Here is a 144179-nt window from a genome sequence, read left to right as displayed (position 1 = left end):
TCCATGATGGTTCTGATCTAAAGGTCAGAGATGATCCAGGGTGGGGCAACCATTCCCACACCCGGCATCCTGCTTTCCTAGCTACCCACTGGGCCTCACCTGTCAGAAAGCCCTCAGCAAAGGCTCGGATGGATTTGGTATCAGAGAGGTCCAGTTTCCGCACCAGCACCTGGGAGTTCTTTGTATCAGCTCGGATTTCACTGGCAGCAGACTCCCCCTTCAGTACATCTCGGCAGGCAATGTATACTCGGGCTCCTGGGGCCAAGACAAACAGAGGGCAATGTGATCAGACCCTGGGCTGAAGAAGTGTCTAGTAAGTGAGCTTGGGGTTGGTGGACGGAGCATTCCCCCTACCCCCCCTAAAGCAGAGGGTAGCTGTATTGCCACTTCAGGATTCTTCTTGCTATCCAGGCTGTGAATCCTGGTTTTGGCACCCTGATTTTTTTTTGTGTGTGTGTGTGGTCTTTTTTGGGACCAGCACCCATGGCATATGGAAGTTCCCAGGCTAGAGTTCAAATTGGAGCTACGGCTTCTGGCCTACACCCCAGCCAGAGCAACATGGGATCGGAGCCACGTCTGCCACCTACACCCCAGCTCACGGCAATCCCAGATCCTCAACTCACTGAACGAGGTCATGGATCGAACCCACGTTCTCATGAATTCTAGTCGGGTTTATTACCACAGAGCATGACAGGAACTTTCTACACCCAATTGTTAATGTGGCTTAGGATCTCCTTTTAGAATAACTAACCTGAGAAACATTATACACAGACATCATTGTTGTCTGTGCTTCATAAAATAGGGAAGGAGCAGGAGGGAAGGAAGGTTTGTTTAAGGCCACAGAGTGGGTGTCACAGCTGGACTTGAATCCCAGGTTCCTTGAGTTCCTGGTCAGAGCCTCCAAGCCCAGGAGGAAAGACAAGGGAATTGGGCAAAGCTCCTAGCGAAAAAGGAGCTGCCCTGTGTACACGCAAGGGAAAGACTTGCCTCTGCGAGCGAGCTCTCTGGCTGTCTCCTTGCCAATGCCCGTGTTGGCACCCGTGATCACCACCACCTTCCCGGGAAGCTGCATGTTTGTCCTACAAACCCCACCAGCAAAGAACTTCCTATAGGTAAAGGAAACAAAACTTTTATGCACCATCCTTGCCAAGCCCAGACTGAGATACTTAAAATCCACCCGGTCTCAAAGAGGGATTTCTTGCCGTTGCCGTCAGGAGACCTAAAGAAGCTAATCTTCAGGGGACAACGACTTCCCAGTGAGCAAGGCAGGTTGGGAGGTCATGTGCCCGGAAGCTGCACAAGATCATTTGGGTAAAGAGAATAAGTGCTCTTGAGCCACGACTAAAGCACATGTTCCCTGTTAGATAGTAAAGCTGTCTCACTCTTCCTTGCAGAGGTTTCTGGGGGTCAGCTTCCTTTTCTGACCTGCACTAAAAATATGAGGAGGGGGTGGCCGTATGTGGAATCAATGGTCCTGAGCCCTAGGTCTTTAATAAGCATCAACAGTGGGTAACCTATGTACAGTACCTCCAAGGGTCCCATATACAAATAAGGCTCTTGAGCTGCCTCTCTGGTTTCAGAGAAGCCAGAATAGTCTGCCATCCTCTAGAGATTTCATTCCAGCCATCAGCACACAGAGGGAAAATCTCCCTTGTCAGACCTCTGTGCAGAGAGCATCCTTTTACATAGAGTTGACTTGACAAGTTCCCAAAAATAGGACAGGAGCGGGCAGAACTAACATTTTCTGAGCATCATCTGGCTTCCAAGCACTAGGCTGGGCACTTTTCACGGGGAATTTATTTTAACTCATTCTCAACCACTCTGTTATTATCCACACCATACAGTGGAGAAAGCCAAGGCACTTGCTCATGGTGGCAAAACTGGAATTCCAACCTAAGCTTCTATGCCTGGATCTAGAGCAACATTCTGTCCTTGTTATGTCCACTTGACCTTCTGCATTATCAGCAATTGAAAAACTCTCTACTCAGAGCAGACATTTCTTTGACGTCTCCAGAAATCTCAGAGCAAAAGAGCAATCCCAAAATGTTCCTTGACGGTAGCCTGAAAGGGAAGAGAGTGTGTCTCCTTCCCCAGAAGCCTGGTACTTAACAATGCACCCCTTGGCAGTGAGCACCCACCGTGACACAGCAGGGCCACCTTGACCGGGGAGTCAATGAGGGAGCTCTTCAGAGGAACCCAAGGGAATAGAATGAAAGTGCAAGAATTCCCACCTAAGTTGCCTATGAAGCCACTTAATAGAGTCCATTCAGCCTTCCAGGAGCATCAGGATTCAAACCAGCACCCCCTCTCCCAGCCCCAGGTGCTTCCTTCTTATGTTCCACCACAGCATTCATACCTCCTTCCCTCCTGCTTCTTCTGCCCTGACTTTCTCTCCCTTGGCTTCCATCCCTTTCTCTTCTTTCAGCAGCTAAGAACGTCATCTACCTACAGGCTCTGTGGCTCCCAGTTCAGGAGTTTATAAACTATTGAATGCGTTACTGAATTAAGACAAACCTGATGGATGGAGCTGTCACATACAGGAAAAAAAGGAAGGAGGTGAGCAGTCCCAAGACAGCCAGCATCGTTTCAACTGCTTTACTTGCTGCCGCCTCTGCAAAAGGAACTTCAACTCCACTCGGGCTCCTCCTGGTCTGGCTCCAACTCTTGGCTGCTTCTCTCTGCTTCCCTTTCCTCTGCCTCTTCTCGATCCTGGGTGCTCAGCAACAGCCTGGCTCTCAGCGTAGCCCAGAATCCTATTTAAATCTGAGAGCTGTCAGAGCACAGCCTGCTGGGAGATGTAGTCCTGGGGGAGGAGGACGGAGAGAAGAGCAGAACCTCACCCTCACTGGAAGACAGAAGGAGGGAAGATGGAGAACTGTCCCCTAACTCCTCAATTATTGATCTTGTCTAGGGAATGTCTGCTATCAAACACCCCACCTTCGCTCCTGCAAAACAGAATATCTAACTTTAGCAACAGACCCCATAATACTTGAAATACAAGTGTGATGAAAATAGAAAGACAAGGAAGAAACCTCCAGAAGAATGGTCAAAGAATTCAGGAGAGTGGTTTTCCTGGTGGGGAAGGGGTAGAGCCTGGGCTGGAGGATGTTGGTATCTTCCAGAGCATCTTCCAGGGGCCTGATAGCGTTCTTTCTTTGAGGTGGGTGCTATTACAGAGGTGAACTCCCTTTGGGAAAATTCACTGTCATGCACTTGATTTGTGCACTTGACTGTGTCTTATGTTCTGTTTCAATGATGTTAACCAACACACATACATGCCCAAGACAAGGAATAATGTTTCAGTGCATGGGTTCTAGAATGGGCTTCCTGGTTCAAATCTGATTTATTTATCAGATCTGTGGCCCTGAACAAGTTACTAAATCTCTCTGTGAACTCAGTTTCCTCACTTGCACAATGGGCATAATAAAAACATACACCTACATTTTTAAGCGATAAATAGGTAGAAGATTTAAGATAGAAACTAGCACATTGTAGTCACGGTATAAGAGTTGGCTGTGTGGGAGTTCGCATTGTGGCTCAGCAGTAATGCACCTGACTCATACCCATGAAGATGCGGGTTTGATCCCTGGCCTCGCTAGTGGGTTAAGTATCCAGTGTTGCTATGAGCTGTGATGTTGCTCACAGATGTGGCTTGGATCCTGCATTGCTATGGCTGTGGCGTAGCCTTACAGCTGCAGCTCCAGTTCGACCCCTAGCCTGGGAACTTCCATATGTGTACCTGCGGCCCTAAAATGAGAAAAAAATGATAATAATAATGAGTAAGCTCTGGGGTTCCCTGGTGGCTCAGCTGATAAAAGGATCCAGATTGTCACTGCTGTGGCTGGGGTTGCTGCTGTGGCGTGGATTCTATTCCTGGCCCAGGAACTTCACATACCACAACCAAAAAAATTTTTTTAATTTAAAAATAAAAGAATTGGCTATTGCTATACAGCAGAAATTAACACAGCATTGGAGTTCCTGTTGTGGCTCAGCAAGTTAAGAACCCGGCTAAAGTCCATAAGGATGCGGGTTCGATCCCCGACCTTGCTCAGTGGGTTAAAGGACCTGGCATTGCCACGAGCTTTGATGAAGGTCACAGATGTGGCTTGGGTCTGATGTTGCTGTGGCTGCGGTACAGGCTAGCAGCCTCAGCTCTGATTGGACCTCTAGCCCAGGAACTTCCACATGCCCCAGGTGAAGCCATAAAAAGAAAAAAAAAAAATACAAACCTTTAAAAAAAGTAACACAGCCTTGTAAATCAAATATACTTCCATAAAAAAATTTTAAAGTAGAAAAAGAGTTGGCTCTAACCATTAGCTGTATTGATTCCTGTTTCTCTTGTTCTCCCACTGGCTTTGCTCAAAGGTTTGGTGTAGAAAAGGGAGAGGTGGAGTTCCCGTCGTGGCTCAGCGGTTAACAAATCCGACTAGGAAACATGAGGTTGCGGGTTCAATCCCTGGCCTCGCTCAGTGGGTTAAGGATCCATCCGGTGTTGCCATGAGCTGTGGTGTAGGTTGCAGAAGCAGCTCGGATCCTGCGTTGCTGTGGCTATGGTGTAGGCCGGCGGCTACAGCTCCCATTCGACCCCTAGCCTGGGAACCTCCATATGCCGTGGGAGCAGCCCTAGAAAAGGCAAAAAAAAAAAAAAAAAAAAAGGAGAGGTAATGAATGGGGGTGATACTTCAGCTGAATGCTATTAAAGATGAGGGGAAACACAAGAAACAGACCTAGCAGAAACTCCCTGAGCCCTCTGGAGGTGTGTGACGGGGTGGTAGGAGGATATGTGGGGTTCACAGCCTTTGCTCACTCAAACATTCCTCTCCTGGATAGGACCCCAAGAGTCATGCCCCAGATCTGCCCCTTCCTTCGAAGTTAGAGGAGGCTCCCAGAAGACACACCTGAAGAAAGAAGACTCCTGTGTCAGGCAGGTACTCCCTCCCTCATTCATTTATTCATCCTTCCCTTTAACACACACTGAGCCCTTCTTGGTGCTATTCCTGCCCCTCGTGAATCCCAAGAACCCAAAGAACAGAACAAGGGGTTGTCAGATAATTCCCAGAGGGAATCCCTCTTTTTTTTTAACTCAATTAATTTTATTACATTTATAGTTATACAAGGATCATCACAACCCAAATTTATAGCATTTCCATCCCAAACCCCCAGCCTATCCCCCCGACCCCACCTATCCCCCCCACCCCCCAATCATTCTCCTTTGGAAACCATAAGTTTTTCAAAGCCTGTGAGTCAGTATCTGTTCTGCAAAGAAGTTCATTGTGTCCTTTTTTAAGAGTCCACATATAATTGATAGTATATGACGATGGTGTCTCACTGTCTGACTAATTTCACTTAGTATGATAATTTCTAGGTCCAACCATGTTGCTGCAAATGCCATTATTTCATTCCTTTTTATGGCTAAGTAATATTCCATTGTGTGTATGTACCACATCTTTAGTCACTCCTCCATCGATGGACATTTAGGTTGCTTCCATGTCTTGGCTATTGCATATAGTGCTGCAATGAACATCAGAGTACGTTTCTTTTTTTTTTTTTTTTTGTCTTTTTACCTTTTCTAGGGCTGCTCCCATGGCATATGGAGGTTCCCAGGCTAGGGGTCTAATTGGAGCTGTAGCCACCAGCCTACACCAGAACCACAGCAACATGGGATCCAAGCCACTCTGCAACCTACATCACAGCTCACAGCAACGCCAGATCCTTGACCCACTGAGCAAGGCCGGGGATTTAACCTGAAACCTCATGGTTCCTAGTCACTGCACCACGACGGGAACTCCACATGTTTCTTTTTGAGTCATGGTTTTCTCTGGATAGATGCCCAAGAGTGGGATTGCTGAATCAAATGGTAATTCCATTTTTAGATTTTTGAGAAATCTCCATACTGTCTTTCATGGTGATTGCACCAATTTACATTCCCACCAACAGTGTAAGAGGGTTCCCTTTTCGCCACACTCTCTCCAGCATTTATTGTTTGTAGACTTTTTGACGACGGCCATTCTGGCTGGTGTAAGGCAGTACCTCATAGTAGTTTTGATTTGCCTTTCTATAATAATTAGTGATGTTGCACGTCTTTTCATGTGTTCTTTGGCCATCTGTATGTCTTTTTGGAGAATTGTCTGCTTAGATCATCTGCACATTTTTTGATGGGTTCTTTTGGGGTTTTTTGGCATTGAGCTGCATGAAGTGTTTATAAATTTTGGAGATTAATCCCTTGTCAGTCACTTCATTTGCAAATTTTTTTCTCCCATTCTATGGGTGTCTTTTAATTTTGTTTAGGGTTTCCTTTGCTGTGCAGAAACTTTTAAGTTTAATTAGGTCTCATTTGTTTATTTTTGTTTTTATTGTCATTACTCTAGGAGGTGGATCTGAGAAGATATTGCTGTGGTTTATGCCAGAGAGTATTCAGTCTATGTTTTCCTCTAAGAGTTTTATAGTATCTGGTCTTATATTTAGGTCTTTAATCCATGTCTAGTTTATTTTTGTGTATGGTGTTAGGAAGTGTTCTAATTTCATTCTTTAACTTTAGCTGTCCAGTTGTCCCAACACCACTTATTGAAGGGACTGTCTTTTCTCCATTGTATAGTCTTGCCTCCTTTGTCATAAATTAGTTAATTGTAGGCGCATGGGTTTAATTCTGGGCTTTCTATCCTGTTCCACTGATCTATATTTCTGTTTCTATGCCAGTATCATATGGTTTTGATGACTGTAGCTTTGTAGTATAGTCTAAAGTCAGGGAGCCTGATTCTACTAGCTCCATTTTCATTTTTCAAGACAGCTCCGGCTATTCTGGGTCTTTTGCGCCTCCAAAACAAACTTTTAAATGTTTTGTTCTAGTACTGTGAAAATGACCTTGGTAATTTGATAGAGATTGTATTGAATGTGTAGATTGCCTTGGGTATTATAGTCATTTTGACAATATTCATTCGTCCAATCCAAGAGCATGGTGTGTCTTTCCATTTGTTTGTGTATCTTTGATTTCTTTCATCAGCATCTTAGAGTTTTCAGAGTATAGGTCTTTTGTGCCTTAGGTAGGTTTGTTCCTAGGTATTATATCCTTTTTGAAGCAATGGTAATGGGATTGTTTCCCTAGTTTCTCTTTCTGATCTTTCATTGTTAGCATATAGAAATGCAATTGGTTTCTGTGTATTAATTTTGTATCCTGCAACTTCACCAAATTCATTGATGAGCTCTTACAGTTTTCTGATAGCATCTTTAGGATTCTATAGGTATAGTATCATGTCATCTACAAATGCTGATTGTTTTACTTCTTCCTTTCCAATTTGGATCCCTTTTACTTCTTTTTCTTCTCTGATTGCCATGGCAAGGACTTCCAAAATTATATTAAATAGTAGTAGCAAGTGAACATCCTTGTCTTGTTCCTGATCTTAGTTGGAATTCTTTCAGCTTTTCACCATTAAGAATGATGTCAGGGAGTTCCCGTTGTGGCTCAGTTGTTAATGAATCTGACTAGGAACCATGAGGTTGTGGGTTTGATCCCTGGCATTGCTCAGTGGCTTAAGGATCTGGCGTTGCTGTGGCTGTGGTATAGGCTGGTGGCTACAGCTCCGATTAGACCCCTAGCCTGGGAACTTCCATATGCCATGGGAGCGGGTCTAGAAAAGACCAAAAAAAAAAATTTTTAAAGAATGATGTTAGCTGTGGGTTTGTCATATATGGCCTTTATTATGCTGAGGTAGGTTCCCTCTTTGCACACTTTTTGGAGGGTTTTATTGTCAGAAATCATTGTTGGATTTTGTCAAAAGCTTCTTCTGCATCTATTGAGAGGATCACATGGTTTTTATTCTTCAGTTTGTTAATGTGGTGTATCACACTGATTTGCAGATATTGAAAAATCCTTGCATCCCTGGGATAAATACCACTTGATTATGGTGTAAAATCCTTTTAATGTATTGTTGGATTTGGTTTGCTAGTATTTTGTTGAGGATTTTTGCATCTATCTTCATCGGTGATATTGGCCTATAATTTTCTTTTTTTGTGATATCTTTGTCTGGTTTTGGTATCAGGGTGATTGTGGCCTCATAGAATGTGTTTGGGAGTGTTCCTTCCTCTGCAATTTTTTGGAATAGTTTCATAAGGATAAGTGTTAGTTCTTCTCTAAATGTTTGCTAGAATTCATCTGTGAAGCCATCTGGTCCTGGACCAGATGTTTGTTGGAAGTTTTTCAATCACAGTTTCAATTTCAGTACTTGAGATTTGTCCATTCATCTTTTCTATTTCATCTTGGTTTAGCCTAGGAAGATTGTACTTTTCTAAGAATTTTCCATTTCTTCTAGGTTATCCATTTTATTGGCATATAGTTGCTTTTGTAGTTTCTTATGGTCTTTTGTATTTCTGTGATGTCTCTTGTAACTTCTTTTTCATTTCTAATTTTATTGATTTTAGTCCTCTTTTTTCTTGATGAGTCTGGATAAGGGCTTATCAATTTTGTTGTTCTTTTCAAAGAACCACGTTTTCATTTCATTGATCTTTTCTATGGTTTTCTTTGTTTCTATTGCATTGATTTCTGCTCTGATCTTTATGATTTCTTTCCTTCTGCTAATTTTAGGTCTTGTCTGTTCTTCTTGCTCTAGTTGCTTTAGGTGTAAAGTTAGGTTGTTTATTTGAGCTTTTTCTTGTTTCCTGAGTTACGCTTGTATTGCTATAAACTTCCCTCTTAGAACTGCTTTTCCTGCATTCCACAGGTTTTGGATTATTGTGTCTTTGTTGTCATTTGCTTCTAAGTATTAATTTCCTCTTTGATTTCTTCGGTGATCCATTGGTTTTTTTAAGTAATATGTTGTTTAGTCTCCATGTGTCTGTGGGTTTTTTTGCATTTTTTTTCTTGTTGATTTCCAGTTGTATGGCATTATGGTTGGAAAAGATGCTTAATATGATTTCAATCTTCTTAAATTTACCAAGGCTTGATTTGTGGCTCAGAATATGATCAATCCTAGAGAATGTTCTGTGTGCACTTGAGAAGAAAGTGTATTCTGCTGCTTTTGGATGGAATGTTTTATAAATATCTATTAAACCCACCTGGTCTAATATGTCATTTAAGGCCTGTGTTTCCTTGTTAATTTTCTTTCTGGATAATCTGTCCATTGCTGTCCATATCAGGGGTGTTAAAGTCTCCTGCTATTATTGTGTTATTGTCAATTTCTCCTTTTAAGGCTATTAGCAGTTGCCTTATATATTGAGGTGATCCTATGTTAGGTGCCTATATATTTACTTTTTTTTTTTTTTGCTTTTTAGGGCTGTACCCACAGCATACAGAGAGTCCCAGGCTAGGGGTTGAAACAGAGCTGCAGCTGCCAGCCTATACCACAGCCACAGCAACATGAGATCCAAGCCATGTCTGTGACCTACACCACAGCTCATGGCAATGCCAGATCCTCCAACCCACTGAGCAAGGCCAGGGATTGAACCTGCATCCTCATGGATGCTAGTCAGAATCATTAACCACTAAGCCGTGATGGGAACTCCTATGTTTACAATTGTTATATCTTTTTCTTGGATTGATCCTGTGATCATTATGTAATGTCCTTCTTTGTCTCTTATGATATTCTTTATTTTAAGGTCTGTTTTGTCTGATATGAGTATTGCTTCTCCAGCTTTCTTTTGATTCCCATTTTCATGGAATATTTTCTCCTGCTCTCTCACTTTCAATTTATATGTGTCCCTAGAAATGAAGCGGATGTCTTGAAGACAGCATATATATGGGTCTTATTTTTGTACCCAATCAGTCAGTGTACATCTTTTGGTTGGGGCATTTAGTCCATTTACATTTAAGCTAATTATTGATATGTATGTTCTTATTGCCATTTTATTAACTCTTTTGGATTTATTTATGTTGTTCTTTTTTCGTCCCTTCTTCTCTTGTTCTCTTCTCTTGTGGTTTGATGACTATCTTTAGAGTTGTATTTAGATTGCTTTTTCTTATTTGTGTGTGTATCTATTGTAGGTTTTGGTTTGCACTTACCCTGAGGTTTTGATATAGGAGGCTATATATATACAAGATTGTTTTAAGTTGTTGGTCTCTTAATTGCAAGTGCATCTCCAGTGTCCTGTATTTGTACCCTCCTCTTCTCACAATTTCTGATTTTGGTAGTAGCATATTTGTGATTTCCTACCTTTAATATATGTATGCCTTTATTGGTGAGCCTTGTCATTTGTGGTATTTTTACTTCCAGTTGTGGCCTTTTCTTTTCCATCTAGAGGAGTACCTTTAGTATTTTTTTTTTAATTTTTTTTCTTCTTTTTTTTTTTTTGTCTTTTGTCTTTTTGTTGTTGTTGTTGTTGCTATTTCTTGGGCCGCTCCTGCGGCATATGGAGGTTCCCAGGCTAGGGGTTGAATCGGAGCTGTAGCCACCAGCCTACGCCAGAGCCACAGCAACACGGGATCCGAGCCGCGTCTGCAACCTACACCACAGCTCACGGCAACGCCAGATCGTTGCGCCACAACGGGAACTCCTTTTAGTATTTTTTTTTTTAAGCTGGGTTAGTGGTGCTGAATTCTCTTAGCTTTTGCTTATCTTATCAGATCACTGCGCCACAACGGGAACTCCTTTTAGTATTTTTTTTTTTAAGCTGGGTTAGTGGTGCTGAATTCTCTTAGCTTTTGCTTATCAGTAAAGCTTTTGATTTCTCTTTCAAATCTGAATGAGAGCCTTGCTGGGTAATCTTGGTTGGTGGTTTTTTTCCTTTTATCACTTTAAGTATATTGTGCCACTCCCTTCTGGCCTGCAGAGTTTCTGCTGAAAAATCTGCAACCTTATCAAGGCTCCCTTGTGTGTTATTTATTTCTTTTCCCTAGTTATTTCAGTATTTTCTCTTCATCTTTAATTTTGGTCACTTTGATTAATATGTGTCTCGGGGTGTTCCCTCTTGGGTTTATTTTATATGGTACTCGTTGTGCTTCCTGGATTTGGGTAAGTGATTCCTTTCCCATGTTAGGGAAGTTTTTGGCTATTATCTCTTCATATTTTTTCTGGCCCTTTCTCCCTCTCTTCTCCTTCTGGCACCCCTATGATATGGATGTTGGTGCATTTAACGTTGGGGGATTCTCCTCCCAACACTAGATCCCCAGGTGTGGGGGCGTGACGTGGGGCTGGGAACTCTCACTCCCTTGAGATATAGTGACTTTTCAGTCTGTGGGCTGTCCACCTGGCAGGATTGGGTTGCTTATACTGCATAATTGTCCCTCCTACCATCTCAGTGTAGCCTTCTCTTTGTCTTCTGGAGTAGAGTATCTTTTTTGATAGTTTTCAGTCTATTTGATTGAAGGTTGTTCAGCAGTTGATTGTAATTTTGTTGCTTTTATGAGAGAAGGCAAACTCCAGTGTTTCTGCTCCACCATTTTAGTCCCCCAGGGGGAATCCCTCTTGACTTCCAAGTTGCCTCTCCCATCTCTTCCCACTTCTCCTGCTCTGGTTCCAATTCATCCAGCAGTATCTGCCCTAGGAACCACAAAATCCCAGAAGCCCCTGAGGATATCCTGCTTCTGGTGATTGATACCCAATGCCTGCCTCCTAGAGGTTGACTGGACAGATGCCCAATGCCTGCTGTTTCTGCTGATTGGACAGAGTCCTTTTCCCCAGTACCTGGTGACACTGGGTTTGCAATACCTCATAGATAATACATGAAAACAAAACCTGTTGGTGTTTTTAGGGGAGCTTGGGGGGAGGTTCTGTTATTTTTTTTTAGATTAACCAAACATAATTTTTTTAAAAAAATTTATTGTAGTATACTTGACTTACAAAGTTGTGTTAGTATAGCAAAATAAATCAGTTACACATACACATATATCGGTTCCTTTTCAGACACTTTTCCTATATGGGTTATTATACCATATTGAATAGATTTTCCTGTGCTATAGAGTAGGTCCTTGTTACCTATCTATTTTATATATAGTAGTGTGTATATGTCAATCCCAACCTCTTAATTTACCCCTCCCCCTGACATTTCCCCTTTGGAAACCATAAGTTTGTTTGTTTGATTTGGTTTGGTTTAGTTTTTGGCTAAACTAAACCAAAGTGGAAGTTCCCAGGCCAGGGATCAAATCCATGCCATAGCAATGACCTGAGCCATATCAGTGACAGTGCCAGATCCTTAACCAGAAGGACACCAGGGAACTCCAAGATCTGTTGGTGTTTCATTTGAGTCTTCCCTACCCTATGTAATCAGTGGTGGGGTCAACCAGTGAAACAGACATAATATCATACCATGAGAAGGAAAGTATATCTGATAACCTCAAATCTGAGTACCTTTGTACTAAGGTCTTGTAGGTGCTCCATCACCACTGAATCAAATTCAAGATCCCCTGCACCCATGAAGATGATACTCAATTTGTCTTGAGTTTGTCTGGAAGGCAGAGAGCCCTAAAAAATATCATGTGGGGCTCTGGAGCAGCAGAGAGAAGATATTAGAAAGAAGATAAGGCATCTATGGAGTTTCCATCATGGCTCAGTGGAAATGAACCCGACTGGGAACCATAAGGTTGTAGGTTTGATCCCTGGCCTTGCTCAGTGGGTTAACGATCCAGTGTTGCCATGAGCTGTGGTGTAGGTTGTAGACACAGCTTGGATCCCGTGTTGCTGTGGCTGGTGGCATAGGCCAGCAGCTATAGCCCCGATTAGACACCTGCCTGGGAACATCCATATGCTGCATGAGTGGCCCTAAAAGGACAAAACACAAAAAAAAAAAAAAAAGAAGAAGAAGAAGAAGTCATCTAGAATTGTAGAAATACACAAATAGTTTGCTGAAAACACATGTTAAATATTATAATCCAAAAATCACCATTAGGTGATTAATTAGTCCTACCAAATGTTAAACTATATTAGAAAGCTGTAATAATTTAAATAGTGTGGTATAAGCAGGTGAATAGTCACACAAATCAATAGAACAGAATAGAAAGCCAAGAAATAGAACCAAATATGCATGGAACTATAGATATGATAAAAGCACCATTTCAAATCAGTGGGGTGTAGGGTGGGAAATGGAGTATTTCATAAAGTATTAAACTGGATACCCATCCTAGGTATCCCTTTGGAAAAAAAGCAAACTTGATCTTTATTCTTTCTGTCAAAATTTCAAATAGATCAAATATATAAATATGAAAAATGAAATCATTAAAGTATTAAGAAAAACTATTAAAACAAATTTTTTAATGATTTTTAGGTGACAAGTCCTTTCTAATAATAAGATAGGAAACACATGTATTGTAGGCAAGAGTTTAATTGGTTTTATATATAAAGAACTCTTACAAATCACTAAAAAAAAAAACTAATTAACAGTTTACAGAAAGAAAATTCAATTGGCTCTTTAGCCTCACTCACAATAAGAGAAAGACAAATTAGGAGTTCCTGGGAGTTCCTGTCGGGCTCAGCGGTTAACAAGTCCGACTAGGAACCATGAGGTTGCGGGTTCGATCCCTGGCTTTGCTCAGTGGGTTAACGATCCAGCGTTGCCATGAGCTGTGGTGTAGGTCGCAGACGTGGCTCGGATCCCGAGTTGCTGTGGCTCTGGCATAGGCTGGTGGTTACAGCTCCGATTTGACCCCTAGCCTGGGAACCTCCCATATGCCACGGGAGCGGTCCAAGAAATGGCAAAAAGACAAAAAACAAACAAACAAACAAACAAATTAGGAGTTCCCTTTGTGGCTCTGTGGTTAACAAACCCCAACTAGTATCCATGAGGATGCAGGTTCGATCCCTGCCCCCACTCAGTGGGTTAACGATCCGGCGTTGCCATGAGCTGTGGTGGAGGTGACAGATGCGGTTCTGATCCCGAGTTGCTGTGGCTGTGGCGTAGGCCAGCGGCTATAGCTCCGATTGGACCCCTAGCCTGGGAACCTCCATATGCCATGGGAGCGGCCCTAGAAAAGGCAAAAAAGACGAAAAAAAAAAAAAAAAAAGAGAGAGAGAGAGAGGCAAATTAAAATTACACTAACGGCCACCTCTCACTTGTCAGATTGGCAGAGATCAAAAAGATTGTAACACGGGCCACTGTCAAGTGTGTGAAGAGATAATAATGTGCTGCTAGTGACAGCCGATTGTTACAGCCTCCACAGAGGAGTGTGGCGGCACCTAATTAATCAAGGCATGGACTGTTGACCTAGACATTCCAATTCTCTGTGTTTGTAAGGTGGTCATTGCAGCACTGTGTGTAATAGCAAAAGTCTGAGATGTCCATCAATAGAGCAGTCGTACAATGGATACTGTAAAAAACAAACAAAAAAAAAACACCTTTTTTTTTTTAAATGGCCTCACCCGTGGCATATGGAAGTTTCCAGGCCAGAGGTTAAATCTGAGATGCAGCTGCAACCTGCTCTGGATCCTTTAACTCCCCTCACTGGGCGGGAAGTGACCCAAGCCATTGCAGTCAGATACTTAACCCACTGTGCCATAGCAGGAACGCCCCCCAATTTTTTTTTTTTTTAACATATGGATGTGGAGCAATCTCAGAATATTAGGTGAAAAAAAAAAGGAAGGAGCACAACAGTGTTTATAATGTACTACCATTTGTTTAAAAAAATGGAGGGAGGACATGCTTTCAAATTTGATTGTGATGATTGTCGTACACCTATAAATGTAATAAAATTCATTCAGTAATTAAATAAATAAATAAATAAAATCAGTAAGTGTGGAGTTTCCATTGCGGTGCAGTGGAAGCGAATCCAACTAGGAACCATGAGGTTTCGGGTTCAATCCCTAGCCTTGCTTAGTGGGTTAGGAATCTGGCCTTGCCATGGGCTGTGGTGTAGGTTGCAGACTCGTCTCAGATCCCTCATTGCTGTGGCTGTGGCTGTGGTGTAGGCTGGCAGTTGTTGCTCTGATTGGACCCCTAGCCTGGGAAACTCCATACGCTGCAGGTGTGGCCCTAAAAGGCAAAATAATAAAATAAAATAAAAGGAGAGAATATATGGACATATTTACTTGATATACACAGACTATCTCAGAAAAGACAAGAATGGATGGCAATGGTTGCCTCCAGAAAGACAGGGGACAGGAATAGGAGGAGGCTTTTCACTGAAGGTACTTTCATACTTTGTGAGCTTATAACGTATGGCGTATTAAAAATTAAATCCAAGTTTTGTGCAAAAAGACCCAGATCACTTTGGAACAGCTTACTTGTTTATTTTTGTTAAATTAACCATTGAAATATCACAAAACAAAGCTATTTGACAAACCAGTCTTAGCACATTCTGAAATGTGTATTGCTATATAAGCAAAACCATCACCTTGACCTACTTCATCACTGTAACTGACACAAAAAGGACCACAGATGAATCTGATACTTGCTTTTTAGAGACTTCAGTCTTTTGTGTGTGTGTGTCTTTTTGCCTTTTCTAGGGCTGCTCCCGCGGCATATGGAGGTTCCCAGGCTAGGGGTCCAATCGGAGCTATAGCTGCCAGCCTACACCAGAGCCACAGCAACTCGGAATCCAAGCCGCATCTGCAACCTACACCACAGCTCACGGCAACGCCAGATCCTTAACCCACAGTGAGGCCAGGAATCAAACCTGAAACCTCATGGTTCCTAGTCAGATTCGTTAACCACTGCGCCATGATGGGAACGCCTAGAGACTTCAGTCTTCTGTGTGATAGAGAGAAAGCAATGAAAACCTCAGGAAAACCAGTGCAGGGACAGACCTATAATTCAGGTATGAGGAAACACACTTCACTTGCAACACCACTGAGAAGGGCCCTCTTCCTGATACTGGTAAGTCACAGGTCAGGAGATCACGTGATATGAAGCTGAAAAGCTGCTCCACGATTTGACTTTGGGTCATCATTCAAATGGGGTCTTCCAGACAAAACTTTCCTTAAAAAAGACACACACACCCACATGTTCATTGCAACTCTTTTCACAATAGCCAAGAGCTGGAAACAACCCAAATGTCCATCGACAGACAATTGGATTAGGAAGATGTGGTATATATACACAATGGAATACTACTCAGCCATAAAAAAAGAACAACATAATGCCATTTGCAGCAACATGGATGGAACTAGAGACTCTCATACTGAGTGAAATAAGTCAGAAAGAGAAAGATAAATACCATATGATATCACTTATAACTGGAATCTAATATACAGCACAAATAAACATTTCCACAGAAAAGAAAATCATAGACTTGGAGAATAGCCTTGTGGCTGCCCAGGGGGAGAGGGAGGGAGTGAAATGGATCGGGGGCTTGGGGTTAACAGATGCAAACTATTGCTCTTGGAATGGATTTACAATGAGATCCTTCTGAGTAGCATTGAGAACTATGTCTAGATACTTACATCGCAACACAACAATAGGAGGAAAAAGTATGTATACATGTATGTGTAACTTGGTCCCCGTGCTGTACAGTAGGGGGAAAAAAATGGGGTCTTATTGTCCTGGCCACCTGGTTATCCCTGCCTTGGGTACTCTCGAAAGGAGCCTCTTACAAATTAGAGCAGGAAAAGGACTATACATTTCTCTTTCCCCTCCCGCCCTTTACCTGGTCTTAAAATCACAGGTTCTGGAAGCTAGGCAGACATGTAGAAAGTCCCAGATCTGATCTTCCTACCACAAGCTGCTCCCCCACCTCCCTAAAAGGGCTTATGCTATACCACATGGATGTTTCTGTTTCCAGCCACAAGGAACTTGCTGCCTCTTCCCATGTCCCCACCACAGACCTCACCAAATGCAAGCACATTTTTTGTATTTTTTTATCCAATGATAATGATTGTTCCTTTTCTTGCTTTTTTGTTTGTTTGTTTTCTTGGTTGTTGTTGTTTTTTGCTTTTGTTTTTGTTTTTTTGCTTTTTAGGGCTGTACCTGAAGTATGGGAAGTTCCCAGGCTATGAGTAGAATCAGAGCTGTAGCTTCCAGCCTACACCACAGCTACAGCAACACAGGATCCTAGCCGCATCTGCATCCTACACCACAGCTCACCACAATGCTGGATCCTTAACCCACTGAGCAAGGCCAGGGATCGAACCCGCAACCTCATGGTTCCTAGTCAGATTCGTTTCCACTGGGCCACGATGGGAACTCCAAGCTGAAGAAATTTTTTTTTTTTTTTTTTTTTTGTCTTTTGTTGTTGTTGTTGTTGTTGCTATTTCTTGGGCCGCTCCCGCGGCATATGGAGGTTCCCAGGCTAGGGGTTGAATCGGAGCTGTAGCCACTGGCCTACGCCAGAGCCACAGCAACGCGGGATCCGAGCCACGTCTGCCACCTACACCACAGCTCACGGCAACGCCGGATCGTTAACCCACTGAGCAAGGGCAGGGACCGAACCCGCAACCTCATGGTTCCTAGTCGGATTTGTTAACCACTGCACCACGATGGGAACTCCTGAAGAAATTTTTGATTCTTATTAAGGTGTAACTAAAATATCATCTCTGCCCTGAAGTTTCACCTGCCCTAATCATCAAAATCTCCTTCTCTGGTTCCCATACACAGTTTTTACCTCTCCTTATATAATAGTTTGGCTTGTAGCTTAGTTAGGCTTCTTCTTTTTTTTTTTTTGCTTTTTTTTTTTTTTTTTGCTTTTTGGGGCCATACCCTTGGCACATGGAGGTTCCCAGGCCAGGGGTCTAATCGGAGCTGTAGCTGCTGGCCTACACTACAGCCACAGCAACATGGGATCCGAACTGCATCTGCAACCTATACCATAGCTCCCAGCAACACTGGATCCTTAACCCAATGAGTGAGGCCAGGGACTGAACCTGTGTCCTCATGGTACAAACTATTAGATATAAAATAAGCTGAAGTTCCCGTCGTGGCTGAGTGGTTAATGAAACCGATGAGCATCCATGAGGACGCATGTTCGATCCCTGGCCTTGCTCAGTGGGTTAAGGATCCAGTGCTGCCGTGAGCTGTGGTATAGGTCAAAGACACAGCTCAGATCGTGCATTGCTGTGGCTGTGGCCATAGGCTGGCGGCTACAGCTCCAATTCCACCCCTAGCCTGGGAACTTCCATAGGCCACAGGTGCAGCCCTAAAAAGACAAAAAGAAAATAAATAAATAAATAAATAATAAAATAAGCTACAAGGATATATTGTACACCATGGGAAATGTAGCCAATATTTTATAATAACTATAAATGTAGTATAATCTTTAAAATTTTGAATCACTATATTGTACCTTGTAACTTATATAATATCATACATCAACTATACTTCAATAAAGCTTTAAAAAATCTAGTTGCCAGAGTTTTCTGGTGGCACAGTGGATGAAGGATCCAGCATTGTCAATGCTGTGGCTCAGGTTTAATCCCTAGCTAGGGAACTTTCAGCTGCCATGGGCACTGACAGAAAAATCTAATTACCATAAAAATCACAAAATCAAAAAAAAAAACTTTTTATTAACTACCTGACATAATTAATGATATTTTTTCTCATTATTTGGTTGCCTATTTTTTATGGCTTTTTGCTGTGACAATGATTTTGTAAATATCATTTTCCATAGAGAGAATTAAAAGATGATTCAGTCTTTCCTCTATCATAGGTGATCAAATTTGTTTAAAAAAAAAAAAAACAGGAGTTCCCATCATGGTGCAGTGGAAATGAATCTGACTAGGAACCATGAGGTTGCGGGTTCGATCCCTGACCTTGCTCGGTGGGTTAAGGATCCGGCGCTGCTGTGAGCTGTGGTGTATGTAGGTCACAGACATGGCTCGGATCTGGCATTGCTATGGCTGTGGCTGTGGCTGGCAGCTGCAGCTCCGATTAGACCCCTAGCCTGGGAACTATTATATGCCACCAGTGCAGCCCTAAAAAGCAAAAAGCAAAAAAAACAAAAAACAAAAACCTCAAGATTTTATTTTTAAAGATCACAGAAAAGTTGCAAAAATAGTACCAAACAATCACATGTACCCTTCACACAGCTTCCCCTAAGGTTAACGTCTTACTTAAACATCTTATTTAAACCTTAATACAATGACCAAAACTAGGAAATTAGCATTGCTGTAATAATAAGTAAACTGCAGGCCTTATTCTATTTTTACCAGTTTTCCTACTAATGTTCTATTTCTGGTCCAGGATCTAAATCCAGAACCCACATTGCATTTAGTTGTTATGTACAGTGGCACCATTTGGAGAGTACTGGTCAGTTATTTTGCAGTATGTCTCTAAATTGGGGTTTTCTGGTGTTTTCTCATACTTAGATTCAGGTTTCATTCAAATTTGTTTTTAATTATTGATGGCTGCACAAATTATAAGATTTCATACACAGTTGCACACACTTGTGGTTTGCAGTATCGCCGCCATAAAACCAAATTCTGGTCAATTCTTTTTCATGAATTCATATCAAAAAAACGAGAAAACAATGGCACATTTGTAATTGTATGAGCTGTGTTTTTGAATAATTCCCATTTTGATTAGGCATTGATGAGAACAAAACATTCCACTTTTCTGATGATTGGAAGAATTTTGCACTGATTGGCTTCTAGCTCCATGCAATTCACATCTTACTACTAACTCATGTCTTATCCATATAGGACCATTGGATCCATTCATGTTGTGGCTCCCCTACACCCACTCCTAACAACTAAAGTGGAGATTTCTTTCCAGAGCAGTGAAAAGCAAAACGTAAGTTTAACGTCTCAGCAAGTCACTCTGCCACATTTATTTTAACAATCCTTTATCATTGTATTATATTTTAATGACAAAGATGTAATCTAATATCAGTGAAGTCATCCCATCTTTTGATTTTGCATATGGTTGGCTTAGATCCCTTTCCTGTATCTATTGGGAGGACCAATAATCAACACCTAAGATTTCTGTGAATTCACACGTTGTGTGACTTTTCAAGAAGGTTTGGGAAAATGGAGGGAGTTTATAATTTAGCATCATGGAGTTCCCGTTGTGGCTCCATGGTTAATGAATCCGACTAGGAACCATAAGGTTGTGGGTTCGATCCCTGGCCTTGCTCAGTGGGTTAAGGATCCGGCGTTGCCGTGAGCTGTGGTGTAGGTCGCAGATGCGGCTTGGATCCAGCCTTGCTGTGGCTCCGGTTAGGCCAATGGCTATAGCTCCGATTAGACCCCTAGCCTGGGAACCTCCATATGCCATGGTTGTAACCCTAGAAAAGACAAAAAGAAAATAATAATGATAATAATAATATTAATAATAATAATAATAATTCAACACCATAAATGACTTAATCCTAAATTTTAAACAGCCCTCTTCTTAAATTCCTTCGGTTACCTTGACACTGACCATTTCCCACTGGTCACTTTTATCTATAAACTCTAGTTCCTGACATTGTTCTTATTTCCTTCTCCTTTTCCTCTTCTTTTCTTCCTTCTTCCCTCCCTCCCCTTCCTCTCACTCCTCCTCCTCCTTTTTGTTTTCTTGAGGCATAACTGACAAAATGTGTAAGATATTTAAACTACACTACATAATGATTCGTTAACTCTCTTCTTTACAGAGTCTTAGCTTTGATCTTTTTTGACTCTTCACCCAAGCCCCTCAGTCCTTTTATCTTCTCAGGCAAGACAGTTTAGATATTTCTTTATTTAACTGTCTCCTTGGTTACCTGTCCCCTTCCTAAAGATGTTATAAATGTTCTTTTCCAAACAAAGAGAGTTATCACCACTAAAGAAACTGTTTTCCAGATTTAAAATCTCTTTTCATCCTACTTCTGACCGAGAGTAAATAGTAATGAAACAAAATTTGTACCACTTTGTAACGATGACATCCAGCAAGAGGCCAGAGAGCATGAGAGTTAAGCCCACAGGTTGTGGGGCCAGATTTCCTAGGTTCAAAATCCTGGTTTTGCTCAACAATAAAAAGATAAATAACAATTAAAAATGGGATAAGGATCAGAGTAGCTATTTCTGCAAGAATATGTTCCCCCAAATAAAATGGCCAATAAGTACATGGAAAGATGGTCAGGACCATTAGTCATGAGAGAAATGCAAATTAAAACCACAAAGAGACACTACTTCATGCCCACATTGATGACTATAATCAATAGATAGTTGATAACAAGTATTGGCAAGGATATAGAGAAATCGGCAGCATACACTGCTGATAGGACTGTAAAATAGCCTCTTTGGAAAACAGTCTGGTAGTTCCTCAAACAGTTAAACATATCGTTAACACATAATCTATCTCTGTTTGTGTACAGAGACTTGTACACAAATATTTATAGAAGTGTTATCTATAATGGCCAAAAAGTAGAAACAACCCAAACTGTGCATCAGCTAATGAATGAATAAAAAATAGTATGTCCATGCAGTAAAATGTTACTCAGCCATAAAATGAATAGAGCCCAAAAATGTACTACAATATGAATGAATCTTTAAGGCATTATGCTCAGTAAAGAAGCCAGGCACAAAAGGCTGTATATTGTATGATCCCATTTTTATGAAATCTCTAAAGGCAGGTGCACAGAGAGAGAAAGTAGACTAGTGGTTGGCAGTAGCTGGGGTGAGGAGGGAATAGGGAGTGACTGGTGAAGGGTATAAGGTTTTTTGGGGGGGAGTTGGGGGATGATGGAAATGTTATGAAATTAGATAGTGGTAATGATTGTACAGCCTTGTGAATATAATATAAACCACTGATTTATATACTTTAAGAGGATTGATTTTGTGGTATGTTAATTAGATCAATAACAACTTAATTGATATTTAAAAACTTTTAAACTATACTCTCACACATATTTTGAATGACAACAATTTCAATAATTTCATAGAAATACCAAAAGAATAATTTCACTAATAGAATATCCTTCTAGATTCCTAGCAAGAGTACAGTTTAAAGATGGCATACATGCTGTTTGTCTCTTGATGATGGAGAGGTAGGTCTATGTGCCTTCCTCCTCTTGAATCTTTTTGTTTGTTTTGTTTTTTGACTCTTTAGGGCTGAACACATGGCATATGGAGGTTCCCAGGTTAAGGGTTGAACCGCTGGCCTCGCCACAGCTACAGCAACACCGGATCCTTAACCCACTGAGCGAGGCCAGGGATTGAACCTGCATCCTCAAAGATCCTAGTCAGATTTGTTTCCACTGAACCACAATGGGAACTCCTCCCCTTGAATGAATCATGATGGGCTCTCTGTGCCTTCTCAGACCAACAGACTACACAGAAGTGACACTGGCCAGTTCCTAGGCCCAAATTAGGAAACTTTCTCTCTCTCTCTCTCTCTCTTTTTTTTTTTTTTTTTGGTCTTTTTGCCTTTTCTAAGGCCGCTTCCATGGAATATGGAGGTTCCCAGGCTAGGGGTCTAACTGGAGCTGTAGCTGCCGGCCCACACCAGAGCCACAGCAACACAGGATCCAAGCCGTGTCTGCAACCTACACCACAGCTCACGGCAATGCCGGATCCTTAACCCACTGAGCAAGGCCAGGGACTGAACCTGCAACCTCATGGCTCCTAGTCAGATTCGTTAACCACTGTGCCATAACGGGAACCCTGGGAACGCTCTATCTCTTAAGTATCACTCTTTGAGTTCTGTCACTATGGAAAAAGTTGAACAAGCCTGTTGGAAAGACCACGGAAAGGCCTTGAGACTATACTGAAAGAGAGAGCAGTCCAGCTGAGTCTAGCATCTAGCAATCCCTCCAAAGATTCAAGACATGTAAGGGGGAGCCTTCCTGGACCCTCCAGACCAACCCAGACACCATCTGCATTACCCCATGGATAACCCCATGGAGTAATCCCAGTCAACTCCACAGGGAGGGCAAGAGTCACCTTGCTGAATCCTGCCTGAATTCCCAACCCACAGATCCTAAATATTACAAAATAAAGGCTGTTTAATCCCTCTGTGTGGGTGGATTGTTACACAACTACAGACAGCTGAAACAACAACTTAAGAGAACAGTCCTGGAGAACTCTTGCTAAGACAATATTTGCAAAATTATTTTCTTAAGGAATAGGTAGGCTTACTAATGAAATCTTACCCTCTGTGGATTTATCTTTTTTTTCTTTTTATGGCCACACCCAGGGCATATGGAAGTTCCCAGACTACGAGTTGAATTGGAGCTGCAATTGCCAGCCAACACCACAGCCACAGCAACATCAGATCCAAGCCACATCTGTGACCTACACCGTAGCTTGCAGCAACACCAGATCCTTAACCCACTGAGCAAGGCCAGGGATCAAATCCATATCTTGACAGACACTCTGTCAGGTTCCTAACCTGCTGGGCCACAACAAGAACTCTGGATTTATCTTTTAAATGGAAGCTTAGAAGAGAAAAAGAAAATGATATACCGTAGATCAGTTCTATCCTGAACCTCGTGTGTTGACTAGGTCATCTCCTAACATTGATTATGTTAATGGAGTGAATTAATGAATATGCATGTTAGACAATTTTGTTGTTAACCATGAATTTGTCCTGACACCAGCTTACCCAAAAGTATGGTTTTCTCTAACAGTACCCATGATGTTGGTGTAGACATAAAAAAGGGTGGTGCCATTCACTGAATTCAAGGCACACACAGGGAGAGGCCAGGATACCCAGAAGCAGAGGAAATATAGGTCTGGAGCTCAGAGAAATCTAGGCAGGAGAAATTGGTGTGTTGATCATTACAATTTGTTTGGAGAACTGCAGCCAGGCATAACTCCAATGATCTCATTCTGCCTAAACCTTTCACTGGCTTGATTTTCAGGATAAAGGTCTAACTCTACCTTGAGGCACAAGGCCCTTCGTGATCTGGATGTTAGCTGTGTCTCTGACCTTTTCTGCCAGCCCTCGCCCATACCCCCCTCCCCTTTGATTTAGACTCATCCGTGTTCTTGGAACACTGTGGGCTGCATCACATCCTGTGCCTTCAGATCCATGCCTGGTCTGCTCTGCTCAGCCCTCCACCCCCTCCACAGGCTAACTTGGTTCAACAGCCCCTCCTCCGGGCCTCTTTCCTTCATCAGTTAGTTTTGTTTGCTCCACTTCAGTCCTCTCAAATGCCCTGTGCTCTTTGTGCCACAGCTGTAGTAACACAATGCATCCACACTGACAGTTTTCTTGGTTGTTAAAGAGCAGAGATGCCACACTCCATGCAGGGTTGCTGTGTGACCATTTCCCAAACATAAACCCATTGGTCTTCTCCCCACCCCAAGCCTACAAGCCTCCCTCTCCCACACTTCTCCCTGGAATTCCCTTTTCATGAATAATAAACACCCTCATATCAACCTTTGTGTCTTTAATGCTCCCCTCAGTTTCTGGCCTCAACTGAAAGCTGGCTTTGTCCTGTGGACACGTCTTTGGCTACAACTTCTGAAAGGGAGGCTGTTTATTCTCCCACATCCCACTTGCCTCAGTTTCCAGGGGGAGGGTCTCGCTGTCCTGTCCACACCCTACTCCCGCTTCCAGAACTTTCCTCCATCCTGACTTGAAGATCCTCTTCCTTTAAGGCTCAGGTCAGGAGGCTGCTCTTCTCTGTCTCTGTCCTGGATTTACTTCCCTCTTGTGTCTCTTCTTTCACAGACAGCTTCGGTGCCTGGTTCTCAGACTTCCCATCCTGATATTGCCACCATCCAGGTGACTTCATTATCTTCACAGATGAGCCAGCAACTAACTCCCTGGACTCTCGGGCCCTCGACATCCTTATCACCAGAAACCTTCTCCTCTCCCTCCTCCCTGCCCCTCAGTCTGTCAGCACCTGGAACCATCCACCTCTGAAGTGCTAAATTCAGACTTCCCACCCTCCTAGGACACCTCCTATTCATGTAGCTCTCTTGTGGCATGAATCCCGATATAGCAGGTATTTAACTCCAGGAGGATCTCCAGACCACAGCATAAGCCCCTGCTGTCATCACTTCCTTTTTTATCCAACTGAGATTTCACACTCATCACTTCAGTCATTCTTTCGCCAATATCTTCTGCCCCCTGACCCCCTGGTCTTTCCGCCCTAAGACCCCCAACTCCGGATGAACCTAAGGATCTTTCCTCTTTGTGCAGCTGGCTGATGGGACCTGCTAGAGAAAAATCACATCACCTTATATGTTGATCCCATTATAAATACTAGCTACCAGGAGTTCCTGTCTTGGCTCAGTGGTTAATGAATCCAACTAGGAACCATGAGGTTGTGGGTTCGATCTCTGGCCTTGCTCAGTAGGTTAAGGATCTGGCGTTGCCATGAGCTGTAGTGTAGGCTGCAGACATAGCTCGGATCCTGCATTACTGTGGCTGTGGTGTAGGCCGGCGGCTACAGCTCCGATTCGACCCCTAGCCTGGGAACCTCCATATTCCATGAAAGCGGCCCTAGAAAAGGCAAAAAGATAAAATAAATAAATAAATAAGTACTAGCCACCAACATCACCCAGGGCTTCCAATTAAACAGTCAAGCTGTTTTGTTGTGGGTTTTTTTTTTTTTTTTCGTAATTGCCACCAACCCAATCTCCACAAAGATTTTTCAAACCGTGACTATCCCTCTTAAACTTCTTTTTTAAAAAGCTTTGTTGAAGTTGACTCACCAGGCTGTGATCATTTCTGCTGTACAACAAAGTGATTCTGTTATTCATGAACACACATCCATTCTCTTTCAGATTCTTTTTCCACATAGATTATCACAGAATATTGGGTAGAGTTCTCTGCGTCACGTAGCAGATCCCCATTGGCCAGTCATTCCATATACCACAGTTGTGCATATGCCAATCCCAAACCCCCATCCACCACCCCGCTCCTCCCCAACCCATCCCCTTTAGTAACCATAGATTTTTCAAAGTCTGTGAATCTGTTTCTCTTCTGCAAATAAGTTCCTCTTAAATTTCTTGCCTCAGTTTCAGCATGTATGCTGACCACACACTCACACTCACATAAATAGGGACCATCAGAAGGAATATTCTTCAACATTCTGCCACCAAGTTTAAAAGTCTATTTGAATTCATGTCCTCCTTTCCTCCTAAAATGAATTTCTCTCTAGCCCATCCTCTCCTGCTTTCTTAGGGACCTGATTCTATCATTCATCTCCTATCTCCCCCTTTATCTTCAACCTCTCCCTCTGTGTTACTTAAAAATGCTCCTACCAGACTTCCCGTCGTGGCACAGTGGTTAACGAATCTGACTAAGAACCATGAGGTTGCGGGTTCGATCCCTGGCCTTGCTCAGTGGGTTAAGGATCCGGCGTTGCCGTGGGCTGTAGTGTAGGTCGCAGACGCGGCTCGGATCCCGCGTTGCTGTGGCTCTGGCATAGACTGGTGGTTACAGCTCTGATTTAACCCCTAGCCTGGGAACCTCCCATATGCCGTGGGATCGGCCCAAGAAATGGCAAAAAGACAAAAAAAAAAAAAAGTTTAAAAATGCTCCTACCATCCCACCACTAAACTCTTTCTCCTTTCCAGCTGGAAAAAATTGGCTACTCTTTCTTACTTTCCACTCATCACAGCCCCCTCCAGTCAGGCTCCCATCCCACCCCTCCTCTGAAGCTGTTCTCCCCACTGTTGCCAGTAACTAACATGATGCTGCATCTAGTAGACATGTCTCAGTTCTCAGGCAACTCAGGTTGCCTGACTTCTCAGTAGCATGGTACTTGATCAGTACCTGCTTCTATTTTTCAAAGTGTTATTGCATATAATTTATGCACAACAGTCTTCATGTTAAAAGTATACAATTTGATGAGTTTTGACATTAGTAAACACTCCACACAGTCTCTCACCACTATCAAGACAATGAATACGTCCATCACCCCCCAGAGTTTCCTTGCTCCCCTTGGTAAAACCCTCTAGTCCCTCTCAACTTTCCATTATCCCCAGGAAGCCACTGGTCTGTTTTCTACCACAATCTATAATCTGCGTTTGCATTTTCTAGGATTTTATATAAATAGAATCATTTTCAGAGTTCCCGCCGTGGCACAGTGGTTAACGAACCTGACTAGGAACCATGAGGTTGTGGGTTCGAACCCTGGCCTCGCTCAGTGGGTTAAGGATCCAGGGTTGCCATGAGCTGTGATGTAGGTCACAGACGTGGCTGGGATCCCGCATTGCTGTGGCTCTGGTGTAGGCCGGCGGCTACAGGTCCTATTAGACCCCTAGCCTGGGAACCTCCATATGCCACAGGAGCAGCCCTGGAAAAGGCAAAAAAAAAAGACAAAAAACAAAAAGTAAATAGAATCAGTTTGGTCTGGCTTCTTTCACTCAAGGTAGTTACTTAGAGATTCAGAGATTCATGCATAGAGTGCATTGAAAGTCTACTCCTTCTTATTGCTGAGTAATATTCATTGTGTGGATATGTTACAGTTTGCTATCCATTCACCTGTTGATGGACATTTGGGTTGTTTCCTATTTTTTAACACAGAAAGTTTCTATGATCATTTATCTACACATCTTTGCATGAATGAACTTCTGTTTCTCTTGGGAAATTACCTGAGTCATATGATAGATGTAAGTTTAACTTATATTTAACTTTTTGAGAAACTGCCAAACTGTTTTCTAAGTTAGTGGTATGATTTTTATATTCTCAAAAGCAGTGTGTGGGAGTTCCAGTTGCTCCACATTCTCATCAATACTTGATAAGATCAGTCTTTTTTATTTTAACCCACTGAACAAGGCCAGGGATTGAACCTGCGTCCTCATGGATGCTAGTCAGGTTTGTTAACCACTGAGCCATGATGAGAACTCCCCTTGTAATTTTCTTTAGAGCTCCTCTTACTTTTTACTAGCTCAGATGTTGGCAAACAGGCCAAATTTGACCCAGGGGCCAAATTCAGCCCACTGCCTATTCGTGTAAATAAAGTTTTATTGGAACACAGCCATGCTCATTCCTAGACGTAGAGTCTGTGACTGTTCTTGTGCTATAAGAGCAAAGTTGAGTAGCTGCCACAGAGACCATCTGGCTCCCAAAGCCTAAAATATTTATTTTTCTTTACCAGAAAAGTTTAATACCTCTGTACAAGTCAGTTCCTCGTTATTCCAATCCCCCGTTATGGTTCATATTTCTTTACATTAAACTTTCCTGGTTCAGATGACTGTGTGGTTTCCCTAACCTGCTCCGGGTCTGACACATCTTCAACCTCCCCGTCCACTTTGCACAGTCCATTTCCAGGCTTACCTTCCTCTCCCTATCCCACGATGCGAATGCTCCTGAAGACCCTCCTTTCCACTTCCTGTAACAGCCTCTCCAAGGACTCATCTGCTTACCCATCTTCAATTATCAGGTTTGTGGAAGTAACTAAAGAAACCTCAACTAGGAGTTCCCATTATGGCTCAGCGGTAACAAACCTGATGAGTATCCGTGAGGGCTGGGGTTCGATCCTTGACCCTGCTCCGTGGGTAAGATCCAGCATTGCCATGAGCTGTGGCATAGGTTGCAGATATGGCTCAGATCTGGTGTTGCTGTGGCTGTGGGGTAGGCCAGCAGCTACAGCTCCGATTCAACCCCTAGCCTGGGAACTTCCATATGCTGCGGGTATGGCCCTAAAAAAAAAAAACAAAAAAATATTTTTTTTTAATTGAAAAGAGAGAAACCTCAAGCAAAATTGGAGTGGGATAGGCCAGTAAGGGGAGCTCTCCCACCTGTCCATGCATCATCAGTTATTCCAAATAGGAAGAGATGTTTGCCTGTATCTCTCACAGGGAAGTGTTGCCTACTTCTCTATCCAGCAGAAAGAAGAAAATTCTCAGCTGCAGATAGCCCCCAGAGGCTTTAGCAGCCCACCAATAAGAAGCCTCCAGGAGTTCCCATCATGGCTCAGTGGAAACGAATCTGAATAGGAACCATGAGGTTGCAGGTTCGATCCCTGGCCTCGCTCAGTGGGCTAAGGACCTTGTATTGTTGTGAGCTGTGGTGTAGGTCGCAGACGTGGCTTGGATCCTGCATTGCTATAACTGTGGTGTAGGCCGACAGCTGCAGCTCCGATTCGACCCCTAGCCTGGGAACCTCCATATGCCTTGGGTGTGGCCCTTAAAAGCAAAAACAAACAAACAAACAAAAAACAAAACAAAACAACAAAAAAAAGAAGCCTCCATACTTTGGACTTCCAGCTTCCTCCAATGGACTTTGATCATCACAGCCCCTCTCAACACCCACCCCGCTTTTTCCCATAAAAGCAAGTTCCCTTCCCCTGTTCTCAGAATCTGCCCATTGTCCACCATAATTTGCATATCCCAAATCACTGTGCCTCTGGCTATTTCCAGATGAACTCACTTTTGCTGGTACATAACTTCCTATTTCCTTATTAAAATTGATGGGTTTGACCCATGGTTTTTACTCTGGGTTCTATAGATGAAATTGCATGCAAATTTTGTGTGATTATATAAATGCGCATATGTGTAAGAAATTCTCCAGCTTCATCTTTTGGTAAAATCAGTAGTTAAGGGCACGGACGCTGGATAAAACCCACTCAAGTTTGAATCCCAACTCTGCCACGATGGCCTGGGCTAGTTTATTTAACCTTGCTGTCGTCTCAGTTTTCTTGTCTGTAAAAAAGGAAGAATTATAGCACCTGCCTCATAGGGTTGCTTTGGGAGTTAAGGTAGTTAATATATATAAAGCACTGGGGCAGGACCTGGCACATAATAAACACTATGTAAGCATTGGCTATCATTGCTATTTCTGGCACTGCCCCCAGCCCTTAGGCCCAGCTAGACCAGTGTTTTCCATTGTTCTAGGGTCCCCTGTTCTAACTCTGAGCCCTTAAGTGCATTCACTAAATCCTCTGCTCAGAGTACTCTTGCCCATATGTTGCTTGCCCACTAACTCCTGATCTTCCTCGGGCTTCAGCTCAAATATTATTTCCTCAATAATATTAATAATGTTAATATCAATAATTAATTCCTGATCTCTAGACCAGGACAGGCCTCCTGCTATGCTCTTTCAAAGACTTCTCTAGTTCCCTTCATGACCCTTATCATGATTTATTCACAGTGATCACTTGTTGTAGAGGTAATTTCTCCCTGGCTCCTTGCTGGACCTCAGCACAGTGCCTATCACATTGCGGGAATAAGCATTCGTTAAGTAAATGAATAAGGAACAAAACATGTAAAAGCCTTTTTTTCTTCTTTTTTCTGTTTTTTAGGACTGAACCTGCACTTGTGGCATATGGATGTTCCCAGGCTACGGGTCGAATCCGAGCTGTAGCTGGACAGGATCCGAGACGTGTCTGCGACCTACACCACAGGTCATGGAAATGCCAGATCCTTAACCCACTGAGCGAGGCCAGGGATCAAACCCACAACCTCATGTATATTAGTTGGGTCATTACACTGAACCACAATGGAAACTCCATGAAAGGCTTTTAATACAGATGTAAAACCCTATTCAAATATTAGGTAACCCAGTAATGAGTGTGTGGCAAAATATGATGATTATTAGATAATCTAATGTTAAATCAGTAGAAATTTGTATTGTGTGAAGGAAACTCCTTTCCAATTGCTATAAAATATATTGCTTCAAATTGAGCTTGGAACATGTGTCTTTCATTCAAATGGAAGTGAATTATGCAGAAGAACCAGAATACATTACTGTGCGCAGTCAGGAGGCACAGAGAATTACTTAAAACATTCCCCACCTTCACCCCCAAGAATCCAGATATAGTCCTCAGATGGCAGAGCGGAAAGGAGTGACTGACCAGGGAACCTACTTGTTCCCAGAGAATTTCCATGGCCTTAATCCAAGACAGGATTAAATACTTTCATGAGTAGGCAAAACCAACTGTGCTAATATGAGAAATTCATTACTACCCTGGGATTTAATATAACTAAATCATCAAGAAAACTGTATTCTGGAGTTCCCGTCGTGGCTCAGCAGTTAACGAACAGGACTAGATCCATGAGGACACGGGCTCGATCCCTGGCTTTGCTCAGTGGGTTACGGATCTGTCATTGCCATGAGCTGTGGTGTAGGTGCTAGACACGGCTCGGATCCCACGGTTGCTGTGGCTGTGGCGTAGGCCACAAGCTACAGCTCGGATTCAACCTGTAAACTCCTAGCCTGGGAATCTCCATATGCCACTGGTGTGGCCCTAAAAAGACAAAACAAACAATCCCCTCCCCCCAAAAAAACTATTCTATCATCAATTAACACTCAAACAGCAGGAAAATTATATTATACTTTGTATTTCATTATATATATTTATTTCACTATAATTCCAAAAAGACACAATAAAGCGATTCTCCTGGTAATATATTTAGGGACCAGTAGCTTCTGCTCCTTCGGGTGAAGGAATCCCTAAGGAGGAAAGATTTTGCACTCCCCCTCCCCGCCAACTGTCAGGCTCCAATCTCTCCACTCCTGTGTAATCAGCCTTAGAACATTTCCCTGACGCCAATATTTGACCTCCAGGAGAAGCAACGCGGCAACTACCCAACCATAACTGGGGAAACCTGAACCAGGGTCTGGACTTGGGTACCAGAAGAGAGGGAACGGGAAAGATTTCACCGTGGGGAGAGAGGCTGTGGGAGAGCTGTTTTGATGATTCCAAAGGCCCTAGATCCTAGCTGGTTGGGGATTTGTTGCGTAACTGATGGAAGATTCAGCTTCTCTCCGTGTCTGGGAACGGCCTGCTCTCTGCCTTTTTGCCCTAAACCGGGCTTTGGACTACATTTCCCAGATGGCTTTGCTTCCCGGCCTGTGCTACTTTATCAGGGCGTGTCTTGGAAGAGAAGCCCAATCCCCTAGCTACGCTGGGACCTCTCGCTGCGCTTCAGCAGCCGCAGCTGCCTCTAGGCAAGATGATTGGGGTCCTGCTCCTGCTCCTTCTTCTCCCTTTGCTCCTGTACATCGCTGTACCCCAAATCAGGTCTGTGCAATTGTATTCCCTTCTCTTGCGGAGTCTTTGGTGGTGTGTTGGGGGGAAACCTTCATTCTCATCGAAGCTCTGGTCTTCAAAAGTAGGAAGGGAAAACTCCCTGCGGGGCTCCAAGTAGGGGAGTTCGATTGGTCGGAGGCGATCCTGCTGCCCTGGATGCGGGAGGGCGAGATCGGAGACCCCAGGCGGTGGGAAGAGGCTGCAGTCCACAGAACCTTGCTTTGTTTCTCCTGACCCCCTTTTTCGTCTAAGCCGCCCTCGTTTCCGGCTCCAGGGAACCGCGAGGGCAAGGCTACCTCAGACACTTAAATTTACAGCTCTGGGGCTTTCAGACTATGAAGTGGGATGTAGCCCTCAAGATTGTTTTTCCCTTAGCTCCCGCACCTTGAACCTGCCCTGTTTAGCTTCTTCCTTCCAGCCTTTGAAGTACAATGGGGCGATTCGACTTTTTGCTCTCTAAAACTGCCCCTCGATGGGAGTCGTGACAACTGCAGCCTCATTGCTTGATCCTGTTGCTGTTAGATTCGCTTTTTCTCTGGGCAGGTGTAAGAGAAACAAAGGGTTTCATTATTCTACCCTGCGTTCGCAGCGGGAGCACGGGGAGGAGGGGAAGGGGCAGGGTCCAAGTCCTGCCCCGGGGTTTAGGGCTGGGGAGGAGAGGATTGAGGGTCTTGGTCTCTTAACTAGGTGGTACATCAGCCAATGGCTGGCTGAGAGCCCCAGAGGGTGGCAGGAAGCTGCACAACAGGCAGCCTGACGATTGGTTCTGAGTAAGTCACCAGTAGTGACGGCAGACCAGTGACTGAAGAGACACACTCTTTCCCTTGGTGGAGATGGGAGTGGGGGTGGGGGGACTTGTTAACTGAATGGAACTGGAAGGCCCGCTAGATCACTCTACCGTTTCTTAATACCTCCACCTCTTCTCTCCTCCTTCCCCACCTTTCTCGAGCCCCTCTTGCAGTTGTACTTTTCCTTCCCTCTGAACACGCAGTGCTCCCACCTCTTAGACACACACGGGTGCAGGTACTGGGATGAAAAGGCTGCCTTTTATCTCTTTGCATCACAAAGTCCTCTTAGCCACTTAGAATCTCAGTGAAAAGTTGCACCAGAACTAAAAGCAGTGCTCATCTCTTAAAGAGATTTTTCTAAGGAAAGTTATACTCAAAGGGTTGTGATCCCAGCCCCCTAGCTAGGTCATAGGGACTAGACCAGTGCTGGACTTTCATGGACTTTTATGGTTGGTTGTTTCTTTCCTTTCTGCTGGTTAGAAGGGAGAGCTAGGTCTCTACCTGGGTCCTGATATGTTGTGGCTCCTGGAGCTAAAGCTGAAAGGGATGTGGGAAACTGAGCAGCAGGGCTTGTCCTGAGGGGGAGGATATATATCCCTTGGTAAGCACCGTGAGTTAGTTTACTTCCTTATTGACCTGTTTCTTCTAAGCAGGAACTTTGGTGGCTAGAAGTGTGTACTTTGCCATTCTAAGTTCAGTGAAAACGGTTGAAATGCTCCTTAAAAATACATCTCCCAGTCAACAGATTCTGTTAAATTGAGTCCCCAAGACTTGCAGAGAAAACAATCTGAGGCCGGCTGATACCTGTTTGTGCATTCACTCCTTTGGAGAAGCAGGAAAGTATAAAGAAGGACTCTCATTAAACCAGGACTTGAATCTCAGCTCCCTTTTGAACTGTTTCTTTTTTTCCTTTTTTTTTTTTTTTTTTTTTTTTTTTGTCACAACATGCAATGGCCTGATGTGGGATCACAGTTCCCAGACCAAGGATTAAACCTTGACTACAGCCACTAGTAGTGTTGCGGAAACCGCAAAAACCGTGGCAATGGAAGGAGACAAACAGCACTCGGAGATAGGGAAAAGCAAGGTTTATTCAGCACCGGTGCGGGCTCAGAAGTCCCCTCCAGAGTCTGAGCACCAGGTCTTTGTTCTCAGTAACTTTTATACACTACAAGGTCTTGATTTTCCTATGTAAGCATCCCGGACCTCCCCCATCCCCAAGCAGACAGTGTTCCTCCCTAAGGAACTGAGCAAGCAAGGTTACAGAAGCGGAACTGATAAGCAATGCTGGGTACATGATTAGCAGGGCTGCTGGCTTGGACAGAGGTCACACCGTTGTTACATTATTACCAGAAGGGTGGTGTAGTGACGAGCATAGCTGGAAAGGCTTGCAGCTGCCTTCTTAGCCAAGGGGGGGTTGTTCTTTAGTTAAAACTCCATTTCATTACCCCCTCTTGATGTTTAGGGTGCATCTGCACCCTTTAAAGATCATTATCAGTCATAACCCTTTGGTAGCCTCTGATAAGTAGCAGGTGGGAGGTTTGTTTTTTTTTAACCATGGTTTTTATAAAACCTTTTATAATATTTATCAGGAGAGGTACAAGGCAGGGAACAAGTAGGCACCCTGCGAGTATAACCATGATTATTCCGACCATTATCTTAATTCCTCCCAACCAAGAGAACCATTTACCAAAGAGACTGTCTGCATCCCATCCTTTCCAAGTTTGTACAGGTACATGGGCAAGTTTAGTCATGAGGTCAGCAATTTCTTCTACCACCTTTCCGTTGTCATCTATTTGTAGACAGCAATTACTTAAGTTAAATTTTCCACAAACCCCTCCTTTAGAAGCAAGTAAATAATCCAAGGCCAAGCGATTTTGGTAGATTGCACTGCACATTTTAGTTTGTTGTTGGGCCAATATAGTCAAGGCCTTGCAGTGTCATTTGTTATAAGTTCCAAAACCTCCTGTAGTCTGATAATGCACTTCAGCATATAGGCAGGGGTGTGAGATCCCCAAGAGCCATCCTCTGCTCAGGTGGCAGGCCCATAATATTGAATTATTTTTTCTGGGGGCCATTTTATCATCTTTCCAGTCTCCAATTTGGAGAGCCCTCCGGTCTCTCTGGGCACCCTGTGCCCTATATATAGGAACTCCCAGTTTTTCCCCTAGTGATAGTGGGAGCAGGAAGAAGGAAGGTCTGATTGTTCCCAGTACATATGCCCCAGCCCAATTGGGGGGGAGTATGGAATAGGCCATTTTTTCACAAATCCAATATAATCCCTTTGGTGCCCGCCTTTGGATATTAGTACTGATGTCTTCCCATGCTTGTCGAAGGAGGGAAAAGTTAGACAAGGGATTAGGCTTGGGCTCTGAGCGATTGGAGGATGACCACCATTGAGTCTTTTGGGCAGTCAGATTATAATACCTTAGGCCTAAACATGTTAGGCTTCCAACTGAAACATTAAATCGTCCTCCCCGCCTCGCAAGACAATTTCTCCCTATAATAGCAGTTCTGAGGAGCCATACCCCATCGGTGAGTTGGGGGTATGCAGTCTCATTATGAGGCTCTAATGGGTCCAGTTCTCTGGCTTGCCAAGGACAGTGGTCTCCTGTGTTTATTCCCCCGCATATGTAGCAAGAGGAGACCTTGAGAGTTTGTGCAATAGTTTCTGCCAGGGCTAAGAACAAGTTCTTAGTTGTGGCCAGAATGGGAGGTGGGGTGTTTTTTATCTCTTCATAAAAGGAATGAAAGCCCCTGTAAGAGGCAGCTTGGAGTGCAAACGTGATTCTCTGGAAATGTAGCACAGCTCCAGGGTCAAGGCCTCTTCCGTCAATGCGAATGCTTATTTTGAAACGCTCCTTCCATTTGGGCTCACTGGAATTGAAAATAGTGACATTGGAGTTCCCGTCGTGGCGCAGTGGTTAACGAATCCGACTAGGAACCATGAGGTTGCGGGTTCGGTCCCTGCCCTTGCTCAGTGGGTTAATGATCCGGCGTTGCCGTGAGCCGTGGTGTAGGTTGCAGACGCGGCTCGGATCCCGCGTTGCTGTGGCTCTGGCATAGGCCGGTGGCTACAGCTCCGATTCAACCCCTAGCCTGGGAACCTCCATATGCTGCGGGAGCGGCCCAAGAAATAGCAACAACAACAACGATAAAAAGACAAAAAGACAAAAGACAAAAAAAAAGAAAATAGTGACATTAACTGGGTTACAAGCTTTAGTCTGACAGTCTGGAGGGGCTGTACCCTTTTGAAGGGCAGCTGTTTTGTCTCCCTTATTTTAGGTTGTCCAGGCCATGCAGCTCCAGTAAGTGTATTTCTGGCAATCACTCCAGGTGGCCCCCCAGCACATATATTTATGCTGGAGCCTGTATTCTCTTTCCCATGACGGGCTTTCACATGGTCTAGTAGAAGTCCATGACCCATTCATAGCTTCACAGGTATCAAAAAGTATTGATACTGGCAACTTGGGGTTGGTAATTTGGGTCAGATTAATTAGCTTCCCTGATTTATAAGAGTGCCAGACTTTTAACCATTTCTCAGTTGGGGAGTATTGTGGATCAAAGCAAGTATATTGGTCCCCCTGTTGACAGAATAAGTGGTCCTGTTGTGAGTACAACTTCCATGAATTTCTCCGGAACAGGAGAAATGAGTGGAGTAAAGCAAAGTCCATGTAACCCCTTGATCTGATTGGGTCACTCGAATGCATGGGTCACATGAGGAAATGGATCCTGGCAGAACCAAAGGGGACCAGATTAACAGCAACAGGCAGCAAACATACATGTTGCTCATAAGATAACAGTATATAACAGTAAGAAAGTCTCTTGTGGAAGGGAGGTAAGGCAGTTTATTTTACCAGGCAACCGTTTCCTCAAGCTTCAGCTGTGCATTGACTGACCAGCTTCCAGTGTGGTCAGGGCAGGGCTTTGAGATCGTCGTCTCCTTCTCTGTATTGTCAGGCGAAGAGGTCTCTCCGGATCAAAGGCAGTCTCCCACTCTCCACAGTCATCAGCTGGGCCAGACGGTTTAACTCTGGAAAGATGGATCCAAGCATCTATTCCTGTTACTTTAAGAGCAGTGGGGGTGGTTAGAATTACAGTATAGGGGCCCTTCCATACTGGCCTCAAAGGCTTCTTTTTCCAGTCCTTTATCTACACCTGGTCCCCCGGCTTTTGGGGGTGTACTGTTATACCTAAGGACACAGGTATTCTGTCTGCGACCCATTTATGTATCTGAGAAATAGTGAGCCCCAGTCCTTGTAATTGTTTATGTAATTCCAAGTCTCCCAACTCCCGGGTGTTTGCTTTTAAACTGATTAGTGGAGGTGGCCTCCCATATAAGATTTCAAATGGTGAGAATCCTATTCCTGCTCGGGGTGAACATCTCACTTTTAGGAGGGCCACTGGCAACATGTCTACCCAGGGCAAGCCAGTGTCCTGACATAACTTTGCCAGTGTCTGTTTAAGGGTCCGGTTCATGTGTTCTACTTTCCCCGAACTTTGAGGGCGATAGTTTCCATCGGATCTGTAAAGCTTTTGCCACCTGTTTTACTGTTTTGGCCACAAATGCCAGTCCGTTATCTGACCAGATGGTCAGAGGCATTCCATATCTGGGAATAATGTCTCTCAGGAGTGCCTTGGTTACTTTCCTTGCCTTTTCAGTTCGGGTAAGGAAGGCTTTTACCCATCCTGAAAAAGTACAGATAAAAACTAGTAAATATTTGTACCCCTTACTAAGGGTGACCTTAGTGAAGTCCACTTCCATATCCTCAATGGGGACAGTCCACAGTGTTGTGTCCCAGCGGGCATTATTCTGCAAACAGGTTATACATCTTTGGGAGACAGAGGAGCAGAGTGCAGGAAGACGAGCAATGAGATAGTACCAGCCCAGTAGGGTCTCTAAGGCAGTTTTGCCCATGTGGGTTAGCTCGTGTTATTGGTGGACTAGTTTGTAGGCCAGCTGTTCTGGAACATAAGCTTGGTGGTCCTGTGTGACCCACCATCCCATCTTAGTTTTAGTTTCTCCTTTTTTTCTTATTTATTTATTTATTTTTTTTTCTGGAGAATATCTGGGGACAGCTGGCACTTCTGGAGCCAGCAAGACCTTAGGTTTGTCTGGCTGTTGTCCCCGGGCTGCCTGTCTGGCAGCTGCATCAGCACTACGGTTTCCTTTTGTCACTGGGTCGTCTCCCTTTTGGTGGCCTTTACAGTGGATAACTGCAACTTCTTTAGGTTCCCATACTGCATCTAGGAGCTTTAAGATTTCAGCCTGGTTTTTTAATCCCTTTTTCTTTAGCAGTGAGGAGTCCTCTTTTTTTATATAAGGCTCCATGAACATGTAAAGTTGCAAAGGCATACCATGAGTTGGTATAGATATTAACTCGCCGGTCTCGGCTAAGCTCCAGTGCTCTGATTAAGGCCCATAATTCTGCTCTCTGTGTTGACCATCCTTGAGGAAGCACTTCTGTTTTTATCACTTTTAAGTCAGATATCATCCTTTTCCCATCCTCCATAAAGCTGCTGCCATCAGTATATAAAACCAGGTCAGGATTTTGGAGTGGTTTATCAGTCAAGTCAGGCCTGCTGGAAAACACCTCATCTAGTACCTCCAAGCAGTTATGGTCTGGGGGGCCCCGCTTCATCTGGCAGAAAAGTGGCTGGATTCAGAGTTCGTACAACCTCCAGTTTTACCCGTGGATTTTCACATAGTAACCCTTGATATTGAGTCATTTGTGCATGTGTGAGCCAATGGCGGCCCCTGGTATCCATTAGGGTTACAACTGAGTGCAGGATTTTAACACTGAGGTTTTGTCCCAGAGTCAACTTGGCAGCCTCTCTCACCAACAAGGTGGTAGCTGCCAGTGCTAGGAGGCAGGGAGGCCATCTGGCTGCAACTGAGTCAATTTGTTTAGGCAGATATGCCACTGGCCTCTGCCAAGGCCCAAATTTTTGAGTTAAGACTCCCAAAGCCATCCCGTTTTTTTCATGAACAAAAAGGTTAAATTTTCTGGTTACATCAGGAAGTCCCAAGGCTGGAGCCTCAGTGAGTTTGGTTTTGATTGTCTGAAATGTTGTCTCCTGGCTTGGTCCCCATTCAAGGGGAGCCTTTTTTTCTCCTTTTAGAGCCTCATACTGAGGCCTGGCCAAGTCTGAAAACCCGGGGATCCATATCCAGCAGAATCCTGCTGCCCCCTAGGAACTCACAAACCTTCTGGTGGGTGGTAGGGACAGAAATGACACAAACTGCCTGCTTTCTTTTAGTCCCTAGTCTTAGTCAGCCCTGCATGATGTTAAAACCCAGATACTTGACTAGTTTTTTACAGATTTGTGCCTTTTTCTTTGATACCTGATACCCTGCCTCCATCAGTAGGGAAAGGAGTGCTCTTGTTTCCTCTAGACACTGAGCCTAGAGGAAACAACTCCGTGGTGCCAGCTAGTAAGAGGTTGTCAACATATTGTAGTAAAACACAGCCCAGTTTTTGTCCAAGAAATTCAGCCAGGTCAGTGGCTAGGGCGCCGCTAAAAAGAGTGGGAGAGTTTTTGAATCCTCGTGGGAGTTTAGTCCAGGTGAGCTGTTCCTTTGTCCCTGTATGTGGATTTTCCCATTTAAGAGCAAACAAGGGCTGACTGGCAGGTGCCACCCGGAGGCAGAAAAAGGCGTCTTTTTTTTTTTTTTTTGTCTTTTTGCCATTTTTTGGGCCGCTCCTGCGGCATATGGAGGTTCCCAGGCTAGGGGTCCAGTCAGAGCTGTAGCCACCAGCCTATGCCAGAGCCACAGCAATGGGGGATCCGAGCCGCGTCTGCAACCTACACCACACAGCTCACGGCAACGCTGGATCCTTTAACCCACTGAGCAAGGCCAGGGACCGAACCCGAAACCTCATGGTTCTTAGTCGGATTCGTTAACCACTGCACCACGACGGGAACTCCGAAGAAGGCGTCTTTTAAGTCCAGGCAAGTAAACCACTCAGCAGTGGAGGGGATCAGCCCTAGCAGGGTATACGGGTTAGGGACGGATGGGTGTAATGTGACAGTTGCTTCATTTATGGCTCGCAAGTCCTGAACTGGGTGGTAGTCCTGTGTTCCCGGTTTTTTCACGGGCAGTAAAGGGGTGTTCCAAGGGGACTGACATTTTATTAACAGTCCGTGCTGAAGCAGCCTATCCAGGTGAACCTGGATTCCCAGTCGAGCTTCTCTGGGAATTGAGTATTGCCATAGCTTTACCGGTTGAGCTCCGGGTTTTAGATCAATCAAGACAGGAGCATGGCATTTTGCCAGTCCTGGTGGATTTGCTTCAGCCCAAACCAATGAGTATTTAGTCTCTAGTTCTGGGGGAATGGTCCCCATTTCTGAAGGGGAAGAGTACAAGTGCCATTTCTCTTCCCTTTTTACAGCAAGAGCCATGATTAAAGGAGAGGGGGGGTTCTGTCAATTTGAGTTGGGCTGATACGTCAGTAGAAAAGGAAATTTGTGCCCCCATTTTAGCTAGCAGGTCTCTTCCCATCAGGGGGATTGGGCAGTCAGGCAGGTAAAGAAATTCATGTATTACTTCATGGCCTCCTAGCCGACATCATCAAGGACCGTAGAAGGGCCTGTGGGTTTGGTTACCTGTGGCCCCAACGATGGTGGTTTCTTTCCCTGAGTGGGAAGCTACAGGTTGTGTAACCACAGAAAGTTCAGCACCTGTGTCAACCATAAAGTTTATGGGGTGGCCCCTTACTTGAATTCTGACCATAGGCTCTCGGGGGCCCAGCTGGAAAGAGCCTGGTCCCCCCAATCAGACTCAGCTAGGCTGATCAGGTTGGTGCTGAATGGCTCAGATCGGTACCGGCTAGGTGGGGCTTTGGTCTTTTTCTCAGGATGGTGGGGGTATTCATTTTTTCAATGTCCCTTTTCTTTGCAGTAAGCGCATTGGTCATGTTCCAGGGGACTCCTTTTTCCTGGCCTTGGGCCTTGTCCCCTATGGGGTGGTCCCACTGGGGGCACCGGTTTTGACAGGGCGGCCACCAGAAGAGTCACCTTTTGTTTCATTCTCTTTTCTGCATCACGGCGGGCCACCTGGTCTCAGTTAATAAAAAACTTGTTGGCTATTTCCAACAGTTTAGTGGCATTTTCTCCTGCAAATCTTTTAATTTCTGTAGCTTTTTATGGATGTCTGATTGGGCTTGTCCCACAAAGGCAGCATTTATCATCCGTTGGTTCTCAGGGGCCTCGGGATCAAAAGGGGTGTAGATTTGGAAAGGCTCACATAGTCTCTCATAGAATTTGGCTGGGCTTTCATTTGGCTCTTGTAGTATCTCACTGGTCTTAGCTATATTAGTAGGCTTTTTGCCCCAGCTTTTGCCCCCTGTCAGAAGGCCTGCCGGTACCTCTCTAGGTTACGTTTCCCTTCTTCAGTGTCATAGTCCCAGTGGGGGTTTTCTTCTGGGACGGCTTCCCGTACCCAGTTTGCCAAGTCTGCTCGACCCCCCACATTGGCCTGAAGCCATTTTGGGGCTTCTGTTACAATTTGCCAGTACTCTTTAGGGTCAAACTGAGTAAAAAGGAGTTGCCAGCAGTCTATCCAGGTGGGACAGTGTGTCTGGAAAATGAATTCTAAGAGATCAGTCAGCGCCTGAGGCTTTTCAGAATATGAGGGAGTATGGTGTTTTCAGTTGAGGAGATCGGCAGTGGAAAAGGGCTGGTAATAAAAAAACCATCCCCCCTCTTGTATGGTCCCATCGGTGGCGACTTGCCGTGGTCCCCATGTCTCCTGTAAGGGCATTTACAATGCTGGAGTGGCTGCTCCCTGAGCTGACCTGAGACACCTGGAGAGTGTGGCTGCGGGGGTTCTGGAGAGTGTGGCTGCGGGGGTGATATTGCCTCGGGAACTTCAGAAGCAGAAGGAGGAGGAGAAACAGAAGGCGGTGGGCTATCTGGCACCTGGGGACCCTCTGCTCCCAGAGGTGGGGCCGGCAGCACATAAGGTGGTGGCATAGGGGGCGAGTCCTCAGGTTCCCCTTGAAAAATAGGTGGCACCTTTTTTTGAGACAAGGTTTTCTTCTTGGACTGGGCTACTAGCACCCTACACTGTCCCTGGTCTGTGGGGCAGAACCGAACCCATGGGGCCTCAAATAGGCAATTTCCAACCATTGATCAATATACGGAAATGGGTCTGGGTGTCCAGGGTCTCCTGTTGTAACATTATATACTGCTGCAACTGTGAACACATCTAAGGTCCCTTCCAGAGGCCAGCCAACACCAAAGGAGGGCCACTCTAGGGTACAGAGGGTACACAGTTTTCCGGGACTCAGTTTAACACCATAATCTCTAGAAAATCCTTTCTTAAAATTCTTAACCATACACTCTAAGACGGTGGGCTTGGAAGCCAATTTACCCATTGTGTGAAGTCCCACCCTGTGATGGTGACGCAAGACAAACAGCGAGGACAAGGCCTCAGGTAACAATCACTTCGTCCGCCTGACCGCTCCCCCAGAGGAGATATTTCAGTCACCTCTTAGCATAGGTGGGACTGTATAAACCCCAACGTCAGGATCCCCCCGAAGAGGGCCACCAGAAGCCATATGAGGGTCGTCGCGGAACTGCAGGTTAGGACTCACTCTGGCTCCGTAGTCCAAGGACGGTGGAGCACGGGCTCTCGTTCTCTCCAGTCACTCACACACACACACACACACACACACACCAGAATTGACAAGCCTCCCAAACCCAAGGGAGCAAATCCTGACCTGAGTGACCCTTTGGTCACTGAGAGGTGATCAGTCTCTCCTTCCACTGTATGGCGGGTCCTGACTCAGGCAGATGTCCCCAGGGAACTCGCCAGTCTGACATCCTGTCCTAGAACCTGTTTGCACTCTCCTTCTGAGTCCGTTCGGGAAGTGGTGTGAGCCAAGGCCAGCACAGCCCAAGTGAGGGTCTGGATCCGGCAAAATGGCCAGTGCATGCTATCCACCTGTCACCGGGCCGGCGACCATGGCTTCCCCCGGTTCCCTGACAACAGTGGCACAAGAGGCCAGCTCGGTTGTCGGCTTCCCGGCCAATGCACCACAAATGTTGCAGAAACCGCAAAAACCGTGGCAATGGAAGGAGACAAACAGCACTCGGAGATAGGGAAAAGCAAGGTTTATTCAGCACTGGTGCGGGCTCAGAGGAGTCCCCTCCAGAGTCTGAGCACCAGGTCTTTGTTCTCAGTAACTTTTATACACTACAGGGTCTTGATTTTCCCATGTAAGCATCCCGGACCTCCCCCCATCCCCAAGCAGACAGTGTTCCTCCCTAAGAAACTGAGCAAGCAAGGTTACAGAAGCGGAACTGATAAGCAATGCTGGGTACATGATTAGTAGGGCTGCTGGCTTGGACAAAGGGCACACAGTTGTTACATTACTACCCGAAGGGTGGTGTAGTGACGAGCATAGCTGGAAAGGCTTGCAGCTGCCTTCTTAGCCGAGGGGGGGTTGTTCTTTAGTTAAAACTCTATTTCAGTAATAGATTCACTAGTGAATCCCAACCACGAGCCCATTAGGGAACAATCTCCTTTATACTTATGTCTTTTCTTTGTCTTATCTTATTTTTATTTGTTTATTTATACTGAATTTTTTTTTGGCTGCACTCATGCCATATAAAATTCCCAGGCCAGGGATCACACATGTGCCACAGCAGAGCAGCGACCTGAGCCACAGTGTGACAATGTCAGATCCTTAACCCATTGAGCCAGGGAACTCCTATCTTATTTTTAAGTGTGTGTAAGTGGGGTTTTTTTTTTTTTTTTTTTTCCTGTTCTTTTTGCCCCGGGTTGGCAAGTTTTCATAATTTTAACTTCTGTGTTGTGAAAGCTATTTTATCAAGGCCAAAAAGTGACAGTAAGGGACAGATTAACATAAGTGGGCCAGTTCTTTCTTTTTTTGGCTAGGTTTTGTGATTTCTTAAGTCTAAGAAAGAGCTACACCCTAAATGAGGAACCTGGTTAAACAAATATTCATCTAGTTCTCCGAGGAGTTCCCATCATGGTGCAGCCGAAATGAATCCAACCAGGAACCATGAGGTTGCGGGTTCGATCCTGGCCTCATTCAGTGGGTTAAGGATCTGGCATTGCTGTGAGCTGTGGTGTAGGTCACAGATGCAGCTCGGATCTGACATTGCTGTGCCTGTGGTGTAGGCCTGCCGCTACAACTCTGATTAGACCCCTAGCTTGGGAACCTCCATATGTCATGGTCGTAGCCCTAAAAAAACAAAAAGACCAAAAAAAAAAAAAAATTCATCTAGGTCTCATGCTGCAGGGAACAAAGCTAATATTCGCCCTTATGATTAAATCACATCTGTCCTTAAGCAAGAGCAGATAATTTTGAGCAAGAAAATCTTAAGAGCAGAAAACTTTTGTTTTCTTTCCTCCAACCTTCCTTCAATCTATGAAAGGATAACAATAGACGGAACCAAAGCAGCCCTCCACCTTGGGACCTGCTGACATGAGGGTGTTATAGGACCTCTGACTGAGACAAAGAGAATGAAGAACTGACAAGCTCTCTTCTGTCTGCAGGAAAATGCTGTCCAGCGGGGTGTGTACATCAACCGTCCAGCTTCCTGGGAAGGTCGCTGTGGTCACTGGAGCCAACACAGGCATTGGGAAGGAGACGGCCAAAGAGCTGGCTAAAAGAGGCAAGATCATCTGCTTGTTTCCTTCCTGCTTACTGCTCTTTTAGCCCTTGCAGTTCAAGAACATTCCAGGAGTTCCCGTCATGGCTCAGTGGTTAACGAATCCGACTAGGAACCATGAGGTTGCGAGTTCGATCCCTGGCCTTGCTCAGTGGGTTAAGGATCTGGCGTTGCCATGAGCTGTGGTGTAGGTCACAGAGGAGGCTCGGATCCCGCGTTGCTGTGGCTCTGGCGTAGGCCGGTGGCTGCAGCTCCAATTAGACCCCTAGCCTGGGAACCTCCATATGCTGTGGGAGCAGCCCAAGAAATGGCAAAAACACCAAAAAAAAAAAAAAAAAAAAACATTCCAAGTGCCCTACTGATTTGCTGGTTTGATACTAGTACAATGTTACAATGTTTTCCGTATAATGGATGCATGACAAATATTGTTAATTTATTTTTCTTTACTGATTTGTTCATCTGTGTGAAGTAGGGGTAATTCCTTTTTTAAAAAAAGTAGTAGATTGGAGTTAGCAGATATAAGCTATTACACATGGAAGAAAAACAGGATCCTCCCGTACAGCAGAGAGAACTATGTTCAATATCCTATAATAAACCATAATGGAAAAGAACATTTTTTTTAAAAAGCGTGTAGGTTAAGGATCTGGTGTTGCTGTGAGCTGTGGTATAGGTTGCAGATGCAGCTCAGATCCTGAGTTGCTATGGCTGTGGTGTAGGCCAGCAGCTACAGGCCCAATTTGACCCCTAGCCTGGAAACCTCCATATGCTAAGGACACGGCCCTAAAAAGATAAATTAATTAATTAAAAAGAATGGGTGTGTGTATATAACTGAATCACTTTGCTGTACAGATGCAATCAACACAACATTGTAAATCTACTATACTTCAATTATTTAAAAAAAAAACAGTAGAAAATAACATTTAACATTAGTATTAAGTCTATAATGCTCATTCAAAAACAGAGCTGACAGGAGTTGCCTTGAGGTGCAGTGGGTTAAGGATCCAGCCTTGTTACTGTAGTGTCTCCAGTCACTGCTGTGGTACAGGTTTGATCCCTGGCCCAGGAACTTCCATATGTCATGGGTACAGCCAAAAAAAAAAAAAAAAAAAAATCAGAGCTGACAACTCATCTCTTCTCTTTCACATGTTGGTTGACAGGAGCCCGTGTATATTTAGCCTGCCGGGATGTGCAAAAGGGGGAATCGGTAGCCAGAGAAATCCAGAACATGACAGGAAACCAACAGGTATTGGTGCGGAAACTGGACCTGGCTGATACTAAATCTATTCGAGCTTTTGCTAAGGGCTTCTTAGCAGGTAAGTTTTTGTTTTTTGTTTTTTGTTTTTATTTATTTATTTATATTTGTCTTTTGTCCTTTTAGGGCCGCACTCGTGGCATATGGAGGTTCCCAGGCTAGGGGTCTAATCGGAGTTGTTGCTGCTGGCCTACGCCAGAGCCACAGCATCGCCAGATCCAAGCCATGTCTGTGACCTACACCACAGCTCATGGCAACGCTAGATCCTTAACCCGCTGAGCGAGGCCAGGGATTGAACTCGCAACCTCATGGTTCCTAGTTGGATTTGTTTCCGCTGCACCACAATGGAAACTCCAGCAGGTAAATTTAGAACTGAAGACTATGCTGAGGGTCTTGCAGTCAACATGGTAGACTTAGCCAAAAGGAAAAGATACCTTTCCCTCGCTGACACATAGAAATGCTAGACAAGATATAACCCCAGACTTCTGATTCAGAGCTGAACTCATTAGTAATGAAGGGAAATCCTCAAGAGGCAGAAACAAAAAGTGAATTCAGAAAGTCATAGCAGTGCAAAAGAGCTAAAGCCAAAAATCTCTTAGATGTACAAGAACTCAGTATGGGCTTTAAGGTCTGGTGGCCAAATACCCATACAGGGATAGGAGATGAGACCTCAGGGTGCTGAGGGCTGTGTTGCTCTGTCTGAGGCTCCACACGAGATTGTGATTCACAAAAAGCTACCTGGTCCATAGTACCAGGCTTTTAAAAAAAAATCCAGGCCACCAGCTCAGGGATATGACATAGAAGCTTATCCTCTCTTTAGAACATGAATGGATAAAGGGTCATCTGCAAGAAATTAGAACTTCAGGCTGGCATCATTTGTTGGGGGGGGGGGATTTTTTTTTTTTGGTTTTTATTTATTTTTGTCTTTTTAGGGTTGCACTGGCGGCATATGGAGGTTCCCAGGTAGGGGTTGAATCGGACTGTAGCCACTGGCTTACACCACAGCCACAGCAATGCCAGATTCAAGCCCCTCTGCAACCTACAATGCAGCTCACGGCAATGCTGGATCCTTAACTCACTGAGGGAGGCCAGGGATCGAACCTGTGACCTTGTGGATACTACTCGGGCTCATTACCGCCGAGCCACAACAGGAACTTCCTGTGGGGGGGATTTCATTCACTCTATCAAATGGTGTAAGAAACTTGAGCTGAGAAGTTAACATAAAGCCCTATAGAATCTCATCAAAAGCAAGTACAAGAGTACTCTGTAGGCTTCCTCCCTCATAACCCAGGGATCTAAGCCTCCCAGGAAAAACAGCTGCCACTGATAAACACTTTTAGTCAGAAACTACAAAGCATGTGAGAAAATAAGCCATAAGAGAGAGTTGGCAGATGCAACACAGAGGTGAAACCACTGTTTCTTCGGGGACCTGAATCCCAGTGGCAGGGAGGCACACAAAAAATCCTTTTTTCTTTTGCTTTGGCATTTCCTGCTCAGCTTGGGAAGTCTTGCTGTTGGGAGAGATAGACAGAACCCTTCCCCAAAGCAGGTAGTAGCTCCTGAATTGGAAAGGTTGGAAAGGCCTTTTGGTAGTGTCAAGTGGAATTTTGCCCTGTAGTGAAAGTATATAGGATTCAACTAAAGTCCTAAAATGAAAAACAATACAAAATAAGTACGAAGGGAAAATAGCGGAAAGATGGAAGCCATGGATCCCCATTTCAAAGCCTGGGTGTGGGGTGGATTTGGAAGGTGTAACTGCTGTGGCTGCCCACCTCCACACTCCATCTCCTCTTCCTGCAGAAGAAAAGCATCTCCACATTTTGATCAACAATGCAGGAGTGATGATGTGTCCTTACTCCAAGACAGCAGACGGCTTTGAGACGCACATGGGAGTCAACCACTTAGGTGAGAAATCTTGTCTCGTCACAAAGCTACAGGGAAACTGAAGTTCTCCTTGGAAAACTTAGGAGTCATATTGAACCTTTTTTGTGGTGTGATTGGACCCCTGGGCCATAATGGACCATAGATGTATAATAAAAGTGTGGTCCTGCCTAAAAGCTCAGGGATTAACTTGAGGCTCCCTGGAGGGTCTTCCTACTTTTTAATCTGTGGTTAAGATTTAATTTCCCCTAGAATGTTTTTGAAGAAGCTGACTGGATTAGGGGCTGTGTTGCTTTATTTGTAGTGATCCCTGTGGTCAGCTTCAGGTAGAGAGGCCACCTGTCCTTAAAGAGTGATGCTAAAGTTGGAACAAGACAAGACTTCATATTGATATTCACATTCACATAATCCAGTCCTATGTTATAGGAAGGATGTCTTAAGTCTTTGATTGTTTCTATTTTCCTAAACACTCCCTGAACTTGTTCTGTCGTTGATAATGAAATAATGAGGCAAAAAGCCTTATTCCGTTTTGTTTTGTTTTTTTTTTTTTTTTTGGCTGCACCCATGGCATACAAAAGTTCCTGGGCCAGGTAATTCAACCTGAGCCATAGAAGTGACCTGAGCCACAGCAGTGACAATGCCAGCTCCTTAGCCTGCTAGGCCACCAGGGAACTCCAAAAAGCCTTATTCTTTAATTCTCTCCCTGCTATATATAGCTGAGCCTTGCTCACCACTGCTCCCTTCACCCTCACATTGGCCCTGACCTCTGTTAATTCTAGTTTTTCTCATAGGTCACTTCCTCCTGACCCATCTGTTACTAGAGAAGCTGAAGGAATCAGCCCCATCAAGGGTAGTGAATGTGTCTTCCTTAGCACATCACATGGGAAGGATCCACTTCCATAACCTGCAGGGTGAGAAGTTCTACCATGCGGGTCTGGCCTACTGTAACAGCAAGTTAGCCAATGTTCTCTTCACCCAGGAACTGGCCCGGAGGCTAAAAGGTAGGCTTAGAAGAATGAGTGCTTGGAACATGATAATGTGAGAAAAAAGAAGTATACATGTATGTGTAACTGGGTCATCATGTTGTACAGTGGAAAATTGACAGAACACTGTAAACCAGCTATAATGAAAAAAAAAATAAAAATCATTACATAAAATTTAAAAAAAGGAAAAAATGAGTGTTGAGATACAAATCAATGGAGATATAAAAGGCATGGGAATGGGAACTGTTTCCTGGAGCCCATCCCCTGGGCGGGACCTGCTTCCACCTGGGTTTGGTTTTAGTTAAAGAGCTCACACCTGAATATTGGAGATAGCTGGCAGGTGATGGGGAAATTCTGACTTTGAGTCTGAAGGCTTGGCTTTAGCACTCTAGCTGCATGACCTGCAGCAAGTTGCTTAACTTGTCAAGACTTATTTCCTCAAATGTAAAATGGGGCTGCTTCATAGGTTATTATCATGATTAATGCAAGCTTCATGAGCAAGTCATGGTTTTTGACTCATAGTGAAACTAGACAGAAGGGAAGGCTGAGAGTTGGCACTAACTATAGCCATTGGGATAAAAGAGGTGCTGGGATCTGGAGGGGGTCTGCCTAACAGCAAAGGGTCAAATAAGAGGGAAATGTATGTTTGGGGAGGGGAGTTATAAATAAACAGAGGTCCTTAGCATGGTCTACTCTGGATTTCCAATAAAGAGAAAGGAAATCCAAGGTGGACAATTAGAGTTGCTTAGGATTGAGGCAGGCAGAGTTCAGTCTGAAGGAATCAGACACAGGTGCCCCCCTGTTGGAACAGGCTCATCAAACCACATGGACAGCTGTGAGATGGGGAGGAAAGTCTATGCCCAGGGCATAACATCCTTTATCAGCTTGGGAAGGACCAGGGTAACTGGAAGGTGAAAACTACCCACAGGTTGATCACGGAGCAAGGATGGCCCAGAGGTAGAGAGATGGGCCCAGCTGCGAGGATGAGATGGAAGCAGAGGATACTTGAGTGAGGAAACCTAACAGGTGTGAAGGTTAAATAGCTGTGATGCAATGAAAGAAACCTGGGCATGATGCAAGAGTCATCTATTCAACAGCCATGTATTCAGTGTCCGTGCTGTTCTACACACTGGATTAGGGGCTCCGAGGTGGAGTGGTTCACATTCGGCAGGGGGGAGAGGTAGTTCACAAGTATGTATACAATGGCAGAATAAATCTAGAAATGCATGAATCATTCTCACTGTAAAAAGTTCAAATAATATGGAAGTATATAGAGGTGAAAAATCCCCTTCACCTATTCTCCTCTCTCCCCCTCCTACTTTGATCCCTTCAAGAAACCACTGTCAACAACTTGATAGACACCTTTCCAATCATTTCCTTGTGCACTTAATGTATACACTGTACGTAAGGAACTGAAATTCCAACACGATGTCTTGGAGATCTTTCCATATGGTACATTTTCCGCATTCCTTTTGTTGGCTGCATTGTGTTTCATAGTATAGATATGCCTTAGTTTATTCCTTTCCTTGGCAATATCTGGTTTGCTTTTTGTTGTTGTTTAATTTAAATGGTGACAAATGCTCTAAAGGGGAATTACAAGGACCTATAGTGGGTTGGGGGGCAGTGGCGGGACCCTTATTCAGTCTGAGGGCTCAGGGAAGACTTTTCTGAGGGAGTGCGTTCCGGGCTGAGGCCTTGCAGGATGATTAGAAATTAAATGGGTTATAGTGGGAGTTGGGTGAGGCAGCAGAGGGGGCGGAGGAACATTCCAGGTGAAAGGAAGAGTCTGGGCTCCACTTGAGAAAGTGAGACAAGACCTTCATAGTTAGAATGTAGAAAGCAAGAGGAATGGAGGTCTGAGCTGAGATTGGTGAGGCAGAGGTGAACTCCATAGGGGCCACGGTAAGGATCAGTGTTTATTCTAAGAACATTGCAAAACCTTTAAAATGAAAGCCTTTTTAAAGATAGGGGCAAGAGTGCATGCAGCACATGATTTCGGTGGTTGGGGTAAGAAATAAGGTTAGCTTAGACCGTGGTGGTGGAGATGGAGGGTAGTGGACACTGCTGAGAGATATTTAGGATGTGAAAACCAGAGTGCTCGTTGGCTGGAGGTGCATGGTGAGATGGGGAATTCTTAAAAACTGGTCCTTTATGCCTGCCTCCTTAAAAGAACCAGGTTTCTTTCACTGGTTCTTTCAACAAGTCAGGCAAACACTGTTAGAACCAGGTTTGGCCTTAAATATATGAAGTCAATTTGGACCTCTGAGTCTGCATTACTATGGGTCATCTAGAATAGACATCAAGTGGAAAATAATGCAAGTTCACAGTCCTTTATCTGCGATTGTGAAATCCATAAAGACCTGAAAATTCAGTTTTTTCATAAGCTTGATAAAAACTTCACCTGTACTAGGGAGAGTAGGTAATAGACATTTATATGTATATTATATATGTATATACATATATACATGTATATTATATATATATATATATAATTGAATTATCTTTATAAACTCAGGGAAAAAAATTGGAATCATTTCTGATCCCAAAGTTTCTAGAAAAGAAAAATTGGTCCTGAAATAGATATCATTTAGCACTTACTATGCGCCAGACACTATTCTAAGCTCTTTTACATAGGAACTCATTTAATCCTCAGAACAATTCTGCGAGGTGCAGATATTGTAATTATCCCCATTTTACAGATGCAGAAACTAAGTCACAACATCAGGAACTTGCCCACGGTCACACAGCGATAAAGCTGAGATTTGAAACTGGGCAGTCTGACGGCAAAAGTGAGTGTTCTAAAGTTACAAAGAGGGAGTTTAGTGAGCCATGAGAACTCTTAACATTTAAAGTTTGGGTAGAAACTAATTAACTGGTCCAGGAAACTGGAGGGAGCACCCAGAAAGTTTAGAAAAATCAGAAGTATGGAGTCATGGAAGCCAATGGAAAGGAAACTTTAGGAAGAGAATGGTCAACAATGTCAAGTGCTTCTGAGAGGTCCTGACTCTGCTGCTTCCTAACAGTTAATAACCTCTCTGAGCCTTAATCCTAATCTTTGAAATGGAGATATAAATTACTGGGAGGAGTGCTTGAGATAACATCATGGGAAGGGAGTCCACGTAGGGCAAATGTTTATTCATGTCATTTGTTCTCTTTGGCCGTTTGGCAACATCAAGTCCTGTCTTCCTTTCTCTACATGGTACCCCCACAACAGGCTCTGGCGTTACAACATACTCAGTACACCCTGGCACAGTTGACTCTGAATTGGTTCGGCACTCATCCCTCCTGAGATGGATTTGGTGGCTTTTCTCCTTCTTCATCAAGACCCCTCAGCAGGGAGCCCAGACCAGCCTGTACTGTGCCTTAACAGAAGGTCTTGAGGTTCTAAGTGGAAACCATTTCAGGTATGAATGTATTTTGGTTTTTTGTTTGTTTGTTTTTTGTCTTTTTGCTATTTCTTGGGCTGCTCCTGCAGCATATGGAGGTTCCCAGGCTAGGGGTCGAATCGGAGCTGTAGCTGCCGGCCTACACCAGAGCCACAGCAACTCGGGATCCGAGCCGCATCTGCAACCTACACCACAGCTCACGGCAACGCTGGATCGTTAACCCACTGAGCAAAGGCAGGGATCGAACCAGCAACCTCATGGTTCCTAGTCGGATTCATTAACCACTGCGCCATGACGGGAACTCCTGTATCTTGTTTTTGAAAATGGAATTTTATTGCCCATAGGAAATAATTTGGATTTGTCTAGTATACTGTACCCTTTAAAAATTTTTTTTTAAATTTTTTTAAAGTGAAGTATAATTGATTTGCAGTGTTGTGTTAGTTTCAGGTGTACAGCAACATGGTTCAGTTTGTACATATGTGTTCTTCTTTCGGATTCTTTTCTCTTAAAGGTTATTACAAAATATTGAATATAGTTTCCTGTGCTGTCCGTTTCAGTTATCTATGTACTGTTTTTAAAAAGAATATTCTCCAACATAGCTTCTGTATCTTGACTCTAAAGGTTTTACTTTTTAATAGCAGAATTTGACCCATTCACATTTTTTTGGTAACTGCTAGGTTTGATTTTATCCATGCCATCTTTTGTATGGATGATTATACTTTCTGTCTGTTTCTTTTCTTCCTACATTTTGTTATGTCAGTCTAGTTTTCTTTGTTCCATTTTGGACTTCTTGTTCTATTTTTTCACATTGAAACGAATTTGAGGAGTTCCCCAGTGTCTCGGCCGGTTAAGGGACCAGTGTTTTCACTGTGGCATGGGTTTGATCCCTGGCCCAGGAACTTCAGCATGAGTGAACTCCCTTCTTGAATAAGTGAAGACTTTTTTTTTTTTTTTTGTCTTTCTGTCTTTTCTAGGGCCAAATCTGAGGCATGTGGAGGTTCCCAGGCTAGGGTTCTAATCGGAGCCGTAGCTGCCGGCCTACACCAGAGCTACAGCAGCACCAGATCCGAGCCGCATCTGTGACCTACACCACAGCTCATGGCAACACTGGATCCTTAACCCACCAAGTGAGGCCAGGGATTGAACCTGCAACCTCATGGTTCCTAGTCGGATTCATTAACCACTGAGCCATTACAGGAACTTCAGGTGAAGACTTTTTAAGCCTTTTGTTGTATAAAATTTTTATAGTATACAGGAGGAGACAGAATAACATGTTGAGTCCCCATATACCCATAATCTGCCTCAACAGCCATTAACCCATGGTCAGTCCTGCCCCATTCCTATCTACTACCGCTTCTCATATTTTTCACATCCCATATTATTTTTTTTTATTAAAGTATAGTTGATTTACAATTTTGTGCTAATTTCTGCTGTATAGCAAAGTGATTTAATATATACATATTCCTTTTTAAAATATTCCTTTCCATTATGGTTTATCACAGGAGATTGGATATAATTCCTTATTCTATGCAATAGGACTTTGTTGTCTATCCATTTCTAAATGTAATAGTTTGCATCTACTACCCCCAAACTCCCAGTCCATTCCTCGCCCTCCCTCCTCCTTGGCAACCACAAATCTGTTCTCTATAAGTCTTGTTTCTGTTTTGTAGATAGGTTCATTTGTGCCATATTTTAGATTCCACATATAAGTATTATCATATTGTACTTGTCTTTCTCTGTCTGACTTCACTCATATCTACTTGCATCCATGTTGCTGCAAATGGTATTATTTCATTCTTTTTTATGCCTGAGAAGTAGTCCATTGTACATATGTACAACATCTTCTTCTGTTGATGGAGATTGAGGTTGTTTTCTATTTCTTGGCTATTGTGAATAGTGCTGCCATGAACACTGAAGTGCATGTATCCCTTTGTTTTTGTTGTTGTTTTTGTTGGTTTTAACTTTTGGGGCCACACACGTGGCATATGGAAATTCCCAGGCTTGGGGTCAAATTGGAGCTACAGATGCCAGCCTACACCATAACCACAGCATCTCGGGAACTGAGCCACATCTGCAACCTACACCACAGCTCACAGCAAAGCCAGATCCCTGACCCACTGAGCAAGGCCAGGGATCAAACCTGCATCCTCGTGGATACTAGTTGGATTCATTTCTGCTGTGCCACAATGGGAATTCTGCATGTATCCCTTTGAATCATTTTTTTTGTCTGGGTATATTCCCAGGAGTGATATTGCTGGATTATATGGTAATTCTATTTTTAGTTTTCTGAGGAGCCTCCATATCTTTTTCTATTGTGGTTGCACTAACTTACATTCCCACCAATAGTGTAGGAGGGTTCCTTTTTCTTCACACCCTCTCCAACATTTGTTATTTGTAGACTTTTTAATAATAGTCGGTCTGACCAGTGTGAGGTGGTACCTCATTGTAGTTTTGATTTGCATTTCTCTAAACAATTAGTGATGTTGAGCATCTTTTCATGTGCTTTTTGGCCATCTGTAAGTCTTTGGAGAAATGTCTATTTAAGTCTTCTGCCCATTTTTTTGATTGGGTTGTTTGGGTTTTTTTGTTGTTGTTTGGTTTTTTTTTGTTGTTAAATTATATGAGCTGTTTGTGTATTTTTGAGATTAAGCCCTTGTCAGTTGCATTGTTTGCAACTATTTTCTCCCATACTGTAGGTTGTCTTTTCATTTTGTTTATGGTTTCCTTTGCTGTGCAAAAGCTTAAGAGTTTGGTTAGGTACCATTTGTTTATTTTTATTTTTATTTCTATTGCCTTGGAGACTGACCTAAGAAAACGTGTATGGTTTATGTCAGAGAATGTTTTGTCTATGTTCACTTCTAGGAATTTTATGGTGTCGTGTCTTACATGTAAGTCTTTAAGCCATTTTGAGTTTATTTTTGTGCATGGTGTGATGGTGTGTTCTAATTTCATTGGTATATATGCTGCTGTCCAACTTTCCAACACTACTTGCTGAAGAGACTTTTTCCCATTTTATATTCTTGTTTCTTTTGTTGAGTATTAATTGACCATAGGTGTCTGGGTTTATTTCTGGGCTCTCTATTCTGTTCCATTCATCCATATGTCTGTTTTTGTACCAGTACTACACTGGTTTGATTATTGTAGTTTTGCAGTATTGTCTGAAGTCTGGGAGAGTTATGGCTCTTACTTTTTTTTCCCTCAGGATTGCTTTGGCAATTCTGGGTCTTTTATGGTATCATTTATATTTTTTGGATTGTTTGTTCTAGTTCTGTGAAAAATGTCATGGATAATTTGATAGGGATCACATTAAATCTGTAGATTGCTTTAGGTGGTATAGCTATTCTAATAGTAATTTTTCTAATCCAAAAGCATGGAATATCTTTCCATTCCTTTGCATATTCTTTAATTTCCTTTATTAATGTTTTATAGTTCTCAGCATATGCATCTTTCACCTCCTTGATCAGGTTTATTCCTAGGTATTTCTGTTTATCCCATATTATTCTGAAGCAAATCGAAGATACCACATAAGATCAAAACTTTAATATGTTTTTATCTCTTCCTTCATTTTGTGAAGGAATCTCTCCAAAACTTTAGAGAAAGGGCCGTAAGTAAATTAAAATTGGAATGAAAGGTAGATAGTTAGATCACGAAAAATCTATAATGCCAAACTTAGTAAGGAGCCACAGAAGTTATTTCAGTAGAGAGACAAAATCTGGTCTGTGCTTTAGAAAAACATCCTTGGTAACTTTTTTCAATGAATAAACAAGTACCCCCAAATGAGAGATAACGAGCTTAAGATATAGCATAATAACAGTTGGAATGAGGAGAATGGTTTAAGTGAGAGAGACCCTGAAGGGGCAGAATTTTTACCACTAATAACTAACAAGTGAGGGGATTGTGCAAGATTCAGTGACCTGGGTACAAGCCTTAGTTATTAGGAGATTGACGGTGACATTAATTTAGACAGCAGATGTGGATAAACAATGTGTATAAAAAAGGATACAAATGAACTTATTTGCAGAACAGAAACAGACACACAGCCTTTGAAAAACTTATGGTTACCATAGGGGACAGGTCAGGGGGTGGGAGGAATGGACTGCGGGTTTGGGATTGGCATATGTACACTCAAGTATATGGACCACTTGGCCAACAGGGACCTGCTGTATAGCGCAAGGAACTCTCCCCAGTATTCTGTGATAACCTGTGTGGGAAAAGAATCAGAGAATGGATATGTGTATATGTATGACTGGGTCACTTTGTTGTATGGCAGAAATTATCACAGCCTTATAAATTAACTATAATAAAACAAACAAAAAAAGACCAATGTATAGCTTAGGGTTCTTTGATTCCAAAGCAGTGGAAATGGACTCTGGCTAAGTTAAGCAAGAAGAGAATTTACTAAAATATGGGGGTACTCCCAGGTCCAAAGGGAAGACTGAAAAGCCAGGCTTAGAACAGTCAGAATGGCCAGTCGGCTGGCCAGGACACTGGTGCAAATGTGAGTAAATGCCAGCTGTCTTCCACCTGTTTTATTCACCGTCCACACTCTGGGGAGGAAGCACTGGATCTCCTTCTTGCCCATTTCCATCCCCTCACCCCTACTTGCTTGTTTATGGGAAGACAGGCAGGCATTGGATTAATGGGCTCTTCAGACTCCATCCAAGAGGAAGGGTTAATTCCACAGAAGCAAATGAGCTTGCTTTTGCCAAAAGTATGTGGAATGGGTGTTCATCCAAAGAGTAACCATTGCCCACTGTGTAATAAACCTGGTTCGGTGCATGTTGAGTGTGTCGTTCATAGACAATGTGAGCAGAACTGTGTAGCAGATAGTTGGAAATGTGGGTCTCAAGTGCAAGAAGATTATTTAGTTTTGCAGACTGGAATGATTTTCCAAGGATGACTGGATTCTTCTTTCCTAGAGATTTTAAGAAAAGGAATAACCCTCTATCTTGGTTTTGACCAAGTAATTTAAAGAAAATCAGCTTTGAAGAGCCTTTCCAGTGCCAAAGATTTTTTTTTTAATGGCAACACCCAAGGCATATGGAGTTTCCAGGATCGGGGAGTGAATCCCAGCCACAGCTGCAACTTATGACACAGCTGCAGCAATGCCAGATCCTTTAGCCCACTGTACCACCAGGCAAGGGATGAAACCCACGCTTCTGCAGCGACCCAAGCCTCTGCAGTGCACCCGCAGCACATGGAAGTTGCCAGGCTAGGGGTCAAACACAGAGCTGTAGCTGCCATAGTCATAGCCACAGCAATGCAGGGATCCAAGCCACATCTGCAACCTACACCACAGCTCATGGCAATGCCGGATCCCTGAGCCACAGAGCAAGTGGTGAGAGTGGACATCTTTGTCTTGTTCCTGATCTCAGCAGGAATTCTTTCAGCTTTTCACCATTGAGAATGATGTTAGCTCTGGGTTTGTCATATATGGCCTTTATTATGTTGAGGTAGGTTCCCTCTATGCACACTTTCTGAAGGGTTTTTTATCAGAAATGGGTATTGGGTTTTGCCAAAGGCTTTTTCTGCATCTATTGAGAGGATCATATGGTTTTTATTCTTCAGTTTGTTAATGTGGTGTATCACACTGATTGATTTGCAGATATCGAAGAATCCTTGCATCCCTGGAGTAAATCCCACTTGATCATGATGTACAATCCTTTTAATGTACTGTTGGATTTGGTTTGCTGTTGAGGATTTTTGCATCTATGTTCATCAGTGAAATGGGCCTGTAATTTTCTTTTTTTGTGGTATCTTTGTCTGGTTTTGGTATCAGGGTAATGGTGGCCTTATAGAATGAGTTTGGGAGTGTTCCTTCCTCTGCAATTTTTTGGAATAGTTTCATAAGGATAGGTGTTAGCTCATCTCTAAATATTTGATAGAATTCACCTGTGAAGCCATCTGGTCCTGGACTTTGTTGGAAGTTTTGGGGGTTTTTTTGTTTGTTGGTTGGTTTTGTCTGTTTGCTTTTTCTAGGGCTGCTCCCCGGCATATGGAGGTTCCCAGGCTGGGGGTCTAATCAGAGCTGTAGCCACTGGCCTACACCACAGCCACAGCAACGCAGGATCCCGAGTCGCATCTGCGACCTACACCACAGCTCACGGCAACACTGGATACTTAACCCACAGAGCAAGTCCAGGGATTGAACCCAAAACCTCATGGTTCCTAGTCGGATTCATTAACCACTGAGCCACGGCGGAAAGTCCAATGTTTGTTGGAAGTTTTTTAACGACAGTTTCAATTTCAGTACTTGCAATTGGTCCATTCATCTTTTCTAGTTTGTCCTGGTTTAGTCTTGGAAGATTGCCCTTTTCTTTCTTTTCTTTTCCTTTTTTTTTTTTTTTTTTTTTGCTTTTTAGGGCCACACCCACAGCATATGGAGGTTCCCAGGCTAGGGGTCCAATTGGAGCTACAGCTGCCAGCCACAGCAAGGCCAGATCCGAGCCACATCTGCAACCTATACCATAGCTCATGGCAACACCAGATCCTTAACCCACTGAGTGAGGCCTGCAACCTCATGATTCCTAGTTGGATTTGTTTCCACTGTGCCATGACAGGAACTCCAGATTGTACTTTTCTAAGAATTTGTCCATTTCTTCTAGGTTTACTGTTTTGTTGGCATATAGTTGCATGTAGTAGTCTCTTATGATCCATTGTATTTCTGTGATGTCTGTTGTTACTTCTCCTTTTTCATTTCTGATTTTATTGATTTGAGTCCTCTCTCTTTTTTTCTTGATAAGTCTGGCTAAGAGTTTATGAATTTTGTTGATCTTATCAAAGAACTAGCTTTTAGTTTTATTGCTATCTTTTATGGTTTTCTTTGTTTCTATTTCATTGCTTTCTGCTCTGATCTTTATGATTTCTTTCCTTCTGCTAACTTTAGTCTTGTCTGTTCTTCTCTCTCTAGCTGCTTTAGATGTAAAGTTAGGTTGTTTCTCTTGTTTCCTAAGGTAGGCTTGTATTGCTGTAAACTTGCCTCTTAGAACTGCTTTTGCTGCATCCCATAGGTTTTGGAGTATTATATCCTTGTTGTCATTTGCTTCTAGGTACTTTTTAATTTTCTCTTTGATTTCTTCAGTGATCCATTGGTTGTTTAGTAGCATGTTGTTTAGTCTCCATGTGTTTGTGTTTTTTTTTTCAGTTTTTTTCTTGATTTCCAGTCATATAGCATTGTGGTTGGAAAAGATGCTTGATATGATTTCAATTTTCTTAAAGTTACCAAGTCTTGATTTGTGAGCCAGAATGTGATCAATCCTAGAGAATGTTCCATGTGCACTTGAGAGGAATCTGTATTCTGCTGCTTTTGGATGAATGTCCTATAAATATCTATTAATTCCATCTCATCTAATGCTTCATTCAGGGCTTGTGTTTCCATGTTGATTTTCTGTCTGGATGATCTGTCTATTGCTGCAAGTGGAGTATTAATGTCCCCTACTATTATCATGTTATTTTCAATTTCTCCTTTTAAGACTGTTAGCATCCTTTTACAGCTGTTACCAGTTGCCTTATATATTGAGGTGATCCTATGTTGGGTGCATATATATTTACAATTGTGCATATATATTTATTGGGTGCATATATATTTACAATTGTTATATCTTCTTCTTTGATTGATCATTATGTAATGTCCTTCCTTGTCTCATAATATTCTTTAAGGTCTATTTTGTCTGATATGAGTATTGTTTCTCCAGCTTTCTTTTGATTCCCATTTTCATGGAATATTTTTTCTTCCATCCTCTCACTTTCAATTTGTATGTGTCCCTAGAAGTGAAGTGGGCCTCTTGAAGACGGCATATATCTGGATCTTGTTTTTGTATCCATTCAGCCAGTCTATGTCTTTTGGTTGGGGCATTTAGTCCATTTACATTCAAGGTAATTATGGATATGTATGTTCTTATTGTCATTTTATTAACTGTTTTGGATTTGTTTTTGTTGCACTTTTTTCTTCCCTTCTTCTCTTGTTCTCTCTTCTTGTGGTTTGATGACTACCTTTAGTGTTGTATTCAGATTGATTTTTATTATTTGTGTGTGTATCAATTGTAGATTTTTGGTTTGCAGTACCCTGAGGTTTTGATATAGGAGTCTCTCTCTCTCCACACACACACACACACACACACACACACACACACACACACACACACACACACACGATTGTTTTAAGTTGTTGTTCTTTTAATTGCAAGTGCATCTCCAGTGTCCTGCATTTACACCCTCCTCTTCTCACAATTTCTGATTTTGGTAGCATATTTGTGAATGGATGATTTCCTACCTTTACTGTATATATGTCTTTACTGGTGAGCCTTGACATTTGTGGTATTTTTGCTTCTAGTTGTGGCCTTTTCTGCCTAGAGATGTTCCTTTAGTATTTGTTGTAAAGCTGTTTTTGTGGTGCTGAATTCTCTTAGCTTCTGCTTGTCCATAAAGCTTTTGATTTCTCCTTCAAATCTCAGTGAGAGTCTTGCTGGGTGAAGTAATCTTGGTTGGTGGTTTTTTTCCTTTTATCACTTTAAGTATATTGTGCCACTCCCTTCTGGCCTGCAGAGTTTCTGCTGAAAAATCTGCCAATAACCTTATCGGGGTTCCCTTGTATGCTATTGGTTTCTTTCCCCTAGCTGCTTTCAATATTTTCTCTTTGTCTTTAATTTTGGTCAGTTTGATTAGTATGTGTCTTGGGGTGTTCCCTCTTGGGCTTATTTTGTATGGTACTCATTGTGCTTCCTGGATTAGAGTGAGTGGTTCCTTTCCCATATTACGGAAGTTTTCGGCTATTATCTCTTCGAATCTTTTTTCTGTCCCTTTCTCTCTCTCTTCTCCTTCTGGCACCCTATCACACAGATGTTTGTGTGTTGTCCCAGAGTTGTCTTAGACTGTCTTCATTTCTTTTCAATCTTTTTCTCTTTACTGTTCCACATCAGTGATTTCTACTAGTCTCCTCCACCCCACTTATTCATTCTTCTGGCTCCTGTATTCTGCTGTTGGTTGCTTCTAATGAATTTTTTATTTTGGTTATTGTATTTTGCATCTCTGCTTGCTTAAGTTTTTAATCTCATATTTCTTTGCTCAATGTTTGCTGTAAATTATCAATCTTTGCCTCCAGTTTATTACCAATGTCTTGCATCATCTTCAGCATTGCCCATCTATCAGCATTGCTGATAATCTCCAGATCACTTAGCTGTTTTTCTGGGGTTTTTTCTTGCTCCCTTATCTGAGTTACAGTTCTCTGCCTTTTTTTTTTTTTTTTTTTTGTCTTCTTAGGGCCACACCCATGGCATATGGAGGTTCCCAGGCTAGGGGTCTAATCAGAGCTGTTGCTGCCGGCCTACACCAGAGCCACAGCAATGCCAGAAACGAACCATGTCTGCAACCTACACCACATCTCATGGCAATGCTGGATCCTTAACCCACTGAGCGAGGCCAGAGATTGAACCCGCAACCTCATGATTCCTAGTTGGATTCGTTTCTACAATGCCACGACAGGAACTCCAGTTCTCTACCTTTTCATATTTTATACGTTTTTGGTATAGTCTCCTTTTTGCAGACAATAGAGTTGCAGCCTCTCTTGCTTCTGATGTCTGCCCCCCCTAGTTGCTAAAGTTGGTATGGGAGCTTGCTGCAGGTTTCCTGATGGGAGGGACTAGTGCCTGCCCACTAGTAGGTGGGGCTGATTCCTATCCCTCTGGTGGGTGGGGCTTTGTCTCTGGGTGAGATTAGAAGCAGCTGTGTTCCTGCCGGTGGCCTTTAGGCAGCCTGTTTACTGATGGGTGGGGCTGTGATCCCACCTGTTTGGCCTGGGGATTCTCACCACTGATATGTGGGGCCAGATTTTCCCAAAATGACCACCTCTAGAAGAACATATGCTCATTCTCAAGAGCTTTGCCTCCAATGTCCTTCCCCTACAACAAGCCACAGTCACCCCCTGTTTTCCCAGGAGATCCTCCAAGAACTGCAGACAGAATTGCCTGTCTGTCCTTCTGTATTAGCTATATGAGTAAATATAAAGTCGCATCAGGTCCAACCCAGATTCCTATGGAGCCTCTGCTTTGCTCTGTGACCCAGTGCACATGAAAGCCTGTGTGCACCTTTCAAGAATGGGGTCTCTGTTTCCCCCATTCCTGTGGAGCTTCTGCACACAAGCCCAACTGGCCTTCAATGCCAGATGCTCCGGGGGCTCTTTCTTCCAAAGTCAGATCCCTAGGTGTGGGGACCTGATGTGGGGCTCAAAACACTCACTCCTGTAGGTGACTCTCTGTGATACAGTTACTTTCCAGTCTGTGGGGCTTCCCACCCGGCAGGTATGGGGTTGCTTATATCATGTAATCGCCCCTCCTACCTCTTGATGTGGCCTTCTCTTTGTCTTCTGGAGTAGGATATCTTTTTGAAAGTTTCCAGTCCATTTGGTTGAAGGTTGTTTAGCTTTTGGTTGTAATTTTGTTGTTTTTATGAGAAAAGGTGAGCTCCAGTCCTTCTGTTCCGCCACCTTAATCCCATCTCTGTGGGTCATATGTTAACTCTATTTTATTTTTTTTCATGATTTATTTATTTACAGAATAAAATACATATATTTAAACACAATTACATTCACACATATTATTATATCATGGATCTTAAGAAATAGATTAAGTGACTCCATCTGGAGAAGTGGAATGGAAAACATGCTGAGACAAGTAGGAAATTTATTCTATACTTTATCCCATTTTGTATGGCTTTCATCTTTACTATTTAGTATTATCTATTACATTTCAATTTTTCTTTAAATATTAGCATTATATTAAAATTGTGTATATTGTGCAACTAAAATTTATAAAGAAGAAAGCCTTATATACCATTAAATATTTTATACAGCATAATAAAAAGAATAACTTAACTGGTAAGAATAACAAAAATAATACACCCTCTGAAAATAAGTGAAATATAAAATGCATAAATTGGTTAAAAAACAGTGTAACTATATAAGTATGTCCTCACAATTTGTTACATCTTATTGATTCTTCAATATAGGCATTACACCATTCTAGGTGATGTGATAAACAAGACATTATAGACCTTGCATTGTAGCATGGAGAGAAATGGTTATTAATAATACAATTGTAGAACTGTATTATTTAATTGCACAGTTGCATTATTTAATTATAATTATCATAAATTCTTTGATGGAGAGGAAATCAGAATCAGATCTAAGGAGACTTCAGCATTCCAAGAATGATGTCAAATGACCCCCTTCATGGTGGATTATGCACTTATTTACTATGAGATATATTTCTTCTCCAGAGATTCCTTGTTTATCAATTGTAGATTTTTGGTTCTGAAGTTTTGATATGAGTCTATATGTATATGAGGTTGTTTTAAGTTGTTGTTCTCTTAATTGCAAGTTCATATCCAGTGTCCTGCATTTGTACCCACCTCTCTCATGATTTCTGATTTTGGTGGTATAATTGTGCATGGATGATTTCGTATCTTTACTGTATGATTTCGTATCTTTACCTTTACTGGTAAGCGTTAATTCTATTTTAGACTTGAGAAACTACCAGACTGTTTTCCAAAGTGGTTGCACCATTTACATTGCCACAAGCAGTATATTTGAGTTCCAGTTTCTCCACATCCTTGTTAACACTTGTTATTACCTGTCTGTCCTTCTTTATTAGCTATCTGAGTAAATACGAAGTCAAATCTCATTGTGATTCTCATTTGCATTTTCCAGCTAATGAGTTTGAGAATCACTTCATGTGCTGTCCATTTTTATGTCTTTGTTGGAGAAATGTCTGTTCAAATCCTTTGCCCATTTTTAAATTAGATTGTCCTTTTTGTTGTTTAAACTGTTCTTTATGTAATCTAGATAAAAGTCCTTTTAAGATATATGATTTGCAAATATTTTCTCCCATTCTGTTGATTTGTCTTTTCACTCTCTTCTTGGTATTCTTTGAAGCACAGAAGTTTTTAATTTTCATGAAGTCTAATTTATCTATTTTTTTCATCACTTGTGCTTTTGGTGTCATATCCAAGAAACTATTTCCTAATCCAAAGGAAAGCCAAAGTCATAGAAATTTATTACTTTTTTCTTCTAACAGTTTTATAGTTTTAACATCGTTTTATGTCTTTGATTCACTTTAGTTACTTTTTTTCCCTTCTTTGGCTGCACTCACGGCATATGAAAGTTCCAAGGTGGGGGATTAAATCCAAGCAGCATCTGTGACCTATGCCACAGCTGCAGCAATGTTGGACCCTTAACCCACTATTCCACAGCAGGAACTCCCATTTTTGTTAATTTTTGTATGTGGTACAAGATAGGGGTTCAATTTTATTCTTTTTCATATGAATATACAATTGTCCCACAACTGTTTATTGAAAAGATTATTTGTTTTTGCTGAATTGTTTTGATAGCTGTATTAGTCCATCTCAGGCTGCTATAACAGAATATCACGAACTAGATGGCTTAAACAACAGAAATTTATTTATTTATTTATTTATTTTTTGCCATTTCTTGGGCTGCTCCTGTGGCATATGGAGGTTCCCAGGCTAGGGGTTGAATCAGAGCTGTAGCTGCCAGCCTACCCCAGAGCCACAGCCTACACCGAGCCGCGTCTGCAACCTACACCACAGCTCACGGCAACACCGGATCCTTAACCCACTGAGCAAAGGCAGGGATCGAACCAGCAACCTCATGGTTCCTAGTCGGATTCATTAACCACTGCACCACGACGGGAACTCCTATTTTCTCATAAGTTTTGTAGGCTGAAAGTTCAAGATCAAGTTGCTGGCAGGGTTAGTTTCTGCCCAGGCCTCTGTTCCTATCTTGCAGATGGTTTCCTTCTTGCTGTGTCTTCACATGACTTTACCTTTGTTTCTGTATATTCCTGATGTCTCCTCCTCTTCTTAGTAAGGACACTACTCCTACTGAATTAGAGCCTTACCCTCCTGAACTTGCTTAACTTTAATACCTCCTTAAAGGCCCTATCTCCAAATATAGTCACATGGAAGTTAGAGCTTCAGAACTTCACATGCATTTGGGGAGACATGAATCAGTCTAAAATATTTGTCTTAACAATTGATCGTAAATATTAAGGTTTAGTTCTGCAGTCGTTGTTTTTTTTTGTTTGCTCATTTGTTTGTTTTGGCTGCAACCATGGCGTATGGAAATTCCTGGGCCAGGGACTGAATCCAAGCCACAGCTGCAACCTATGCTGCAGCTGCCACAGTGCCTGATACTTTAATGCACTGCATTGAATCTGTGCCTCTGCAATGACCCAAGTCACTGCAGTCAAATTTTTAAGCCACTGTGCTACAGCAGGAACTCTTACTTCTGCACTTTTAATTCTATCCCATCCATTTATATGTCTATCCTGATGCTGGTATAATACTATCTTGATTACTATAGCTTTGTAGTAAGTTTTGAAATTGGTCGATTTTTTTTTTTTTTTTTTTTTTTTGTCTTTTTGCCATTTCTTGGGCCGCTCCCGTGGCATATGGAGGTTCCCAGGCTAGGGATCCAATTGGAGCTGTAGCCACCAGCCTACACCAGAGCCACAGCAATGCGGGATCCGAGCCATGTCTGCAACCTACACCACAGCTCACAGCAACGCCGGATCGTTAACCCACTGAGCAAGGGCAGGGACCGAACCCACAACCTCATGGTTCCTAGTCGGATTCGTTAACCACTTCGCCACGACAGGAACTCTGGTGAGATGATTTTTTACCTATAGTGATTAATAACTAATAAAATCCCACTGGAAATATCAATACCATGCCTGTGCTGATGCCATAACCACGCCTAAGTAGCTCTCATTGTACGGCACTTGTATTTTGAATAATGTTTACAGTGTGCCTTAGCTTACAGGGCATTTTCATGTCCTTTATGTCCTTTGCTGTTCACCATAAACTTATGGAAAATTTAAGGCTTAGTGTAGTGGAGGCTGCTGAAGCTTACAGAGGCCAAGTCATTTCCAGAAAGTCATACAGAGCCTCTTGGTCCTCAGTGACCTTCTTTTCACTCAGAAATGGCAGGTTGTGATGGGTTCCCTTAAACAGAAGTACTATACTTATAAGGCTTACTTTTTAAATACAAAGATATCTTTATTTTTTCCTCAAACTTTCATGCGTTTAAGAACTATCTGGGGAGTTCCTGTTGTGGCTCAATGAGTTAAGAACCCAAAACGGCACCTGTGAGGACATGGGTTAGGTTTCTGGCCTTGCTCAATGGGTTAAGGATCCTGCATTGCCGCAAGCTGCGGTTTAGGTCACAGATGTGGCTCAGATACGGCATTGCTGTGACTGTGGCATAGGTCTGCAGCTATGGCTCCAATACGACCACTAGCCTGGGAACTTCCATATGCTATAGGCATGGCTGTAAAAAAAAACCAAAAACTATCTGGAGAACTGGTTGAAAACATTCCGGGTGGGGCCTGAGAACTGGCATTTCTAACGAGTTCCCAGAAGATGTTCCTACAGCCCATAGTTTGAGAAGCACTGTTTTAATAGGCATAGTGTTAGGTGTTTGCTTCATGTGGTTATTTCAGACTTGTCAACTCTTTTTTTTCACCTTCAGAATTTGCTTAGATTGTCCAGGAACCAGTTTTCTTGAAATAGTATAGTTTAAAAAATTCCTTCTCACATGACTTCAAATATTGTGATCCATTTACTCAATCATTAAACAAACAAACAAGAACCTTCACTGAATCCCTGCTATGTACTAGTTGTAGAGAATAAAAAACTGAGTAAAAGAATTATCCTTGTTAAGGATTGGACATTGGGGCTGTGGTGTAGGCTGGCAGCTGTAGCTCCGATTTGACCCTGAACCTCCATATGCTGAGAGTGTGGCCCTAAAAAGCAAAAAATGAAAAAAAAAAAAAAAGATCCTTGAGAAACTTTTCTGGGTGGTAAAGAGTTGAGATACCCCTCTGTATTTAATGGGGACTTAAAATAATTGGAATTCTGGCAATGAAGAGAAGATGTATGAAACACCTAGTACCTTGTTAGCATTTCTTTTCTGCTGTCATCTTTTCCTTTTTTTGTGGGTTATGAAGCTGGCTTTACTTGTTCTTTGAGTTTAAAAAGTTATAACTGCAGGTAGACCAGAAAAAAAGCAATTTTTTTAACCCCTCCAAGCATCTATGACCAACGTAAATAGCAGTACCTCAGCGACATGACACTGTACAGCATCCTATAGAGCTGACCTTAGAGACGTATTTGAACAAGATGTACATACAAAAGTGTTAATCAGGCACTGATATTACAGTTAAGTACGTACATACAAAGGGGACTATAAAGATTAAATGATATATGTTATATATCAAAGCATTCTGGTCAGAGATGCTCTAGTGAGCTCTAAAATGGGAATTATATTTTGTCTGGGGGAAAGACTGGAGAATGAAGAGGTAGGACAAACACTGGTCCTGTGAAGCACCCAGAGCACAAGTCATCGCTGGGTTTCTTTTTCTGTGTTCCTTATCCCAGGCAGAGAGCCAACTTCATTCTCAACCCTGTGCTTAAAGCCTCTCTCTTTCCTTGCAGTGACTGCCATGTGGCATGGGTCTCTGCCCAGGCTCGTAACGAGACAGTAGCAAGGCGGCTATGGGATGTCAGCTGTGACCTGCTGGGCATCCCTATGGATTGACGGGTGATGGCAGTTGGACCAAGAGAAGCCTGCAGCACACTACTCAGTACTCCCTGCCAAAATGATTCTCCTTCAGGATGGCCAAAACCTTGAGCACAAAGACTGCAAACCTTCCATCCTTGCCTGCTTGATGTTGGATAAAAGCCCAGTGTACACTGCCAGACTCATCTAAACGCCTTGCATTTGTCTAGATTTATTTTGTTCCTATTACTGCCAGAGTTACCAGAGATAATGTAGGATAGGTGGACCCTCATATGCCTGCCACCATATGACCGCTTGTATTTTCCCTCTGAAACCTACTACCTAGGAGAGCCTAAGCTATGGCAGGGTTGATTTACAGCACTTTAGATTTGTTTCTGTCCTTCTTGTCCACAATGTAGTTCCTCTCGACCAAACAACCTTCAAAGGGGCCACGCTGCAGCCTCAGCTAAGCTCCAGGAGTCACAGTGGCTTGGCTCAAGAGCAAGATTTCTCCCTTATCTCTTAAGAAAACCATCATGGCACCAACATCTGGAGTCTTGAAAGAAACTCTTAACTGAATCTGGGTTGTGGCATGGCTTCATCTCTGACACCGCTTTTAAGACACTTTCCCATGCCTAGACCACAAAAGAGCTTCCTTTTCTAAGAAGGTAGTAGGGTTTAGGGGATGGTAGGAATTTGGGGGAAGGCAGAGATAAAAATCAAATTGAAACTGTCATTCATTTTTCTATTTCTCAAACCAGCAAGAGGGTAGTGGAAGAAGCAGTTTGCAAAGATATGCCACCTGACTTCAATTACTGAAGGAGGCCTCATTTTTGTGCCTTAGTTTCTCTTAGAGAACCAGAAGACAGGAAAGGCTTTTTGATGATTGTCCCTGAGTGTATCTTTGTGTGTGTTCTTTTATATTTATGCAGTTGGGAGCATTCAAAATAGCCACAAAGGAACAGTATTATACTGGATCCTAGTGCAGGTAAATGATCAGAGACCGATCAAATCAGTGTCATTCAGTCTTTGATACAAATGGGTAGAGCTACAAATAGAAGTGAACTTTGTATCTGCTCAGAACTACCAATCAAGAAGCACATGGGTAGCATGGAAGAAATCCAAAAAAGAATCCTAGAAGATACTGCATGCAAAGGCAATGAAGGGACTAGTTAAGGGTTTGTTTTTCAGTCCCGGGCCAGGGATTGAATCCGAACTACAGCTGTGGCAACACTGGATCCTTTAACCCACTGCGCCTGGCTGGGGATAGAACCTGAGCTTCCACAGCAACCTAAACTACTGCAGTCAGGTTCTTAACCCACTGCGCCACAGCACGAACTTCTTCAACAAAATATTTTAAGGACTGGTGTTGGTAATTACAGTCAATTTAAAAAATCTTTTAGGGCATTTCCTTACATTATCTTGATATTAATGTCTACTGTACTTGCTAGAAATCTACATTTGGAGAACTTTTATCAAAAGGAATGCTGCTGAAGGAAGGCTGAGGAATTGGTAATAGTTCATCCCCTGTTTTGAGTACATACTTCTACTAGAGTTTGTGATTTTCTTGGACTAACATATATTCACTTAGGTGGAGAAAAGAGTGTAGGACCACAGTCTTCTCATATTTGTAAATAATCTTTTGTTGAACTTGTTTTGACCATTAAACTAGACATAGTTATTTTACGGAAAAATTGGGAAACTTTTGATAATAGTGTGGAACTGAATTAATATTTAATGTATATTGAACTGTCAATCACAAATAAAAACTTTTGATTATGTATCATGTTTTTATTTACCAGAATGAAAACTGTCAGCATTAAACAAATTTAATTTGAACCAAAAGAAGAAAATAATTAAAGTTTAATTAGAGTCAAAGGAAGAAAACATTTCATTATTATAGTTATGCAGTCATTTCTCATTCTGAGAATAATTTGTCCCAGAGTCTAGTACAGTACAGTCTCAATTCAAATGCCATTAACTCTGGTTATGCGATAATTTGATTAGTCATTCACCCATTTTCTACTAATCTTTCATGAAGAAAAGATCACTTTTTCCATCCCAGGCTATTTGTTACTTCTTTTTGTACCTGTCCCTTTTATTTATAACACAATGCTATGGGACTTACCACAGTACACTGCCACTGATGACCTCAGACTTTGCTATCTATCTCTATGTTCAATATTAGGAGCTCAACAAAAATTTGTTGAATCAATGATCAATGAATTCGGTCTAATAAAAAACTAGGGTCCAGGAGATAAAAATTACCAAATCATTTACCCCTGGTCAGTCATATATTTTTAACATGTGCGGGCAGTTTTAAGTATTCCAGAATGGGCTCCATAGGCAAACTCATCAGTGAAAATAGGAATTTTCCTCCATTAAATCACGAAAACCCACGAAGTGCAGAAAAAGATCTTGTAATTGTTAACACATTACACTTGAGAGAGAGCTGATAAAAGCCAGGTCTGCCTTCATTATAAATTACCCAAGCGCAGAGAGAAACTTATTCACCAACACTTTCCCAGATCCCACCACAGTGACTACCCTTAAATTGACAAACACCGGCTAAGTGAACGAGTGCACCGCAGCTGCGGCGGCTAGAGGGTGAGTATTTTAGGGGCCACCCTGCCCGAGGGCCACTCCTGAAAGCATATGACTGATCACTTGACTCCCAGTCAAAGTGCTTTACTGCTTGAGAGCAGGCAGGAACCTGACCCAGCTATTTTCCGAAAACTGAAAGCTAACAGTCATAATGTGGACTGAATCAGAGTGGCCAAACATTACCACCAGAGTGAAGACGACGACCACGCGCTACCGATATGTTAGCGTCACGTCCGCGGCCGCGGCGACCACAGGGCCACCGCCCCCAACGATGCGTGACTTCCGAGTAGGGGCGTTTTCCGCGCCGAACTACAGCCCCCAGCATGCACTACAGCCCCTCGACGGAAGGCGGATCCCGAGAGGGAGGGGGCCGTGCCGCCCGGCCTGCGGGTCCCCAAAGTCCCTTCCGCTGTGGCGCTCTCCCCGACGCCGAGCTGGGTATTTCCCGGGTTCCGAGACTGCCGGCTAGCGTCAGATCGCTGCCACCCCCGCAGGAGTCGCCCGGGCAGCGCACGCTGCCAAACTTTCCGTCAGGCTTTGGCGCCTGGCGCGCCGTCAGTGACGCCATGCAGGGGGTGGGCGTTCCGGTTCGGCAGGACCCCGCCGCGGCGCCGGAAGCGCCTCGTCCTGGCAGGTGGTGGCGGCGGTCGCCGTGATGCCTGCGGGGCTGGGCGGCTGACGGTGGCGTAGAAGTGGGCCCCGAGCCCTGAGTCTCGGCGGCCGCTGTTGTAGAGCGGCCTCCGCCATGGCCACCTCCGCCGCCTCCTCGGAGCATTTCGAGAAACTGCACGAGATCTTCCGCGGCCTCCATGAAGACCTACGAGGGGTGCCGGAGCGGCTCCTGGGGATAGCAGGGACAGGTAAGGCGGGGGCGGGCTGAGCCTAGGGGAACCCGGCTCCGCCAGCTCTGCGAGGAAGGGCCCCCACCCTCTTCTCTCGCTTCTCATTCTCAGACACGCCCCCTAAGGTTGGCTGGGTCCAGGCACCCGGGAGCTCCCTACTGCCAGGTGTTCCCTTTTGATCCTATAGCGTTCAGATTTTTCTCGTTTCGTCTTCAGCGTGGCAAGAAGAGTACAGACCTTAAATCTGAGATGCTGTGTTTCAGTAGAATGGGTTTCTTTTGTAGCTTTCTGTATTTTTGTTTTATATATCCAAAACTATTTTCAAAAGAGACCCAGACTGGCAGAAGAGCCGTAGCACAAAAAAAGTTCAGAACCCAAAGGAGTCATAACTCTGGGGGTTGGTAAGTAACCAGTCTTGGAGGGGGGGTTCTTTAAAATCAGGATTGTGATCATTAGGTATGGTCGTCCTCTGAACTCCGCCTAGACTGTTTCTTGCTCCTTGATTTTAAAGTTCGGATTGCTGCAGGTTTTGCTTGGAGGAAATAAAGAGTTCGAATTCACATAGGGAAGTTTGCCATAGTTTTTTGTCCTAAGACAAATAGCTCTCCATGGCAAAGCAGGTAAGATTTTTGTTGTTTTTACTTAAGTGTCAAAGCTTGAGTGTTTGCTCTGTGAGTTCCTCAAGGTCATATGAATTGACACACTGGTGAGAATTATATCTTTGTTTAACATATTTATTGGAGGAGTCTGCTGTGTGCTAGGCACTGTCCTAGATGCTGGTAATATTACAAACTACAGTGAAAACGCTTAAAGTCTCTTCTATAGGTTGATGATAATATAAATATCAAGAGGTGGTGCGGAGTTCCCGTCATGGCTCAGTGGTTAACGAATCCAACTAGGAACCATGGGGTTGCGGGTTCGATCCTTGACCTTGCTCAGTGGGTTGATCTGGCGTTGCTGTAAGGTGTGGTGTAGGTCGCAGACTCGGCTGGGATCCCGCATTGCTGTGGCTCTGGCGTAGGTGAGTGGCTACAGCTCCGATTCAACCCCTAGCCTGGGAACCTCCATATGCTGTGCGAGCAGCCCAAGAAATGGCAAAAAGACAAAAAAAAGAGGTGGTGTTAAAGCAATGTGAGAAAATAAAACAGGGCAAAGAAATAGGGAGGGGGCTCTAGCTTTAACTTGAGTAGCTGTGAAAGGCCTCTTTGAGGAGGTGATTTGAAGTTAAGTTGAGCAGAGATTTGAAGTAAGGGGGTGAACCATTCAAATCTGGGGAAAGTGAGAGTCAGGAAGACAGAACGGTACTGCAGAGATCCTTGAGCAGAAATGAGCTTGGTATATTCTAGGAAGAACAAGAAGGTCAGTGTTTGGGGTGGAAGGAGGAGATTGTGATAATAGATGAAGCTTTAAAGAGGTAGGCAGGGCCAGATCACCTGGGGCCTTGTGGAAAAGATTCCCATCTTTTTCTAAATGCAGTGGCTGGCAATTGAAAGTTTGTTTTTTTTTGTTTGTTTGATTTTCCTCCTGTCTTTTGAGGGCTGCATTCGTGGCATATGAAACTTCCCAGGCTAGGGGTTGAATTGGAGCTGCAGCTGCCAGCCTACGCCACAGCCACACCAATGCCAGATCCTAACCACATCTGCGACCTACATCACAGTTCACAGCAACACCGGATCCTTAACCCACTGAGCCGAGGCCAGGGATCAAACTTGTGTCCTCTTGGATCCTAGTCAGTTTGCTACCACCAAGCCATTCCGGGAGCTCCCTAAAGGGTTTTTAACAGAAGAGCAATGGAATCTGATGTACGTGGTTGAAGAATAGACCATTTTGGAGTTCCTATTGTGATTCAGCGGGTTACCAGACTAGGATCCATGAGACTCAGGTTTGATACCTGGCCTTACTCAGTGGGTTAAGGATCAGGTGTTGAAACAAGCTGCAGCATAGCTCACAGATGTGGCTGTGGCCTAGGCTTCTAGCTGGTAGCTGCAGCTCCGATTCAACCCCTAGCTCCAAGAACTTGGGTGATTAAGCACTGAATAATGTATATAGCACATCCATTGCATTTAGCTTATGCTCTGTAATTGAATTCAGTCATTTTTCAATAATCATTTAAAAATAAACATTTATTGAGATTTATGTATCAATCAGTGTCGGGCCCCTGAGGGGTTCCAGGAGTTCTTGCCTTAAACGGGAGCGAATTTACAGCCAAGTATTTGATGAGCCCTGAGATAGCTTTTTTGTCATGGTCTCAAAACTAACATTGGCGTGGACGACCGAGAAGGGAGCTTCACAGAAAGGAGAACTTTGAACTGAGTGTATAAAATGTTGAACAGGAGTTTACCAGACAGGGGAAATGGGAAGAGACAACAAAGGAAGAAAAAAAATCAAATATTTGCAACTGTGCTATGAGCTTAAGATATGTGTGGGAGAGTAGCAGTAGATGAGGAAAGTAAGACTGTTAAGGAACCTAAGTGTCACATTAAGATGCCTAGACTTAGTTCCCGTCCTGGCGCAGCAGAAACAAATCCAACTAGGAACCATGAGGTTGTGGGTTCGATCCCTGGCCTCGCTCAGTGGGTTAAGGATCCGGCATTTCTGTGAGCTGTGGTGTAGGTCGCAGACGTGGTTCAGATCTGGCATTGGTGTGGCTGTGGTGTAGGCTGGCAGCTGCAGCTCCAATTCGACCCCTAGCCTAGGAACCTCCATATGCCGTGAGTACAGACCTAAAAGCAAAAAAAAAAAAAAAAAAAAAAAAAAAGATGGCTAGACTTGATAATGGAGAATCAGTAAAGGATTTTAAATAGCTGACTATTATAGTCAGATTTTATTTTAGAAGAATAATACTGGTGGCTGAGTAGAGGATGAAAGCACAGTAATCTGGATACCGGTGTTGACTAAAAAAAAATATGCACAACCTAAAAGTTGAGAGTTATGTCATATTCTGCAGACATTCTTAGGACTTCAAGCCTGGGAAGCGGCATCTCAAGTAACCCTGAGAAAACTGCCCAGAGGAGGTGAAGGGGCTGGGAAACTAGGATAAATAGAAGGTTTGCAGCAAAGGGCATGTAGACAAAAGATAACTTGTTAATTTAAAAAAAAAAATAACTCCCATCATGGCGCAGTGGAAACAAATCCGACTAAGAACCATGAGGTTTCAGGTTCGACCCCTGGCCTTGCTCAGTGGGTTAAGGATCCCGAGTCGCTTGGTGTAGGCCGGCGGCTCCAGCTCCGATTAGACCCCAAGCCTGGGAACCTCCATATGCCGCAGTTTTGGCCCTAAAAAAGACAAAAGTCCAAAAAAAAAAAAAAAACTCGGATAGCTCAAGGTAAGGAATTTATCGCTTTTCTATGGGAAGATGCAGGAGTCTGGGCTCACTGAAATCATTCCTTTGATATGCACCTCAACTATTCGGAGCCAGTATCCTGTGTTTTCTCATCCACACTGAGTTCCCTCAAGTTGCAGCCTTGCGGTGGCTGCAGTCTAATGAGTGCTAGGTGGCAAGAATTCTTTGTTTGCTTCCTTGAGTTTGCTCAGGGCTTCTGGTCGGGGGATGGCTGCAGTCACTCACGGCTCATGGCTGCAATGTCTTTTGCTTACTGGTAATTCCAGACAATATTTTATTTCTTACCGGAGACCATGTTAGCTTTTGTGGCAGCCATCTAGGTAGCCTGGGAATCTATAGAGTCCCAAATCCAAGAGGTGATTCTAAGACAGAAATTAGCCAGACTGATTGGATATGAGGAGTGAGGGAGAAAGATTCATTAAAGGTCTACATTTTCTCACTTGGTCAATTGAATGAATGATGAATTTAAATAGGAAATGCAAGAGGAGAAGCAGGTCTGTTTGGGTTATGGAGGAAAACATCGAGGGTGCTTTTAGAATAGAGAACATAATGTATGTCCATTTCTAGCCTGACAAATATTTCTTTTCCTACCATTAAAAATAAAATTTATGAAGTAGATATGTGAATTGAGAGGCAGTATGGTGTAATAATTTAACAGCAAGGATTCTAGAGCCAGACTGCTTGAATTCAAATCCTAGATCCACCTCTGATAGCTGTGTGACCTGGGACAACTTACTTTAATTAGTTTCCCCTGCAAGATGGGACTCAGTCATTGTATTTACTTCATAGGGATTTTGTGAGGGTAAAAAATGAGTTAACATATGTAAAGCCCATAAAATACTAACCATAATGCCTAATTAGAGTAAGAGCAGTTAGCCATTGTTACTGCTACATGAGAAATCCGATGTTTTCTTTCCTCTTTTTTTTTTTTATTTTTATTTATTTATTTATTTATTTTCTTTTGTCTTTTTTGTTGTTGTTGTTGTTGTTGTTGCTATTTCTTGGGCCGCTCCCGCGGCATATGGAGGTTCCCAGGCTAGGGGTTGAATCGGAGCTGTAGCCACCGGCCTATGCCAGAGCCACAGCAACGCGGGATCCGAGCCGCGTCTGCAACCTACACCACAGCTCACGGCAACGCTGGATGGTTAACCCACTGAGCAAGGGCAGGAACCGAACCCGCAACCTCATGGTTCCTAGTCGGATTCGTTAACCACTGCGCCACGACGGGAACTCCTCTTTCCTCTCTTTTTTATTTATTTATTTTTTTTGTCTTTTGTCTTTTTGTCTTTTGTTGTTGTTGTTGTTGTTGTTGCTGCTATTTCTTGGGCCGCTCCCGCGGCATATGGAGGTTCCCAGGCTAGGGGTTGAATTGGAGCTGTAGCCACTGGCCTACGCCAGAGCCACAGCAACGCAGGATCCGAGCCTCGTCTGCAACCTACACCACAGCTCACGGCAACGCTGGATCGTTAACCCACTGAGCAAGGGCAGGGACCAAACCCGCAACCTCATGGTTCCTAGTCAGATTCGTTAACCACTGCGCCACGACGGGAACTCCTCTTTTTTATTTTTAAATTTGTGATGTTTGTGTATTATTTGTCTCCCTTTCACTAGAACAGTGGTTTTGAAAGTATGATCCCTGAACAGTAGCATCAGCATCATCTGGGATCTCATTAGAAATGCTGTCTTGGGGGGAAAAAAAAAAGAAATACAGTCATGGTTCCCACACAAGATTTACTGAATCATTAACTGTGTGTGTTTCTTAGGGTCACACCCATGGCCTGTGGAGGTCCCTAAGCTAGGGGTCTAATTGGACCTGTAGCTGCCAGCCTACGCCAGAGCCCGGCAACGCCGGATCCTTAACCCACTGAGCAAGGTCAGGGATCGAACCTGCAACCTCATGGGTGCTAGTCAGATTCATTGCCACTGCACCACCACGGGAACTCCAATCATTAACTGTTTTAATAGTCTATTTGAACAACCTTCCGGGGGATTGCTGCATGTCAGGTTTGAAGGCCACAGAGCTAGGACGTAAGCTCTGTATTTTCTTCACATTTTCGCCATCACTTGATATCGCTTGTCTTTTTGATAATAGCCATCCTAACAGGTGTGAGGTGATATTATATTGTGGCTTTGATGATAGTACATTGTGGCATTCCCTGATGATTAGTCAAGTTGAGCGCCTTTTCATGGCCATCTGTATATTATGCTTTAGAAAAGCATTTATTCAGACTTTCTGATCATTATTTATTTATTTTTTTGGTCTTTTGTCTTTTTAGGGCCCACCCGTGGCCTATGGAAGTTCCCAGGCTAGGGGTTGAATCGGAGCTACAGCTGCCAGCCTATACCACAGCCACAGCAACACCAGATCCAAGCCACGTCTGCCACTTGCACCATAGCTCACGGCAATGCTGGATCCTTAACCCACTGAGCAAGGCCAGGGATCAAACCCGAGTCTTCGTGGATCCTAATCGGATTCATTAACCACAGAGCCAAGACAGGAACTCCCGTCTGCTCATTTTTTAATTGGATTTTTTGTGGGTTTTTTTGCTATTCAGTTGTGTGAGTTCTTTATAAATATTTTGTATCTCAGCCCCTTATCGGATATGTGATTTACAAATATTTTTTTCCATTTAATGCTTTTTTTTTCCATTTTATTGATAATTTCCTTTGCCATCCAGAAGCTTTTTAGTTTGATGTAGTCCCACTTGTTTGTTTTCACTTTTGTTGCCTTTACTTTGGGTACCAGGCCCAAAAAACTTCATCAGGATTATGGCAAGATTACCCCTATATTTTTTCTAGAAGTTTTGTGGCTTCAGGTCTTACAGTTCAAGTTTTTAATCCTTTTTGAGTTAATTCTTGTCTGTATTGTAAAGATAGTGGTCCTGTTTCATTCTTACATGTGGCTGTCAAATTTTCCTAGCACCATTTATTGAAGAGACTGTCCTTTTCTAGAGAGAAAGTGGGGGAGGATTCTTTCTTTTCCCCTCCCTCCCTTCCTTCCTCCCTTCCATCCATCCATCCATCCATACATTTTGGGAACATCTTTTATTCATTGAGGCTGCTATTGGTGGACTACTGGTTGGAAACTGATCACCAGAAAGACCAACCCATGATTAGACGCTTCACCCTTGCTCTCCACTTTGCTGGAGAGGGGAGAGGGGCTGGAAATAGAATTAATAATTGACTACGTCTGTGTGAGGAGGCCCCCCTAAAATCCCAATAGTGTGGGGTTCATTCAGAGAGCTTCCAGGTGGTCGAACAGATCCACACTGGGAGGGTGATGCATCCCAACCCCACGGGGACAGACAGTCCTGTGGGAGAGAAGGGGAGAGGAAGGAGGCTCTCCCATCCCTTATCTGTGTATCTCTTCATCTGGCTGTTCAGCTGTATCCTCCATCAGGTCCTTCAATAAACTGGTAAACCTAAGTAAGTGTTCCTCTGATTTGTATGAGCCTCTCTAGCATGTTAATTCAGTCTGAGGAGGGGATCATGGGAACCTCCAGTTTATAGCCAAATTGGACAGAAGTTCTGGGTAACCTGGGGACCTGCTGCTTGTAGTTGGCATCTGAGGTGGTGGGGGCGGGGGGAGCCAGTCTTGTGGGACTGAGCCCTTACTGGATGCTGTCTCTATGTAGAAAGCATCAGAATTGAGTTGAATGATAGGACATCCAGGTATTGTCTTAGAATTGCTTAGTGTGGGGAAACTGCCATACATGTGGTGGACAAAAGTAAAGTGTTTGGAGTGAGTAGCAAAGGAGACACAGGGAAAGAAACACCCAGAAGAAAGGACTGGGTTTTTTCCTATACAGGATAGAAAGACATGGAGGGAAAGACCGGGTTCTCCTGATATATTCCCTCTTGTGTATTCCAGGCTCCTTTGCTGTAAGTTAATTGACCGTATATGTGTGGATTTATTTCTGGGCTCTTTTCCATTCCATTGAGTTTCATGTCTGTTTTTATGCCAGTTCCTTACTGCCTTCATTGCTATAGCTTTGTAATGTACAGTTGACACTTGAGCAACGTGGAGCTTGGGGCACTGACTGACCCTTTGTGCAGCTGAAAATCTGAGTGTAAGTTATTGGTCCTCCCGTCCGGGGTTCCTTAGCATATGTGGATTCAGCCAGCCACAGGTTGTCATGACACTGTAATATTTACACAGGAAAAAAAAAAAAAATCTGTGTTGAAGTGGACCTGTCCAATTCAAACCTTGTTCAGTGGTCAGCTGTAGTTTGAAATCAGAAAGTCTGATGCCTCTAGCTTTGTTCTTCATTTTCAAGATTGCTTGGGCTAATTGGGGTCTTTTGCTTGGGCTAAATTTTTGGATCGTTTGTGCTATTTCTGTGGAAAATGCCATTCATTTTGCTAATACTTTGTTGAGGATTTTTACATATGTGTTCATCAGGGATATTGGCCTGTACTTTCCTTTTCTTGTGATGTTCCCTGGTTTTGGTGTCAGTGTAGTACTGGCCTCTTGAAAGACTTTGGAAGTATTCCCTCCTTTTCTGTCATAAGCTCTATATTTTGTCTGTTTTGTTATGTATCCTAAGCACCTAGAACAGTGCCTAGTACTACTAGGTGCTGCATAAGTATTTGTTGAATGATTATTATATACTGTGAATTGTTGGGAAGAAAATAGTAATATGACTGGGTGTTGAAACAGTGATTTTATTTCTATTCTACCATGTTTTCCACATTTTCATCACCTTTAAAGTCCCTATATATACCTGTTAAAACAAGGATAAGCTAACAGAGACTGTGTCTTTTTAGGGCCGCATCCACAGCACATGGAGGTTCCCAGGCTAGGGGTTGAATTGGAGCTGTATAGTTGCTGGCCTGTGCAACAGCCACAGCAATGCCAGATCCTTAACCCACCGAGCAAGGCCAGGGATCGAACCTGCATTCTCTTGGACACTAGTCAGATTCGTTTCTGCTGGGCCACGATGAGAACTCCCCAGACACAGTGTGTCTCATTTGAGGAAGTTTGTATGGCAGTGACACTCCCTTAGCATATATAATAATTATTAGCAGAGTTCCCGTTGTTGCTCAGTGGTTAGCGAATCCGATTAGGAACCATGAGGTTTCGGGTTCCATCCTTGGCCTTGCTCAGTGGGTCAAGGATCCAGCATTGCTGTGACCTGTGGTGTAGGTTGCAGTCGGCTCAGATCCCCAGTTGCTATGGCTCTGGCATAGGCCAGTGGCTACAGCTCCGATTAGACCCCTAACCTGGGAACCTCCATATGCCATGGGTGCAGCCCTAGAAAAGGAAAAAAAAAGAAAAAGATTTTTAGTTAATGTTACCTATGGTCATGATTTCTAGTTTTTATTTTGTGGGACCTGAGGCCATCTCTCCGCATGTCTTAATGAGCTTTGTAAAATTATTGAAAGTTTTTCATTTTACTTCACTTAAATTTCAAATACATGAGATACCCCCCACCCCACCCCCACCCCTGCATGCATTGTTTTGGAAACTAGGAAAAAAAAAATCACGGTGAAGGACCATAGGTAGCAGATTGCTAATTATTCACTGACTACAGAATTTTAGTTTTTCCAACACCCTTCCTTGTTTTTTGGTGAGTTTTGTTTTTGCTTTACCTAAGGATTTACTTTAAAAACCAGTGGTAGTTACTATTCATTGAACCTGTAATATGCCTGGAATTTGCGAAGTGCTTGTTATATGTATTATCTCTTTTAACTCTTCCAGACAGTTATTTAAGGTCAGTACTGTTAAATTTCTTTTTCTTCCTTTTTTTTTTTTTTTTTTTTTTTTTTTTTTTTTTTGTCTTTTTAGGGCCACACCTGCAGCATATGGAGGCTTCCAGGCTAGGGGTCGAATCAGAGCTGTAGCCACTGGCCTACACCACAGCCATAACAATGCCAGATCTGAGCCAAGTCCACAACCTACACCACAGCTCACGGCAATGCCGGATCCTTAACCCACTAAGTGAGGCCAGGGATCGAACTTGCGTCCTCATGGATGCTAGTCAGGTTCATTTCCACTGAGCCATGACAGGAACTCCATGTTATGTTTCTTATTTATAGTAGAGGAAAGAGGCTTAGAAGGATCTGATGCTTTTATTTCCTATATGGTATGAGATAGGTAAATGTGTGGTCTACAAAGAGGATGTAGGTCCTGGAAATACCACAGTGGGGCGCCAAAAGTATTAACCACAAATTTTAAAGCTCCTGATGAAACTGAAGCTATTTCCACACTTCTGGTGGACCAAGGTTAGTCGTTCACACCACCTATTAGAGAGGCTGCCACCTTGGTTGAACAGGAAGCTAGGCTTCCTCTAGCACTTTCAGAGCTAGCTGCTCTCATTTCATTCCACATCCAGGACATTGCCCTGCTATGGCTATCCACCCAGTTTACCAAACATTCAGCTTCATAGTGAGTCAGTCACATGTGAATGGTTTCAAAAGGCATGTGGGGTCAGGGATAATGTTCAGTGTAGCTCACCCTTGTTTCTGGAGTCCATTCTACCCAATATCAGTCCTGTTTCGTAGTTGATTATAGTGTTAATTCTAACTCCCTAAACATTTAAGAGGTCTGAACAGATTTTACTTGCATACCCTGGAACACAAAAAGTGCCCCCTCAGTTCTGTAATGTACAGAAGCACTGGGTTGGGAATCAGAGACTGCATTCTGGAACTAGGGTTGCTACAGATCTACTCTTACGGCCTTGGGGAAGGCAGTTTCTCCAGGCCCTAGTTTCCTCAACTGTAAAATGAGAAGGTTAAATTACATGCTCTGTGAGGTCCATCTAAACTATATATAACAGAAGTTCCCGTCGTGGCGCAGTGGTTAACAAATCTGACTAGGAACCGTGAGGTTGCGGGTTCGATCCCTGGCCTTGCTCAGTGGGTTAAGGATCCGTTGTTGCCATGAGCTGTGGTGTAGGTTCCAGTCACAGCTTGCATCCCATGTTGCTGTGGCTCTGGCGTAGGCCGGCAGCTGTAGCTCCGATTAGACCCCTAGCCTGGGAACCTCCGTATGCCGCAGGAGTGGCCCTAGAAAAAGCAAAAAGACAAATAAATAAATAAATAAATAAACTGTATAACATTCATTGATTTTACAATTCTGAGTCTAAAGTGTAAAGAAGCTTTAGTTGGGTAGGGATTCAGTATCCTTTGAACCTTTAAAAGTATGTAAGCTGTAGAGCACTCCTAAGAGAATGTATGTCTTAAGAAATCAGGCAGAAAGTAGAGTATTCCAAAAAGCCAGAGAATAACAGAATTAGGCAGGGAAGTTAGTAAAAGGATCAAGATTCTGTGGGCTACCTCTTTTCTACGTACCCTTATTTGTGGAGCCACTTTTTTTGAATCATTGTAGAATTTGCCTCTTTTTTTGTCTTTTGTCTTTTTAGGGCTGAAACCACGGCATATGGAGGTTCCCAGGCTAGGGGTCAAATTGGAGCTACAGCCACCGGCCTTCACTATAGCCACAGCAATGGCCAGATCCAAGCCGCATCTGTGACCTATACCACAGCTCACGGCAACACCGGATCCTTAACCCACCAATCGAGGCCACGGATCAAACCCGCAACCTCCTGGTTCCCAGTCGGATTGGTTTCCACTGTGCCACAATGGGAACTCCAAATTTGCCTCTTAGGAATGCAGATTTGCATATCATTTAACAAAGAAAGAATAAAGGAGGACACTTTATGATTAATAGAGATGTAGGAAAATCCAGAAAGGGAATGCACTTATATGTAGAATACTTTGTACTGTTGGCTTGGATCAGAAGTGAGTGCGCTTGAGTTTGGAGATGTGCCTGTTTAGAGGAGTGATGATGCTCAGCACCTTTGTGAATGCTTCTTACAAAACCCCATGATACCTGTCCATGGAAGTAGCCATTCTTGACTACAGATGTTATTTTACTGCTGGCAGCTGAAAACACAGACCATTCAAGGATAACAACAGCTGCTTTGAGGCTTATTTCAGTTACAGACTAAGCTGGTCAAGATGCAGACCATTTGCCATGGCTGAACTTTCTTCTCTCTCTCTTTTTTTTTTTTTTTTTAAACAACCCTAGGCTTTGTGAGCAGTATGTAGTGAGAAATAGTTCAGATGGAACAGGGAATGTTGTATAACAATAAATGCAGCTTAGTAAAGGGCTTTGCTCTTGTAGGCTATAGCAGGGTCTAAGGAGCACCCTACCAGATGTAGAGTTCTAAAAGCTGTGGGATGTATAAAAGAAAAAGTAAATTTCCTTATTCAGAAGGAGCTTGATGTCAAGTTGAAAATATAAAATACAACCAGAATGATTTATGATCTATTAAGAAGACAGCTGACGAGTTCCTGTTGTGGCTCAGTGGTTAACAGATCCGACTAGGAACCATGAGGTTGCGGGTTCGATCCCTGGCTTTGCTCAGTGGGTTAAGGATCCGATGTTGCCATGAGCTGTGGTGTGGGTCACAGAGGCGGCTCGGATCCTGAGTTGCTGTGGCTCTGGCATAGGCTGGCGGCAACAGCTCCAATTGGACCCCTAGCTTGGAAACCTCCATATGCCATGGGAGCGGCCCAACAAATGGCAAAAAGACAAAAAACAAAGAAGACAGCTGACATACTAGATGCTGTTGTGATTAACAAAATATAAATCAATATAAAGCATTACAGTGGTGTTACATCTTACATGAGATTGGGTTTTGTTTTTTTGTTTTTGTTTTTTTTTTTAGCTATTTCTTGGGCCGCTCCCGTGGCATATGGAGGTTCCCAGGCTAGGGGTCCAGTCGGAGCTGTAGCCACCAGCCTACACCAGAGCCACAGCAACGCGGGATCCGAGCTGCATCTGCAACCTACACCACAGCTCACGGCAACGCCGGATCGGATCGTTAACCCACTGAGCAAGGGCAGGGACCGAACCCGCAACCTCATGGTTCCTGGTCGGATTCGTTAACCACTGCGCCACGACGGGAACTCCTGAGATTGGGTTTTGAAGTCAAGGTGTGAGATGAAAATCAGGGTAAACAAAATTATTCAAGAAAATGTTAGGACATCTATTGAATATCCATGTGCCATCCCTTCATAAGCCCAATTCAGCTGTTTTCTTGGCATTGGAAAGGATTGCTCTTTCTTCAGTTGATGGGAATCCTGGCTTGTATTTAGAAGTCACATTAAGTGAAATTTTCATAGCTCTACTTATTTATTTACTGTTATATATATATTTCTTATGGCTGCACCGGTGGCATTTGGAAGTTCTTGGGCTGGGAATCGAATCAAAGCTGCAGCTGGGGCCTATGCCATGGCCATGGCAATACTGGATCCGAGCCACATCTGCATTCTGTGCTGTAGCTTGTGGCAGCACCTGATTTAACCCACTGAGTGATGCCAGGGATGGAACCCACATCCTCACAGAGACAAAGTCAGGTCCTTAGCCCACTGAGCCACAATAGGAGTTCCAAAAAATACATAGCTTTCAAAGACCATGTCGTAATTTATATATGCTACAATATGGATGAAGCTTGCAGACATTATGCTAAGTGAAATGAGTGAAACACAAAAGGACAATTGTATGATTCTTTTTGTATGAGGTGCCTAGAGCAGTTAGACTCATAGACACAAAAAGTGGAATGGTGGTTACCAGAGTCTGGGGGAGGAGAAATGGAGTTCGTGTTGAATGGTATGGAGTTTCAGTTTGGGATGACGGAATGCTTCTGGAGATGAATAGTAGTGATGGTTACACAACATTGTGAATGTAGTTAATGCCGCTTAACTGTATACTTAGAAATAGTCAAATTGCTAAATTTCCAGTTATATGTATTTCACCACAAATTTTTTTTTTTTTTTTGGTCATTTTGCCTTTTCTAGGGCTGCACCCGCAGCATATGGAGGTTCCCAGGCTAGGGGTCGAAGCAGAGCTGTAGCCGCTGGCCTGTACCACAGCCACAGCAACGTGAGATCGGAGCTGTGTCTGTGACCTATACCACAGCTTGTGGCAACGCCGGATCCTTTACTTACTGAGCAAGGCCAGGAATCAAACCCACAACCTCATGGTTCCAGTCGGATTTGTTAACCACTGAGCCACGACGGGAACTCCTATTTCACCACAATTAAAAAAAAAAAAAAAAAAAAAAAAAAACCTTGGAGTTCCCACTGTGGTGCAATGGGTTACGAATCTGACTGCAGCAACTTGGGTCGCTGTGGAGGCACTGGTTCAATCCCCAGCCCCACGCAGTAGGTTAAAGGAAGTTGACATAGCTGGGGCTCAGATTCAAAAAAACAGCTCTATCCTTATCTTGTGAAGGTAATTCCAAAAGATGAGCTCAAAAAATATTTTAAATAATGATAACTTTGTAGCAATAAGTAGATTATGTGTATATTTCCAGGAAGTATACACATTTGCATGCATGCATTTAAAAAAAAAATCACTCCTCATAAATAGGGCTATAAATTTCTCATAAATTTTAGGTATGAAGGTATGACCTATCTCTGTTGCCAGAACTCAGCCTCTATCCACCACTGCTGAATAGAAATGAAGAGATAAAGAACTGAGTAACTTCTATTGCTTTGCCAGGCAAAGGATTTCACAGCAGGCTAATGTCCTAAAGACTATACCCTCCTTTGGGAGAGAATAGTAGGTGGTCTTTTAGTTTGGAAGTGGCAAATAGGGCCACAGGTAAGGATCACCGTAGACATAAGCTTGCATTCTTCTTCAGAGCTGGTGTTTAGTGGCCCCGGGACTGGTTCTGGTGGTCCTCGAGATTATCATTCCATGACTTTCTGGAATGAAGAATGCTTCGTCAAGTAGTTTGTTGGATTTTAGTTCTGCAGAACTCAAAGATATGGTCATGTGTATTCCTTGAGGTGGAACCAGGACCCTGTCCCAAGTCTGCACTGTCATTTTTCGACTGTTCCACCCTTTTCTCTGCATCCTTTCCCTTCCCTGATTAGCAACTGTTTGAACTGCCCTTTGGAACTTGGGGAAGGTCATGGAGGCTGAATGAGGCCTCTTTCCTACAAACAAGAAGTGGAGGACACGGAAAAGTTAGGTCCCAAAGAGATGAAGAGAATTATCCAAGCTTACATGTTGAGTCAGGCCCAAGCTAGGACCAGAACCTTAGTCCCTTTACTTACTGGCAGTTCCCCCCATACCGATGTTTACTTGGTGACAGCATGCCAATACTCCACTGTTTTTGCTGTGATTAAACACCATTTTTACCATTTGTCATTTTCTTTATCTCCATGTTTCATGTAAAATACATTTACTTAAATATTTTTCTTTAAAAAGATTTTGGGGGGGGCTGCACCTGTGCAATGCAGAAATTCCTGGGCCAGAGACTGAACCCATGCCATAGCAGTGACAAAACCAAATCCTTAATCACTAAGCCATCAGGAAGCTCCCAAAAAGGAAATTTTGTGTCACTACCTTAAATGGAAAATCTGTAGAACCTATCTCAATGATTAGAAAAAAATACATTGAAAGCAAAATAATGCTGTTTTAGTTAGATGTTATTGATTTAAAGCTGAAGCCTGTTTTGTTTTTGTTAAAGGGAGAGATTAGTAATTTTTAGGTAGTATAGACATACTAGCACTAAAATGACATGATGCAAAGAATTATACATACAAAGAACAACTTTTTCCCTGTGTGAGTCAGTGGTATTTATATCATTTCCCATATCACTCCCAGAGGGTATCGCCATGTATACCTTGCAGTGTCTCCAGTGAGCAGAACAGGTGCGTTTTGAATTTGTTTTGTAGAAAGCAGTGAAAAAGTGTTAATGATAGAGAAGTGATTTACAATAGGAGTAAAGTGGGGCAGATTTTACAGAACTAGTATTGTTAAACATTCTTATTGATGAAAGTGAGCCTGGTGCCTCTGTTAGGATGGGTGAGAAAAGATCAACAGTGATCAACTTGGACCTGTAATGTTTCTTAGTAGGGATGTTGTTGCCTTTGGGGCCACATTATTGTTATGCAGGACTGTCCCTAGCATGGATATTCTTGTTCTCTGCACACTTCGATGCCAGTGGTAATACTCTTCCTTCCTCTCCCCCCAGTGATTGTGATAACTATTTCCCCTACATTTCTAAATGCCTTTTAGGGGTGATTAAGTACTGTAGTAGTATCCACCCAGGAGAGGAATGGGGTGTTCTATGCAGGGGGTGTGGCCTCTACAAATATATGGAAGCAGGACTGAACATTTAAAACTTGTCTGTCTTTTCCAGAAGAGAAGAAGAAATTGATCAGAGATTTTGATGAAAAGCAACAAGAAGCAAATGAAACGGTGAGAACAAGGAACGAGTCTTTATTTCTTCTTTCTTCTTGTTGGTCTTTCCAGATAATGTTTATGACCTGTTCACAGATTAACTGTTTCTGTCCTTTGATTATTTCTAATTAAGTGTGAATGAGGCCAGTTTATGCGGATGGGTGATGGGTGTTGAAGGGGTTTGACAAACACAAATGGGTAAAACTTGACTCTCCTGAAATGAGTATTTATAATACATTGCTGATGTAATAAGGACATTCTCATGCCTTTACCTGGGTGATCTTTTTAAGTCTCATTTTAGGAGTTGTCATTGTGGCTCAGCGGAAACAAATCAGACTAGTAACTGTTTTAAAAGGTGGCGGGTTCGATCCCTGGCCTCACTCAGTGGATTAAGGATCTGGCATTGCCGTGAGCCATGGTGTAGGTCACAGATGTGGCTCAGATCCTGCCTTGCTGTGGCCGTCGTGTAGGCCAGCAGCTGTTACTCTGCCCCTAGCCTGAGAACCTCCATATGCTGCGGATTTGGCCTTAAAAAGCAAAAAAATAAAGTCTCATTTTAAGAGCTGGCTGTTAAGATCAGTTATTCTCCTTTGTTAAACTTACTATCACAAAGAATGATGCCCTTCTGGGTTTTTTTTTCATTATGATGTTTATTTTTGTGTGCAAAATATCAGCAAGTTAACAACCTAATTCATATTAAAAAATTATTTTGCTGGAGTTCCCATCGTGGCGCAGTGGTTAACGAATCCGACTAGGAACCATGAGGTTGCGGGTTCGGTCCCTGCCCTTGCTCAGTGGGTTAAGGATCCGGCGTTGCCGTGAGCTGTGGTGTAGGTTGCAGACGCGGCTCAGATTCTGAGTTGCTGTGGCTCTGGCGTGGGTTAACGATCTGGCGTTGCCGTGAGCTGTGGTGTAGGTTGCAGACACGGCTCGGATCCCGCGTTGCTGTGGCTCTGCCAGTGGCTACAGCTCTGATTCGACCCCTAGCCTGGGAACCTCCATATGCCACGGGTGCGGCCCAAAGAAATAGCAAAAAGACAAAAATAAATAAATAAATAAAAATAAAAAAATCCCGCCAATGAGTGGTTACTGCTAATATTAAAAAAAAAATTATTGCTAGATAAAACTATTGATTTTTTTTTGCTTTATAAAGGTTTATGTATATATATATTTTTAAAATTCTGTTGGCTTACAATTGATTTATAATATTGTGATAGTATCAGGTGTACACCACAGTGATTCAGTTACACATATATGATACCCCTTCCTTTCAAATTCTTTTCCCACATGGGTTATTACAGAATGTTAACTAGAGTTCCCTGTGCTATATATACAATTGGTTATCTACTTTGTATGTAGTGGTATATATAGTGTTAATCCCAAACTCCTAATTTATCCCTCCTCCCCATGCTTCCCCTTTGGTAAACATTAAGTTTGTTTTCAAAATCTGTGAGTCTGGGAGTTCCTGTTGTGGCACAGGGGGAACAAATCCGATTAGGAACCATGAGATTGCGAGTTTGATCCCTGGCCTTGTTCAATGGGTTAAGGATCCAGCGTTACCATAGCTGTGGTCTAGGTCGCAGACGTGGCACGGATCTGGCTTTGCTGTGGCTGTGGTCTAGGCCAATAGCTGTAGCTCTGATTCGACCCCTCGCCTGAGGTATGGCCCTAAAAAAAAAAAAAAAAAAAGTACGTGTGTGTGTGTGTGTGTGTGTGTGTGTGTGTGTAAGTCTGTTTCTGTTTTGTAAATAAGTTCATTTGTGTCTGTTTTCTTTTTTCTTTTTTTTTTTTTTTTTTTTTTGCTTTTTAGGGCCACACTTGTGGCATATGGAGAGTCCCAGGCTAGGGTTCAAATTGGAGCTTAGCTGCCGGCCTACACCACAGCAACACCAGATCCCTAACCCACTGCGTGAGGTCAGGGATCGAACCCGCAGCCTCACAGCTCCTAGTCAGATTTGTTTCTGCTGCACCATGGCGGGAACTCCCATTTGTATCATTTTTTAAAATTAGCTTCCACCTATAAGTGCTGTCGTGTAACATTTATCTTTCTCTGTTTTACCTCACTTAGTATAATCTCTAGCTTCATCCATGTTGCTGAAAATAGCATTATTTCATTCTTTTTTATGGCTGAGTAATATTCCATTGTGTATGTGTACCACATTTTCTTTATCCATTCCTCTATTGATGGACATTTAGGTTGCTTCCATGTCTTGGCTATTGTAAATAGTGCAATAGTGATCATTGGAGTGTGTGTATCTTTTTGAATTGTGGTTTTCTCTGGATATATGCTCAGGAGTGGGATTACTGGATCATATGGTAGTTCTATTTTTAGTCTTTGAAGGAACTTCCATATTGCTGACCATACTAATTTACATTCCTACCAACAGTGTAGGAGGGTTCCCTTTTCTCTGTACCCTCCATTTATTTTTTGTAGACTTTTTGATGATGGCCATCCCTTTTTTTTTTTTTTTTTATCTTTGTTTTGTCTTTTTTGTCTTTTTAGGGCCACACCCATGGTATATGGAGGTTCCCAGGCTAGGGGTCGAGTTGGAGCTGTAGCTGCCAGCCTGCGCCACAGCCACAGCAACACCAGAGCTGAGCCGCATCTAACCTACACCACAGCTCATGGCAGCACTGGATCCTTAATCCACTGAGCAAGGCTAGGGATCAAACCCACATCCTCCTCATGGATATTAGTCAGGTTCATTACCACTGAGCTGTAAAACAGGAACTCTGATTTGCATTTTTCTATTAATTAGTGATGTTGAATATCTTTATATGTGCTTTTTTGCCATCTGTATGTCTTCTATTTAAATCTTCTGATCATTTTTTGATTGGGTCATTTATTTTTTTAATATAGAGCTGTATGAGCTGTTTGTATATTTTGGAGATTAATCCCTTGTCATTCGCCTCATTTGCAGATATTTTCTCCTATTCTGTGGGTTGTCTTTTCATTTTTATGGTTTCCTCTGCTGTGCAAAAGCTTTTAAGTTTAGTTAGGTCCCATTGGTTTGTTTTTTATTTTATTTTCATTTCTTGCTGTGATTTATGTCAAAGAGTGTTCTGCCTGTGTTTTCCTCTTAAGAGTTTTGTAATATTCAGTCTTATGTTTAGGTCTTTAATCCATTTGAGTTTATTTTTGTGGTGTTGATTTCATTCTTTTACATGTAGCTGTTCAGTTTTCCTAGCATCACTTAATTAAGAGACTATCTTTTCTTCATTGTATATTTTAGCCTCTTTGTCATAGATTAATTGACCATAGGTGCCGGTGTTTATATCTGGGCTTTCTATCCTGTTTCATTGATCTATATTTCCATTTTTCGTGCCAGTACCATACTTGATACAGTCTGAAGTTAGGGAGCCTGATTCTTCCAGCTCTGTTTTTCTTTATCAGGATTCCTTTGGCTATTTAGGATCTTATGTGTTTCCATACAAATATTAAAATTTTTTGTTTTAGTTCTGTGAAAAATGCCCTTGATAATTTGATAGGGATTACATTGAATCTGTACTTGCCTTGGGTAGTATAGTGATCTTGACAGTACTGATTCCTGCAATCCAAGAACGTAGTATATCTTTCTATCTGTGTCATCCTTGATTTCTTTCATCAGTGTCTTACGGTTTTTAGAGTACAGGAATTTTGTCTCCTTAGGTTTATTCCTAGGTATTTTATCCTTTGTGATGTATTGTTAAATGGGATTGTTTCCCTAATTTCCCTTTCTGATCTTTCATTGTTAGTGTATAGGTATAAAAGAGATTTCTGTGAATTAATTTTGTATCCTGCAACATTGAGGTTTTCTGGTAGCATCTTCAGCATTTTCTAGGTAGAGTGTTGTGTCATTTGCAAACACTGATAGTTTTGCTTTTCCATTTTGGATTCCTTTTATTTCTTTTTTTCGGATGGCTGTGGCTAGGACTTCCAAGACTGTGTTGAATAAAAGTGGTGAGAGTGGACATCCTTGTCTTATTCCTGATCTTTTAGTTTTTCACCATTGAGTATGTTAGCTATGGGTTTGTCATATATGGCCTTAGTTATGTTGAGGTAGGTTCCTTCTATGCCTGCTTTCTGGAGTTCCTTTTTATCATAAATGGGTATTGAATTTTGCCCAGAGATTTTTCTTCATTGATTGAGATGATCATGTTTTTTAATTCTTCAATTTGTTAATGTAGTATATTACACTGATTGATTTGCAGATACTGAAAAATCCTTGCAGCCGTGGGATAAATTGCATTTGATCATGTTCTGTGATCCTTTTAATGTATTGTTGGATTCAGTTTGCTAGTATTTTATTGAGAATTTTTGCATCTATATTCATCAGTGATATTGGCCTATAATTTTTGCTTGTGGTACCTTTTTCTGGTTTTGTTATCAGGGTGATGATGACCTCATAAAATATTTGGGAGTATTCCTTCCTCTGCAGTTTTTTGGAATATTTTCAGAAGAATAGGTGTTAACTTTTCTTTGACTGTTGTTTGATAGAATTCACCTATGAAACCATCTGGTCCTGAACTTCTGTTTGTGGGAAATTTTTAAATCACAGTTTTAGGAGTTCCTGTCGTGGTGCAGCGGAAACAAATCCGACTAGGAACCATTAGGTTGCAGGTTCAATCCCTGGCCTCACTCAGCGTTGCCGTGAGCTGTGGTGTAGGTTGCAGACGCGGCTCGGATCCTGCGTTGCTGTGGCTCTGGCATAGGCTGGCAGCTACAACTCCGATTTGACCCCTAGCCTGGGAACCCTCCATATGCCGCAGAAGCGGCCCAAGAAATAGCAAAAAAGACAAAAACAAAAAAAAAAAAAGATTTTTTTAAATTAATACCAATTTATTTGTTTGGTACTTACATTCTCTGAACTTAAAAAAAAATTAATCCTACTCTGGCCATCCTAGGTAGGTAAACATAATTTATGACCCCTTATGAACAGGTCTAGGTGTCAGTTTATTTATCCCAAAAAAATGGAGATGATTTGGACCCCTGGTTATTTTGACGTGGAGACAAACAATTGACTTTCAGAAAAAGGAGAAAGGGAAGAACCTGTAGGCCAGACCCCTGTCATTTTTAGTGCAGTAGATCTCAAAAGTACTTCATGATGTACTTGAACCATAACAGGCTAAAAACTTGGTATACTGCAAAGAGAATTTGAAGATTTTAAATCCTGAAGTTTTGAGCAGGTTTCTTCAAGTGTTATATATGAAGTTGAAGTCATATTTCCCACTTTATTGTTTGTCGTGAGGATTAAATGATAGAATGCAGATAAAAATGCTTGATAAGCTATAAGGTATGTGTCACGTATTTTTTGAATGCCTGTTCTGTGTGTTGCTAGTCACTGTACCAGGCACTCAGAGTAATGACCTAAACATGTCGTATGTGGTCCCTGTCCTCCTGGACCATATGGTTGAGTATTTATTTGGGGTTGTCTTTTGATTAGTCCAAACTAGGCATATACCCATATGAGAGACAGTAGAACCAGGCCACCTACTCACTTTCTGCCTTTCTAGCTGGCAGAGATGGAAGAGGAACTACGTTATGCACCCCTGTCCTTTCGTAACCCTATGATGTCTAAGCTTCGAACCTACCGTAAGGACCTTGCCAAGCTCCATCGGGAAGTGAGAAGCACACCTTTGACAGCCGCACCTGGGGGCCGAGGAGACATGAAATATGGTACATACGCTGTAGAGGATGAGCATATGGTAAGCTCCAGCTGTTTTTTCCCTTAGGGTCTCTGGTACAGTGACGAACCATACTGTAGACTACAGTTCATGTTAGCAGTGCATACTTGACTCTTTTTTTTCCCCACCTTATCCTCTGTGCTGCATCCAATTCGCCTTCTCCCCTTGGGTGCCCACCACCACTGTGTTTAATGCAGATTGTTCCAAACCATTTTAGATTTCTATGTATCCTTTATATATAAAACAGTGCTTGGTGTGTAGTGGTGTTATACAAATGCCTCGTTGCATTACACCGGGACTCTGTAGTCTCACCCATTGATCCAGTTTCTTTCTCACATGCCCCCAGAGTTCAGTTCGGTTTTTAATATATCAGTATTTTTACAAAATTAACCCATGCTTTCCCTTACATTTATATCAAGATGGCCCAATAGCTCAGATAGAGAAGGCAAGATGCTTCTCAAAGCGGGGGGCTAACATCTTACTTTGTTGTGATGGAAAGTGAGCCAGACTGCCTCTCTAGCTGCCAAAATTCTGATTTATAAAATTAGACTAAATCGAATGTTTTCAAACTATCTAGAGAAACTAGATAGTTAAAGGATAAAATGTCATAAAGATTAAATTTCATGTGTTACATTTGGGGTTTTATTCCACAGCACAAGGTAGAAATGACCTGACAAGTAATATGGGAGAGAAGTGGGAGGGAGCCCACAAGTGCTGACTGCACAGACATGGAAAGGCTGATGGTACAGTTTTAAGCAAATCCTACTTCATGATGTATCCTGAATATGGTTTAAGAGATATTCAGATGATACTGGACTGACATTCCTGATGTCAAAACTAGAGTATTTGAGATGATGTAAAAATTTCAAAATTTACTTGTGAAAGGAGAGTGGGAAAAGGCAGGCAAGGGAGCTTATTAAAGTGAGATGACAAGTGTAGAGTGACTTTGGTCATTTGCAACCCCAAAAAGCCCAAAAAAAAACCAAAAAGTGGAGAGATTATTCTAGATAATGTTGCTTTAAAATTATCAGTTTTGGAAATTTATAAAAACAACTTAAATACACCTTCCACCTTCAATAGAATTATTGTCCCACATCTGGGGTTGATTTGTGTGACCTTACTGTCTTTTCCTGCTTTTTTTAAGCCTAACAAGTTGAAAATCCTCATTTTTTTTTTTTTTTTTAAGCCTTTTTCTGCTGCCTTTAAGCCAGTGTGACTGGGATTTATTTCAGCTTCATTCAGTGGTTTCCACATCCCCTCATCCATATATGAAGTAAAAAGCCTTCTTGTTACTTCTGATCCAGGAACACATCCTTTAGCTTCTTGATAGAAGCAGGTGTCTTCTGAGAGTGTGTGCACGCATGCTTTGAATAGCTGAGAACTTAGCGCTGCATCCATTTCTGTCTGTGGTTATTTCTAGCCTGACAAAGGCTACTTCTGTCCTCATGCCTACTGTGCTTAGGATTATAGGTGGAATAAAACTTTGGTGGTGATTTAGAAATAGGGCACTTGGAAATTAGGGCAGCGAGGGTGGCTTATTTAGCCCCAGATACTACCTTCCCTGAAAGCAAATCACCAGTATAACAGCTTCAGTTTTTGTTTTCTATGTTCGGCCTGAGGCGAAATTCCTTTGGGGCTTCCCAAGAGTGTAGCCACTTTTTTTTTTCCTCCCCAGAATCTGATAGTGTCTCACACTTTTAAATGATTTCTATATGTGTTAAAAACAAATAGCTTATTCATGGTTCCTCAATTCTCAGTACCAGCAAGTGGGAATTTTTGTGAATTAAACTCTTTCTAGGGCTGTAGAGTTTAGTTGGCTTGCACTGTCATTTTCAGGTAGTTCCTGCATCCCAGATCTAGGCCATTGCCTCTCAGAAGTTGCTTGTCCAAAAAGCACATGAACTAGTTCAAATTCATTAGGAGCACAGGGAAAATGCCCTGTGTTTATTCCTGCTTTTCTTGCCTCACTTTAGTGTAACAAGCAGTGGATTAGGAGGTATTGTGAGTCTGGATTGAATCCCAGATTCTCTTTTAGTCTGATTCATTAGCATCTTTGGTTGTCTTAAAAAGCAGTGAAAATTATTGCACATTATATTTCATTTTATAAACTCACTTATAATGAAAGAAGTCTAATACTTCCCTTCCACTCTCCTGACAGAATCGGCTACAGTCTCAAAGAGTATTGCTTCTGCAAGGCACTGACAGCCTGAACCGGGCCACCCAGAGCATTGAGCGTTCTCATCGGATTGCCGCGGAGACTGACCAGATTGGCTCAGAAATCATAGAAGAGCTGGGAGAGCAGCGTGACCAGTTGGAACGTACCAAGAGTAGAGTAAGTCTGGGCGGACAGGGCAAGGGGGCCAGAGTGGAGAGAGTATAGGTGGGCGTATTGCACCTGATACCTTGCTACTGCCAGAGCCACAGCAGTTCTAGACACAGGGTATGACTTATGACCTTTTAGGTTTTTGTGCTTTTCTCAGTTTGTAGTTTGCTTGGCTGAAAGATATTCCTTGGAAGTAATTTTATCCTAAGATTTAGAGGTCATTGAGGGGGTGGGGGCAGACTGCAGAAATCCAATTTCTACATTTATTGAAGATTGTCAAAAAAGATTGTCCTTTTATTAGGTCTTGTATTAGGAATTAGATTTATTTTTTTGTCTTTTCTAGGGCTGCACCCATGGCATATGGAGGTTCCCAGGCTAGGGGTCTAATTGGCGCTGTAGCCACTAGCCTACGCCACAGCCACAGCAACGCCAGATCCAAGCCTTGTCTGCGACCACAGCTCATGGCAACGCCGGATCCTTAACCCCCTGAGCGAGGCCAGGGATCAGACCCACAACCTCATGGTTCCTAATCAGATTCATTAACCACTGAGCCACGATGGGAACAGCAGGAATTAGATTTTTATTTCTCATACATCTAGTAGAATATCTGCTATTCTTATGAAAGCATCATCTACTTAAAAAGACCCTAGCGGAGTTCCCCTCGTGGCGCAGTGGTTAACGAATCCGACTAGGAACCATGAGGTTGCGGGTTCGGTCCCTGCCCTTGCTCAGTGGGTTAAGGATCCGGCGTTGCCGTGAGCTGTGGTGTAGGTTGCAGACGCGGCTCGGATCCCGCGTTGCTGTGGCTCTGGCGTAGGCTGGTGGCTACAGCTCTGATTCAACCCCTAGCCTAGGAACCTCCATATGCCGCGGGAGCGGCCCAAGAAATAGCAACAACAACAACAAAAAGACAAAAGACCAAAAAAAAAAATTAAAGATTAAAAAAAAAAATAAAAAGACCCTAGCTTTCCTGTCCTTTAGGTAAGCTAGGGCTATTTTCCACATGTCATAAAATAGTTGTACTGATAAGGTTCGATCCCAGACTCTTAACTCTTTACTGTTACCTGAGGTAAGGGGCGGGGGGGGGGGGGGGGGGGGGGTCATTGTAAGAAGAAAACAAATACTTAGGCCACATAATGACTATACTGGGGCCTCTAATCTGCTAGCGCTCTAAGAGGCTCTGGAAAATAACTCATTTTTTCCTTCCCATATACATCTGCAAAGGAATTTTAAAAGTAGTACAACTTGCCAATGGAATGCTGCATTCTTAAGAGCATGGGGCAAAGGCAAACTGGAAAGTAGATACATTGGCAAGACTTAGATGGGAAGGTCATAGCTCAGTGTGGAGATTTTAGATGATTTTCTGATACATCTTAGAGGCTATAATTCTCCATCTTAAAATTAAGTCAGAATGATGCCCTTCCCTCTGCAATGAAAATTCCCAGTAAAGTCCTAAATTCAGGGTAAGCTGTAGAAAAGGCCACTTATTTATGGATTGTGTGGGTTTTTTTTTTTTTACTTTTGAATATACCAGGTGAATTAGTTGAATTTAAAAGCTAAGGAATGAGCTGAGAGATCAACTTACCAAGGCCAGTGGGGAAGAGGAACAGATGGCAAGTGCCATGTGTTGAAATATTCTGTAGCTGTATAGATTAGTAACAGGCAACCAAAAGGGAATTTTAAAAAGGCATAAAAAGATTTAATTCCTTTCACAATTCAATGTAAGTATCTCTTAAAGGGGTTAAAAAAGGGGAGCGGGGGAGGATAACCAGATCCCCAAAGTGGTAATCTGCCAGCCTACAAAAACAAACATTAACTCAAGAGGCTGTCCTGGAGTTTGGCTGATGAAATTCAGATCTTAAGTTGCTCAGAGTTACTGGCAAGGTGCACTTGAAGACTATGTTTGGAGTAGCAAGGTGAAGGATTAGCTCAGTCCCAGAAGCCTCCCCACAGCAACCTTGGGATATAATGAGGAGTACTCAAGTATCTTGTCCTTTCCAGTTTCTTCCACTTATATGCAGAGGCCGTCGTTTAAATTGGTTTGAGTTCTGGGAGTTTTTCAACCTTATACACCTTAATGCCCACTGTCAGTTTAGGAGTGTTCACTTCTACAGTGTGTACTTTTGAAAGAAGGGGAAAATAATTGCTCTTTTCTCTTCTCAGCTGGTAAACACCAGTGAAAACTTGAGCAAAAGTCGGAAGATTCTCCGTTCAATGTCCAGAAAGTAAGTTTTTTTTCTTTTTCTTTGTTTGTTTGTTTGTTTGCTTTTTAGGGCTGAACCCATGGCATGTGGAAGTTCCCAGACTAGGGGTTGGATTGGAGCCACAGCTGCTGGCCTACACCAGAGCCACAGCCACTTGGGAGCCAAGATGCGTCTGTGACCTACACCACAGCTCACGGTAACACCAGATCCTTAACCCGCTGAGCGAGGCCAGGGATTGAACCCACATCCTCATGGATACTAGTCAGATTCATTTCCTCTGCGCCACAACAGGAACCCCCCCAGAAAGTAAGTGTCAAAAATAAATTTCTTGTAATTCTGATGTCTTTCAACTAAGAATGTCAAATCTTTAAAACAGTAACTTGAAAAGGTCCTAATAAAGCAGAAGAAATAAAGAATATCATATATTTATAAATATACCAGGACACAATCCTTTGTTAAAACATATACTGCTCTGATTTGGAGCAGTGGAAAATTTGTCCACTGGAAGGATTTTTCGTCTCAATTTACATTCCTTAGAGAAGGTAGCACTGGGAACAGAACTTCATATTCCTTGAAATAAATGTGTAAAAACTTGATTAGAACTTTTTACTGCTACTGCTTAGTACTTGCTTTTGGCTTTGTTTGCCCTTCATGGGAATCAGCCCCTTATTTGAGAGTTCTCTCTTATTAATAAGAAAGAAGATGACTTTTAATTTTAAAAAAACCCTTGAAGTAAGTGCTGACAGCAACAAAACCAGGGACCGAAATATTGCATCTGAGGCTGAATTTGGAGCAAGGGGGTGTAGGTAGTATGCATGAAACAAAACTGCAGCTGAGCCATGGAGCTAGCAGGATAGTGAGCTTTTCCTAAACAATGTAAATTCCTTGTGGAATAGGGGAAAACATTGTTTAGGGCGAACATGAGGAATTCCCTGGTGGCTTAGCAGTTAAGGATTATCACTGCTGTGATGCGGGTTCAGTCCCTGGCCCGGGAACTTCCACATGGCGGTGAGCACAGCCAAAAATAAATAAATAAATAGAGTAAACCTGAGACCCGGAGATTGGAATCTTTTGTTAACAAAAGATAGCATGGGGAGTTGCTGTTGTGGCTCAGTGGTTAACAAACTCGACTAGCATCCATGAGGACATGGGTTTAATCCCTGGCCTCACTCATGGATTAAGGATCCAGCATTGCCAAGACCTGTGGTATAGGTCACAGACACAGCTCACCGGATCTGGCATGGCTATGGCTGTGGCATAGGCCAGAGGGCTATATAGCTCTGCTTGGCCCCCTAGCCTGGAACTTCCATATGCCACGATTTTGCAGCCCTAAAAAGACCAAAAAAAAAAAAAAAAAAAAAAAAAAAAAGAAAGAAGGTTGTCTGGACTTCTGACTGCATCCCACTTTGCTCCTCTTTGTAGAGTGACAACCAACAAGCTGCTGCTTTCCATCGTCATCTTACTGGAGCTAGCCATCCTTGGAGGCCTGGTTTATTACAAATTCTTTCGCAGGCTGTGAACCTCCTACAGGGAAGGTTTTGTGGACCAGAACTTGGACTCTGTGAATGAATGGTGTTAGAGGTGTGGAGAAATCATATCGCTGCTATGAGCTAATGGTTCAAGAAGGCACTGTGTAGCCAGACTGTGGGAGAAAGGGGCACGACGGAAAACCACTTAAATGTGAAGGAACAGCAATAAGACAAGTGTGATATACCAAGGTAATAAATGCTGTTTATGACTTCTTTACGTTTTTACAGAGTACTCCCCCATATTAATACTCTGTGAGCTTCAAAAAAAACCCCAAATACATTTACAGCAGTATTATCAGTCACCAAAGTGAAGGGGAAGGAAACTTTGCAGTTGTGAGAATGCACAAATGTTCTCATTAAGGCAGTACTGACCCAGACGAACATTTAGGGTCTGTCACCTCACATGCCTCCCAACTCGAGGAGGCTCATTGTGTCAGCAGCCAGTGTTTCCTAAATCCGTACACGTTCTTCACTGTCCGATTCCTCTGGTGAACTGGGAGTAGGAAGGTGGTCATAGACAATGTGCCCTCCCTCCCTTGTCTGCCCAAAACTTGAAGCAATCACATCCACTGCCAGGCTGGCCGTAGCCTTGGCCTCTTCCTCTGAAGCGGCCAGCCGAGGATTGACTTCAACAAGATCCAATGCTGAGAGCAACCCTGAAAGAAAAGTTTTATGACAGAACCTCAGAAAACTTCCCAGCTGCTACTTTCAGTGAGTGTCGTTTCACCGGGGTAGAGCAAGCCAAGGTAAAAATCAAGTCTTTTTTTTTTTTTGTCTTTTTGCCTTTTCTAGGGCCACACCTGCAGCATAGGGAGGTTCCCAGGCTAGGGGTCTAATTGGAGCTGCAGCCGCCAGCCTACACCACAGCCACAGCAACACTGGATCTTCACCCACTGAGCAAGGCCAGAGATCAAACCTGCAACCTCATGGTTCCTAGTCGGGTTTGTTTCTGCTGTGCCACAACGGGAACTCCCTCAAGTCATTTTTCTGCTGTACAATTTATCCACTATCAGGGAAGCCCCTTATACTGCATCCTCTCAGGCATGAATTTAAGTTAAAAGCAGTGGTATACCAGCATAGGATCGAAAGAAACCTTTAAGGTAATAAAATCAGTTATCCCTGTTGAATGAACATGACAAGCTTTCTGGATAGGATAAGAGCTGGATCAGGGTGAGAAGCAGGTGGAGGTGGTACTAGGAGTTTCCAACCTACTTGGAAAATGTATCATTTCTAGGAAACTCCCGGGTACCTGCCTCAAGTTGTGTGAAGAGAGCTCTCCTCTCACCAGCCAGAGCTCTGTTCCCATTTTTGAACTTGGTGCTCTTTCTTAAGGCACCACATGCGCCTCTCACCCCTGCAAGTCAGAGGTCTGAAGGCATGCTCCCTGTCTGATACAGCTTTTAGATCTCTCATCAGACTGACTCAGTATCTTGCATTTGGTCAAGGGAAGACTTGGTCATACCTTCTGTGGGGGTTTGGGAAGTTAGGCCAAAGATTTGAGGTAGAAAAGAACCTATCCAGAGCCATCCTCTGCTCCTCCCTACAGTACATATATACAACCTACTTCTGAAGAATTACTTGTAGTTGATTATTCTGGGTAAAGTTAATCTACCTCTTCAAGAGTCATCTGAAGAAACTAGTATCAGAGAATACAAGTATGCAAATATTGAAGGTGGCCATGAAGCCTGGGAACATGGGTGAATATATCTAATGGATATTACAGTATAATAATGTAGTAATTGGTTCAGTGTTTAATAGTATATACTATGTTCAGTACTATTGCGTACACTCCGAGTGCCTTCCCTTATGCATAGTTCAGTGTCTGTGCAAAACTGCAGTGAGCAGGTATGTTACTGTAGCATTTCCACCAATTCCTGTGCATGTATCTGCGCCCCATGATTTGTGTCTGATTCCCACCAACTAAACCTTGGACCTTCTGCAAAGCCCAGAAGTAAATAGAGGGTTCAGTCTGTTAAAAATATCTATTACCCATGGTTCCAGGCTATTGCCACCATATGAATCAGTTCAAGCATACTGCTTTATCTCTGGTTGACAGTGTCAAGACAGCCAGCCTTTTGGAACAGAGTAACATTGCAACAGGGGAGGGACAGGGTATGACTGCTGCCCCATCTAAGTGCCAGAGGCTACTAACCCCTGTTCTAAGTGGTATCTCCAGGGAACCAGAGTGGAGAACTGAACTTCCAGGTTCACTGGCTAATGAGAGTTGACAACATTTGAAATTGTGGGTCTGAGAATAAGACTTGTCTGTCAGATTTGGCAGGGGCAAGATAAGCATTCTTCCCCTTTCTGTAGTGCCTAAGGTTCTAGAAGGTTCCAGAGCCAGGGAGACAGACCCTCTCAATTTCCATATTTATCCCAGCTAGTGAAGGGTTTCCTATAGTTCTGGACCTTTTGGTCTGGGGTCTTTAGGCTATTTAGACCCCACAGGATGGTATTGAAATACCATATGGTAGCTGTTTAAATTTTGAAAGGGCATTTAAAGTACCTTTAAAACCAAGAGCTTTCTGGAGTTCCCTGTTGACTTAGGTCACTGCTGTGATGCAGGTTTGATCCTTGGCTTGGAAACTTTTATATGCCATGGGTGCAGTCAAAAGAGCAAAAAACCAATAGCTTTCTGACAGAAATGGAAACTATTTGCAAAGAGGTATAAGTTTCGGAAGAATAACCTCTTACAGCTACTTCTGGTGATCTAGCATTCCATTTATTAATGTTTCTGTCAGCCATTCATCTTGTAATATCCCCATATAACAGTTCCTATCAAACAAGCTCTAGTATAAGACTCATATTACATGGAAGGACTCAAGGTATTGTCCAGCTTTGAAATAGCTTCAAGAGAGGCTTTAACTGTACATTCCCAACTCCCAGTGAACCAGCCTCTTAGTGTCAGGATAAAAATTGTAACTATTTGGCCTTGTCTTTTAACCTTAATCTGACTTTATACAATCCAAATTCAAAGAACTGCATTGTTTTGGCAGTTTTTTCTTGTACTTATTAAGTGTTTAAGTAGAAGATTTTTATTCAGTGTTACTTTGGCATATTTTGTTATAAGCTAGGTCCAAAAATGCCTCTAAATGTCTACCCTTATCTTGACCACATGACTTTTAGCTATAGACGTTTAAACAAAAGCAATGTCTGCAGTAACACATAATAGTAGAGGTGATCCCCTGGTAGGCAAGAGGCTTCAGCATGTTTACTTACGTGGTTAACAGGTTGATCACTGCTTACCTGTATTGTGTATTTCCTCAGTAATATACATGCCTTCTCGATAGGTTAGTCCCCCTACAACAGGAGTTCCTGTGGCTGGAGCCAGGGTAGGGTCAAATGCATCAATATCAAAACTCAGATGGATTGGCCTTTGTCTTCTTAAAAGGAGAATAAGAAAACAATCATTTGGGTTGTTTGGACATTCATCCTTCCTACAGTTACAACTTCTTGATTTTGTTAATCGTAGTCCTTTGTTAATACAGCATATTTCTAGATTTCCTGTTCTGGAAGTTACTGAATACATTAGCTTCTTATGTACCTTTTCATAATTTTGCTTTTTATTCTGAGTGCCTCAGACTAACTGCAATGTATATTTCTGACTTACCCTTTAGCCTCTTAAATTTTAAGAACTATCAGTAAAGGGAGGAATTCTTCACTTCCATGCAACACTGGTTCTGACAGATTCTAGTTTAAGTGAGACTGATCTAAGTTACAGTTGCTGTTATTCTCTAACAGCAGCTGAATTTAACTGACTTTATGTCTGCAGTCTTACCATCTGCCAATTCTAAAATCACTTTAGCCCAAGAGTTCAATGGCTGAAGAAGCCAACATACACCAAACACCTGTATGCTAAATTACGTAAATTTCTTAAGCGCTTAAGAAATGGCATACTACCAGAGTTCCTGTCCTGGCTCAGTGGAAATAAATCTGACTAGCAACCACGAGGATGCAGGTTTGATCCCTGGCCTTGCCCAGTGGTTAAGGATCTGGCGTTGCTGTTATAGGCCGGCAGCTGCAGCTCTGATTGGATCCCTAGCCTGGGAAGCCCCATATGCCTTGGGTGTGGCCCTAAAAAGACAAAAACAAAAAAACCCCAGCATACTACCAAGGTGGCAGTTAATCACCCAGAAATGAAGACTCTGCACTGGGAAAATATTCTTAACTAGCATTTGATGAGTATTCATCTGCCATATCTCTATACTACCAAGATTTGCTTAATGTAAAATTTTCAGGGAGTTTCCGTCTTGGCTCAGTGGTTAACGAACCTAACTAGTATCCATGAGGACATGGGTTCAATCCCTGGCCTCACTCAGTGGGTTAAGGATCCAGCATTGCTGTGAGCTGTACTATAGGGCACAGATGCAACTTGGATTGGTTTAGGCCAGCAACTGCAGCTCCAGTTAGACCTGTAGCCTGGAAATCTCCATATACCTTGGATGCAGCCCTAAAAAAAAAACTTTCAGATGTAGTAGTAATGAGGCTGGGAACCAGAAGAGGACAGTTGAGGAGTTCTCATTGTGGCGCGGTAGTTAACGAATCCGACTAGGAACCATGAGGTTGCGGGTTCAATCCCTGGCCTTGCTCAGTGGGTTAAGGATCTGGCGTTGCTGTGAGCTGTGGTGTAGGTCGCAGATGTGGCTCGGATCCTGCATTGCTGTGGCTTTGGTGTAGGCTGGCAGCTACAGCTCCAATTAGACCCTTAGCCTGGGAACCTCCATATGCCACAGGAGCGGCCCTAGAAAAGTCAAAAAGACCAAAAAAAAAAAGAGGACAGTTGGAACAATGAATGCTTCTCATCTCTAAAGATAAGCATTAAAAATGGAGCTAAGGAGAAATTCATGAGAGATTTTTCCCTCCCAACCCCAGGAGAATATGACCTGTTTCATATTCTCCCTTTCTGAATTTTTTTTTATAGGTATATGTTTTGCTTTTATTTTAAAAGAAAGGTCATTATCCTCAAGAGACAGGCTGAAGTGTCCTGCCCTTTGAGAGTCTGCCCTGTTCCCTTTAGGACCTGGAAGTACACATCCATTGTAGTTACTTACTTGCCAATCAGCAGATCAAACGTCTGTTCCATGACCTTCTGGATACCAAGTCGATCTATGTCTCTCATAGAGAAATACTGGATATCGTAATTCTTTAAAATAAAACTGGTGAGATATAAAGGAAGGGAGCCTTATTTTAAATCAAATGTGAATGTGGGGGGGGGGGGCGGGGGGAGGGTGTTGTCCTTATAGTGACCTACAGCAGTTTAAGGCAAGAAACAACCTATCAAACAGAACATCAAGTGGCAAGGACAGGCCCAAAGCTCAACCCTAATGTAGCAACTTACTGTTCAGGAGGGTCCACGTCTCTTAGTCCAATATACACAATACTTGGGGAAGAGATACAAGGCTTGATCCAGGAAAATCCTGGGAGTTGTGGTACCTACGAAGAGAGGAAATGAACCAGATTGGTCAAGGATTCTTGTTCTCACCAAGACAATCACCATGTACTCCCCAGCATAGGCAGTCTACTTTCTCCTCCCATGCACTGTATATGCTTAAAGCAACACACACACTTGACCTGGGAATGCGAACTGATAGAAGTGACTCAGAAGGACGGATGAAGAACACAATGTAGATTGCTCAAGAAGAATAAAATACCTTCTCTTAGGGTGGCCTTGGTTTCTCATTAACTTACCTAAATAGCAGAAATACTGCTGATTAGCCCTTTTCCACCTCATTGCACATTATGGCATTGTTTACAGATTGGTTCCTGAAACAACCCAGTTGCCATCTCAGGTCACCAAGAGCCAAAACATGCATTCTACCTAAAGGAATAACCTTTGTGCTGTCCTAGTTTAACTTGGTCCCTCACTGAGGGGAAGGCTATACGGACTCTAGTCTGTGCCTAACGTGGTCTCCTATGTCTTCTCAACAGCCTGGGAAAATACTACCTAGAGGTAATCATGGTTTTGCTTGTCTTCTGGACCAACGGAACCGAGTGAGGCCTGGGAGCTTCTAACCAAGAGGTCTTCAGGCTGTAGATGTATCAAATCACTAGTTAACTACCCACGGCCACGTTCCTTTATTATGAGGATGTGAACCCCTACTGAGAGCAGGGACCATGTCCTGGTCATCTTTATAGCCCTGGCATCTAGACTGCCTGGTCCAAAATATTGCCTGATGAACGAATGAGAGCATGGTAAGCATTTCTACCACTACCCCAAATCCATCCTTCACAGAAGTCTCATTGCACTAGACCCTCAGAGCCCCAGGAGAACCTCTGCAAGCTGTTCAATTTTCTCTTCCTTTCAGCCCACTGACCTTGTCCTGTAGTTCTCTGAGGAGAAATGAAACTGGTTGTCCATGGAGATTTCCAGATGAAGTGGTGAGGGGTGTATTGATGTCAGCATGGGCATCAACCCAGATCACACAAAGGTCTGGGCAGTGCCGGGCGTGGCCACTAATGGTACCAATTGCCAGGCTGCAAAGAACACATAAAATAATCTTAAAGGCCTTCCACTTGGCAGATGTCACCACTAACAAAAATCCTCAGCCAACACAGCTCATACTTTATCCTTAGGGCAAAGTCAGGGCCCCAGACTGAGCCTGGATTTGGAAGAGACAGAGTCCCTGGGGCTGTTGCTCCCAAAGAAGAACCTTGAGTGAGAGAGACAGAGAGAAATGGAAGGTTCTAAAGATTCCAAAGTGATGACCGGTTATCCCTATAGTGTGGTGTCATTGCTGCCCCCAAATCCCTTTAATTTGATCCATTAGCCTTGGCCTGGGAAAGGACCTAAAATGTTTGTTCAACAGATGAACTCCTACTAAATGATGTGATCTATATTTAACAACTCTAATACTTACTACTTAATACTTCTTGAGAGACCAAGGAGATCTAATTATATAACTTTATTAAATTTTTAATGATAAAATTAGTATTAGAACTTTTTGAAAAGATTAGGTGATACTCCTAAAGCAGAAAGTCAAAGATTTTTTTTGATTTGGTCTTTTCTTTTTTAGGGCCGCACCAGTAGCATATGGAAGTTCCCAGGCTAAAAGTCAAATCGGAACTGCAGCTGCTGGCCTACACCACAGCCACAGCAGTGCAGGATCCAAGCCATGTCTGCAACTTATGCCACAGTTCATGGCATCGCAGGATCCTTAACCCACTGAGCGATGCCAGGGATCAAATCCACGTCCTCATGGATACTAGTTAGGTTCATTACTGCTGAGCCACAATGGGGAACTCCAAGAAAAACATGGTAAGTAACAGGACAACCCAATTAAAGATCTGATTAGATCGCTGAATAAAACACAAGTTTAACTGCATGTTATCTTAATGATATTTGAATATATATTAGCACAGTATTCAAATATCATTAAGTGTTTCTGGTTTTCACCTTCTTTGTCTTTGGTCTGTTTACATTAGCCAGTTGTCTTGTCTCAAATGTAGGAATATAGCTGATGAAACTGTGGTTGGAAAGCTGCCCAAGTTTTCCAGGAACCTAAGAATTTGACATGGATGGGAAATGCAGCTTATGCAATCCTAGGAACTAACTACAGTCAATACAGCCTGAGACAGTGTTTTAAGCTCCATGTCCTAAACAGGACCTTTTCAAGGGATAGCATGGTCTGGTGCTAAAAGCACTGGATTAAGTCAGAATACTGAGGGTCTTTCCAGGAAGAGCTGTGTGAAATGGGACAAGTCATCTAACTTCTCTAGACTTCAGTCTCCCTTTCTATAACATAAGGCTAATAGTCTTGACCTATTTAAGTCTGAGTTGGTTTGATGATTAAAACAATAGTATACATATATGGTTGTACTAGTGAAAAGAGTTGAGTGCCCTAAAAACACCTCTTCCTTTAAAATACTCCATAGCGGTGGGGGAAAAAATGTAATTGTAATGTATACATGTAAGGATAACCTGACCCCCTTGCTGTACAGTGGGAAAATAAAAATAAAATAAAATAAAATACTCCATAGCTGTTCAGGTTATACACACATCCCCCTTTCCTTCCTAGAATCTTCCAGATAGCCTAGGTTTTAGCACTGAATAGGAAGTAGGGAGCAGTGATAGGGCTGTAGTCTATTTTGAGGATTATAGTAATCAATCAATGGTTCCCAAATAGTAAGCCGCCAACCAGAAGAAAGATAACAAATGAACTTTGAGAGAGCACTGAGACCCAACCTCAGATTATTTAATCAATTTCAGTAGAGAACCTGGGACTAACTTTTTTTTTTTTTTTTTTTTTTTTTTAAAGGGAATGTTGTTTTGCTCACTGATTTATCCCAAATATCTAAACCAGTGACTGGCACATAACAAGTGCACCAGAAATGTGTAGTGAATGAATGGCTTGGTGAAATGTCTTAATGTTAGGTCAGGTGAGCCATAATTTATTTCACCACTCCTGAGTGATGCTGATTTTTTATTTTTCAAGGGATTCTGTGCCCAAGAACCCACACTAGAGTCACCTCAGGTCCCAAGACCTACCCCAGCACAAGTTAGCCCAGGAGCCTGTAGGGCAGGACACAGAAACCCCCTCTCTTTTCTTGGCCTTGAGGTATGTGTAAGTTCCTAGGCCAGGGATGGAACCCAAGCCACTGCATTGACGAGGGATCCTTAACCCACTTGCAACAAGAGAACTAACTCTTTGAAAGTTGCCTCCTAAAAGACCCCTTTCCTCACTCTTCCTCCCCCTCCCTCCATCCTTCTTCTCCTACAGCCCTCCCCCACCTCTCTCCAGCTGGGACTTTCTTTCTTTTTTTGTCTTTTTGCCTTTTTCTAGGGCCGATCCCATGGCATATGGAGGTCCCCAGGCTAGGGGTCTAATCGGAGCTGTAGCCACCAGCCTACACCACAGCCACAATATCACCAGATCCGAGCCACGCCTGTGACCTACAGGACAGCTCACGGCAAGGACAGATCCTTAACCCACTGAGCAAGGGCAGGGATCAAACCCGCAAGCTCATGGTTCCTAGTCAGATTCATTAACCACTGAGCCACAACGGGAACTCCAGCTGGGACTTTATTTCACCCTAAAATTTTCTTCCTAAGGAAGATTCTATTTGCCTTTCCTGTTCTGTTAAATGATCTGAAAAGTTCTCTATGCACCTCAGGCAAAGCTGCTATATAGGATCTTAAAGTTTAATTGCCCGTAACAGTCACAATGGACTTGAATCCCAGCTCTGCTACTTCCTGGCTCTCCATGCAGAGTAAGTTATCTAATCTCTGTCCCTCAGTGTACCCGGCGGTACATTAGATAAAACTGTATCTGCATCATGGCATTATTTTTAGGATTAACTGAGACTCTGTAAGGAAGTACTTGATATTCCATGCCATTTTTTCTTCTACCAAAAATCTTTACTTACCTCAAATCACACTCCCCTGTGAAATCTGATGACTCTAGCCCAGACTCTAGCTCTTCCTTCTGAGATGTAGAATTCAGTATTTTCTTCACTCCATGTGTATTTATTTCATCTAATCCTAATAGATGGCACATTTCCCTTAATCCTTGACACTGTTTGAGAACACATCAGAACAATGCTCAGTCCCTACTGTGAAGGGACAGAAGGTATTCACATGGCAAGTGGGGAATCTCTAAGAAACCTATCAACAGAAATGCTTTTTTTAAAAAAAGCACCAAATTCACCCTATCGCTGGATCCTTCCCAATTCTCCCGAATAACTGACATGAAAGACAGCTTCAAGAAAGTTTTCCAGGGAATTAGTATGAAACATCTACTGTCTAAAAACTTTGCTTAGTCTACCTCTGACCTTGTCCTTACACTATATGACCTACAAAGGAAACTACATGCCTCCCGTGGCTCATGACCCAAGTATGCACATCGTACCCTAAAAATTCTGAAGGGTATTTTACTCTAAATGAGGAAACCAGACAAAGAGGCCCATTGATTAGCGCAAACCACCATGCAATCCAGCCCCTCCACCACCTCTGGCTCCCAGCTTACCTGTGGTCTCCTCCCACCGTGACACAGCTATAGCCACCTGACACCGCTCTACTGACGACCTCTGCTAGTTCCTGGTTGGCGAGGCCCACTGAGCGAGGATTCACTATCAGGTTGTTGTAGAGATCATCTTTGGGAACTGGAGTAAAACTCAAATCTCCGAAGTCTTTAAGGTGGCAGCCTAGAAACAAATGAGGGATGACAAGATTAACTGTATGTTATCCCAACTCTTAATGGCCTGGGCTGTAAATAATAACTATGATAAAGTACACTGATAAAATAACTGTGGGGCATATCCTATTAGGAACACTTGCAGATAAAGAAGCTGGGCTTGGAGTTCCCATTGTGACTTGGCAGTAATGAACCCAACCAGTATCCATGAGAACACAGGTTCAGTCCCTGGCCTCACTCAGTGGGTTAAAGATATACCATTGCTGGATCTGTGTAGGTCACAGATGGGACTTAGATGATGCATTGCTGTGGCATAGGCCTCGCAGCTCCAGCTCCGATTTGACCCCTGGCCTGGAAACTTTTATATGCCATGGGTTTGGCCCTAAAAAGACTGAAAAGAAAGAAAAAAAGAAGCTGGGCTTTAAAAGGAAAGCCCAGAAGGAGTTCCCGTTGTGGCATAGCAGAAACAAATCCGACCCACGAGGTTGCGGGTTGATCCCTAGCCTCGCGCAGTGGGTTAAGGATCCAACATTGCTGTGAGCTGTGCTGTACGTCCCAGACGCAGCTCGGATCTGATGTTGCTGTGACTGTGGTGTAGGCGGGCAGCTGTAGCTCTGATTGGACTCCTAGTTTGGGAACCTCCAAATGCCGCAGGTGTGGCCCTAAAAAGCATAAATAAATAAATAAAATGTAAGTCTTAAGGGGAAAAAAAGTAAAGCCCAGAAATGTTCACTAACCTAACACAAAATTGGTAACAATTAGACCTCGGATATTTGAGTTATAAGAGTGGAAGTAAAATACCAAGAGGAATTGGCAGGAATTAAAGTACTGTTAATTTAGGACAAAGAAACATACATAGAAATCTTCAAATTATAAATGTATTTTGTTTTTCCTGTGCCCACAGCATATATAAGTTCCACGGCCAGAGATCAAACCTGCTTCACAGCAGTGACCCACACCACTGCAGTGACAATGTTGATTCCTTAACCTGCTGCCCCACAAGGGAACTCCTTCCAAACGTTTTTTAATAAAAAGCCAGTCTGAGAACCTAAATACTTCTTTTAGGATGCTTTAACAGTAATTACAAAATCCCAAACACTGTTCTAACTGCTCAACAGAAATTCTTATTTTAAGACTCAAAGCAATCCTATTAGGCAACTAAAGTACTCCATTCTTACAAGGAGATCCTGCTGAATAGCATTGAGAACTTTGTCTAGATACTCATGTTGCAACAGAAGAAAGGGTGGGGGAAAAAATGTAATTGTAATGTATATATGTAAGGATAACCTGACCCCCTTGCTGTACAGTGGGAAAATAAAAAATAAATAAATAAAAATTTAAAAAAATAAATAAAGTACTCCATTCTATAGATGAAGGAACTAACTGAAACAAGGTCCTAAGGTCACACAGTTGCTAAGTGCCTGAATCAGGATCCCAATTCAGGCCACCTCCCCAGAGTGCGTGCGTGCGTGCGTGCGTGTATGTTTCTGTCCTCATCCGTGGCATGCAAAAGTTCCCATGCCACAGCAGACCTGAGCCACAGCGGTGACAACGCCAGATCCTTAACTGCTAGGCCACCAGGAAATCCCCCAAAAGTGTACATTCTTGACTATGTAGTTTGTATCTCAAAGACTCCCTCTTGATTCTGACACTGTCCTCCACCAAGCTGACAAGATGGCAGAAGCAGAGCAGAAACAGAAGCGGACCTTCTGCAAGATCACCCACCGAGATGAACACAGACCAGCCCCTGGATGTGCTGCCTGCACATGGCGAAAGCACCTACGCACAGCCTACCTGAGGGGCTCCGCCTACAGAGAGGCCAGGCTGCTGGAGATTATCCTGCTCATATAGTGGGCAGCTACAGCCAGGCAAGAACCCAAGTGCAAACCAAGCCCGAGATTACTGACCACTGCCTGAGCAAGTTCTCTGTCACCTACAAGCCCCTGAAGCACTGAGCCACCCACTCCTCTTTAAGCCCCCTGTTCAGGGTACCCTGTTCAGACAGTAAAGGCACAGATTTCTCTTTAAAAAAACAAGAACAAAAAAGAACTAGTGATATATTCTGACACTAATAATACTTTCCTACCCAGGGTTCACCTACCAGTGAATTATAACAGACACTAGTCACTACATGTTAAACTTTTAAGTACCCAATGTTTCATTGTTAACCATCTATATCAATAAATTGGTTGGACCTAGGGTGAGGACTGACTAATCCAATCAGGGGAAATGAGCTAATCAGAACGGAAAATTAACCATAGATTGTATTCTTTAGAGCCTGCTTCTCAAACTGGAATCCAGGCATGTTGAGGGGAGGGGCAAGTGGTCACAGAATAGGCATCTTTATGTTTGCAGAAATTTGTGTTAAAGATTTGCATTAGGACTAGCATGGACCAATCTTGAAATTAAATTGTATAGTTTGAGCTCTACTTCTTGAACCCAAACTCAATCTAAAGCCAAACTTCTGAGCAAATGTAAAAATTTGAGAAGCAATGGCCTAGAACAAAAGTCCAACAGTGGCCTGTAACTAAGCCCACCACCAAAGGGATACTAGAAGCAAAACAGAAAAGCTTATCCTATTCTCAAAGGCGGGATACATAGAGAATTCCAGCTGCAGATGCATCTTTTGATCATTGCTTTTTTTTTTATTTGGCCTTTTGTCTTTTTAGGGCCACACCCACAGCATATGGAGGTTCCCAGCTAGGAGGCTAATCGGAGCTGTTGCTGCTGGCCTACACCACAGCCACAGCAACGCTGGATCCAGGCTGCATCTGTGATGTACCCTGCAGCTCATGGCAAGGCCTGATCCTTATCCCACTGAGTCAGGCCAGGAATTGAACCCGAAGCCTTGTGGTTCCTAGTCAGATTCGTTTCTGCTGCACCATGACAGGAACTCCTCATTGCATTTTGCAAAAATAACCATAAGTGGAGTTCCTGTTGTGGCGCAGCAGAAACAAATCCAACTAGGAACCATGAGGTTGTGGGTTCGATCCCTGGCCTTGCTTAGTGGGTTAAGGATCCGGCGTGGTTGTGAGCTGTGGTGCTATAGCTCTGATTAGACCCCTAGCCTGGTAACCTCCATATGCTGCGGGTGTGGCCCTAAAAAAGACAAATAACCATAAGGCCCATAACCAGAGAAGATCTGGATGACTAAGAAGGAAAGGTGTAGAAGGTAGAAGAACATGAAAATAGGCCAAAGACACTGGGAACCAAGAGAAGAAAAATAACCAAATAAAACATCTATAAAGTCATTTAAAAATCTTTTAAAAAGAAAAATCATTATGTACTTTACTAAATCTCAAACTATAGAAGGATACTTTAGATTTAAGGGAACTGAAGCTTTAACTTTCAAGTCAGTATTAGGTCTTATTGCAACACAGTCTCGGGCTGGATAGATCTGAATGGCAATGCCAATAGTTGGGCTTTTTTTTTTCCTCTTCTTTTCTTTTTTGGTTGCACCCATGGCTTGCAGAAGTTCCCAGGCCAGGCATCAAACCCATGCCACAGCAGGGACTTTAGCTACTGCAGTGGCAATGCTGATCCTTAACCTGCTGAGCGACAAGAGAACTATGTTTTGATGTTTTAATTCCACATCCATGTTTACCTCAGCATCTCCTTGAACAGCCTCAAGTGTATGGGCTATTTCTAGGTATAAGGGCTTGAGTGGTGTTTTATATTAGGTGTATAAATAGAAAAGGTTTATAATCTAATTAAATAATGTTAATTTAAATTTTGAAGACTAACTCATTTAATCCTCACATTGGAATTAAAGGGTGGTTAGGGTGACAGAACCTGGAGAACACTCAAGTCCAATCATGGAATCTAGGATATAGACTTAGATGAGTGTGACAGAAAATAGTATTAATTAGGCTATTATGTACTTATCAGAATAAACCTGCAGAACATCTAAGGGAAACTTAAGAGAATTTGCTGGTCTTACAGCAACATTCTCCGTGGAAGAGAATGAATTTCATAAAAAGATTTTGGTCATTAAACCTGTAACTCTGGAGTGAATCACCAGATTAATTCACAACCTGGATGGTGGGTTCTGATTCCTTGCTCACCAAACAGCATACTGGTTATTCACTTAGTTGCCCAGTTGCCTTCATACCACCAAGAGGGCTTCCTGACAGTGAATGCCAGAAGAAGTGTTGCTTGCCATAACTATGCATGGACATTTGGGTTTATACATCATGGTTTGCATGAGTTTCTGGGTCTAAAAGTCAGATAAGCTCTGCACACATCACGACTTCTGTTCCTGAAAATGCTAGAGAGGGTGTGGAGAAAAGGGAACCCTCCTACATTGTTGGTGGAAATTAAAGTGGAACAGCCACCATGGAGAACAGTATGGAGGTTCCTCAGAAAACTAAGCATAGAATTACCATATGATCCTGCAATCCCACTCCTGGGCATATATCCAGACAAAACTATAATTCAAAAAGGTACATACACCCCACATTCATAGCAGCACATTCCACACTAGGACATGGAAAGAACCTAAATGACCAGTAACAGATGAATATAGATTAAGAAGATACTGTACATATATGCAATGGAATATTATTCAGCCATAAAAAATAATGCCATTCACAGCAACATGAATGCAAATGGAGATTCTCATACTAAGTGAAGTCAGAAAGAGAAAGCCAAATACCATATGATATCACCCATATGTGGAATCTAAAATATGGTACAAATGAAGCTATCTATGAAACAAACAGATTCAGGGATAAGGAGAACAGACTTGTGGTTGCCAAGGGGGAGGGGGTTGGGAGAGGGATGGATTGGGAGATTGGGGTTAGTAAATTTATTATAGATGAAGGGGAAAAACAAGGTCCTACTGTGTAGCATAGAGAACTATATTCAGTGTCCTATGATAAACCATAATAGAAAAGAGTATTTTTAAAAGTATATATGTGTGTATCTGAATCACTTTGCTGTACAGCAGAAAAACAACATTGTAAATCAACTATAATTTTTTTTTAAAAAAAGACTTCTAGGAGTTCCCGTCGTGGCTCAGTGGTTAACGAATCCGACTAGGAACCATGAGGTTGCGGGTTCGATCCCTGGCCTTGCTCAGTGGGTTAGGGATCTGGCGTTGCCATGAGCTGTGGTGTAGGTTGCAGACATGGCTCGGATCCTGCGTTGCTGTGGCTCTGGCATAGGCTGGTGGCTACAGTTCCAATTCAACCCCTAGCCTGGGAACCTCCATATGCCATGGGAGCGGCCCAAGAAATGGCAAAAAAGACAAAAAAAAAAAAGACTTCTCTCCAATGAATATTAATTTAAAAATTCGTAACAAATTTTAGCCAAACAAATCCAATAACAAACACATTTAAAAGGATCATACACCATGACCAAGTCGGATTCATCCCAAGTTCACAAGGATGGTTCAACAAACACAAATCATTATCATACACAAACAATGTTAACAAAAGTCAACAAACCACATGATCATCTCAATAGATGCAGAAAAGGCTTGTTTTTTTTTGTTTTTTTTTTGCTTTTTTCTTATTAGGGCTGGATCTATGGCAGATGGAAGTTCCCAGGTTAGGGGTCCAATCAGACCTGCAGCTGCCAGGCTACACCACAGCCACAGCAACACCAGATCCGAGCCATGTCTGCAACCTAGCTCATAGCAATGCTGAATCCTTAACCCACTGAGCGGGGCCAGGGATTGAACTGGGATCCTCACAGACACTAGTTGGATTCGTTACCACAGAGCCACAATGGAATTCCCCGAAAAAGCATTTAACAAAATCTAACATTCATTCATGATTAAAACTCTTACCAAAGTGAGTATAAAGGGAACATATCTCAACATAATAAAAGTCAAACAAACTCACAGCAAATATACTCAACAGAGGAGTTCCCGTCGTGGCGCAGTGGTTAACAAATCCGACTAGGAACCATGAGGTTGCGGGTTCGGTCCCTGCCCCTTGCTCAGTGGGTTAAGGATCCGGCGTTGCCGTGAGCTGTGGTGTAGGTTGCAGACACGGCTCGGATCCCGCGTTGCTGTGGCTCTGGCGTAGGCTGGTGGCTACAGCTCCGATTCAACCCCTAGCCTGGGAACCTCCATATGCCGCGGGAGCGGCCCAAGAAATAGCAACAACAACAACAACAAAAAGACAAAAGACAAAAAATAAATATATATATATATATACTCAACAGAGAAAAGCCGAAAGCCTCCCCACATAAAAAAATTCTGAAACAATACAAGGATGCCCACTCTCACCACTTTTATCTAACATGTATGGGAAGTCCCAGCCACAGCAATCAGACAAAAGAAATAAAAGGTATCCAAATTGGAAAAGAGGTAAAATTGTCACTATATGCAGATAACATGATACTATATATAGAAAACCCTAAGAACTCCACACAAAAACTACTAGAAGTGATCAACAAATTCAGCAAAGTAGCAGGATACAAGATTAACATTTAGAAATCAGTTGCATTTCTGTACACTAACAATGAGCTATTAGAAAAGGAATATTAAAAAAAATTTTTTTTTGTCTTTTTGCCTTTTCTAGGGCCACTCCCACAGCATATGGAGGTTCCCAGGCTAGGGGTCTAATCGGAGCTGCAGCCACCAGCCTACGCCAGAGCCACAGCAACACGGGGTCTGAGCCACGTCTGCAACCTACACCACAGCTCACGGCAACACCGGATCCTTAACCCACTGAGCGAGGCCAGGGATCAGACCTGCAACCTCATGGTTCCTAGTCAGATTTGTTAACCACTGTGCAACGATAGGAACTCCAAAAAAAAAAAAAAACTTTAAAAAATAAATAAATTTTAAAAAAGGGGAGTTCCCATCATGGTGCAGAGGAAATGAATCCAATTAGGAACCATGAGGTTGCATGTTCGATCCCTGGCCTTGCTCAGTGGGTTAAGGATCTAGCATTGCCATGAGCTGTAGTGTAGGTCACAGACACAGCTTGGATCTGGCATTGCTGTGGCTCTGGCACAGGCCGGCAGCTACAGCTCTGATTAGACCCCTAGCCTGGGAACCTCCATATGCCATGGGTATGGCCATGAAAGGACAAAAGACAAAAAAATAATAATAATAAATTTTAAAAAACTTTTAGGAGTTCCCGTCATGGCGCAGTGGTTAACAAATCCGACTAGGAACCATGAGGTTGCGGGTTCGGTCCCTGCCCTTGCTCAGTGGGTTAACGATCCGGCGTTGCCGTGAGCTGTGGTGTAGGTTGCAGACGCGGCTCGGATCCCGTGTTGCTGTGGCTCTGGCGTAGGCCGGTGGCTACAGCTCCGATTAAACCCCTAGCCTGGGAACCTCCATATGCCGCGGGAGCGGCCCAAGAAATAGCAACAACAACAACAACAAAAAAAAAGACAAAAAGATAAAAAAACTTTTAAAATCATGAGCTTCCCCCCAAAAAAATAAAGGAATAAACGTGACCAAGGAGGTGAAAGACTTATATGTTAAGAACTATAAAACATTAATCAAGGAAATCAAAGAGGATTCAAAGAAATGGAAAGATATCCCATGCTCCTGGAGTGGAAGAATTAATATTGTTAAAATGGCCATACTACCCAAAGCAATCTACAGATTTAATGCAATCTCTATCAAATTACCCAGGACATTTTCACAGAACTAGAGCAAATAATCCAAAAAATTATATGGAACCATAAAAGACCCAGAATTACAAAGCCATCCTGAGGAAATACAATAACCAAGCAGGAGGCATAACTCTCCCAGATTCAGGCAATATTACAAAGCTATAATAATCAAGACAGTGTGGTACTGGTGCCAAAACAGATATATGGATCAATGGAACAGAATTGAGAGCCCAGAAAGAAACCCAGACACCTACAGTCAATTCATCTTTGACCAAGGAGGCAAGAATATAAAATGGGGAAAAGACAGTCTCTTCAGCAAGTAGTGCTAGGAAAACTGGACAGCTGCATGTAAATCAGTGAAACTAGAAAACACCCTCACACCATGCACAAAAATAAACTCAGAATGGCTTAAAGACTTAAAACATAACACATGACGCAGTTAAACTCCTAGAAGACAACATAGGCAAAACATTCTCTGACATAAACCAAACATACTTTCTTAGGTCAGAAATGAAAATAAACAAATGGGATCTAACCAAACTTACAGGCTTTTGCACAGCAAAGGAAACCATAAACAAAATGAAAAGACAACAGGAGTTCCAGTTGTGGCACAGCAGAAACGAATCTGACTAGGAACCTTGAGGTTGTAGGTTCAATCCCTGGCCTCGCTCAGTGGGTTAAGGATCCAGCATTGCCGTGAGCTGTGGTGTAGGTCACAGACACAGCTCGGATCTGGCATTGCTGTGGCTGTGGTGTAGGCCAGTGACTACAGCTCAGATTGAACCCCTAGCGTGGGAACCTCCATATGCTGGACAAAAGACAAAAAAATTAAAAAAAAAAAATGAAAAGACAACATACAGAATGGGACAAAATAGTTGCAAACCATGCAACCAACAAGGGCTTAATCTCCAAAATATACAAACAATTCATACAACCCAATATCAAAACCAAAAAAAAGGTTTTTTTTTTTTTAAATGGGCAGAAGACCTGAATAGACATTTCTCCAAAGAAAACATACAGATGGCCAACTGGCATATGAAAAGATGCTCAACATCACTAATTATTAGAGAAATGCAAATCAAAACTACAATGAGGTACCACCTTACATCAGTCAGAATGGCCATCATTAAGTCTAAAAACAACAAATGCTGGAGAGGATGTGAAGAAAAAGGAACCCTCCTACACTGTTGGTGGGAATGTAAGCTGGAACAACCACAATGGAAAACAGTATGGAGGTTCCTGGAAACTCAGGATACAGTTACCATATATCCAGCAATCCCACTCTTGGGCATAGATCCAGAGAAAGCTGTAATTCAAAAATTATTGGGAAAATAAAATAAAATTTTAAAAAATTATGATTATGGATTCTTCAATTATTATGGATACACACACCCATATGTTCATAGCAGCACTATTCATAAGACATGAAATAGCTAAGACATGGAAACAACCTAAGTGTTCATTGACAGATGAATGGATTAAGAAGATGTGGTGCAGGAGTTCCCGTTGTGGTGCAGCAGAAACAAATCTCACTAGGAACCATGAGGATGCAGGTTCGATCCCTGGCCTCACTCAATGGGTTAGGAATCTGGTGTTGCCATGATCTGTGGTGTAGGTTGCAGATGTGGCTCAGATCCTGCATTGCTATGGCTGTGGTGTAGGCTGGCAGCTGTACCCTAGCCTGGGAACCCTCATATGCTGCAGGTACGGGACTAAAAAGTAAAAAAAAAAAAAAAAAAAAAAGATGTGGTGCATATGCACAATGGAATACTATTCAGCCATAAAAAAGAACAAAATACTCCCATTTGCAGCAACATGGATGGACCTAGAAATTATCATACTAAGTGAAGTAAGTCAGAGAAAGACAAATATCATATGATACAACTTATATGTGGAATCTAAAATATGGTACAAATGAACCGACCTACAAAACAGAACTAGATATCATAGACATAGAGAAGACGTGTGGTTGCCAAGAGGGAGGGGAGAAGAAGTAGGATGGACTGGGAGTTTGGTGTTAGTAAACTACTACATTTAGAATGGATACGCAGTGAGTTCCTACTGTATGAAACAGGGAACTAAATCCAGTCGCTGGATTTTAAAGATAATAAAAGAAAGGGAATAAATACATATGGCTGGGTCACTTTGCTGTACAGCAGAAATTGGCACAACATTGTAAATCAACTACAATTTTAAAAATAATTTTTAAAGTACTTCTGGAGATCCCATTGTGCGTGCTCAGCAGCTGACGAAACTAACTAGCATCCATGAGGATGCAGGTTTGATCCCTGGCCTTGCTCAGTGGGTTAAGGATTTGGCATTGCCATGAGCTGTAGTGTAGGTCACAGATGCGGCTCAGATCTGGCATTGCTGTGGCTCTGGCATAGGTCAGCAGCTGTAGCTCCGATTCGATCTCTAGCCTGGGAACCTCCATATGCCGAGAGTGTGGCCCTAAAATGCAAAAAATAAATTAATTAATTAAAAGTCCTTCTGTTCCTGGATCCATACAGCTAAGGGCCAGACTTCTTGAAGGGATCAATACCTTGAAAGGCCCTGCCTGAGTTGCCCACCCTACATCACTTCCAACTCTGCTCTTGCCACAATGATTTCCAGGTGAGGACAGTGAGTGCTAAATGAGTCAAAGGAGATTCAGTGAGGATCAGGATAGCCAAGGAATTACTCCTACAACAGGTAAAGTTTGTACCAGCCCCGCTTTGCTATTTTTTCTTTTTGTTTTTTTAAATGGCCGCACCCACGATATATGAAAATTCCTGGGTCAGGGATTGAATCCCAGGCACTGCTGTGACCGACACGGCAGATGCGGCGACGGCAGATCCTTTAACCCATCAGGCCAGGGACTGAACCTACCTCTGAAGAGACCCGAGTCGCTGCAATCAGATTCTTAACCCACTGCACCACAGCAGGAACTCTACAGTTTTGCTATTTTCTGTTGTTCTCTTTCCTTATTGGCAGTAGAAATTTTTGGTAAAATCGACAAGGAAGTGCCTAATGGTGAGAGTCCACATCCCACTCCCCAGGCCTGACTACTCTTTCTTTGCATACCTTTATACATAAATATGATCCACAATAACTGTTTCAAATAAGATTGTTAGAGCAGGCTAAACTGCTGTAATGGGCCCACCCCCAAACAATGGCCCCAACAAAAGAGATCGGTTTCTTTGTTCATTTAACATTCAGGGTGGATATTCTAGGTTAGCAGCAGATTTTTTCTTCACACGATTCAGAGACCAGGCTCCTTCTGGCACATGGCCTCATCTAGGACTTTGCCATCTATGTGACTAAGGTTAGGTTTCCCCAGGTTCATGGCAGCAGGAAAGGGGGAAACCATTGAGAAGGCACGCCTTTACCTGGCCTCGAAGTGGCACATCATTCCTCCTCATGTGACACTGGCCAACAAATGCAGGTCTAAGTTAAGTCCAGAAGAGGATGAGAATGGATTTTGGCACACCGCTAAATCTGTGCCATGAGTAATTTTAAATTCTAGTACCACAGAAGTTCCCATTGGGGCTCAGCAGTAATGAACCCAGCTGGTATCCATGAGGATGTGGGTTCGACCCCTGGCCTCACTCAGTGGGTTCAGGACTCAGCATTGCTGTGAGCTGAGGTGTAGGTCACAGATGCAGCTGAGATCTGGTGTTGCTATGGCTGTGGCTCAGGCCAGCAGCTGTAGCTCTGATTGGACGCCTAGCCTAGGAACTTCCATATGCTTCAAGTGAGGCCCTAAAAAGACAAAACAAACAAAAAATGAATACTTATGTTGCTGTTCCTAACTATTGGTAATCATAACTGTTCCAATTCATTACAGAGCTGAATCAGCAAATAGACCATGCCAACCAGACGTAGCTGGTTTTTTTTCTTTTTTTTTTCTTTTCAGGGCCACACCTGAGGCATATAGACATTCTTGTTCCCAGGATAGGGGTCAAATCAAAGCTGTAGGCCTACACCACAGCTCACAGCAACACAGGATCCTTAACCCACTGAGCAAGGCCAGGGATCGAACCCACGTCCTCATGGATACTAGTCATGTTCGTTACTGTTGAGCCATGACAGGAAGTCCCCTGACGTAGCTTCTAACAGCAGCTTTCTCCTCTAATGCCTACTGTACTGATAGCACTGTCACACCTGAAAGGCTAGTAGGGTAGAGCCCAAGACTGGTTTCTAAAGAGAAAATAAGGGCCTGAAAGAAGAAATGTATATTCCTTGTTGGAAACAGTCGAACAATTTAGTAGTGATAAAGCTATTACTTTATCAGGGTGCTATGGCTAATCATTCTTTTACAAAAGACACAAGAAACGCTCTAATTTTTAGACACTCTTGGAATAATAGTGGAAAGAGCAGATATTATAATATGGAATGACTCTCTCATGCTGGAGGGGGCCATCCCTTCCTCAAACTCTTTGTGTTTCAGGTCAGCTCATCTGCAAGTTCAGATCAGATGAGACAATATTTCAATGCTGCTCTTACCTCTCTTAAAAGGCACTGTAGGATGAAATGAATCTCTAACTTCAAGGAAGCTATCATGACAAACAGGTTTATGACCAACTTGAAACCAGCTCATTTTTCACCTGCAGTGGGAAAAAGCCAAGCTCAGTATATACACTGGCACAGCCTTGCTGCTTCTCTCCCCAGTGCTGGAAATAAAAATACACTGACTCCTACTCTGATCTTTTAGGCCCAGATGTTACCTTTGGCCTTGATAAACCTCTCAGGTTCCACTGGAGTGGAAAGAGAACACCAGTGCATCAACAGAATGATGCAACCGGAAGAAATCTAAACAGCCCTACCTGACCTTAGCAATGTCTATGAACAGCACTTCTATTTCAGGGCCCTCATCACCAGTGAATCCCTGAACGAAGCCAGTGACAGCAAAGAAGGAAAAGGAACAAAATGGTCTGCCTCCACATACCACACAGGGCCAGCCAGACACTTTATAGACAGCTGTGAATCCTCATTTCCTCTGCTGGTATCAATATCCATACACTTCAGAGGAAGAAATTCAAAGTTAAAGAGCTCCCAGTGTTTAGAGCAGCAAGCCTGAGTCCTCCTGTGGTTGGAGACTCACAGAAGAATGTTAGGAGTGAGCAGACATCTCAATAGCATAAGGGCACCCCATCCTCTCTCCTGCTCTCACTTGCACTTACAGACAGCTTCAGCTGCCCTCAAGGCTCCCAGCAAGTCAAGAGAGGTGGGTTTTGAAGTGGGCTTACACACAGGCAAGACTTCCAAGCCACAGGTAGCCCACGGGCACAACAGTAGACTTGGAGAAAAGCTATGGGTCTATTTGTGTACAGTGTTTTTAGAACTGTCCCTGAATAGATTGGAATGTTTATGGTTTGTCTGGAATAAGTCAGTGAAACGTGCAGAAAAACAAAGACTCTGAGTTCTCCTTTGGTGCTGAGAGAACACCTGGTGGCTCTTAAAATTCTAGACTCAAATATGGAACTTAGCAGATTTCACCCCCAACAAATGGAATTCCTGTTTTGTTTTTTCTTTTTGGCCACACCCATGGAATATGGAAGTTCCTGAGCCAGGGATCAAATCTGAGCCACAGCTGTGACCTATGCTACAGCTGCGGCAACACCAGGTCCTTAACCCACTGGACCACAGCAGGCACTCCTCCTGGTATTTTAAAAGGACTTCACCGGCTGGAGTTCCCTTTGTAGCTCAGTGGTAATGAACCCGACTAGTATCATGAGGACGTGGGTTCACTCAGTGAGTTAAGGATCCAGTGTTGCCGTGAACAGTGGTGTAGATCACAGACGCAGCTCGGATCCCATGTTGCTATGGCTGTGGTGTAGGCTGGCAGCTGTAGCTCCAATTTGACCCCTAGCCTGGGAAATTCCATATGCCACAGGTGCGTCCAAAGAAGACCAAAAAAATACGGAATAGAGAAAAAGATGCAGATAAGCTTAACTTTCCAGAACTTCACTGGAAGAGGGAAGCAATAAAGAAGTTCTCTGGCTTAAAAAGAATCTTTCAGTCTACTCTGGGGTAGCAAATTCTTAGAACCTTGAAGTTGTATCTGGAAAACCAGCTAAGTGAAAACAGAGTTATAATGTTACTATAAGTCTAAATTAGGAAAAGAATGCCAGAGTTACTTAATTCAGGCCATTTGAAGTAAGCAGAATTTCTCTTCTCCCCAAAATGTGGTTTGGGTAATAATCTTTGAAGAGACTGTTAGATAAAGTAAACTCATTTGGCTACCACCAATAAAATGCAGGAGTCTGAATTTTATTCAGTGCATTTAACTCCCAGAGGCCATACAACCTAAGAATCCCCTCTTTGCCTCCATAGACCCAGCCTCCAAAATACGTTTGGTGCTTTAGGGTAAGAAAAAAAATCATATGCAAGGATGCCTATTTGTTCATTTCTTCAGTCTCTCAGAAGACTGCTCCCACCAGCCCTCTTTTTTTTTTAAAAATTTAATTTTATTTTTTCCCCACTCTCATTTTATTTTTATTTATTTATTTATTTATTTGTCTTTTTGCCATTTCTTGGGCCGCTCCCGCAGCATATGGGAGGTTCCCAGGCTAGGGGTCTAATCAGAACTGTAGCCACCGGCCTACGCCAGAGCCACAGCAATGCGGGATCCGAACCGAGTCTGTGACCTACACCACAGCTCACGGCAACGCCGGATCGTTAACCCACTGAGCAAGGGCAGGGATTGAACCTGAAACTTCATGGTTCCTAATCGGATTCGTTAACCACTGCACCACGACGGGAACTCCCCACCAGCCCTCTTGACATCTCCTTCCTCCCCACTCTGTCCTCATGTTCACCAGGAGGCGTTCTCAGAGGCACTGAAGACCACAGCAGAGGAAAACCAGGGAGATGGGCAGTGGGGACTCAAAGACAGAAGGTGACCCTGGGCATCCAGGCCGGTCCTTCCAAGATGTCGATCTAACACACCAGAGTTAACCTCAAGATCAGCTGATACAGACATGGTGTTAATTGATGCCTCTGCATGAATGTGATCGTTGAGTACAAAATAAATAAATTAATTAATTAATTAATTAGAATAAAATAAATAAAACAAGCTCGAAAGTTTGGCTCAAGACATACAGCCAAGATGATTTGCAGTACTATTTATGTTTCCTGATAATTGGTTCTTCAGCTCCATCTGTACTTCTTACCAAGGAGAAGAGTGTATCATCTGCTGAAGGCAGGCTTGGTAATGGAAGCTCCTCTGAACCTAACTCATGTCAGCCCTCCAAGCGCCTCTAGACCAGGGTGAGCCAGCTCAGGCTTTCTCGTGCAGACTATCAGTTGACAGAACCCTGGCAGCCTGGTGCCAGCACAGGCAGGGAGAAGAGGAAGGTACCTTTGACTTCTTAAGTCACTGCAACACAGCCATTTTTCCTCATTCAGAACAAGACTGTTAAGCTTCTCTGAGAAAGAGACCCGCTGTTAACATGCTGACAAAACTTCAAGCTACTCTGGTTATCTAACCACAGGAAGAGAAAGTGACAGAAAATTCCTGGGGATAAAATACTGCTCTTCTGAATAAGTAATCTTTTTTCCTTTTTCCAGGTGTTTGTTTTTTTTGTTTGTTTGAGTTTTTTTTTGGTCACTTTTTTAGGGCCATACCCACGGCACATGAAGTTGCCAGGCTAGGGGTCAAATCAGAGCTGTAGCTGCTGACTTGTGCCGCAGCCATAGCAATGCCAGATCCGAGCTGCGTCTGCGACCTACAGCACAGCTCATGGCAACACCAAGATGCTTAACCCACTGAGCGAGGCCAGGGATCGAACCTGTGTCCTCATAGATATTAGCTGGATTCGTTACCACTGAGCCACAATGGGAACTCCCCTTTTTCAAGTTCTTGATGCTCCACTTTGGTCCAGAAAGGACTGAAAGGGAGACAGACACATCAAGCTAGTGACTACAGCTCTGCCAATGTACAGTCCAGATGTGTAGCTCGCTGCCCCAGACCTGGGCTACCATCCTGCTGAGGTTCCCGAAGAACCTCAGCAAGCCAGACAGACCACATTCCACACCACTCTGGGCTATGCACGAAAGATGAGCTGGCCACAGTGGGACAAGTGGCCACAACTGATGCAAAGGAAACAATCTCTGTCCTTTGGCCCCTAATGTGTCAGAAGCATCAAGATCTCCAAACAAGTTCGGTCTCTAAATTTGTCATTACAAGGATTAAGATTAGAGATAACAGGGAAAAGCCAACACATGCTAAGGGTTACGTTATTAGTGCAACTGGATGAGGCAGCTTTGTGGTTCTTCTCCGCACCCTACCCTTTTCCTTGCAACAGATGGTGTAATCTAGGACTTCCCATAACCTGTGTGTAATACGACTGTCACTTTGATAAGAGAAAGAGTTTTTTGGTGAGAAGTAGCAAACAAACATAGGCCCACTGATTTGTCACTGAAATGGCTCCTAATGAGTCCAGCTCTCGCCAAGTTTTCTACCTTCCCTGTAAAAGAATATAAAGGCACAACCAATGTCCCTTGGAATGCCAGTTCTCAAAAGAGATCTAACCACAATGCCACACCCTGCTGTGACTCAGTTCTTGGGCCACACAGGAAGATACTTTCTACTTCTTTTCCTTTTGTGTGGTTCCGGCCTCTTGGGGTGGAGGAGGGAGCCAAGGAGATGCTATCTTTCTTCTTTTCAAATCTTAGCATTACCACACCTACCAGAGGAATACAGCCTCACTACCAAGAGAGCTTGGTCATTAATAGAGAGGGACGAGTACCTTTACTCAAGAATCAAATTATTTAAACCAGTCTGTAATCCCTTAGATTCTAGACTTCTGAATGGTCCAATTTTTGAATATTAAAGGAACAAGACTGGCCTATTGGCCAGAGAGCCTGCAAGAGACAAGGGTTCTGCGTGCAGGTTAATGCGAGCCTCCACCGTAGCGTGAGCCCTGGGATGCACCTGCGGCACCTCCCAGCCCCTCCTGCTGGACACCCTCGGGGCCACCAGCGAGGCATAGCCACCCCACCCCCAAGAGGTGCTGCCTATCTCCCCCAACCAGCTCTGAGGTGACCTGCATCAAGAAAATTTCCACTGAAGGGAACATCACTGCAGGGAAGTCAACATTTGTGAATTACCTTAAACAAGTCTTCGAGGATTGAGAAGTATTTCCTAAACCTGTTGCCAGGTGGTGCAAAGTTCAGAATACTCAGGATGAATTTGAGGTATTATTTTTGCATCTCATCTGTATGAATCTGACTGCATGAATGAAACAGAATGGACCATTTATCAAGACTGGCATGACTGGATTAATAACCAGTTTGTTCAAAGTCTTGAACTGGATGGAATCATTTATCTTTGAGCCACTCCAGAGAAATGTTTGAATAGAATATATTTATGGGGAAGAAATGAAGAACAAGGCATTCCTCGTGAATACTTGGAGAAGCTTCACTATACGCATGAAAGCTGGTTCCTGCATAGAACACTAAAAACCAACTTTGATTATCTACAAGAAGTGCCTATCTTAATACTGGATGTTAATGAAAACTTTAAAGACAAACACAGCCATCTGGTTGAAAAGGTGAAAGAATTTTGAGCACTTTGTGATCTTTCTGAAGACTCCAGGCAGCCAAATGAGTCCAGATACTTCAGCTCTGTATATCTTTATAGCTCCATATTCCTACAAGACTCTCTAGAAAACCCAAGGTTTTTTTTAAACAATTTATCTTATAAGAATTTTTTTTGTCTTTTTTTTTTTTTTTTTTTTTTTCCTTTTCTAGGGCTGCTTCCTGTGGCATTTGGAGGTTCCCAGGCTAGGGCTCAAATTGGAGCTGCAGCCACCAGACTACACCACAGCCACAGCAATGTGGGATCCGAGCTGTGTCTGCAACCTACACCACAGCTCACGGCAACGCCAGATCCTTAATCCACTGGGCAAGGCCAGGGATCGAACCTGCAACCTCATGGTTCCTAGTCGGATTCATTAACCACTGCTCCATGACGGGAACTCCAAGTTAAACAATTTAGATGCACTGATCTTTGAAAGAGAGACTTGGTTTCAAATCTGTAATTGCCATAAGTATATAAATAGTCTCATGATATTGTACAGGTTTGTTTTTGTTTGATATGAATGAATGTTTACAAAATTAAATGTTTCCTGAGTACATAAGAAGAAAAAAAAAAAAAGGAACAATGCCACCTCTGTCAGCCTTACTTGAAGTAGCCATCATTAGCTACTCAGGTCCTGGTTCAAAAACAAGTTTTGAAGAAGGAGGCAAAAACTGGCCATCATCACTTACCAACTTTTACCTGATTATCAACTGGTAGCCAAATGGTACCTTGTACAGCTATCAACTGGTAGCTTATAAGAGCTAAACAATTTGATCTATGACAGTTATTTGTTGAGTCATACATTTTTAAAGTTTTATTTTCATTTTGGCTGCGCCCATAGCATATGAAAGTTCCTGGGCCAGGGATTGAACCCACACACTAGCAACAACCCAAGCCACTAAAGTAACAATGCCAGATCCTTAACCCGCTTGCCAGAAGGGAACTCTGAGTCACACGTGTTGAAACTATGGGAAACCAAGTAGCTTCTGAGGAGCAAACTGTTTTGAGAGAAAGGAAATAGCGATCTGGAAAAATCCGTCAAGATATGAATGAAGTTCCAGGAGAAAGCTAGGATGCTCTGCCCTTTTCTCCCTTCAACAAAAGCCAACTGTGTGCCTGGAATTCACATCCCAGGCAGAAGACAGGCAGGGAAAGCACGGGCCGGTGCAAACTGCTCCGACAAAGCCGAGCACAGGGTGTGATGGGACCAGAGGAAGGCGCTGACTCAGACCCAGGATAAGCCAAGAGGACTTCTCCAAAGAGTCACTATCTGAATCGCGAAGGTTTTAGCCAGGACTAAAAGGAATGGGGAAAGCTTGCCAAGCAGAAGAGGCACACAGTACCTTCAGCCCTACAGGACAATGCCCAGTTCCCTCTGCCCTGAGTTCACTCGGGAAGGACTATGGAGAGAGGCAGCAGAGGGGGCAGGAGCCTAGATGCAGTAGGGAGCTACTAAGGTGCAAGTCAGAAGGTGACAGATCATATCGGCACTGGAGATCTAGTGATCTGGTGGCCTGCAGAAAATGGCCTGGCCTGAAGAGCAGCTCCCAGGGAGGCTGTAAAGACAAGGCAGTGGGAGAGAACGGACAAGATTCCAGCAATACTTCAAGGGATGTGGAGGAGAGGGAAAGGCTTTGCCCTCCAGCTTTCTGGCTCTGCTACCACCAGCAATGAGAAAGCATAGGGGAAGGGAGTGGAGCTGATGTAAGTTCAGTTCAGGATACGGTGGCATCCGGGTGTTAGAGACTTTTCTACTGATGACACTTGGGAACAAGCCAATGGCTCAGTTCCAGGCAGCATCCAGGGCTGAATACACCAACTTCTGACGGAAGTGTACACCACCAGCTATGAAGCAGAACTGCCAGGAAAATAACTGGACCTGAATCTGACCAAGGATCTAGATCCAGTAATCGGTAGACAGGAAACAGACAAAAGAACAAGTCAGAAGATGCCACAGGGATGAGCGCTGCAAGATCCAAGCTGAGGGATTCTACAGACCTAGTTTCCTCTACAGCTCAACAGCAAGGAAGAGGGGGAAAAACAGGAGGGACCTTGTAAAGAACTCACAAGGTACTAATACAGACCTTATTTGGATCCAAATTCAGACTGTAAAATATAAACACAAAACGTGTGAATTAATCAGGCAATGTGAACATTAGCTGGTGTAAGGGCAGATACAAATTGAAAATAGACTTACTGGAGTTCCTGTCGTGGCTCAGTGGTTAACGAAGCCAATTAGCATCCATGAGGATGCAGGTTCGATCCTTGGCCTCTCTCAGTGAGTTAAGGATCTGGCGTTGCCATGAGCTGTGGTGTAGGTTGCAGATGCAGCTCCAATCCTGTGTTGCTGTGGCTCTGGCGTAGGCTACAGCTCCAATTCGACCCCTGACCTGGGAACCTCCATGTGCCACCAGTTCGGGAAAGAAAGGAAGTTCCAAGGAAAAAAGGGAGGGAGGGAGAAAGGAAGGAGGGAAGGAAAGAAAAAATAGATTTACTTATCCGTATTGAAAATAAGGGTAAAGACTTCTCCCATCCCTGGTGTTTCAGAATTTCTGTCCGTTCCTTTTCAAGTGTACGTAATCTTTATAATGACTCTCTAGGCCTCACAGCCCAGGAATGTTGCCTCAAGGCCCTAGGAGACACCTTTTTGAAATGCAAACATTTCGCCTCCCCCCCCCCAAACACACACCTCCCAGTTCTATGGCCATGGGTGGTGGGCCCCTTGCTTCAAATTACCAAAAAACTACCTCCCATGTTAAGTTATGAGATGTTTGTTTCTCCTCCAGATAAAGCCAATCAGCTAATAGGTAGCCACTTCAATTTCCAAGATAAGGTTAAGATGAGCTACATGTAACAAAAAGTCAATGGTCAAAGTCCTCTAGCTGGAGGGCTAGCTATTAAACCTTGAAAACAAGGACTGTGTTGCACCCACTTGGCCTCAGAAAAAAGATTAAGATAAATCTTCAAGATTTATCTTAATCTTTACGTACACTTGCGATCTTTTAGCAGATTGCCCAATTTAATGTTTATTCAACAATAAACTGTTTTTGGAGTTCCCCTCGTGGCTCAGCGGTTAAGGAACCAGACTAGCATCCAGGAAGATGTGGGTTCAATCTCTGGTGTCACTCGGTGGGTTAAGGATCCAGTGTTGCCTTGCCATGAGCTGTGGTGTAGGTTGCAGACGCAGCTTGGATCCAGCGTTGCCGCGGCTGTGGCATAGGCTGGCGGCGACAGCTCCGACTGGACCCCTAGCCTGGGGGACCTCCATATGCTGCGGGTGTGGCCCTAAAAAGACAAAATAATAACAATAATAATAATAATAAACTGTTTTTCTTCTTAACCACCTTTATGGATAGATTCTCAGTTGGAATTTTTTAAAAGTTATTGTATTTTCCCAACACCAGGTATTTGATATTAACTTATTTTAGGTGTGATAATGGTACTGCAGTTAAGTTTTAAAGTGTTCTTGTATTTTGAAGATGTATAATGAAATATTTGCACATGCAACAATATGAAGTCTGATTTGCTTCAAAAGACATGGAGGTGAAATGAAAAACACTGCCAGGTATGGATGGTTGATGCTAGGTGACAGATGTATCAAATTTGTTATGTTACCATCTCTAGTTTTCACATAAAGTGAAACCTCCCAAAATAAAAAGGTAATGGAAGGAGTTCCTGTTGTAGCTCAACAGGTTAAGAACCTGATACAGTGTCCCTCAGAATGCGGGTTCGATCCCTGGCCTCACTTAGTGGGTTAAGGATCTGGCATTGCCATGTAGGTTGCAGATGTGGGTTGTATCCGGCATTGCCCATAGCTGTGGTGTAGGCCTGCAGCTGCAGCTGATTGAACCCCTAGCCCAGGAACTTCCATATGCCGGGGACACAGCTGTTAAAAAAAAATAAAAAAAAAAAAGATACATAGAAGCCAGCTGGTATTTAGGTTTGGAGCTGGGAGAGAAGGGAAAATAAGTGTTTGGAGATTAAGCTCTGGAGGCATCAGCAAACGGGTTAAAGGAAGGCCATGGAAATGGACAAACTACCAGCCAAGACAGCACAAAGCAAGAGGTTCAAGGACAGACCCCTGAGGAACAGCAACACGTAAGGGGTAGGCAGCAGAAGGTCTAGCAAAGGAACCTGAAGAGTTAAAACCAGAGGGAGCGGTGTCAGTTTCAGCGAGGAGGAAATGGTTGATAGCATTGAATGTGAACGTTGCAGGGTCCACTGTATGAGAAAGTAGAAGGTAAGAGACCTCAGCAAAACCAGTTTCACTGCAATGATTGCCCAGGACCCTAGACAGCAAGCTCAAGTGTGAAAAAGCAGTAGGGAAGCCAGGATGGAGGCTCTGAAGAGAAGATAGCTGGACAAGAACTAGAAGGCTACATTCTGCAGAGGGGGATGGGAGATGGGCAAGGCGTGCACACTTATTTTTATTTTGGGCCACGCCCAATTCCCAGGCCAGGGATTGAACCTGTGTCACAGTAGGCTACTGGCAAATTCCTGCACATTTAATTTCCGAAGGGACAGGTTAGTAGAGAGACGGGAATAAACGAATGGAGAGAAGGGATAAGTGCTGCAACAAGGACCCTCAGGAGGGAGGAGGGGACGAGACCTGGAGCACAGGGAGGTGGTGTGGCTCAAAGTTACTCATCCAATATTTGCTCTTCCCTTCTTCCATGGAGGATTTTAGGGGGAGCGAAATCCCTTAGAATAGAGACTAAATTTCCATCTTCCCTTCTAACTGGCTGTGGTCATGTGACCCCTTAGGGCCAAAAGGATATGCTGAGGTATCCTGAAGCAACTTCTCGGGAATTTTGCTTAAGAAAAAGCACAAGCTCTCCCTTTGCTTCCCAGTGTGGCTGCCACCATCTGGGACCATTAGATAGAGGCCTGGCTGGTAGTGCAGCAAGTTAAGAATCTAGGTCTAACCTTCAAGGAACTGGGCCTCCAAACCAGTTTGGACTTCTCTTTAGACTCTTATTTCCTGGAGAGTGAACTATTTTTCTTAAACCACTGTGTATTCTGAGCTCCTATCACATGCAATTGTACTTACCTAATAGAGGAAGGGCTGGCTACCTCATCCTCTGATGAAGAGTGTAGTACAACTAATTGGAGGATGATGGGAAGAAGAGCTGGAAGCTAAGGAATTCAGACTCAAGTTGGAAAAACAGGGCCTGGATAATTATGGGTTCAGATTTGAAATGGCCGTCATGAGAAACACAAGATTTTTAGCAGAAGTTGGAGACTGTGCATTTTTGATGATGTCACTCAGATTCTTCAGCCATGGTAAGAGCTGAGAAAGGCAGCTGACTGCACCAATTAAGGAGCTAGGTCATGTCTACAAGAAATGAGTGTCTTCTTACCACTTCTACTGCTGACTGTAGACCTTCAGGTCAACTTTTTTCCATTCTCAGCTTTTATTTATAGAACAAACTGCTAAAAAACAAGTTGACATTTTTTTTTCCAAGCATATAGCTTGATTATGTCCCTAAGAAGCTACATCAGATGACTTTCCTTGTTCTTAATGGTTTTTATTTTTTTTTGTCTTTAGGGCCACACTTGAGGTATATGGCAGTTCCCAGGCTAGGGGTTGAATCAAAGCTGTAGCCTCCAGCCTATGCCACAGCTCACGGCAACACTGGATCCTCAACTCACTGAGTGGGGCCAGGGATAGAACCTGCAACCTCAAGGATATTAGTTGGGTTCATTACCGCTAAGCCACAACAGCAACTCCTGCATATTTTATTCTAACTTATTTTTAAATTTCTCTTTTTTAAAATTTTAAATTGTGGTAAAAATAAGAATACGTAAAAATAACCATCTTAATTCATTTTAAGTGATATTAAGTACATTCACAGTGTTGTGTAATCCTCACCACCATCCATCTCTCTCCAGCTCCTCTTCCTCCAGCTTTGTTTGACTCTTCTAGGTACCTCATAAGTTGAATCGTACAGTGTGTCTTTTTGTAACTAGCTTCTATCACTTAACATAATGATCATGGTTCATCATGTTATAGCATATGTCAATTTCCTTTTTAAGACCATTATTCCACTGTTACATATGCGTCACATTTTTCTTATCCATTCACCCACCAATGGATGCTTCAGTTGCTTTGACCTTTTGCCTATTGTAAATAATGCTGCTATGAATATGAATATATGAATATGGGTGTACAAATACCTCTTTGAAACCTTACCTTAAAATTGTGTGTTTGTTTTGCCTTGCCCATGGCATGCAGAAGTACCCAGGCCAAGGATCAAACCTGTGCCAGCCACATGAGTGACCTAAGCTGCTACAGTGACAATGTTGGATCCTTAACCTCCCACTCCACAAGAGAACTTCAGTTCTTTTGGATACATGCTAGGAGTAGAATTTCTAGATCATATATTAATGATTATTAACTTTGAGGAAATCCCACACTGTTTTCCACAGTACCTGTATGATTTTACATTCCCACCAACAGTGCGCTGGGTTCCAATATCTCCCCATTCTCACCAACACTTGTTATTTATTGATTTTTTTTTTTTAATGAGAGTTGCAACGTTTATTTCATATTCTCTCTTGGGTATTTTTTTTTTTTTGGTTTGGTTTGGTTTTTTTTTTTTTTTTTCTTTTTCGCCACACAGGCAGTATGTGGGAATTCTTGGGCCAGGGATTGAACCTACGTCACACAGCAGCAACCAGAGCCACAGCGTTGAGAACGCAGGAGCCTCAACCTGCTAGACCATCAGCAAACTTCGCACTTGTTATTTTGAGGGTTTTTTTTTTTTTTTTTTGATGCTAACCATCCTAATGGATGTCATAATTTGCTTTTAAGATTAAGAATCCCTGGAGTTCCCGTCGTGGCTCAGTGGTTAACAAATCCGACTAGGAACCATGAGGTTGCGGGTTCGATCCCTGGCCTTGCTCAGTGGGTTAAGGATCCGGCGTTGCCGTGAGCTGTGGTGTAGGTTGCAGACACAGCTCAGATCCTGCGTTGCTGTGGCTCTGGCATAGACTGGTGGTTACAGCTCCGATTGGACCCCTAGCCTGGGAACCTCCATATGCCGCGGGAGCGGCCCAAAAAATGGCAAAAAGACAAAAAAAAAAAAAAAAAAAAAAAAAAAAAGAATCCCATTAATAAGAGCTCCCTGGTGGCTCAGCAGCTTAAGGACCTGGCATTGTCTCTGCTGTGGCTCTGGTTACTGCTGTGGCATGGATTTGATCGCTGGCCTGGGAACTTCCACATGCCATGGGCACAGCCAAAAAAAAACATTGAAACATAGGATATAAGTTAAAATTATTTGCTGCCTTTTTCTTTTTTTTGGCCGTGACTGCAGCACGCAGGAGTTCCAGGGCCAGGGATCAAACCCAAGCCACAGCAGCGACAATGCAGAATCCTTAAGCTCTAGGCCACCAGGGAACATCACTGCCTTTTTCTAAGCAGGAACAATATGGTTATATTGAAATTTGCCAAATCCCAATAATATCTATAGTAGATTCACCTATATTCCAGTTCATCAGTTATGTATGCTTTTGTCAAGGCATTAGCAAATCACTAATTCCAAAAGAGCTTTATCACACTCCAAATTGAAGCCAGGACCCATTAGCAGTCACTCCCCATTCCCTCTCTCCCCAGACCCTGGGGCCCACTAATCTACTTTCTCTATGGATTTGCCTATTCTGGACACTTCATATCAATGGATTCATACAACGTGGTCTTTTGTATCCGCTTTCTTTCCATCAGTATAATGCTTTCAAATTCATCCATGTTGTAGTATGAATTAGCAATTCATTCCTTCTTAATGGCTCAGTAATACTCCATTTAATAGATATATCACATTTTTCTTAAATCTCTCACAAGAACTGAGATTTCTGTTTTTTCTTAGGAAAAAAAAAAAAAAAAAAAAGAGGTAAGAGGACAGCAAAGTCCTCCCCTTACCACATGGTAGCCACTCCAGACTTCGGTAATAAATAGCTTTTTGTTCCCTGAACATTCCAGGCACCTTTCTGTCTCAGGATCTTTGCACTTTACTGACTCTACTTACCCTCTGCCTAAAATACTTTTCTTCCAGGTATGCACATGCCTCTTTTCCTTACCTCCCAAAAGTCTGCTCATATGCCCCCTTCTCAGTGAGGCCTCCCTGCCTACCCTGTCCCCCGATCCCTTGATTTACTCTATAGCACTCATTATATCTGAGGTACTCTATGTTTTACTAATGTCTGCATACTTGATATTGACATTCTAAATGCAATGAGTTTTGGCCAACAGATATAATCCTCTAACCACCACCATGCTCAAGATATAGACCATTGGAAATGAGATTAAATCACAGTAACACATTAAGGTAGGTCTATTTACTATAGCCAGGTATGCCCAGAACTTGAAGATGCCTTTAATTAAAATTTTAGGCTGCGGAGTTCCCGTCATGGCGCAGTGGTTAACGAATCCGACTAGGAACCATGAGGTTGCGGGTTCGATCCCTGGCCTTGCTCAGTGGGTTAAGGATCCGGCATTGCTGTGAGCTGTGGTGTAGGTCACAGACATGGCTCGAATCCCGTGTTGCTGTGGCCCTGATGTAGGCCGGCAGCTACAGCTTCGATTAGACCCCTAGCCTGGGAACCTCCATATGCCGTGGGAGTGGCCCAAGAAATTGCAAAAAGACAAAAAAAAAAAAAAATTTTAGGCTGCTATTCAGAAATTGTATTAAGGAATATGATGATTCAAAAATCAGAACACCAGGAGAACAAGGAGTTGCTCAAATCCAAAGGGACTAAGATAGAGTCCTAGATTAACTAAAGACCAAAGCAACTGTAACCTAATGAGTTATATTAACTTACAAAAAGATTGTGTCAAGTCCGGGGAAGGGGGGAGGAGAGCAAACAAAGGAAAGACTTTATCATCAATGGCCTGGGGAGAAAGGGCTTTGTGTATTCCAGTTCATGTGGCAATTTGTTTCTCACTGGAATTTGTAAAATGATTTACCGGTCAGGATCTTTAAGCTGTAAGCAACAGAAACCTATTCCGGCTCATTTCAAGAAAGCAATTTTTTTTTTCAATTTGGGTAATTCCCAGAATCATCTTATGAGGACCAAAATCATCTTTAAAGGTCACATTGCCAGGAATTTGGCCCCAAAAGTCACATTGCAGGATGGTCCAATGAAGATACTACTGGCTTCTTCCACCTCCACTACTAAGGAACAGAAGCCCTGCAACCTGCATTGCTGCCCCCACTGACTGCCCTGGACAGAAGCTTATGCTAGAACTGTTGCTATCATCACCCGTCACAGAATGAATTCTTTACTGCCCCTTCTTCCAGACTATCAAAACAAGGTTTAGCATGGGTACTCCTGCTGGTGGAGCCTAGGTAAAGTGCCCACAACCCCAGCTCCATGCAACAAAATGAGGCAGAATGTAGATAGAAATCTAAAGAGGTTGATGAGGGGCCAATTATAGAGAATCTATCTTAGTAGTTGCTAAGCACGGAACACATACACTATAGAGGTTCAATGTCAAATAATCAAATAATCAAAATGTAAAACTGTTAAAATGAAACTGTATTAGAAAAATGCATCTGGTGCAAGCCTGAGATTTCACTGTGTATTGCAGGAGCAGGCTATATTTTGAAAGTATAAAGCTTCAGAGATTCCATTGCGGCTCAGTAGGTTAAGAACCCAACACAGTGTCCATAAGGATGTGGGTTCAATCCCTGGCCTCACTCAGTGGGTTAAGGATCCAGCATTGCCATAAGCTGTGGTATAGGTTGCAGATGTGGCTCAGATCTGGGCATTGCTGCAGCTGTGGCATAAGCCAGCAGCTGCAGCTCTTATTTGAGCCCTAGCCTGGGAACATCCATATGCCCCAGGTGCAGCCTTTAAAAGGAAAAAAAAAAGTATAACGTTTTAAAGCCAATTTAAAGACAAAACACCAAAATAAATAATATGGCAAGTTAGCAAAGATGATACATGACTGAGAAACATGGATGCATGTAAAAAGCCATGGAAAGACTACACAAAGGAGAAATACAGTCTTAAAAAGGTCACTCTGGTAGCCATAAAGAATGTGAGCAAAGGAAGGCAAAATGGGACAAGAGACACTATTGGAAAGTTAGCTCCACTTGTGAGAAGGATAGGATTAGAGTAGGGCCACTACAGGAAAGGACTCTAATCATTTAGGAGGGGGGAAAATCAACAAGACTCTGATCAGAGGAAAGGATCAAAAGGGAAGAGAAAAGAATTGTGATGGTCTCTGAGTCTGACTTGAGTAATTAAGATAATTGACTGATAGTTTGAAACAGACAATGGGAAGACGGAACAAGCAAACTTAAGGGAGAAGATGATGAACTTTGACTCAAACCTGTTGTGTTTGAGACATCCAAGAGCGAGATGAGGCTACTTAAAACCAAGTTGGAGGAACATCAACATTTGAGGGTTGGGAAGAAGAAGACAAGCCCACAAAGGAGCCCAGGCAGACCGAGGCAATGGAGAAGGAGGCTCAGGAGAGAGTCGTGTCTTGGCTAGTACAATGTTTCAGGAAGAAGGTGGCCAGCTATGCAGTAGCGAGGTCCCCCAAAATAAAGACGAAGTCAGTGAGCTTGCTCAAGGTAGTTTCAGTGGCATGATAGGATGCAAGCCAGGCTGCAGCATTACCATCATTCAGCTAAACTTGTGATGGCTAATAGTCTCCACCAAACACTGAGAGCAAAGACAGACCCCTGAATGCACATAAAAATCTGTTCCAGATGAACAGCTCTCATACCCCTGATCCTTAGGTTTAAATTATCTCAGGCACTCTATCGGCTCTTGCTGAAGCCAGCCAGATTCTTGGGTCTCATCCAAAGAGGTTCCTGCTCTGACACCAAATGGAACATTCTCCTCAACTAGAATGCCCAGCCTAGTTGAGGAGAATCAGAATAGCTCCCAAATGGCTTCCTGAGCCCTCGGACCCTTGTTCATTTAGACAGCTGTGCCAGAGCTCTCGCCACTTCAGTAGCATGGCTCGGTCAAATCACCATTAGCACAATGATAGACTCCTCAGACTGTTAGTCTGTTTCTAGCTAGCTTTCCTACAAAACACTCATCCTACTTCTGAAGAAAGAAGAGCAAGCATATAACTACCGCTAGTAAGAAAGAGCTAATCGCAATCAGGAGCAGAAGCACTGCATCTGAGCCTTGCCAGAACAATTACTTCTTCATTTCTCTCAGGCTCTCTCTCTATACTAAAATAAGTGGTTACCTGAGAGAGGAACCAGTGAGGAACCGGGCTTAGTCCTCACTAAGCCCAGGGAGAGGGAAAAACAAACTCAAAGTCAAATAGATTCATTCAAGAGAACAGGACATTTAACTGATGCCATGGCAACACCAGCAGCCTGTGACATCACAGCAGAAGGCGATGAACAAAGGGACTTGTGCAAGTTACCTTTCTGTGAATCTTCTCTCCCTTGAAATTTGACCCATGCTGCTTATTTGAAAGTGCCCAAAGGACTTAGAAGTTATTTTGGTACCGCTTCAGAAACTTCTCTTGGTACTTTTCTCCAACATATTCCTGGAGATTAGCCAAAACCACATGCTGGAAATCTGCTGAGTGCCATGATCTTATTAATATGCAATGAGATTCTATTTCAGGCTGCTGGTGGCACTGGGCCACCAATCAGCTGCAGGGTCAAGATATAAACCGTAAAACTAAAAATATTTGAACAAAATTAAAGGGGGTGGTACCCAATAGACAGAAGCTTCATCATCACTTCATCATTACATCTTGGTTGGAGACTTACACAGGAAGTATTTGAAGGAGTAGAATTTTAGGGAGAATGGCTTCCCCAGGTTGGAGTGGAAAAATACCAGAAGCTGTGATAGGAAAGGAAGTCTACCAAGCTCGAGTAAGAGAGGCTGCTACAAATGCGCCCCTCCTCCTCATTCAGCACCCTCTGCTGGATATTGTGAACCCCTCCTGGGTAAGAGGCTGCATTTGATTCTTGTCAAGAGTCCCTTAAGGCAGAATCAAACAATGAGAAGGCAATTTGAGCAATGCCAGGCTCAGTTTATCAGATGGACTGCAGGTTTATCCAGGATTTAAAAATAGTGATTAGCAGAAATTGCTCTCCTCAGTGTAAAATTATGCTGTTCAAAAGGACGTGTGCAGCTAATTTAAAGAGACAGTGTCCTCATTTCGAAGGCAGGGGGTGGAGGGTGGGGAGAAACCTCCTCCCATGAGGTAACTTGTGACACATGAAGACTTTCATCTTTGCTGGTGAACTTGGAAAGGGATTCAAGTGCTTAATTACAGTTCCTTCTTCAGTAGGCTCTCTTTATTAATTAACAGAGAATATTCAAACCGAGACACCAAATCCACCAAATCCGTATGTAGCCAGAGATGTGTGAAGGACACCTCAACTCAAGATGAGTGATTTTGGTGACTAAATTGTTACTCTGTGTTTTGAGAGGAAGATGACCCACCCAACCCTGGAAGGGACTCAATGATCAGCAGAGAAGTTTTCAAAGCACGTGCAGGGAGGGGAATAGTAGTTCACCTGGCTTTACTACTATCTCCGGGACCTAAAGTTCCCTATTGCCATGCCTTTTGAACTTTATAGCTCCAGAGGAGATATGTGAATGGTCCCAATATAATGGAGGAAATGGCCTTGAATAGCATCTGGAAACATTTGGCTTAGATATAAGGACCTTCCTACCATAAAGCTTCTGGAATTTGGTGCCCTGTTACTAAAAGGGTTTTCTATTACAACGCAAATGGCATTTACCTTTGGGTGGGATTTACTTCTAGTTCTGTACATTCAGAGTATCATCCTGATGACAAGACTGCCGCATTACTTTTGTTTACCTGGGGTGCTAGTGAAAATGCATGTGTCTGGGTCAAACCTCAGAGCCAATGAACCAGATTCTTCCATGGAGAAGCCTAGCAATCTCTTTTTCTTTCTTTCTTTTTTTTTTTAAGGGCCACACCTGCAGCTATGAAGTTCTCAGGCCAGGTGTTGAATCTGAGCTGCAGCTGCCAGCTTACACCACAACCACAGCCATGTGGGATCCAAACCTCATCTATGACCTACACCGCAGCTCATGGCAATGCTGGATCCTTTTAACCCACTGAGCAGCGGGGCCAGGGATCAAACCCTCAACCTCTTGTGCACTAGTCAGGTTCATTTCCACTGAGTCACAATGGGAACCCCAGGAATCTCTTTTTCATAAGATACCCAAGTGATTTTCACAATCAGGGAAGTTTGAAAAACACCAATCTAAGGCTCTGTTTACATACAGAGAGTTCATAAACCTAGCGAGGAAACGAATGATTTCAAGACAGGAAACTGGTTAGACAGATGAATCATAAAGCACCTCATGACTGAGTTAAGAAAGCTAGAATTTTGGGGAAAGGTTGGGTGTGTAGAGCGGGAGAGCCAGCATTCTCACCACCACTTTGCAGTCACTAGCAGCTTGTTCCTGGCCCTGCCTCACTCCACCTCCTTGCCTTCCACACAATATTGCACCAAGACTTTGCCTGAAGACTCCTCCATAGATCTTAAGTTGCATGTGGAATCCAAGGGAGGATGGGAGATGCTTTCCAAGGACACAGCTGACACTGTGCAGTCCCTGGATATAAGAGAATAGAACTTTCAACTCACTGTTCTGTTACCAGCCCTCAGACATCTAAAACGCAGCCACTTACCCAAATCAGAGAGCCTTTTCATCAAGCCAGCTTCCCTTACAGCAGCCGGACCATATTCCACTCCTTTTCTTTTCTGTAAGATAAACTACACGGTTAGATATAAGGAAAGATGACTGAAAATAAGACCACTTTAGTTCACAATACAGAACTCTGCAATGTTATATCTAGTTCCCAGCAGATCTCTCTGAGAACTTGTGATAGCATCAACCCTTCCTAAGGTTTGGCCATTTCAAACATTTGCAGGGAAGCAGGAGAAACAACAATCACTAAAATCAAATCAACCTTTCATGCTCTTCCTTGTAGGAAGTGCCGGCAAGCTGAATCCAGTCAAAGGAATGGGCTAAGCCAAGCCAGAGCTGATTGTTGGGGGTGGGGGTATGTGTGTCCTGGCCAGAGGCCAGGCTCCTGTACCAGTGAGCCCTCCACGACTGTAGGTTTCTTTCACTGAAAGGAGAACAAAACAGCCCCTTCCGTCTTCCCGCCGCTAGAGAGGCAAGCGCCAATTTCCTTTCCAATTAATGCTCTTTCTGAGAATGGACCGTGAAGCCTTAAATCCTCGGCCGTTCTATTTAACTTCTTCTCCCTAGATTTTCCACAGGGGAATCTGGTCGGTTTCTCCTCCTCCAGACCCTCAATAAAATCCTCTCCCACCTTTCTTCTCCTCCATCACCCCAAGCGGAACCCACCACCTCACGCTCCTCGGGGGGAGGCCAAAGAAATACACCAGCCTGCTGCCCCCTGCCCGCATCGCAGAGAGCCCTCCATCCCCTCCCTCCTTCTCCATCTTGTACAAAGGGAAATTCCACGTGCTCTTCTGGTGCCTAATCGCGGGACTCCACCCCCTCGTCCTCCCTCCATCCTCGCCTCGCCTCCCCATCCTTCCCACCAGCTCGATTTCTCCAGGCTGGGGGAGGGGAAAGAGATCTCGCCCCAAGGTACTGGGTCCCGGTTCTCAGTTCTCACCTGCCCCCGTGAGAATGGGGCTCCAATGACAGCCACGGAGTGGACGGACTTCTTCGGGGCGGAATGCACTTGCGTCCGGAGGAGACGCGAGAGGCTGCTCCTCAGGGACATGATACGAAGGGCAGGACGTAAAAGAAGGATGACCAGCAGCGTACGGCTCCGCGCATTAAGTGAGAGCCGCAGCCCGCCGCGGTTACCTAGAGGCTCGCTCGCTCGCCGCCCCGCCCCGTGACGTCACCGCCGCCTGATCCCGCCCATGCCCCGCCGCCTCGCCCCCAACCAGCCCCCAGCACACCTTCCCGCAGGCCCCGCCCACTGCTCCTCCCGGCCCTGCACGCCCTCGCTGGTCGCTGGACTCTGGCCCCGGCTCTCGAGATAGGGAAAAGCCCCTGCCGCTGACGCAACAGGGCCAAGATCAGGGCCTGGCCAATAAGAGTGCAGTCACGGAGAGGTGTGTCCCTTGGCGGCAAGCGGCTGTCCCCCGCAAATTCTCGAGCTCTGAGGAACAGGTGAACCGACACGCAGGCTCGGGCTTCACGACTCTCGCACGGGCTCCACACAAATGCACGCTTGGCAGATGCCGATTCTAAGGCAGGGCTGGCTGGGCTGAGCTTGACCTTGCCCGAACTGGCGTGAGTGCCCTGCCGAGACCAAGCTCGCGTCCGTAGACTCGGTTTCATCTCGGAGCTCAGAGTCCAGGAAACGTGCTTATCCCCTCTTTGGGCGTCGAAAGCTAGGAGGTCCGGTGTAAATTAGACATCTCTGGGTCAGGCATGTTAATAATAACCTATTTTAGGTATTTTGGGTGGGAAGTTTAGGATGTACAAATTACCTTCTAGACATTTTCAATTCTTTACCTGAATACTGGGAACACTGGTTATTAAAAACCGAACACGGCAACATATCTGGACGACTTCTAAACTTGGGGGAGGCTAAAGAGCTAAAAGTGACTAAAGTTTTAATAATAATAATAATGATATTTTAATAATAATAACCAACGAAATTTCAAAGAACTTTTAGCCCTCTTAACAATTCCACAAAGTATGGACTATTTTTTTTTTCTTTTTATGGCTGCACCTGCAGCATATGAAAGTTCTTGGATTAGGGATTCAGTTGGAGCTGCAGCTACAGGCCTACCCAACACCGATCCCAGCCACATCTGTGACCCACATCACAGCTTGTGGCAATGACAGATCCTTAACCCACTGAGCGAGGCCAGGGATCAAACCTGCATCCTCAAGGACACTATGTAGGGTTTTTTTGTTTTTTGTTTTTTCCGTTTTTTTGCCTTTTCTAGGGCCGCTTCCTGCAGCATATGGAGGTTCCCAGGCCAGGGGTCGAACCGGAGCCGCAGCCGCCGGCCCACACCAGAGCCACAGCAACGCCAGATCCGAACCACGTCTGCAACCTACACCACAGCTCACGGCAACGTCAGATCCTTAACCCACTGAACAAGGCCAGGGACCGAACCCACAACCTCATGGTTCCCAGTTGGACTCTTAACCACTGGGCCACGATGGGAACTCCCTATGTAGGGTTTTTAACCCTGGCTGAGCTACAATGGGAACTCCAAGTATGGACTATTTTTAAGTGGCAGGGGAGTTCCCCGTTGTGGCTCAGCAGGTTACCAACCGGACTAGCATCCCTGAGGATGAGGGTTCAATCCCAGGCCTCGCTCAGTGGACTAAGGATCTTGCATTGCTGTGGCTGGGGCATAGGCCAGCAGCTGCAGCTCCAATTGGACCTGTAGCCTGGGAATTTCCAGATGCAACAAGTGCGGCCCTAAAAAGCAAAAAATAAGTGGCCGGGAAGTTCCCTTCCAGCGCAGAAGGTTAAGGATCCAACCTTGCCACAGCTGTAGTGCAGGCTGCAACTGCAGCAGGGGTTCCATCTCTGCCCTGGGAACTTCCATGTGCTCTGTATGGCAAATAAGTAAATAAATAAGTAGACAGAAACAGCATTGGAGAAGATAATTTACCTGCCCAAAGTCACTGTAGCTTGTAAGTGGTAGAGCTATGTGACTTCAGATTCCAAGATCTTAACCATGATTAGCGTCTTGCAGGAGGACCTGCATACCTACCAAAAATAAATTCTTTCTTTTTTTTTTTTTTTTGCCATTTCTTGGGCCGCTCCCATGGCATATGGAGGTTCCCAGGCTAGGGGTCTAATCAGAGCTGTAGCCGCCAGCCTACGCCAGAGCCACAGCAACGCGGGATCCGAGCCGCGTCTGCGACCTACACCACAGCTCACGGCAACGCCGGATCCTTAACCCACTGAGCAAGGGCAGGGATCGAACCAGCAACCTCATGGTTCCTAGTCGGATTCGTTAACCACTGCGCCACGACGAGAACTCCCAAAAATAAATTCTTATATAAACACTTGAAATTTTTTTTTCACCTGATGCCAACTTACATGCTGCTCTCCAAAATATTTCAGAAGTCTCCATGGCAACATCGTAACTCCAAGGAGCTTCAGGATATTATAAGGCTGTTTATTTTTAGAGAATAAATTTTATACCAGTCTCCCCCTACTGGTTTAGCAAAGAGATGTCTTTGAAGCCTTAGCAAAAGAAGCAGGGAATCACTGTAAGGCAGTGGTTCTGAAAGTGTGGTTCTAGATCAGCAGTGTCAACGTTTGCATACTTGTCATATTTCTGAGCCCTACCCCTAAACTTAATGGTTCAGTAACTCCGGGGGTAGGGCACCAGCAGCGTAGGATTTAACAGACTCTCCAGGATGGGGGTGTAGAGAGCAGTGAGAGGTGTGGCCAGAGCTTGACTGTTACTGAGACTGTCACACTTGGGCAGATCCTAGGAATTATCTTGGTGTGTTCTTCATGCTGATCCACACATCCAACTTTTTTTCCTTACAATGTGTTCTGACTTTGATACTGGCACAGATTACCTCAGGCTTTCCTGGACTGCTGCAAAAACTTCTTGGCTCTTGAGCACCTCCTGGGGGTCCCCAGACTGACTTTTCTAAAGTATTATATTAATCCTGCATGTCACTTTGACTGGTTTTTTTACCACCTATAGTTGACTCAGAGGTAAATTACTTGTTCCATATTGCTATGCACCAGGGGAGTGAATAGTAGATTGTTACATTACTCTTATATTTAAAAATTAAAATTAGGAGTTCCCGTCTTGGCGCAGTGGTTAACGAATCCGACTAGGAACTATGAGGTTGCGGGTTTGGTCCATGCCCTTGCTCAGTGGGTTAACGATCCAGTGTTGCCGTGAGCTGTGGTGCAGGTTGCAGACGCAGCTCAGATCCTGAGTTGCTGTGGCTCTGGCATAGGCCAGTGGCTACAGCTCCGATTCGACCCCTAGCCTGGGAACCTCCATATGCTGCGGGAGCAGCCCAAAGAAATTGCAAAAAGACAAAAAATAAAAATTAAAATTAGTATTACTTTCATATGTTTGAAAGATCTTATAATTCATTTTTTAAAAACCCGAAGTTCAGGGAGTTCCCGCTGTGACACAACAGAATTGACGGCTTCTTGGGAGCACTGGGACACAGGTTCAATCCCCAGCCCAAACAGTGGGTTAAGGATCCAGCGTTGCCATAGCTTAACAGTGGGTTAAGGATCCAGCGTTGTGGCTTAGGTCACAATGATGGCTCCGATCTGATCCCTGGCCCAGGAACTCCATATACGAGGGGTGGCCAAAAAACAAACAAAAAAAACACACAACAAAACAAAGTTCAGAAGTTGCCTTGTGATTGTAGCAGGTTAAGGATCTGGCATTGTCTTTGAAGTGGCCCAGGTCATTGCTGTGATGCAGGTTCACACCCTGGCCTGGGAACTTCCACAGGCTTCTGGGACGACCAAAAAAAAAAATAAAATAAAATAAAATAAATAGGAGTTCCCGTCGTGGCACAGTGGTTAGCGAATCCGACTAGGAACCATGAGGTTGCAGGTTCGGTCCCTGCCCTTGCTCAGTGGGTTAACGATCCAGCGTTGCCGTGAGCTGTGGTGTAGGTTGCAGACGCGGCTCGGATCCCGCGTTGCTGTGGCTCTGGCGTAGGCCGGTGGCTACAGCTCCGATTCAACCCCTAGCCTGGGAACCTCCATATGCCGCGGGAGTGGCCCAAGAAATAGCAACAACAACAACAACAGCAAAAGACAAAAAAGACAAAAGACAAAAATAAATAAATAAATAAATAAATAAAAACCCAAAGTTCAAATCACTGGTCTGCTTTTATTTTCAAAATAAGTCATTAAAGGTAATATTCTGAAATTACATAAAGAATTAGTTGTTTATTTTTATTTTTTGTCTTTTTAGGGCCCCACCTGCGGTATATGGAGGTTCCCAGGCTAGGGGTTGAATCTGAGCTATAGCCACTCACCACAGCCACAGCAACTTGGGGTCCAAGCCATGTCTGCCAC

At 43.3% G+C, this 144179-nt stretch overlaps 4 protein-coding genes, 1 long non-coding RNA gene and 1 pseudogene across 11 annotated transcripts in view; 3 read left to right on the top strand and 3 right to left on the bottom strand.

Annotated features, from left to right (window-relative positions):
• The window catches only part of RDH12 (retinol dehydrogenase 12), a 14072-nt gene extending 11337 nt beyond the window's left edge, over positions 1-2735 (bottom strand). Inside the window, 3 exon segments of one of the 3 annotated variants that reach the window (NM_001243402.1) lie at positions 100-255; positions 988-1106; positions 2515-2735. In NM_001243402.1, the coding sequence (NP_001230331.1) occupies positions 100-255; positions 988-1106; positions 2515-2582 (343 nt within the window). In that variant the 5' untranslated portion in view covers positions 2583-2735. 3 annotated transcript variants of the gene reach the window in all.
• A 28825-nt stretch (positions 2736-31560) lies between these two features.
• On the top strand, positions 31561-68966 carry RDH11 (retinol dehydrogenase 11). Of its 2 annotated transcripts, XM_005656347.2 has the most exons (8): positions 31561-31672; positions 43997-44115; positions 45270-45425; positions 47165-47269; positions 48037-48246; positions 50928-51017; positions 51443-51632; positions 67122-68966. In XM_005656347.2, the coding sequence occupies exons 1-8, from the start codon at positions 31605-31607 to the stop codon at positions 67222-67224; spliced, it is 1041 nt and encodes a 346-aa protein (XP_005656404.1). In that variant the 5' UTR covers positions 31561-31604; the 3' UTR covers positions 67225-68966. The 2 variants fall into 2 exon arrangements, with proteins under 2 accessions (XP_005656404.1, XP_001928802.1); XM_001928767.3 differs by lacking the exon at positions 50928-51017.
• LOC146401812 (uncharacterized) lies at positions 33540-42635 on the bottom strand. The gene is made up of 3 exons (XR_014811014.1): positions 42192-42635; positions 36324-36533; positions 33540-35343 (listed from the first exon to the last, which is right to left on the bottom strand). It is a non-coding gene; the product is annotated as an uncharacterized LOC146401812 (long non-coding RNA).
• Positions 68967-70402: 1436 nt separating the features above from the next.
• VTI1B (vesicle transport through interaction with t-SNAREs 1B) lies at positions 70403-105874 on the top strand. Of its 4 annotated transcripts, XR_014809117.1 has the most exons (7): positions 70403-70649; positions 86140-86198; positions 91674-91865; positions 94003-94176; positions 96331-96392; positions 97794-98089; positions 103829-105874. XR_014809117.1 is itself a non-coding variant. In NM_214437.1 (6 exon segments), coding segments are annotated over 6 exon segments (699 nt in total). In that variant the 5' UTR covers positions 70527-70534; the 3' UTR covers positions 97891-97974.
• ARG2 (arginase 2) lies at positions 98083-139965 on the bottom strand. Its single transcript, XM_001928679.6, has 8 exons — positions 139794-139965; positions 138831-138903; positions 107863-108040; positions 104215-104374; positions 103239-103333; positions 102952-103056; positions 101147-101283; positions 98083-98556 (listed from the first exon to the last, which is right to left on the bottom strand). The coding sequence occupies exons 1-8, from the start codon at positions 139902-139904 to the stop codon at positions 98351-98353; spliced, it is 1065 nt and encodes a 354-aa protein (XP_001928714.1). The 5' UTR covers positions 139905-139965; the 3' UTR covers positions 98083-98350.
• On the top strand, positions 124241-125162 carry LOC110261694 (deoxycytidine kinase pseudogene; annotated as a pseudogene).
• Positions 139966-144179: the final 4214 nt, after the last annotated feature.

The sequence above is a fragment of the Sus scrofa genome, chromosome 7, assembly GCF_054392235.1.
Source record: "Sus scrofa isolate SSC_HxYL_T2T_F1_AM1 chromosome 7, Sscrofa_HxYL_maternal_Yorkshire_Landrace_v2.0, whole genome shotgun sequence".
In the NCBI taxonomy this organism is placed as follows: domain Eukaryota; kingdom Metazoa; phylum Chordata; class Mammalia; order Artiodactyla; family Suidae; genus Sus; species Sus scrofa.
Note: the sequence above shows the minus strand (reverse complement) of the source record. Positions and strands in the feature narration are given on the sequence as shown.

Bases quoted from the DNA above. Each gene is read 5' to 3' on its own strand.
- RDH11 (XM_005656347.2), top strand. From the start codon at position 31,605: ATGATTGGGGTCCTGCTCCTGCTCCTTCTTCTCCCTTTGCTCCTGTAC. The intron at 47,270-48,036 runs GTGAGAAATCTT...TTTTTCTCATAG, and splicing joins CATGGGAGTCAACCACTTAG to GTCACTTCCTCCTGACCCAT. The intron at 51,018-51,442 runs GTGAGTGTTCTA...CCCCCACAACAG, and splicing joins TGGGCAGTCTGACGGCAAAA to GCTCTGGCGTTACAACATAC.
- ARG2 (XM_001928679.6), bottom strand. From the start codon at position 139,904: ATGTCCCTGAGGAGCAGCCTCTCGCGTCTCCTCCGGACGCAAGTGCAT. The intron at 138,904-139,793 runs GTGAGAACTGAG...TTTATCTTACAG, and splicing joins CCCCATTCTCACGGGGGCAG to AAAAGAAAAGGAGTGGAATA. The intron at 104,375-107,862 runs GTAAGCTGGGAG...TGTTCTTTGCAG, and splicing joins ACGGTGGGAGGAGACCACAG to CCTGGCAATTGGTACCATTA.